Below are 144,179 nucleotides of genomic sequence, written 5' to 3' on the forward strand. Positions count from 1 at the left end.
TACTTCGTTTTATACAGAATGACTAATTTTGTGCTTTCTACACATTTCTGGATATAATTGTTCCACAAGATGTTCCTATTACTCCTCTTTCTTTAATGCAGTGAGTCAAATTTCAAGGGCCAAAATCCCATAATTACTGTGCCCAGTCCTGGCTACCCGACCACTGGACACTCCGTCTGCATTTCTCCTGGCCTCTTTGGTATATGGCAAAGAGTACTACAAAGCCAAAGATACGCTCAGGGTTGCAGACAACATGGTCTGCACAGGACTGAGCAGGTTTACACCTATCCTCCCAGCGTGGTTATTAACAGCATTCCTTTTCACTCTCTAAAGTGTGCTGGTGGTTTCAGCAAGAGATGCTACGGTCATCTTAACACTAGTACATATTTCTTCTTCCCAGCTCGTTGGGAGAGTGCCAGCTGTAGATTTCGGTTGAAACTATAATTGTGTTTCACACAGTTGAGTAACATAAAGCCATTTTTTTTTTTTTTGTGAGGAGGACTAGCCCTGAGCTAACATCTGATGCCAATCCTCCCCTTTTTTCTTGAGGCAGACTGGCCCTGGGCTAACATCCGTGCCCATCCTCCTCCACTTTATATGGGACGCTGCCACAGCATGGCTTACCAAGCGGTGCAGCGGTGCGCGCCCGGGATCCAAACCTGTGAACCCCAGGCGGCCAAAGCAGAGCGCGCGCACTTAACCACTTGCGCCACCGGCCCGGCCCCCATAAAGCCATTTTTTAAAAGGAAAATATTCTTAAGAACTCCTAATGTAAATTAAAATTAATTATGTATTGGTAAATAAGAGCAAATATAAAACTCAATACAGAAGTCTTATTATACTATGTAACAAAGCCAGGTTTGTAAATGACAACAAAATCTTTGTGAAAACCATAAAATCCAAGCTAACAATAATGATTTAAAATGAAAGATGAAGTTGTTTTACAGAGAATAGATCTCCTCTCAGAATATGACTGTAGTACTTATGCAAGTTTTTGAGTTCTCCCAGAAATTTTCTCTTGTTAAGTAACTATGGTATTATTACTCACACAGCACAAGTGGTATCATTTGGCCTTCACTTGGTGTGAAAACGTCACTTCTTTATTGTCTGCCTTGTTCTTTTCTCAGTATTGATAAGTAAAGTTGTGTTAAATGGTTCCTTTTTTTTTTATCATAATGCAAATATTGGTACTAAAATCTCTCAGTGAGACTTTATTATATGGTGATTCTCCAGATGGCCAGAATATATGTGTATAATTTCTTTTTATAATTTTATCCAGATGAAAACACAAAATTTGAAAAATATTGCAGATCTCCAAGAAGAAATTTCTGGAACCACAGGAATCCATAAATTTCTATTTGTAAAATGTTGCTAAAGGATTTAAATCTGAGAATTTACACAATGAGTACAAACGATCAATACATATAAACAACCCTTTTTCCTACTAGAAATAAAAAATGAAAATTACAGCAGATGACAATTATAAGTACTTTGAGGGGTTCAGGGAAAAGGGTCCTCACCCTTACACACTACTCTTGGGATTTTAATTGGGTAAAACATTTCTTGAAAGCAAATTGCCAACGTGTATTAAAAATGTAAAACATACAGGGCCGGCCCGTGGCTTAGCGGTTAAGTGTGCGTGCTCCGCTACTGGCAGCCCAGGTTTGGATCCCGGGCGCGCACGTTGCACTGCTTCTCTGGCCATGCTGAGGCCACGTCCCGCACACAGCAACTAGAAGGATGTGCAACTATGACATGCAACTGTCTACCGGGGCTTTGGGGAGAAAAGAGGCAAAAAAAAAAAGGAGGAGGATTGGCAATAGATGTTAGCTCAGAGCCAGTCTTCCTCAGCAAAAAGAGGAGGATTAGCATGGATGTTAGCGCAGGGCTGATCTTCCTCACACACACACAAAAAAATATGTAAAATGTGCATAGCTTTGACTAAACTGACTCCACTTCTAGAAATGTAGTCTAAGAACATGCTTATGAAAATTCACATGGATACATAAATTAGCAAAGTAATTGGTACTTAGTATATACTTGATAAATATTTTATACACACACACACACCACCTATGTAGTTGTGCCAGTCAATGTGCTAGGTGCTGGGTATTCAATGATGACGGGACCTTGCCCCCAAGAAGTTACAGTCTCATGGTGGAGAGACATTAAAAATTATACAGACGTGTGGCAAGTGTGGCAAGTGCTGTGTAAGAGAGATATGAGCACCTTAACAGAGATATTTAACACAGTCAAAGAGATCAAGGATGGTTTCTCCTAGGAAAGGCCCTTTAAGCTGAAAGCTGAATGATGAATGCATGTTAACTGGAAGAAGGGAGAGAGCAGGTTTCAAGAAAAGAAGTAACATGTGCAAATGTCCTGAGGTAGGAAGAGACATGGTGAACACAAGGAGCTGACAGGAGACCATTGTGGCTGGAATCACAAGAGAAGGGCAAGTGTGGCGTGCAACGAGGCAGGCAGTGGTAAGAAAGCACCAGAGTCTCTCTTTTTTTTCAGAGTTGGGTTCTTTTTCCCAAATAACTAAAGTTTCCTTTCAAAGCTTTAAAGAGTTTAAAATATAGGCAGAATTGTCTTTAGAAAGATAACTTTGTGTGGGGGAAAATAGATTGTTGCATATTTGTTAAATGAATGAAATTAGTTATTATTGTGTTCTTTACAGTATTTTCGATTGTAATGAAATATGGAAAACAGCCTAAATGTACAATAATAGGAGTTTATTTAAATAAACTTTTGTACATTCATACAAAAAATATTTTGCAGTTGTTCAGAATGATAATACTATAGAAGTATATTTATTGGTGTGAAGAATTGTCCTCAAGATATTAAATGAAGAAATCATAAGACAAAATATCTTTTCTTACTTCAGACTGGCATGGTTCTCAAGACAAAATATAACCACTTACATAAAGTATTGGCCAAATGCAGGTCTAGATAGGAGAAAAGAATAAACTGGGCAGTTATAAAGCAAATTTCTGACTTTTTCAAGGCAACATAAAACAAATTAATAGTCTACACAGCTCTGAGGTACTATCTGATCCACTTCGGAAGTTTTATTTTCTTTGCATCATAGAAAAATAAAGTACAGAAAATTAGGGATCATCAAGACAAGAAATCATTTGACTGAATAAATAAATGTGCAATTTTGTTCTGAGATAGTTACTTTTCTCAGTAAAGCTGTCCTATCTTAGCTCCCTCAGAAGAAAGGCAAAAAGGAGAATGCAAGAATCTGACTTTGGAATAAATAAATAATGGAAGAATTTCAAAACAGAATGAGGCTTTGCTTTGAACTATCCAATCTTCTTGAGACTGCAAATTGTGCGGGAACAGGGAATAGTTTCTCTCGTGAGTTTTCTTCCAATCAGGAGGAAAATACAACAGGAGCCTTTCTCAAGGATTTCAACATATCTAATCATACATCTGATAACAATCTAGAAGAGAAGCTATATGAAAAATTAATAAAGAACTTATGTACATAGTATGCTCAGCTCAATTTTCATTTTATACAAAAGTTTGGAAGAAAAAATCAGAATTATTTTGATGTAATAATTCACGTTATAATTCATAATATATAAATGCAACTAACATAAATAAATGTCTAAATTGATCTGAGATGTCATTTTGCTTAAATGTTTTCAATGTAGTAAAGTTTTTCAATACGTTTTTTTCCAATAGAGGGTTGCTCTCCATTATATCTTTTCTCTGTGGCTTCATGTTTTGTAATCTATTTCAGAGAGTCAAAATATGTTATTACTGATATAACAGACTCTCTTTAAGCAAAGATAAACTTTGACACAAACTCAAGCTTTGAGCTTAGGATTTGATTCAGATAATAATATCAAAAGCAAGGCAATAATCTGGAGTATAGATTGATAAAAGCTCATTCTGGAGTAGAACAGACCTGAGTTTGAATCACAACGTCACCAACTTAAAAGCAGTGCCATCTTGGAGAATTTACTTAACTTCTCCAAATGTATTTCAGACCATGTCACTGCCCTTTTAAAACCCTTCAAAGGCTCCTTAGTCCACTGAGAATAAAAATCAAAATCTTTTAAATTGCTCATGGGTTTCACAAGATCTGGTCCCTGACCCTCTCCGTGACCTTGGCCTTCTCATTCTCTACCTAGAGAGGTGTCGCCCAGGGCACCTGCACATGTTCTCCCTCCTGCCCAGTTTTCCAATGACCATCCAACCCATCCATATACAATCATGCATTGGTTCCTAAATATTTTTCCTACTAACATATGAAGACAGTATCAGGTGTATACAGACCCTGAAAATATACTTAAAAAAACTAATTCTAGGTGGGATATTCCCAAGCATATTGTGAACAAGGAGGAGTATGTATTCAACGCTCCTAATCTTTTACTCTTAACAGTCCCATTCCTCAGGCTGTTCAATCTTGAGTTAATGATAAATTCAGTCATTCATATGAAATAATGAAAATGTTAGTGGGGCCTATCTGGTATGCATCAGCTTAAACCAATTAATTAGCAGAAAAGTAGTTGTAGATACAGAGAAAATAACTTCTTGTTAAAACAACTTAATTTTTTTTTGGTTTGTACATTGCTGTGCACTATTATATTGAATAGCTCTTTACTCAGTCAATGGTTGAAATATGTTACTAAAAATAAAAGTAACTATAGTAGTTATCTTATAACAATGAAGGAAAAGCCAACAAGATTTCCAGATACAGCATCCTTGACATTGTTGAACCCCTAAACCAATGCCAGTAACTGCTTATCTTACTTTGTGAGAAAAATAAACCCCTATTTCTCTAAACCTGTGTAAATCTTTTTTGCTGTTATATGCACGTGAAATCATTCCTAGTTGATACAATTGGTAATTCAATTTCATCAAAGCAACAAAATCCATCACAATCAATTCATGCTGACAATTTCAATGTTCATTGATTTTGTAGTTTGGATCATATTTGGTTTGTAAATTAGTTTTTTTTTTTATTGTTGCACAAGAACTTAAAGAGTAAGGAATTTGTAGCTTGTTATTATAAAGAAAGTTGTACATTACTCAAAAATACAGTTCTAGAGTGATATACTTTGAACCAGAATGCACATTTGTAGAGTAAGCAGAACACTGGACCACTAAGTAGACGACCAGATTTTGCATCCTTGCGTTATTGCAATTGGTCCTGAGGTTTGGGGATGTCAGGCCTTGTATCTGTGGACCGTGTGCTTCATAAGGGGAATAAAGGGTACATAAGATGATCTATTGGGTATGATAGGAAACATAACTTCCATATTTTCAAGTCATTATATGTTTATATTTCATATATATTTTATTTTGTGTGTATGTGTTATAAGATGCTTTCCATAGTAGCATATAAATACACTTTGAGGCATATGCTCAAAATGTTTTTACTGATAAGAATGTATGATTGAAAATTCTGAAGACAACTACTCTCAAAATTCTTTGATCTTTAAATTGAAGAAATTAGTGTTTTTTAGACACTACTTCATGGGGTCCTAGAGGTTTTCTGAAAGTGGTTAGGATCGGGAACACTTGGGCGACGGGAGGTTCAAGGAAATCCAGTCCACTAGGCCCTGCCCTCCCCGCTCCTTTCTGCATCTTTTTTATACACTACACATCTGAGCTATATTTCTCCGTAAGAATAGGTTCAGAATACTCAAAGAAAAGGTTTGAAGTAAACCTGACTGGATGATGTCTGAGGTCTCAATAAGATCTAATCTTTGATCATCTAGGTTCTGAGTCGCCCTCTATTCTAGAGGTAAAATAGTAATGACCATTAAACACATACAGAGAAAATTTTAATGTTAGGGCCTTGTGTTATAGACTCCAGTCTCATGATCTAGCGATATGAGACACGTGTGAGAAGATAACCAAAATCTATGTGCACGTAGAGTGGTGAATACAATGTGTAATTGTGGTTAAGCGTAGAAACAAACCTCTATCAGGTGGAATCACAATGAAAGGTATATTTTAAGGGATCCTTAAGATCATCCCACGTGAGGTTCCATCCCCCCATGCCACATTTTAATGAAAGTTTTACCTTTAATACTACCCTAAAATAGTTGCATTCTATAGGTCTTGATGGCAAAGCTGGCTAATGCAGCTGACTCTTGAAGCTTCATTTAAAATAAAAGAGCACATTTAAAATACTTTTAAAGTAGTGAACAGCCCAGACCCTAAATGCCTGGGCATTCTTGATGAGAATCAGCTAAAGGCCCAGTTGCCTCATAAATAAAGACAGCTGTGTCATCATAAGTTTTTTCACTTGTTTACCAGTTTATCCAGTGTGTGAAATCTAAAAGAAAAAGAAAACAGCTTGTAGTTGTATGTCTGGTCATGATTTCCTGCCTAGTTTTGGCATGGATCATAAACAAGTATGAGAGAAAATAAGCTAGTATTATGAGTCATAACTGTTACCAGAGGCAATTCTGCATCATTTCCAAAGTCTGTTAATCTGTTTAAGATTAAAAAATCAGTAGGCACACATGTAAACCTTTTTTCAGGCAAAGCCTTTTCATCAAGATTCTGCTGGAGAATGGAGCAGCAGAGATGGTTCGGATGTGCTTGTAACTGGATATGACTCCCATGGCAATGACCGTGGCTTTGTCCTTTAAGGAAAGGTTGGGGTGTGCAGTGGACGAAAACACATTCTGCCCTTGTCTGTACCCATCTGAGGGAGCATGGTTCCCTGACAGAGGACCTTTTGCAACTAGCTTTGTCTAGCTTCTTATTTTCCTAAGGGGGTCATATCTTCCTTGGCCAAAGTGATATACATTTTTCTCCCTCTTCGGTAAGAAATTTGAATACCAGTGTCCAATGGTTAATGGGCAACTTCATCGATAAAACAAAAACACCTTTCTTTATATATGACTATTTATGTGCTCTCAATCAGCCTAAACACCTGAATAAAGAATTGCTATAAAATTTATTTGCTCTAAAAAAAAGACAGAATGAAAAAAAATACTACTTTATTGTTTCTACCCTAAAGTGTGCTATTATAGGCAGAGCTTGTGTATATGTGCGTGTGTGCGTGTGTGTGTGTGTAGAGAAAGCCCAGGCCCCAGAAGTGCCTCACATTTAGACTTTTGGTATCAGCAAAATATTCCAAGAAATATAAACATATAGAATCCAAGACATACATTCAAAAGTTTGGGGAGAGATGCTCACCCTGCAATTTTTAAATTTAATAGGTCACAGTATTTCGAAGCTTATCTTGGCATTTCTTTGCTTTTTACCCTTCTGGGGGCCTTGGAACATATAAGGGCCCTGGTACTTATCATACTTTGAAAAGCTCTAATTATGGGCATATTTGTTGTATCTTAAATATGTAATACCTGATTTCCTAGACTTTGACTAAGAAATTATATCTTTCCCAGAGTTTACAAACCCCCAGAGAAATGATCACTGTGTTTGTTTTTCAGTTTTCCCCCTTTAATGGGCCTCATGAAAAGAGGTAAGAGACCAAGTGGAGAAGCAGAAAAGGAGCTGGAGGGGGTGGTGAAGAACTGGCATCACTGATGACAAGAGCCCGTCACTCGGCACCTTGGATTTCTATCTTTTCTTAGAGAGGATGCAGCTTCTGCTCGTGCACTCAGTGTATAGTCTCTGAGTGCCCCTTACATTCTTTGAGCAGAGAAAGCAGTGGCCATTTCTTATCTAAGAATCCCTTGACCTCTCCATTTATAGTGAGCGAGCTCTCACGGTAGAGTTAAAGTGGCTGGAGAGCAAAGGGACAGGCAGGAGGTTTTGTCTGTTTGAGTCACTCAAGCAGCCACGGCACCCAGATCAGCACTGGCCCTTATTTAGGGGAACCATACAATTCATCATCCAAATTGGGACACTTTTTCTGAGAAAAATGCTAAACTGGACAGAGCACCAAGTACTCCTTGGCAAACTGGAGATAGTCACATAGTGGGTATTCATTAATCATTTGTTGAATGAGTGAAGAAATGAGCAAGAAGATAGCTCATCACATGCTTATGCTAAGGGCTGCCATGGACGAAGGTCAAGAAGGCATCGTGGGTTATCCCTATGACAATCCAGTGGACAGAAGTACTGAGGTGACGGGTTTCAGTCCTTCATAAGGCCCGACCTCGAGACGAGGAAAAGGTTCTGTAACCATTGAAGCCATCAGCCCGCAGGACAGCCTGTCTTAGTGTGCAGTAATTCAAAGTATTCTCAAAGTACAAACACTAGATTTATGTTCCAATAAACGTTTACCTCATTTTTTTTTAATAAATAGAAGGGAGTAAGACTAAGAAAAAAAAGATGCTGCAGGAAAACAGGGCTTGGAATGGGCAAGTAAAGACCTGAGATCTAGCCCTGCTTCTCCATTCAGCTAACTCCGAAATTTTGGAAAACTACTTCTATTTCTAGAACATCTTATCTGTAAAATTAATAAAATCAGGCACCTGATGATCTCTGACTTTCCCAGCCCATCCTGTCTACTAACAGGGTTATTTTAAAGAAGGAGTGACAAATTCTAGGTCAAAAATCTTCCTTTCCAAACAAAGAGCAGTGATGGATGAAATTTTTTAAAGACAGGGAAAAAAATTTTTAAAAGGAATAGTTGGCACAAAGAAAGGTAGACAATTTTTCAAACCAGAAATGGGTCATAAATGCAATATGATAATCCAGGGGCCAGGGCTCTGGGTGGGCTGCTGGGCTCGGAGTCCAGAAGCAAGAAAAGTGGTCAGGAAAGGGCCCCCAAAGGGCGGGAGAAGCAAGCGCCCGCCGTAAGCAGGGGCTGGCATCCGGCTCAGTGCTCACGGCACGGACTTCGTGCAGCTCTCCTGGTTTTAAAGGAAGCTGAAAACTTCTCCTACCAATTACCACATGCTGTCTGGGGTTTTGGTTTCAGGGGAGCTGCAGGCCTAAGGATGAAGAGGGACCAGGCACAGCCTCCAGTCTGGAGCTGAGGCAAACTGCCTGCTGAATCAGAGGCTGGATCCGCAAACCCTTCATGTCACTGTGCCCCCTAAATTTAAAGGCCTTCGTCCTAGATCCTGGGTCCAGTGGGCTGAGTAGAGGCAAATGCACAGCCCGCAAGGGCAGGGAGGGGCAGGCAAAGAGAGGAACTGGCAGAGAGGGACAAACATAAGGGTCCATCCAAATTAAATCTGCAAATGCAAATTCCAAGACACATGAAAAAAACTAATGCCAAAAATGACAAAAAAATAAACAATTGGAAAGGAAATTCATTCATTTACTGTAGAACAGTCTGACAAAAACTTTAAAATAAATATGCTATGGATTTCCAAAGAAATAAGAGTATATAATGCTCTTATAAAAAGAATAAAAATTTATGAAACAAAACAGTCAAAAGGAATAATAAAAAGAAGATAAGAAAAAAAGTTTAAATTCCTGAAAACGAAAGATATAATTATTAAAATGAAAAAATAATGTAATATATGGGATAAACTTAAAACTGCTTGTGGTCAGAATGGAAATTAGTAAACTAAAATGTGGAACTGTAGAGAGTTAAAGATATAAAGAAATAAAGAGCAGCTAAGAAACATCATGGATTAAATTGAAATGCTCCAATATTGATCTAATAAGAGTTCCAGAACGGATTGGAGGAAATGGCAGAAAATCAGTATTTGGAAAGGTAATTACTGAAAACTTTCCAGAATCAAGCAATACAGGCAGAATAAAAAAAATAATAAATCCATATCTATAATGTATCCAATTATAGATACATTATAATTATACCTCAGATCCTCAACTATAAACAGATCATTTAAAAAATTGCCAGAGGGAAAAAAAAAATTTTTCTCACAAAGGAATGACATTTAAACTAACAGCAACAATTCTTTGCCATAATTATTTGGCATCAATTCATGCCAGGTTAGTGGAATTGTATCTTCTAACATAGAGGGAATGTATCAGTCAACATAGAGAATTTTATTCCTAACCAAATTCTCCTTTAAGAATAAGGAAACAAATGGTATTTGCAAACATATAAAAATAAATAAAGGCTATCACTCAAATAATTAGTAAAGGGTAGACTTCTGGAAAAATAAAAGTAAACACAGATGAAAGATGTTAAATACACAAAAAGATAGTGTGTACTAACATTGACAAAATATATCTGACACATTAAATACTAACTATTGAAAGTAACATTAAACCATTTTTTGTTTGATTAAAAGAAGCAAAACTACAACTCTGAATGACAATAATGTGATAGGGGTAGATGTTGTTAAATGGGAATGTAAGGCATGCTAAAAGACTTATTGTGGTTGGAAGGATAGAAAACGATTGAATATAGATATCCATGCATCTTAAAAATCTAGAAGTAATCCCCAAAAATATATAAATAAAAGTCTATAGCTTCCCAATCAGTATGTAAAAAAGAAATATACACATGCTATAGTATATTATATATGATATATTTATATATATTTAATATTTATATATATTCCCATATATACTAAAAAAAATAAATAAATAAAATAACACAAAATAAAATGACAAGAATCACTCCAAATCTGTCAGTAATTACATTAAAGTTAAATAGGTAAAACTGTTCTATTACAGAGATTATCAATTTGTAAAGAAAAAAGGAAAGTAAAATATACTACGTTGTGCTTATAAGAAACATTCATAAAGCAAAATTACATGGAAAGGTTGAGTATAAAGTGATAGAAAAAGATACACCTTGCAAATTATTAACCACAAAGTAGTATAGCAATATTAATACCTATCAGATAGAAATTAAATGAGAGCATTAAGAGAAATAAAAATTACATATTGATTAAAAGACAAAAACAATCATCATGAACTTATATGCACTTAATAATATAGCTTCAAAATATATAAGGCAATAACTGACAGAAGTACAAAGAGAAATGGACTAGTCTTCACTCATAGTGGATTATTTTAACACACTTAGCAGAAACTGATAGATCAAGCAAATTAGTAAGGATATGGAGATTCAGGGGGTTGACAACATGGGCTATTTTAATAATCCCCTAACTGGTCTTCCTGCTCCACTCTTGACTTCTTTGTGGCAATATTACATTATTTAACTTACTGGCTCTGTATGCTATGTTATGCTATCCAAGAGGTAAAGTGTTCCTCATTGTTCTATTTTTTTCTTTCAAAATATTTTTAGCATTTACATTTTCCCTTTCAACTCTAAAATTTGTCCTTCAAGTTCCAAAAATTAAACATCTTCTTACAAACTTTGAGAAATGCATTGAATTTATAGATTAATTCATGGAGAATTGACATTTTCTACAACATTAAATCTTTCTATCCAGGAGGAGTATACCTCTGCGTTTAGTTGGGTCCACTTTAATATTCTCAGCAAAGCTGTATAATTGTCTTCATATCTTTATTGTTCTGTCTAGAAGAAGAGTATTATATGTAAAAGCTGCTAGTAGTTAAAGTACGACATGGCAATCTACTTCAGTGTGTCACTATGAGTAATAGTGCTCTAAACAGGATTCATCCAGTTTTTTCAGGTAGGTACACTATGAGGTTATCCTTATGACTGTCAGTCTTTTATTCATTATCATTCATTTAATCATTGAAGAAGTATTTATTTGGGACATAATTCACACTCTGGCTGAGCCCTGGAATGTAAATAAAAAATTAACTATTATCTCTACCTTCAAAAGGCTTACAAATCTCAGAGTAAGAAAAAAGAATAAATTAGTAGATCCAAAGTGAGAAAGAAAATATAAGAAAAAGATACCATAGGAAGGATAGAAAGAGGAGAAAGAAAAGGAAACCACAGACTGTATGTTATGGACCCAAAAGCAACTCCTAGATTTCTTTCTCAGTCTACATCCATGCAATTCATTAAGGGCTACACAATAAATTTAAATATGTAGATAAAATAATTTTATTAGCAAGCGCATACTTAAAAGTACTTTGATAAACTGAGGAAGATCAAATTCTGAACCTAATTTTTAAATTAAAGGACACTATCATGTCTTACCTCCAAATACTTTTTTGCAGATATTTGAATTGTTTATTTTTAGTGTAATATAGTTGAATGTGGATTGTTTTGTGGTCAGTTCACTGGCTTAGCCTTTAAAATTTACGTATCTATCAGGCATCTGATTTACTGGGATAATGATAATCTACCCTAAAATGAAAGTATTTGTTGACATTTTAAAATGGCTTATTGCTAAAATGCTACCTAGGACTTTTAAAAATCAAATTCTGCAAAAAGCAGCTTGAAGTAGAGGAACAAAAATAATTTATATTACTCAAAAAGATATTTTTCATTTAATGCCTAGGGTAAACTAACTGAAAATCTTAAATTATACCGCTTTCCTGTAGAGTACGAAAGGGGATTATAACATGAAAAACAATCTCTTAAATCTAAATACTCCATACCTTTCTTACTCACACTTCCACTGTCATCTCTTCATATCAGGTGATATTTAGTCTGTGTTAATGGATTAGGGTCCACTGATCTCAGTTGAAAAATATGAGTCACTCTTGTTGATCACGGTGTACTATTGCCAAAGCCGCCTTCTTTGCTTGCAAAGTATGATTCTATTGAAGTCCATCCCAAATAATCATCTGTCAAAACAAGGCTATGTGGTCTTAAACTTGAAGCACATTTTCTAACCAGCTGAACTAACTATTTTATTTAACTTTTACTTAAGAGCAATGCTACATGCTGTGACATTTTTTAGTGGAAAAAAATTTGTTTTCAAATGGAATATAGTAAAGGTTTATTTGACCAGATGCTGCCCGTTCATCACAAGGATGGCAATTTTTGCCCAAGATTCACCACCACATTCAAAAATCTGTCTTACTGGGATTCTTTTGAGGTGTTTTGGATGAGAGTTTAAATCAGAACTATAATTCACTCATCCATTAAACAAACCTTTACTGAATGTGTTTAGTAAACCAGGCACCTTAATGGATTCTTGGGATTAAAAATGAAAAAAAAAAAAACCTTTGGTTCCCATCTTACATAGAATATTTCAGAGGTAATCTATGCAAAAATAATTACATAGTAGTGAGCTAAGTGCCAGTAGAGTTTAGTACAATGTGAATTTTTGAGAGATTAGAGTTTGGGAGGATATAGAGAGAGAAACAGGAAACTGTTGGTGAAAATTTAAGTTGATTTTCAAAGGAGTGGGTCGAGCCCTGGGTTTATGAAATGGCGGTGTCAGAGTCAGATGCACTGAGTTGACCTCCTGGCTTCTCTACGTTCTAGCCGTGTGACTCTGGCCATGTTATTTAACTCATCAGTAAAACGAAACTAATAATGTCTACCTCATCAGATTGTGTGAGGCTTAAATTAAATAATGAAGGGAAAGTGGTTGGTGTAGTGCCCGGCACAGTAAACGTTTGACAAAGATTAGCTGAAATTATTATTGCTCCCAGGAGAGGGAAATATGATTGTGGCCGCTTAGGCTACACATGAAAAAGTGGTGGGAGGTGGAGGCTGGGCCAGAGTATAAAAAGCCATTTGTGTCATGACACGAAGCTGCTCAATTAATCAGCCTTGGAACTGCCTTACGGCTCGATATCTTACAATGTCAAGTAATGTCTATGTTGTTTAAGATAATTTTAGATTGTTTTATTGTGTATAGTTAAAGTGTTCCAACAGATTTACTTCCGCTTGTGACATGTGACACTTCCTTTCATCAGGAGCAAGAGGGGACCAAAGGTATAAAAAACGACAAGTTCTAAAGTGACCCTGCATGACCAGGGTGGTAGAGGGACTAGAATCCAGTCAGCAGGGATAGATTTTTTTCGTCATTGCTTCTGGGGAAGAAGAATGAAAGCTTCATCCAGGCAGAGTATCTCACAGAGGTTGGTCAATAAAACAGAATTTAGGAGCTTCCACTCCAGCAATAAACAAGTATATGAGATGCTATTTAGTCACAAATGGTGTTCAGTGCCATAAAGGAAGCCAAGAGGGGGTAGACGGTGGAACTACTTTGCATGGGGTATTTGGGAAGGGCCTCCTAGAAACAAGACATTTAATCTGAGCCTTAAAGTCAGCCACGAGAAGAACAGTGGGAAGAACATTCTAGACAGAACAATGGCATACATGAAGACCCTCCTAGAACTGAATGGAGACCAGTACAGCTGGAAGATTGTGGATGAGAAAGAGAGAAGCACAAAATTTCAGGGGAGAGGTAGGCAGGGGCCAGATCTTGTACCACTTGCAATTAATTTTCTGCATTTTACAAGTTGTTTAGAATTTGAAAGGATTCCTATCATAGTCAGAACACACACACATCTACCCAAGCATGTTAATTCCTTAAAACTACTCTCTCATTTTCTATGTGTTCCAGAAAAATAGTCAGGAGCAACTTTCAAAAGTTCAAGCCAACTAACTTTCCCTCTTGGTCTAATTTCCTTTTAATTCCAAAACTTTCCCTAAGACTTTTCTTTATCCACGATGTCTAAATAAGCCTAAAATCTCTTGAATAAGCAATAAATTGGCATGCTATGTCTTTTTTGGTATACTATTGTTGTAATTAGAAAAACTGATCAAAAAATTCAAACTCAGAGAATTGTGTTGTGTTGCTATTTGGGGATTAGACACTCAACTCCTCCCTTATTAGCATGCAGTTTGTGTTTTGGTTTTTTTTTGGGGGGCGGGGTGAGGAAGACTGGCCCTGAGCTAACATCTGTGGCAATCTTCCTCTATTTTGGTGGTTGGCGCCACTGCATGGCTTGATGAGTGGCGTAGGTCTGCACCTAGGATCCGAACCTGAGAGTCCCGGGCTGCCAGAACAGAGCATGCTGAACTTAACTGCCACACCACCAGGCCAGCCCCTGTAGTTCGTGTTTTCAAGTTTCAAGTTTCTATTGCTTACATCTTAACTAAATGTGATTAACTCTGTAAAACAAAATGTGTTTACTTCAAAAACCTGCCATTGGGTTTTTAAAGAGTAGGCACAGTTGCTTTCAGAGGAGAAAGTCATTATTCAAAATTCTCTAATAGCTTTCTCCAAGAAACTTTAATTTTTGAGAAACTCATTTTAAGATCAAGGGACTTAAAAATTCTTTATGAATTTTCTAGTGTACTCTTTTGATTTGGGTTTAGTGGATAATAAAAATGCAAAAATTTATAAATAAGAAGTTGCTATATAAATAATGCAATAATAATAACAAATAACTAATTAATATTTTTTTAATGTTACCTGTACCACATTTATGCAATTGAATGCAAAATATGATTATCTCTTTCTTAAAGATAAGGAAACTGATTTAGACAAGTAGTTTGCACTTGTCTAAATCATTAAATAACTTGCAAGGTTATTTAATGGTGTTTAAGGGAGCTATCTTTTTCAGGTGTCAGCCACCTCAAACCTCCTTCCCCTCAACCTCCAGGGCCATCTTCTACCCCGATGCTGTAATTCAGGCCATGTTGTTGTTTGTGGATGCTGCATTTCTTATTTAAAAACTTGTGTCTGTATGTTTTCTGGAAAAACATAAAAAATTATAAGCAAAGGTCATATCTAAATTTTAACATATAAGTATCTGGCCAGAGACTTTAGTATATTATAAAATTGCAAAGAGTCACAAACTCAGCAAAATAGTGTACCCTTGCAAGTTGTAAAGCATACTAATTTGATTTATTTTATGGTCTATACATTTGCTTAGAAAAGAGCCTAATAAAATAAAAATAAATATAAATCACATACTGACAGGTTTTTAGTATTTATTTGAAGGAGCTATTAAAATATTTCTTTTTTAAGGGCTATAAGCAAATACTTGTCATTAAATTAAAAATATTATACGAAAGCTTTTTTATTTAAAAACATGCTAAATATCTGCCATGAGATTGAGGAGGAATAGATTTTACTGGAGGAGAGGGATGGAGTTCTTAGAACTCATTGTGATTTAAAGATTAACACTTCCAAAGATGTAAAAGCTAAAAATTATTAACTGCTTCAATCATTCACTCAATAACCAACTGCATTTTCACTGATCTTGTTCTAGGCAGTGGATGGGGAAGGATGACAAGGCAAACATTGTCACTGGTTGCATTAGTGAGGGGTCAGTGCAGAAAATGGAAACCTCTGCTATTGGAAGCAGAAGAGGATTTAACAACTGGCTTAGATGCTCACAAAATCATGGGAGAAACTGGGGGAGCAGATTCTAATCTAGATGTTACAGGACACCATAGAATGGTCTCACTAGGGATGACTCCACTCAGAAAGGTGGGGCATGAGACGGTCACCCTGGAAGGACTGAGATCCAATTCATCAGTGTAGCTGTGAACTGGAGGCAGGAAGCCACCGGCGATTCTGCAACTACTACTTAACCTCTATGAGATGATGACTGGAGACCAGACCGCAGCTCTGCTGCACCTGCTTCTGGACATGCACAAAGCTGGAGAATGGACACTTGGACATTGCTGCAGAAAACCCTGTGTATTTACTACTTGCTTGACAGCAGGAAACTGCCAAAAGCAGTAGAAAGATGGATTCCATCTCACGTCCACACTTCACATGAGTGTATTTCACAGGCAGAATATAATTTATATGCAAACGGCTAGATACAAAGAAGCCTGTTAACTGTCTACCCCTGCAATGAAGGAGGCAACTAGAAGGTGCAGGTAGAGATGCCCACAGCCAAGGGCTCCCTTCACGGGAGGTTACATTTTAGCAGATAACTCAAATACACATATAAATATATAATGACAAATAATGGTAAGTGCACAAAGGTGAAGGAGAGAGTGCCTTGAGAGAGAATGTTAGGGCAGATCTAACTTAGATTGGAAGAAGGAGTGGTTTCGAAAATGCTCTGTGAGATTTCGTCATTTATACTGAGACCTGAGGATGCGTAGGGATTTGTGGGGTGGAGTGGGGAGGCAGAACAGCAAGTTCAAAGGCTCTGAGACACATGAACAGATGAGGCATTCAAGAAATTAAGTGAAGGCCAGTGGGTTGGAGAGAAAGTAAAACCCAGGTCTTGCGGCCCCCAGTCCCTGTGAGGGACTCTGCCATTGTGTGCTAAGTTCAAGGGGAAGTCTTCCGAAGGAGTTTACACAGGGGAAGTGACATGATCCAATTCACATTTCTAAAGGATCATTCTGGCTGCCATGTGAAGAACATACTGGAAGGAACAGGAGTAAATGTAGCAAGACTGGTTGGAGGTTATCGCTGAGGATGAGGCAAGAGGTGGTGACTTACAGTACTCGTGAGAATTCTAATTGGAGAGTCTACACAAGCAGGAAGAGTTAAAATTTGGGAGTTTAGTTGAGGTCTGTGTTGGAGATTACATTTAATAGGAATAGACCAAAAGATCGTATTGAAAAACCATGAAAGAGAATGAGATCAGATAGGGAGGAAAAAAAGAAGAGGATCTGGGACTCAGCATTGAGGAATGTCTACATTTAGAAATTGTCGGGGTCATGGTTCTTGACACCCAAGCTCTTTCAAAACTCTGTAGGCTTTTACCTAAAGTTCTATGAACCAATAACCACACGCAGTCTATTTGAGATAATTTTCAGTTCTGTATGTCTTTGCTTATCTCACCTACATAACTTTTCCTTTCTCTTTATTCCAAGGGGGTTTCCTTGAGGCTCTCTGGGCTTCTGTGAAGACCTCACTCCAGACTGGATATTTGTCCAGGCATTTCAACCAAATTGTTTCTTCAATCTTAATTTTTACCAAAGTCAAGAAGCAGTTGTTTTTTCCAAACCTGTAAGGCTTTGGATTTCCAGACTTTCTCTAGAATGTTTCATTTCTATTTGAAATTCAGCTAATTCTTCCATGAGCGCATCTCTTTCTCATAACACTTGACAAGCACAGCCAAAAGCCAACAACACTCACTACTAGCGTTCTCTTCTCTCTTTCCCTAGAGCTACAAGTTCATTTCGTACATGACTCTTCTCTCAAGCAGCCACGTGTGGCACTCTTTCTTCTTCTGACACTTTTTCTTTCCATGACTGAAGAGAGATATCATTCCCACAATCATTTCGTTGGCTTGAGTAAGTCATAGCCCGCCTAACTGCGAGGAGGTCGAGAAATGTCAAGGAGCAAATAGAATGTTTGGTGAGTCGTCCACACCTGTCATCCTTCCATTTATTTTAACATGGAATAAAACACCATGGACATAATTATGTTCCCTTAATATTAATTTTCAGATTCTTATGTTCTAATTATTATTAGTTATGATTGTATTATGCCACACTCATTAGCCTCTTGGAGAACAGGGATAACAAATGACATGTCGACTGGGACCCCAACTCCACTCTCTGAATTGTTTTGTTTACATAGTAGATCCTAGAGTGAAAAAGGATAAGAATTATGGAAGTATAACTTAATTTTAAGGAAAGGAAGGACAGAGAGGTATATATATTCCCTTACTAGACATAATTTCTTTCCCTAAAAGGAAACAGAAAATGAGTTACATATTTCTTCTTTGCCCTGTGTCATTGATTATTGTTCAAAATATGCACTCTTTCCCTCAGTTTTATGGCAGAGTGTTTCCCCATCCTTTGATTCTGGGTTTGATTATGTTTCTTGCTTTGGCCAATGGGGTATCAGTAGACATAACTCAAGTCAAAGCTTGGAAACTGCTTGTAAGATTGGGTTTGAGCTCTTGCGTAAAATACTTATTATTGCATGCACTGAGATCTTGTTATTAGCAGTTATACATTGCTTTTTGAATTAATATTGACCCATACACTCCAAAACTGTATGCATTTGGATAGACCGTGACTTTTTCATGACTGATGGAGAAGGTGCATGAAGTGTGACTTTTGGATGTGAATTAATCTGATCTTTCCTCTAAAGATCAGGTTTCTGATAAGGTGAGGTTTCAAGAGATGGAAGAATCCAGGTAACATGAATCTAGGTTGTGTGATTCTTTCAAAAATGAATTACTTGGGCTGGCCCCGTGGCTTAGTGGTTAAGTGCGTGTGCTCTGCTACTGGTGGCCCGGGTTCGGATCCTGGGCGCGCACGGACGCACCGCTTCTCCGGCCATGCTGAGGCCGCGTCCCATATACAGCAACTAGAAGGATGTGCAACTATGATGTATAACTATCTACTGGGGCTTTGGGGAAAAAAAAAAAGGAGAAAGATTGGCAATAGATGTTAGCTCAGAGCCGGTCTTCCTCAGCAAAAAGAGGAGGATTAGCATGGATGTTAGCTCAGGGCTGATCTTCCTCACCAAAAAAAAAAAAAAAAACCACAACATCAAAAGAAACAAAAATGAATTACTCATATGCAGTGTTTTTTCACTATTCTGTCAGTAAAATAATTCTTTATTACCTAACATGTATAAGCTTAGGTTTTGTTTTTTGTATATCTTAAAGCCTCAGAGCAAGAGTTTAACGTAAAATAAAATGCTAAGTACAAATTGAATTCTCTTCTCACTACTTACCTGCTACAGACTCTAGTTAGCTAATGATTTGCTTCATAACTTGGCTCTTTTTTCGGTCTTGCTAACTCTGGCCTCGCAGGTACTTTTTAACGTTCTTTAAAATAAAGGAGTGAAAAGCTTTCTCAGCTCATCCTAGCTAGTCTGAGCACTCTAAGACCTTCCTTCCCAGGGGACAGACTTCTAAATTCCTCCCAATCTAGGTCAGGCCAGACCATTCTTCTCTGCGTACTGGCATTTATTTTTCTCTACAGAAAAGGGTCAGACGTTCTCTGACTGCTGCACGTCTGCTGCTCCTTTTCGTTGTTAAACTAAATCTGTTGAAACAACCTGGAAGAGCTAATGGAATCCTCTCCCTGTAGAGTGGAATCTAAGACGGCGTCTGTAGCAGTCGCTGGAGGTGCTCGCCCGGCTCCCCCAGACTCGCACCTTTCCTGCACACACCCTCGGCTTCTGCCTATGCACACCTGCGACTCTCTCCCGGGGCTGCCTCTGGTGCTAGGAGCAAGCGGAGCTGCGTAGGGGGCAGGCAGAGCCGCCGGGGGTTACCCCCAGGGAGCAGCCTTCAGCAATGAGGTTTAGGAGATGGTAGATAAATAGCTTTCTCATCCTTCTGGTGGGACAACTCTGGGACGTGTTCTATTCTGTCTCCCAGAGTTCCTCAGGGACTCTCAGCAGCAACCTGCTCATTAATTACCGCACCTTGTATGACCTCCTTCCCTTATCTGTCTTATGCCTCTACAAACTCACGGGAGTTTTCCGGGATCACCTTCCAAAAATTACGTGCACCCAAATCCTTGTTATCAGGTCAGCATCTGGAGGAAGCCAATACAAGATAGTGCCTAAATTTTTAAAAAAGAAAAAAGTAAAAGAAAAGAAGGAAGGAAGGAGGAATAGAAGGAAGGAAGTTAAAAAAGAAATGTCAATTAATTACTTATTTAGGAAAAAAATTCAGCTCAATAAAATGAATGATCTAATTCTTATGCTTACTCATTTTCTAGAAAAAATTATGAAAGTAGACGCTGCTTTCAAAAATAGCACATATGAAGAGAATTATTGTAGTCTTTTGGCCTTTCTATCCCTTAGGAATGGAGCATAATGAAGAAAGTGCACGGGCTTTGGGATCAAGCGCCCCCTGCCTCCTTCAGCAGCCCTGTGGCCTGGAGCCTCCCCATCCGTTAAATGAGACAGTGTGAAGGAAGACGAAGTGCTGGGAGTTGGCTACGGCCATGCTCATGGCGTGCAGTAATCATCGGCTCCCTTCCCTTCAGCTGAATTTGTTATTTTTGTGTTCTGGTCTGGACTCCTTTGTGGAAGTTGATGGATCTAAAACAAAAACTGGATAAATGGCTCAACTGTCAGGCCTTCAGCGATGACAACTGACTCAAGCTATTCTCAAAGAGATTGGGATTGCATCACCATTTCTTAGAATTTTTTTCTTAATACTTGGGAGTCATAGAAATTTGTGAAATTTATCAGAAATTGAAAATATGTTTAACGGCTGTTTTAATTATCTTTATTAATGACTAAAAGAAAATATGAAATATTCTCTGAAGATTCCATATGCTTTTCTTATATCTTCTGTGTATGTGACATTCATTACTGTCAAAATTAATAATTTTTCAAATGCAGCCCCGAAGCTCCATTTGAATGAGTAGGTGATAAAATATATTCTGTTTTCTAGCACCATTTGCTGAAAGGAAAAGGTTTTAGCTACTAGTGTTTGGTTGTTAATGAGAAATCTTACCTCTATTCCAAAGTCTGGATAAGCAACTAACCATAGTAAAATTACATGCTTTTAAAAATTAGTAATTAAATTAACAAATAATGATTGATTATATCTTAGGAGTGAGAGATGTGCACTAAATGCTGTGGAGCACTACGTAAATCTTTTCTAGCGTTGCACTTCGCGGGTCACTCTACAGATTGCCCCGGGGGGAACCTGGGAGGCAGACCCGTCATATTGCTCCCGTTTTACAGATAAGGCAAGTCAAGCTCATAGCAAGTAAGTGACTTCTCCAGGACCTCAAAGCTAAACAGTGGTGGAGCTGGGACTTGAGTCTTCAGTCTAACACATTTGCCTCTTTGGCATGCCACTTTGTTAAGTTTCCACCAACATACTGAAGTACACTTCCAAAAGAATACGTAATCCCTTTCAGAGCCTAACACATTTCTTTATGGACTGCTCTTATTGCAATGAAGTAAGAAATCAAAATGTGGAGCTGGGTTATGGTATCTGATGACAACAGCCAGTTTTCTTTCACGGACATTAAAAATGTGTGCTTTTTTTAATGGGAGGCCTCGGGGGCTTGGTGACGTGTCTTCGCAGGCGGCTCTGGCTCCACTGTTCCTGGATTTACCCTCACAGCATCTGAAGCCAGATTAGCTTTCGCTCAGAGTAAGATTTCTTATCTCACTGGTTTTGTCTGTGAAAACTTTGCAGTGTGAAAATTAACAAAATTTCTCAAATTACCGTCAATGACTCAAATGTTTTCAGATGTCTCCTATGTGGTCTCACAGACTTCTGAGCACGTCTCTAAAAATTGCATCCTAATACTCATCTTTTTTTCCCCTTACATTCTCCTTTTAATAATCTGCGTTTCAGAGTTGAACCTATTGCACGTTCATTCCCAATGCTTCACCGCAAGAGAAAGTGTGCATAACAGCATCACGGTGAAGGAGGACGAGAAATGGAGCCCTGCCAAGGGCACCCATTCGGGCTGCGCCCTGTGCAAGGCGAGGGCACATTCAAGCCTCTTTATCTAGAGATCTGTCTGACACACGTCAGGCGGTGTCACTTGATCACAGTGGGATAAAAATGCACACCCAGGGCAAATCTGTAAACACCAGCTTAATCTGCACGGGAAGAGTCGCTGTCATCTCCTCTGACAGAAAAATCCTCCAGGACACATTCCAACAGTGACAGTCACCTCCATGGCTTAAAATCTTGTCGGATTTATTGCAGAACTGTAAGAAGTGTTACAAAGCTCCATTGGGGGGAAAAGAATGAATATTTTTGTAAAATTTTATTTCCTTAAAGGTAAATTAAGTCCTTATTTTACATTGTGATTGAAATAAAAAGTGTTATTACCCCAAGAGCTGCAGTGTCTTCAACATTATTACATAACTGCATCATTTTTATGTACTATTACATCTTCAAGCCATCTGACTACTACACATTTTAGCACTATCAGTCTAATAGAACAGGTTAAAGATGATCATCCCAATATTTAACTTAGTTTCTTAATTAATGTATGTCAGTACAAAAAACGCAAAATGATTTGGTACTATTTAGACAAAGATAGGAGCAGACTTATAGATACCTGGAAAACAGTTCTCAGATATTGGTAAAAATTAAACTGTATTAACTAATGAAATACAATTAACCCACAAAGTACAATTTTCTCCAAGTCTTAGAAATACAGCATGTGAATCTTCATAATACTAAATTTAATGAAAGACAAATAATCACCTACTCCTCTCCCCCCCTCACAGAAATCTAGAGAATCCTGACTTTTGAAATCCTACTTCTGTATAAAATGAGAATTCTTCCCTTTAGAGGTGGTGGGAGCGGAGTAGTGAAGAACTCCTCTGAAAATCTAACGAATGCTATGAGCTTTCTTTTCAGAAAAAAAAAATCATACACAGAAAATTTGGTATACAGTTTCAAAGAATTCACCAAGCCCCTAAAACCCTACTCTCCTGAGTTAAAAACCCCTAATGTACACATTCACATGAATGATTGGTTCCAAAAATGGCCAAAGTACTGTGGAGGGATAGACAATTCCCCAAGTCATTCTGAGCTGTCATCACAGCTGGAAAATGTGGACTTTAAATTTCCTCTTAATGCCCTACCTGAGTCCACCTGAGAATTGCTTAACTTTCGGCTTTACTTTCATTTAATTCAACATCCTGGCTAATTCTTGAGTAAACATATGTTTGACTATACATATATGGAGAGAAACATATTGAAAACATTAAGTGTAAAAAAACAGTCTACATTAGTTACTTCCATATATGTTCATTTGAATAAGGTGAAGCATCAAGAAAACTAGTTACCAGGAGCCTTATTTATCCAAGATGAATACCTGGAGATATTCCTTAGTATTAGTGTCAGCGTTTGCAAGAAAAAATTATCCCATTAAAATAGCCCTCATGAATAATTCAGAGAGTTCAATTTAATGGAGAAAGGGGGAGACAGAAACAGGTTATCAAATTTGTTGGAAACCCATGTTGCTGCACAGCATTTTTTTTTTACAAGCAGTCATAATGTAGGTTATTCTTTGTTCTGTATCTACATGAAGAAGTAGATCTCAATATTTAAATTTATTTTTGCCTTTAGTTTTCTGCTTTGTAGCATTTATAAACACTTTTTTAAAATAATATTTTCTGAAAGATGTGTTCTGAACTACGGATTCCTGATTATTATTCTTTTTTGTTATTGTTGATGAGAAATGTTTGTCAATGCTGAAATAGTAGCAGACTTAAAGGAAATAGACATGGGATGCCAAACTCTCTGCATGGTAAAGATGATCAGTAGGGTGATTGTAGGGTTTGCTGGTTGTTTACCTCCTGCATTGGTCAAAAAACAGAAGCCACTCTAGGAATGCCTCAAATGAAGGGTTTAGCACAGAGAACTGGGCTTACACAACATTTGGGAGAGTTGGGGAGGCACAGTTTGGGGAAGGGAGGCAGATAGATTAAGAAGAGAGAAAGACAGCAGCAGGACTGAGTAGTTCACCAAGGCTGAGAGTTTCTCTTCCTTTTGAACATTCCAGGGACCACTGTTCCTCATGTAGAGAAGCCTGATTGATACATGTAGGATGTTTCAGATTTGAAACTTAATAACCAAAGCTGTTTAAATTTTAACTATTAATCAACAAATGCCTTTCCTACTGTGTAGATAGCACAATATTATTTACTCTGGAAAAAAAGAAAAAATATATATCATGTAGCCTTCTTTCCTGTCTTTTGAGTGCCTACAATGTACCATATTAACCATCTTACACACGGTTTATAAAGACAAAACTGCAAATGGTAATAATTATGGACTAATAGTCACTAAGTTGCATAGTGCTGATAATTTTAATTACCTCCTCTTTTCCCTTATCCTCATCACTATCATCATCCATCATCGTCATCCTCATGATAGAAACATTAAGACTTCAGGGTGGGAGGAAACTGTGTAAACTGAAGTGGCAGAAAAGCTTTGTGGGAGAGAGAGCACTTCATTCAGCCCTTGGAGGGAGTCTTGCAGGGGTAGACATGGGAACAGTGGAACTGGCAGTGTTTAAGAGGGGCAGAAATGAGACAGGTTACGAGCTGGGTTCCCGAAGAAGCAGAACCTGGGAAGGAGATTAGTGTGCTGAGGGTTTCCCTAGGATGCTTTTGGAATCAGAACCTGGAGCAGAGAAAGGAAGGAAGCAAGTGTGGGTAGTGGGAGAAGTCAGGCTGAGAGGTAACGCAGTCCGACTAGAAGCTTCAGCCCACCCAGTGAGGCGCCATGAAGGTGGAACAGCCCCTCAGAGTTGTCTCACGTTGGGGCTAGGAGGCCAGTTCTTTACAAGCCCACTTCTGTCATTGGTGTGGGTTGCCCTGGGAAGGGGGCATGGCTTTGGGTAAGTTTTCTGTATTTAGTTGTGGCAAATTCTGAAGGGAGCTAAGATCTAAGAATCTGTCTGCCAGGAGCACTCACAGGATCTGGAAGAATAAGTCCTAGATTCCCAAAGGAAATCACAGGAAAGATACAATGGTCAAGTATTAGAACATTTCAGGTAGAAAGAATAGTACATGAGGGCAGACTTAGAAGTAAGAAGGAGCAGCACAATGAAAAGAAAAATCTGTGTGTGCACAAGGTATTTGTAGGTAGAATTAGGGCAAGTAGTTGGGCCAAGTTATGCAAGTGCATTAAAAGTTTGGCCAAATAACATACTAATATACAGAAAGTTCTTCTATCTGGCTTTGAAAGGAAAAGCCATGCATAAAGAGAATAAGTCTGCCAATGTTGTGTTATGGATGGATCAAGAGAAGAAAGTCTTCAGTCAAGTAGGGTGTGGAAGAAACTGGTAGCTGCTTCTTCAATACCTAGTGTCTTCTCTTTCTTTAGTAACTGGTTCCCTTTATAATAGAGGCTTTCCAAGAAGAAAGAGGTGATCAGTGAGATATAAACAAAAGTCAGGTAGGGCTTTGGGGAAAACTCTTTAAAGTGCTATCTTAATCCCTCCTCCCTCTTCCTGCTTGGAGCTCAGACATGATGGCTGGAGCTCCAGAACCACCCTTGGACCATGAGCAAAAGACCAGGAAGAATTGTGCAGACCTCAGCTTGGACACTCTTGAGCCACTGAACTAATGCCAGCTGTCCTCTCCTTCCAGATTTTTAATTAAGTGAAAAGAGATAATAATAAACTCTTGTGTGTTTAAGTCACCATAGTTGGATCTCTGATACCTGCAGCCAAATGCAGTTCCTACTGGTAACAATGGTTTAACAATAGACAGGACTTTCGATTAACGTATACTATTGAGAGAGAGTAAGGAATACATCTTTGTCCTCAAGGGGGCTACTATTGAGTTAAAAGATAAGACTTCTACCTTGAAATAATAATAAATATGATATAATATATAATTAAGCACCTATTTAATTTCATACTACAGATGCATCAAATAGGAGTTCAAAGAAGAGGGAAATAGTAGGGAGCCACTAAAAGTGAATGCAATGCAAGTGACTTTGAAGAGCTTGGGTGCAGCCTGGAATGAATTAGAGAGAAGCCTGGACATGAAGTGATCAGCCAAGAGACTACAACAGTAACCCAGAGGCGAGGTGGTAAGAGCCGGAATCATATTGTGCCAGTGAGAAGGTATGGGAAGGCATGGATTCAAGAGATATATTCGACTTTCAACTAGTGGGTAATTTTTACCTGTATGCCTAAAAAAACAAGACAAGAACCAATTGTGACCAACATCCTAGCACAAATTGTGTTCCTAGTCTGGGTAAGAGGCTGTCACAGCTCTCCACAGAGCCTTGAGGATAGAGTAAGCCTTCACTAAGAGAGTCCTCCTGAGAAGATGCTTAAATTTTCTTTAAAAATTGCTTAAGTTTTCTTTAGGCCCATCAATAAGATTTTATAGGTCTATTGATATAAAATTATAATTTTCTTGTTAAGTGTATCGTTAGTTTTTGTTGTTCTTAGTTTTATCCCATTGTGGTTAGGAATGAGCTCCAGAATTGGACCACTGGGGTTTTTGACTCCTGCCTTTTCTGAGTCCCGGTTCTACGACCTTGGACAAATTGCTAAACTCTACATGCCTCAGTTTCCTCGTATATAAAGTGAGAAGAACACTTTCTTCATTTGAGCATTAAATAAGTTAATACATATAAAGAATTTAGAATGCCCTGGAATACAAGTGTTCAATAAGTGTTATTATTATTCTTATTTTGAAGTTAGCTGGTTTCTATCTGGTTCAGTGGCGAATTAATGTATCATTTAATAGATAATGCTAATATGACATGCTGTCTGTCTGGAAGAAATAATTGTGTATAATAAGAAAAAGAGAAAGAAAGAAACCCTTCCTTCAAGTCTTTAATGCAGCTATCTCCTCCATAAGTTCAATTTTTCCAGATTTCTGGGCATGGGGCCCTCAGAGTCCTCTCTGCATCTTGGCTTCTGTTCACCAGCTACCATCCGTCAGGTAGCTCATTCTCACCAGGACAATGGCTTGGTTTTTCAGCATTGAGACATGGAAACATTGAGAGGTAGACCTCTCACAACAGTCCCCCAATCTATTTTCAAGTCATTTATCTTTTCTCAATCTTAATTTCCACTTCTGTAAAATGTGGGTCCAAATATATGCTGAATCTATCCCAGTTACTATCAAGAAGTTCAGAGGAACAGATATATTTAGGAGTGCTTTATCAAGTTGAACTGCTGTTCAAATGGACTTTATTTTCATCACCAGCATCATATTCTCCATTGTCCATCCTTCACATCCAGCAGAGTTAAATTATAACAATGTCACTTCTCTTTTAGGAGTTTGTCTAATAAAACCAATCTTGGGAGAAAAAATTGGAAATAGGCACGATATGTGCTGGAAACCTTCCCTCTCAGAATTCCCTCTAGTGCACAGTTGTCTGCTCTCCGATGCCCCTGCTCGGGAGCCTGCCTCTATCTTTCCACATGTGCTGCTTCTCTAGCATCAGTGGTCTTCTGGTAGAATCAGACTCCCAAGAAATCTTTCCACTTCATTTTCAAACAAATTAAATCCCTCCCTCAACGAACTGGACAAAAATCTAGCGATTTTGAAATATCTTGGGCCAGTATTCCATTTTGAGGTAGATCAAAAGATTTCAGATGAGAACACAGACTTCTGGCCTCTCCAGGCCTCCGATAATGCCTGATGTCTTCCGACTCTCCAGTAATCTGGAGGCCAGTTAGTTTCGTGGAGTTGCTAATCCCTGTCATGCTTAGCCCTCTAGCTCTCCAGTACACCTTCTGCTGGCATTTTCTCGACACCATGCTACTGTGTGCTCCTGGACCTGATAGCCTCCTTCTTCTGAGCCCTGTGAAACCCCAAACCCACTCTACACAGCTCATCTACTTCCTGAGGAGTTCCCTTCACCTCCCACCCTAAGTCAAATTTGCCTCTCTCCACAGGGCACTACTGCCCCAGCTTCCGTCGTGAGTGGACACCTGAGGTTGGCTTACTTCTGTCTATGGATCGACTTCCATTGCTTTCATCTACAGGGAAAATGTAACACCTTACAGAGATCACAGGTCACTTTTTTTGCACATGGGAATGTGGTGGTGGCTTTCTCTTTGACCCTCCTGCTACAAAAAACAATGTTCAGTTATACTCTACACAAGATGAAAAAATGTAATGATAAGAATATGGAAAAGAGAACTACAATATCAATGTTTTAAGTTTCCCGGCCAATGTCTATGAAAAATCAGTGCCTTATAATGTACTATACTATAGAGGTACTTGATAAAGTCTTTTCTCACATATTATCTCATTTATAAACTTAAAACTGTGAGGAGGAAGGGCAACTCTTAATTATTGTTAGTTTTTTAAAGAAGAAATTGTGACTCCAAGTGGCAGATGACACGCCTGAGTTTACCTGGCAGGTGAGAAATAACCCCTGGTAGGCACTGGTTATCTGATGCCTATTCAGTACCTCTCTCTACAGCGACAGGATTTCCCAGTTTAAAACATTAATTTTCATCATTTATATGCCATATGAATACGGTACTTTTTAAAAAATGCAGGTAATGTTATCATGTTATTAATTCATTATTTGTACTTTAAAAACACAGCCTTGCACCAGCTCTCTCTCTAATCTTACGCTTAAGTAAAATGACCCTCTAAGAATGGTTTTCCACATAGCAGAGCCCTCTGAGCTGTCAAGCCCAGATGCTTGTTCTCCGTTTAATGGAGAGGGCTTGCATGGGTGAAATGGTTTTATCCGAACCTAAACCCTTGCCATCAATAAGCGCCTGTGGCCTGAAGGCACAAAATGACAGAGTAATACTTTCACAATTAATTTCCTTAACTGGTCTTGCTGGTCTTTGGAGACTGGTCTCCTCTATGGGACATTGCTTCACAAGCAAAAAGAACATTTTTCAGTATTACAATCATTGCTAGGTTTCTTTAATCCCATGGGGTGAAGGAAATCCGTGTGAGCTGTGCAGCTCCATATGCCTGATTCAACACAGCCTCAGAGAAGGCTTTTCTTCACCAAATCTAAAGAAAAAATTTTTTGTTAAATAGCAGACCAAATCGCCTATCAGCAGAATGTAAGACGAAGGGAACTCACATTTTTTGAGGGCCTAAATACAATATTCCATCTTAATCTCCACAGTAGCCTTTTGAAGCTGGCTACTATTCTTCTCAATTTTTAGATTAATAAGTTGAGGCTCAAGAATTAAGTAACTTGAACAAGGCCATAGAAATAAAAAGTGACAGAATCTGTTAAATGCTGAATGCCAGGTTTTCCCCACTTTGCTACATAATTTTGTGAAAACTCTACATAGGAGTGTCTTCTCCAGAGCCATCATGTACTCGTTTTCACTGAGTACTCTAAAACCAATACAAATTCCTAATTTTTTTTGTGCGTGAGGAAAATCAGCCCTGAGCTAACGTCCATGCCCATCTTCCTCTTTTTCTTTCTTTTCTTTTCTTTTTTTTTTTTTTTTGCTGAGGAAGACTGGCCCTGGGCTAACATCTGTGCCCATCTTCCTCCTCTTTTTATATGAGATGCCACCACAGCATGGCTAGACAAGCGGTGCGTCGGTGCATGCCCAGGATCCAAACCCAGGCCACCAGCTGTGGAGTGCCCGTACTTAACCGCTATACCACGGAGCCGGCCCAAATTCCTAATTTTTAAACAACTTTACAACTTAAAACATTATTGCAGACCAGTCATTGTTTTTCATGTGCATTAAAAGGCTGATCTGTCCTGTCAACGAGTAGCGTGCACTTTTCTGTCTTGTTTTTTTCACTTAGCTTTTTTTAGAAGGCACACTATAAACAACATTCTAATCCAGAAAAGAAAGTCTACCTTGAATTTCTGCTTGGTACCAATCTATGTTGTAACATTACTGACAGTGTCACTTAATTTGCCTAGTTGCCTATGGTCTAAATGTAGGTAATTTACAAACCTTTAACAATTTTCAGCTTTGCTAAATGGTACAGAGAACTGCAATTACATTTAAAATGCACTGGCGCTCTATATAAGTAAAAAGCACCTACAAAGACATAATTACAATGTAATTGCCCACAAGTTCATGAAGTAAACATACATTATTAGAAGGCACTCATCTGTTCAATTTAAGTAACATTACAGCTAACATATTGCATAAATAGGGAGCCATTTTGTGACTAGTTACTGTAATAACAGGAGTTTAAATTAAAATGTGGTGCCTAAGTATACGTATTCTTAAGATCATTTCAGATATGTTATTCAATATCCAGTGGCTTGATTTTAACCTTTAAAAATTGCACTTTAAATATTATATTCATTTTATGGAAATATTTACAATCAATGTATAATGTCAGATCTGATTGAAAATTGGGTTCATGGAAAAAGCTTTACAAAAAGTTTTAACTCTGGAAAGAAATACAGAGATTCATATTTGCCATACATTTAGAAATATGATGCACATATAATAGGATAACGAATTAAGATCTAACACTGTACAGAACATACAAATCAGTAGCTTGAAGTCATTAAACAATTTTGTACTGTTATATACATATATCTGTCCTGGGTTACATATTTTCATCTTTCACATCAAATATGCATTGCTTATGCCAAAGGATCTGAGTTGCACATTTTGGAGGAAAGGAATGGCATATACAGAGGTCTTAGAAATCAGCTTTGGCTCAAAACCTTTCCATGACTGCCCTAAAATGACTGGCTGTTCTTTGTTTGAACTACTGTGGAGGAAGTGAGTGGTGGAGGTGGGGGACAGAGGGAGGAGGGAACCACAAACCTGCAGCTGATAGCAGCAGGACATATTAGTAATAATTACATTTGTAATACAGGACCTTAGTCCTGAAGCTTCTCAAAGCACTTAGCAAACTCTGTCTCAGTAGCATTTGGATGCACATCTAGCCCTAGGTTCAAGAACAAGAAGAAAGAGGCAAGGAAACATGATGCCTTACCCAGTTGCCCAGGATAGTCAGATTTTAGCTAGAGCAAAAGAAAACAAACAAAATAAACTTTTGGCAAGATGTTCCACAAGTGCTTTCCACATAAGTGGGGTCTATCGTATTGCAAGATAAAAATTTTATTTCTTGCTTAATTTCCTCCATTTTCATTTTCCAAATTGCAGGAGTAATTCCTGCAAAACAACACTAATCATTACAAGAACTCCCCTGATCAGGCTAACTGGAGAAATATACGCAGATACTTCTAGACACAATTATTTTCTTTGCAATTTCTCTACCTACTTGTTTTTATTGATATATTGAGGATTTAGGCACAACAGTTGTGTCATATTGACCTAGGAATTAATATAGGAATTTTAATATAACTTACCAATCACAGTTTGGGCATGTAGATTTGTGCCAATATTGTCAGCCTTGCATAGGCAAAAAGTCCTTCTTGAGGCCAGCCCGGTGGCATAGTGGTTGAGTTCATGCATTCCGCTTTGGCAGCCCAGGGTTCGCACATTCGGATGCCAGGCGTGGACCTACACACTGCTCATCAGGCCATGCTGTGGCGGCATCCCACATACAAAATAGAGGAATATGGGCACAGATGTTAGCTCAGGGCCAATTTTCCTCAGCAAAAAGAGGAAGATTGGCAACAGATATTAGCTCAGGGCCAATCTTCCTCACCAAAAAAAAAAAAGTCCTTCTCATTTTCAACAATATTTGACAAAAGTAAATTTGAACCAGTAGAACTGTAAAAGAGGTTTAAAAAAATAAATTCCTACAAACAATATAGTAAAATAGGCTTTCTTGAATTTGTTGTTAAGAAATTGTTAAACTGTCTCCTGGTTGAAAGTAACGATGGAAATTTTGAGAGCTTTCTCTCTAATAGTAGGAATGTCGACAAAGCTGGCATTAAAAGTACTGCTTTTAACAAGTATTTTTCTAGTTTCTCAGTATTCTTTGGTTTAAATAGAAAATTTGAACATCGAGTAACTTCTATAACCCATCATTTCCTTTCATGTTTCTCTTTCTTCACCAGGAATCAACCCTTTTTAAAGATTTCTTTTCCAGCCGCTGCACCCCATATACACATGTGGAGAAGGACGGTAAGTAGGCCATGACACCCTATCTAGACCAAGTCCTCCATGATTTTTCTGACTTCTGACCAGCCACTTGGGTCCTGGCCAGAGTCATGACCAATACCCATCAGATGGCTCTGAATACGGCTTCTGCCTTGGTCTAGGCTACTTGGGTAGTTCAAATCACGGCAAGTTAGTGAATAAGTGTGGCTTTATTATAATCTCATTAGGCAGAGAGTACTTCTTTTGCTTGCTTATTAGAGTTACGCTTCTCCTTGGAATATCTCCACTCTAGGACCGCCTTTTCTATTAAGAAGGTTGCTGGATGCTGAAGACAGCAATGTTCCTACAGGCCAAGCATGCGCTGGGAAAGAGAAGGAAAGGGAATAGATTTTTCAATCCTGTAAATCAATGAACACTTCTCTTTTTTGTAGTTTGAATAGCTTTAGATAAAAACATTACAGCTAAAGCTTACTATAGCTGCATTTGTGGAATGATTTCCAGGTTTCTGGAAAGGACTTTTGTCTCTCTGAATACGTTACATGTATGCATATATAAAATACTCACTCTCACTTAATAAGACTTGAAATTCTATGGCCAGTGATTACTTTGAATGTAGTAAGGAGTGATTGCTTTTAAGATACAAACGATCATAAGATATGTAAGACTTTAAGCCTAATTAGTATCATAGGGTTCAAAATTGAAGTTTGAACTCCAAAACCAATATGACATATCAGATTCTAAAGTGAGCATGAGAAGAATGCTTATAGGAAGATTTTACAAAGGAACGCTTGCCTTGTAGATGCAAGGGATGCATGAGAATTTTTCTTACTCCAAACGGACTAAGAACAAAGATATAGTATTGTCTTGGGTCTTGTTCAAAAGAGAGGACCTAAGGGTTACAGCATGAAGCTGAAGGCAAATTTGGATTCTAGCACTTGTAGAATGAATTGCATTGGACCACTCAGTATAGAGTAGTGTCCATCTGGGGTCATAGGAATTTTACAAGAGTGGTCCCATTGATAGGAGTCTCCAAAGAACGCTTAAATCCCTACTAAGAGTTGACTTTCACCATCTGTCAGACTCAGAAAGTAGAAAGCCACTCAGCCTATTAAGAAAAGCCCTGTCTCTCACCTTCCCTCCTTCTCCTCTTCTTGAACCTGAAATGGCCTAACACAGAAGCTACCAAGTGAAAAAGAAAGTAAGTAGGAAAAAAGGGAGGAAATTGAATCATAATCCTTTTAGGATGTTGTAGGTAACCACTAACTAGCTTGTGAAAAGGGAAAGAAGGTTTAACCTGGAAAGAAAATTGGATCATTGATTATCTTTTACTGGACACTTTCTAATTATTAAACCAAGACTGTATCCAAGAGAGAGCACAAAATTCTTGAGATCTTCCCAAGTTTCCATCCAAGGAAAGAAACATTTGTCTGAATGAACAGATTTTAAACTGATGGTAAGACATGAAGATAAAGTTGCACTTTGATTATGTCACAAATTGTGTTTGTTCAATATTTGTATTATAACAACTATTTATCCCTTTGTGAGAGCAGGTTTCCCCCAAAACCCCCAAGTTGAGTAGTTGTCAGGTCAGTGTGGAATGGGAAGTGGCAGTGGAAATGAGTTGGGGAAAGTGAGGAAGACAAATTAGAAAGAGAGAGGAGATAGCAAAGAGCATCTGATGGGCAGGAAATAGAGTTTCAGGAAGAGTGGAATCAGCAAAGGCAGAGGAGAGCATTGGAAAAGCTGTGTTTCTCATGTTTATTAAGGAAATAAATGACTGAAAGTGTGAATGGGAAAAATAAGTGAAAGGACTAAGTAAATTGCAGTCCTTCAAGGGGCTAACTTTAAACTTTCTAGGTAGCATATAAAAGCCATAACACTCTAATAAAAATTACCTCTCACTGGAAAGGCTTATAAAGTTGAAAACCAAACTATTCCTTGACTTAAAAACACAATCATCTCATATTTGATTCTGTAGTAAACTCCCCAGCTGGCTAATTCTTATACCTGCTGTGAAATTCCTAGGAGATGAGCCATAGAGAACTTGCCTACTGGAGAAAGGTCAGAATCTGCCTCAGGGCATTATTACATAGACTTCGTGTTTGTATATGTTTATCTTCTTAGAAGGCCAATCACGTTTTCATTAGGAACACCAAATACATAAGAAGATTTGGCAGACTGTGTACATAAGTAAATGAAAAGGAATCTTTGTCAAACTGACAAATGCTTTTATTTGCCCTTAAAAAAATGCAATGGTATTTAAATTTGAATGTCTTTGCTTAAAAACCATTGCAGAGCCACGTAATGCCTCTCTTAAAGATTCAAGATTGAAAGCTCCTTGAGAGTAAAGAGCACCTTTTCCTTTTTCTTTTCTTTTAACAGTGTTATTGAGGTATAATAGACATACAGTAAACTGTGAATCTTTAAAAAGCTTTTCATATATTTTATATATATACCATGTGAAACTAGCACCACAATCAAGATAATGAATTTATCCATCATACCCCTGAATTTCCTCTTGCCCCTTTGTAATTCCTCGTTTCTGCCCTTCTAGGCCCCTGCCACACTCAGGCAACCACAGATCAGCTTCCTGTCACTGTAGATTAGTTTGCAGTTTCTAGAATTTCATTTAAATGGAATTGTATAGTATATTTTCTTTTTAATTATTTCTACATTCATCCTCGTTGCTGTGTGTACCAATAATTCATCTCTTTTTATTGCTAAGAAATGTTCCAATGCATGGATAAACCACAATTTGTTTATCCATTTACCTGTTGATGGACATTTGGGCTGTTTCCAGTTTGGGGCTACTCCAGATAAAATTGATATGCATATTCATATACAAGCTTTTGTACGGACATATGCTTTTATTTTTCTTGAGTAAATATCTAGGAATGGAATTTCTGAGGCATATGGTAGCTATATGTTTAACCTCTAAGAAATTGCCTAGATATTTTCCAAAGTGGTTGTGCCATTTTATATTCGTGCTAGCAGTGAAGGAGAATTCCAGTTTCTCCACATTCACACCACTGCTTGATGTGACTAGGGTTTTTTTTTTTTAATTTTAGCCATTCTGGTGAGTGTACAACGTTATTTCATTGTGATTTTAATATGCATTTCCCTAACGAATAATGATGCATCTTTTTATGTGATTATTTACCAACTGTATACCTTGCTTGGTGCAGTGTCTGTTAAAATATTTTGATCATTGTTATAATTGGGTTGTTTGTTTTCTTCTTAGTGAGTTTTGAGGTTTCTTTACTCTAGATACGTGTCCACTACCAAACATATGATTTACAGACATTTTCTCAGTGTATGGCTTGTCTTCTTCAATTCTCTTGGCAGTGTATTTTGAAGAACAGATGTTCTTAACTTTGATAAATCTGATTTTTTAATATTTTCTTTTATGGATCATAATTTTAGTGTTTTAGCTAAGATTTCTTTTTTATCCTATGTTTTCATCCTATGTTTTCTTCTAGAAATTTTGTAATTTTAGGTTATACATTAAAGTCTGTTATTCATTTTGATATTTATATGGTATGAAATATGAATTCAAGTTCATTTTTTTGTTTATGGAAGTCCTGTTGTTCTAGCTTAATTAGTCAAAAAGACTACCCTGTCTTCACTGAATTACTTTTGTATCAGCATCAAAAACCAGTTATCTGTACATGTGTGGGGCTATCTCCGGACTCTCTTCTGTTCCATCACTCAGTGTGTTTATCATGATGTCAATATAGAACCCTGATTTCTGCAGCTTTAAAACTAACCTTGAAATCAGGTAGTGTTAGTTTGCTCTTCTTTCTTCAAGTTGTTTTGTCTATTCTAAGTTCTTTCCATTTCCATATGAATTTTAGAATCAGTTTGTTAAGTTTTACAAAATAGCTCTGCTGAGATTTTTTTATTGAGATTGCATTCATCAGGTCCTGTAGCAGGTTGAGGAAGTTTCCTTCCAGTCCTAGTTTGCTGAGAGTCATTCTTTTTTAATCAAGAGCAGATGTTGGATTATGTCAAATACTGTCTCTGCACCTATTGAGATGATCATATGGTTTTTCTTATTTTGCCTGTTAATATGGTGAACTATGTTGATTGATTTTTTAATGTTAAACCTTATTCCTTGGGTAAACTCTACTTCGTCATGATGTATGGTAAACCTTTTTATACATTGGTGGATTCCATTTGCTAAAATTGTGTTGAGATTTTTAAAATCTGTATTTATGGAGGATACTGGTATGTAGTTTTCTTTTCACATAATGTCTTTTTCTAATCTTAGTGTGAGTGTAATGTTGGCCTCATAAAATGAATTGGGAAATAGTCTCTGATCTTCAATTTTATGGAAGAGTTTGTGTAAAATTGGTGTTATTTCTTCCTTAAATGTTTGGTAGAATTTTCCAGGGAAGCCATCTGAGCCTGGAGTGTTCTTTGTGGAAAGCTCATTACCTCTAAATTTAATGTCTTTAATAAATATAAGGCTGTCAGGTTACCTACTTTCTGAATGATCTTTGGTAGTTTACCTCTTTCAAGGAATGCATTCATTTAATTTAAATTGTCAAATTTATTGGCAAAAGTTGTTCATAATATCCCGTTATGATCATTTTAATATCTTTAGAATCTTTAAAGGTGTCTCCACTTTCATTTCTGATATTGCTATTTTGTGTCTTTCCTAATTTTTTCTGATCAATATGGCTAGATGTTTATAAATTTTATTGATCTTATCAGAGAAGCAGCTTTTAGTTTTATTTTCTTTATTGATTTTTCTGTTATCTGTTTCATAGATTTCCTCTTTAAACCATATTATTTTCTTTCTTGTGCTTCTTTTGGGTTCCAAAAGGTAGAAACTAAGGTTATTGATTTGAGATCTTTCTTATTTTCCAACATAGGTGTTTAGTACTATAAATTTCCCTTTATTTGGCTTCATCTCATAAATTTTGATATGTTTTGTTTTCATTTTCATTCAGTTCAAAATCTTTCTAATTTCCTTTTCAGACCTATGGTTTATTTTGAAGTATGCAATTTAGTTTCAAAATATTTGGAGATTTTCCAGATATTTTCCTATTACTAATTTGTCATTTAGTTCCATTGTGACCAGAAAACATAATTTGTATGGCTTGAATCCTTTTAAATTTATTGAGATTTGTTTGGCCCTTTATATGATTGATATGGGAAATGTTTTATTTGCATTTGGAAAGCATATTAGTCTGTTGAGTGTTCAACAGTGGTAGCTTTGGGGTTTATAGTAAACATCTGTAAATTATTAGAGTGAACTTTCAAGTGCTGTAATCCCACTTCATGTATAATATGAGAACCTCACAATGGTATTTCTCCATTTCTCCCCTCCCTGACTTTGTGATACTGTTGTCATAAACATTGCTTCTACATATGTTACAAACCCCAACAATATTTTATGTTTTGCTTTAAACGGTTTTTTTTTTTTAAAGATTTAAATAATACTAAAAACATATTCGTATTGTAGTTACCATTTTTGGTGCTCTTTGTATAGACTCAGATTTTCATCTGGTTTGTTTTTCTTCTGCCTGAAGGACTTCCTTTAATATTTCTTGTAGTACAGGTTTTCTGGTGATGGATTCTTTCAACTTTTGTATGTCTTAGAAAGACTGTATCCCACCTTTAGGGTTTTTTTATTTTGTTCTGTGTTATGATACTTATTATTTGCCAGGCAATGTTTTAAATACTTTTAAGGTTTTCTTTTAATTTATTAAGTTTTCAAAACATTTTTTATTATGGTAATGTATACAACACAAAATTTGCTATTCTAATAATTTTAAAGCTAAAATGGAATTAATTACATTAACATGTTGTACAACTATCATCACTATCTATTTCCAAAATTTTTCATCACCTCAAACACAAACTCTGTACCCATTAAGCAATAATTCTCCACTCTCCCTCTTCCCAGCCTCTGGTAACCTCCAGTCTACTTCTGTCACTATGAATTTGCCTATTCTAGAATTTTCATATGAGTGAAACCATATATTATTTGTCATTTGGTGTCTGGCTTATTTTACTTAGTATAATGTTTACAAGATTCATCCATGTCATAGCATGTATTAGAACTTCATTTTTATGACTGAATAATATTCCATTATATAGGTACATATCACATTTTGGTTATCCATTCATCTGTTCATGGACACTTGGGTTGTTTCCACATTTTTGCTACGGTGAATAATAGTGCTGAAAACATTGATGGACAAGTATCCGTTTGCTCGATGTTTTCAATTATTTGGTATATACCTGGCAGTGGAATTTCTAGATCTCTGTGTAACTTTTTGAGGAACCACCAAACTCATCTCTTTTTTTTTTGAAAGATATTTTAACTGGGCAAAGATTCTAGGTTAATAGTTTTGTTTTCTTTATTATTTTTTTCCTTTTAGTATGTTAAAGATGTGGCTTCACTGTCTTCTGGCTTGCATTATTTCCAAGTTGAAATCTGCTGTCATATTTATTTTTATTCCTCTAAATATAACTTGTGTTTTTACTCTCTATGATTTTAAGATTTTCTCCTTATTACTAGTTTTAAGCAATTTGTTATAATGTGCTCTGGTGTAGTTTTTTTTCTTATTACTTGTGCTTAGGTACATTGGGCTTTTGGGATCTGTGCATTTATAATTTTCGTCAAATTTGGAAAATTTTCTGCCATTCTTTTTCAAATATTTCTTCTGTCCTCCTCTCTTTCTTTCCTTCTCTTCAAGAACTCCAGTTACATATATGCTAGGAATCTTGAAGTTGTCTTATTCCTCACTGACACACTGTTTTTGTTTTTTGTCTTTTCCTCTCTGTGCTTCACTTTGAGTAGTTACTATTGCTATGTTTTCAAGTTCAGTAATATTTTCTTCTGCAATGTCTAATCTACCCTCAATCCTACCCAGCATATATTTAATCACATATATCATACTTTTTATCCCTAGAAGATTAATTAGGGTCTTCTTTATATCTTCTATGCCTTCACCTAACATATTAAATCTTTTGTCTAGCTTCTTGAATATAAGAAATTCGGTTATAATAACTGATTTAATGTTCTTATTAACTAATTCTGTCATCTGTGTCATTTCTGGGTCTGTTTCAATTCATTGCTTTTTATCCTCATTATGGGTCATATATATCTGCTTCTTGCGTGCCTGATAATTTTTATAGAATATCAGACATTGTGACTATTACTCTGTTGTTAAAGTTTATTCTGGGAAGTTAATTGGAAACAGTTTAATTCTTACAGGTTTTGCTTTTAAACCTGTAAGATTTAGTTACAGGATAAGAATAGGATTTAGTTTAGTGCTAATTTTGTCCCACTATTGAGACTAAACCCTTCTGAGTACTCTACCTAATGCCCTGTGAATTATGAGTTTTTCACCCATAGTTCTGATAGGGACAGACACTATTCCCAGCCCTTTGGGATCTCTGTGAATTATTTCCTCCAATCCTTTCAGTAGTTCTTTCTCTCATCTCAGGTCATTTCCTCACACACACGTACTGATTCAATACCAAGCCGACTATTCCAGGGGACCCTCTGCAGGTCTCAGGAATTCTTTCCCTGGGCAGCTCTCTTCTCTCCCATACTCTTTTCTCCCTAAGGTGACTGTGGACTTCCTAGACTCCCAGCAAGCTCTTGTGAACTCAAGGGCCTGCCAACTCCTCCTGTGGCCCCCTCTCTACACTGCAACCTGGAAAACTTTCCAGATAGTAAGCTGAGGCAATAATAAAACTCACCTCATTTGTTTCCCGTTTCTCAGGGAGGGATCACCATCCTTTGTTATCTGATGTCAAATGCCTTTAGAACTGTTGTTTCCTATATTTCATCCAGTTTTTTGTTTATTTCAGGTGGGATGGTAAGTCCAGTCTCTGTTATCCCATCTTGGCTAGAAATAGAACAGACTCTTTTCTTCCTTTTTCAAGCTTTACTAAAATTATCTCTTGAATGATTATGTAGGGGAAAAGGCACATGCCATTAGAATGCCTTAATAAATCCCACCACCTAAATGAAGTCTAGCATATTAATACTTGCTAAAAATTGAAAAGAAGTTTAGAGAATAATGTATGTCAAATAATCAGTTAGATTTAAATTATAAAGAGTATCAACTCTATTCTAACTGGACTCTTAAGTCTAAAGTTTACTCTAAAACTTCTTTTCCATGTGGACATCCTCCAGATTTCTGCTTCAACATATCGAGAATAGGTAATTCACTACTTTGGAGGTTAATCCATCTATTACTGGACAAGCTTAAATCATCTGACTATTTCTCAACAACCATTTTGTGTGTCTAGGGTTGACCAGGCACCATCCTAGGCTCTGTCTATAGAAAAATAAATAGAATATACTTTTAGTGTAAATCCTGACAGTTGGTTTTATTTTCTTTTTTGTAATTCAAGTGCCTGACTTAAGCTTTGATACTGAGGATTCCACTTCAAAGAGACATCCACTTCAAAGACGGCTATCTCCAATGAGCACATGGCCAGCCACACGACTAGATCAAGAGCCAGGCGCCTCCCCTCCGAGTTTCCTTTGTTTCAGAGATCTTGGTTGATTTTGATAACTGACCGTTTGGGCCACTTGTTTCTTTCTTTCCACACTTTAAATTCAAGCTCTTAGGTTTTAAATTTGTCAATAAAGACTGAGCCTCGGAAACCCCAGGCTCCCACCCTTGATCCCAATAAAAGCAGAACCCCAGGCCCATGCTCTCTCTCTCTCTCTCTCTCTACCTGTGACCTTGCTGTGTGACCCCAGATGTGCTGTGTAATTTCCAGGTCCTGTATGCAACAAACCTTTATTTTTTTCCAGTTTTCCTGATGGTTATTGTTGAAGGGCATCTTGCCATCATAATAAGAACTATAAGGGCAGATCCAGTCACACCAGTGGTTATTGATAGGCTGAGACTGGCACAAAACAATACTTCACTCCCCTGAGGGGCTCACATTGTAATCCAGTAGCTGGACACGTAAACTGATAATAATAGTACAACTGCTAAGTTCCACAGTCAGAGCATGTTCAAGATCTACATTCTCTTCAAAGGCAGAGGCCTAAAGACCACAGAACATTGAAGGAACTATAAATGGTTTGATTAAGCTTTAATACAAGGGGCATGTTGAAGAAAAGCATAAGATGAGATTCAAAAGGGAGAGAGAAGTCAAATAAAGAAGGATCTTGAATATTATTCTAAAGAATCCAGGCCTTAATTATGGACAAAGCAAAGAACTCTTGAAAGCTGTTAAGTAGAGGTGTGCTGTAATCAAACTTTCACATACATTAATCCCTGTGGAATAAGTATTAGATGAGTTAGCAGGAGTCAGAAAATTATAGTCCACGGACCAAATCCAGCCCCCTACTTGTTTTTTGTGAATAAAGTGTTATTGAAACACATCCACACTTATTTGTTTACTTATTGTGCCACAATGACAGAGTCGAGTAGTTACAACAGAGAACATATGTCCTGTAAAGCTGAGAGTATTTACAGTCGAAGACTTTACAGAAAAGCTTTGCCGACCCGTGGATTAGAGTGAGTCACGAATGATTTCAGAAACTAATTAGAAAAGTTCTAGCAATAATTCTAATGAGGTGCTATAAGAGCCTGACATTTAACAGGGTTTCTCAAATGTTTAGCATCATTGGACCACAATTTTCACCATTTCCATCAGCACTAAATCAAAACCAGGAGGCATTTTGTTAAGCACCAACTGGTCTCTGCGAATAAAGCAGTATGTGGGCAAAGCAGTGTGTGGATTGGCAGTGCTGCTTTATTCATTCAGCACTTTCTCGATGCACACATTGCCTTTGCTCCCTCAGAAATGAGCCTGAAGCACCTTCTCCATTCCACACCATGGCTCATAAAATAAGTATTCTTCTTCTGTAGTTTAGGTGTTCAGAAACTAATAGAATAATAAGTTATTGAGTGTATATCCTTCCCTGCACATATATTAAGAAAGGATTCCCACTCTGTAGCTCTCATCCAACTATAAGTCAAAATCTCTTCCCGCCCACCCAATGTAGCATTTCTCTTCCCGATTGTGTGCTATTGATGTACAAAGCCAAACGGTGTCATTTGATAAAGGAAGTTTGCCAACAGCTTGCCTTGCTTTCTTCTGAGTATAATATTTGTCACTTTGCAGATGGTTTTATATGCTTCTTGGCAATGTGTAACTTGCAAATGGTTTTACTACAAAGGAAAGACTAAATTTTGACTATTTGCTATTTTAGCAGAAATATTCATCAATTTCATGCTAAAAAACATGATTTTGTGATTGTTCTGGAGAAATCTGACTGTTTTACCACTCATTTTGCTTTTGACAATGGTATAAAAGTCTTCATAGCTGTATGTCATCATTGACCATACTTTGTAACAGAAAATGTCCTGAGGGCTAGGATGGGCTCCAGCTGGTTGAATAAAACGCAGTTTTCAGATATTACATGTCAAATTTTGTATTTTCAGTTTTCTTTATCACTTTCTTCAAAAATGTCATGATACATTCTCTTATTCCTACACATACAGATTTACATTTTATCATTTCACTGGAGCATTGTTCAATATTTAAAACTATGGCATTATTCTGATTACTGCTACTGGATTTTCAAGACTCATTCTTCAGTGACCGACTTTTGTGCCATTTATAATTTTAAAAAATTAAGGACTTAATAAACCTATTAGTTAAAATAAAATATACATATTTAACATATGTGAAATATACAATGATATGAAAAAAATTAACCCAGGTGAACTGTCTCCTGATGAACAAATGCAGCTGAGGTAAACTGATAAACACATTCTTTTCAGTACTTTCACAAGCTTTAACCTCTGTAAAGACTATTAAGCAGGTGCTAGGATTTTTATGATAATCCTAGTCAGCTTTCTTTTTCAAATTTCTGAAATGCATATGGGAAAAAAAAAAAACCTGTACAATAGGTTTTTCTTCCCAAACTGCCAAACTCTCTGTGGACCTCTTGATCAACTGACCACTCTCTGAGACTCACAATTATAAATTGTGATAAATATTTCAGCAATATGTAAAAGCTATACGAAAAGCTTATTCAACTCTCTGCTTAAACTGCCCTAGATTTCGAAGTCAAGAGAGAAAATGTATACAAGTAGCACTTAGTGAAATATAGTAGAAAAATTTATACTTTTAATACAATACTTTAATTCAATATCCGAAAATTATCATTTCAACATTTAATCAATATAAAAAATTGAGATATTTCAGATTCTTTTTTTCATTCTAAATCTTTGCAATCTTGTGTGTGTTTTGCACTGACAACATATCTCCGTTCAGACTAGCCGCCTTTCAACTGCTCAACAGCCACACGTGGCTAGTAGCTAACATGCAATTCTTTACATTAAAGAACCTTAAGGGAAAGAGGGAAAATGTTATCTTTGTTCCCCACTCAATCTTTCTACTAATTATATATATATTCTTTTTAATTTGCAAAGTCCGTTCACATTCGTTATTTCATTTGATAGGAACATGCCTCGCCTTGAAGAATGGATTAGATTTTAAGAGGTGGGGAAAATTTCCATCAAGAGGAAACACATGAGCAGAAGCAACAAGAAAGGAAAACAAGAGGTCTATTAGGAAACAGAAGTCAGGGAGATAAACCTAAGAAAATATATAAGGAAAGCCCTCAGTGCCAGACCAGGAAGCTGCGTGTGGCTTTCAGGTGCGGGGGAGAAGTCAAACCTTGTGAGCAGGAAAGAGGCAAGATAGGGTTAAATGGCAGCTAAACATAGCATGGAATGCAGTGGGAGAGGCTAGAAGCAGTTCATTAGGAAATCACAGCATCAAATCTCAGGAAGAAATGATCCAGATAGAGGATTGGAGAGGAAGAGATAGCCTAGCAGTGTCTGATACCCAGGAGATCTCAATATTAGTTCCCTTTCTCCTTTGTGATTGGGGAGTTTTTTAGGGACCTTTTAGAGAGATATTTCTCTCTCTCAACCATCAAATATCTGAGTACCTACTACTCGCCAAGGACTATGGTAGACCTTGAAGAGATAAAAGGAACAAGGAAGGTAGGATTCCTGACATCTTTAAGAGATCTTATATTTTCTTGAGACAGATAAAAATCAATTATCAGACAAATAAAATAATTTCATATTGTGATAAGTATTAGGAAGAAAATAATCACGGAGATGAGTGGCCAGGGAAGGGCACTCAGAAGTGGTGACACTTAAGCTGAGAGATCTGAAGGATGAAAGGAGCTGGATGTGTGAACAGTCAGAGAGGTAGAGTGTTCCAGGTAGAGGGAAAAGCATGTGCAGAGTCCTGGGGGCATGAAATAACTTGGGGTGTTCAAGAAGCTAAAAGAATAATGTTGCTAGGCATAATTTGGCTGGAGATTGTGGCAGGCGGTATAGTGAAAGGAGCAATCAAGCATCCAGGTCATGATGGCCTGAAGATCATGACAAGGAACTGGATTTCATTTTAAGAGCAATAAGAAGTCACTAAATTTTAGTGTCTAAAAGGTTGTAGGCAAGTGAATGAGAAGAGTCCCATTTTCAAATCACTCTTGCTGCAGTGTGAAAAAGTGCTCAAGGCTAGTGACGGTGGAAGCCGGGATTTCAGCTAGGAGGTAGCTAGAGCAGGGCACGTAAGAGATGATGGTGGCATGGGCTAGGTTAAGAAAGGTCCTCAGGAAAATTAACGACATTCTGCTAATAGTTTTGCCTCTATGATCGTGCTGCAAAAACATCAAACAAAGTGAAGGCTGTTGTCTTGTCCTATTATGCACTTTTTAGGGGGAAATGCTATACACATGGTCAACATGAAATTAAATCTTTGTTTATTCTAGATATTAGAACATACGTACAATCTTAGCCCCCATTGTTAACTGTAAAATATAATTGCTTCCAAAATGTAATTTTCAGTTTCATTTTAGTTAAGGTGATTAGGAATCTTTCTGAGGAGATGAGTTGAGAACTGAAAAAAAAAAAAAAAAAAAAAAGGAAGCAGCCATTAGAACTCCACGCAGAAAGAACAGCCAAGTACAAAGGATCCAAGACAGGGATGAGAGTCCACGTTCAAGGAACAGAAAGTAGCCCAGTGGCTGGAGCAGAGTGAATACCCATCAGCACATGGTGTGTGGTCCATATTGAATCAACGACCACGAGATACCTTCTTATCTACCTGTCACCTCACAATGCTGGCATGCAGTAGCCATCAATCAGAAACAGGCAGAGAAAGGTCTTGTGCTATCCCGCGCCGCAGTATTTAATTTATTTTTCCCAGTTGCCTCACAACAGCTGATAAAAATTCCATTATTTCTGGTGAACCAAGAGCAGAAACGTTGGTCCTAAAGAGAATGAGTACATCTAGAGATTGCCTGTCCGTATATTCCCGGAGGTGTGACACTAAAGCTTTTTATGGTTGGGTCACTGCCTCAGCCCAACGGCACTTCCCTGCACACCCTCAAACATCAACACTTCTGGAGAATTCTGAGGAACTTCCTCCTGCCAGCAGTTCTCCAAGCCACTTCACAGTGACAGCCTCCCCAGACTCTGGGCCTACCAAACAACTAGAAAGCAGCTTCTCTTCACCGGGTGGTCCCAGTGAGCCCCCTAAACTCAAATCTGAAAGGAGACAAAGAAGCTAAAATAAAAATTTTAATGTAAAAATTAAATAAATCAATAGTTATTGACCATTTATAGCATTGCTTATATATTTATTTCCTGTTCTATACCACAGAGATTTAAGGAAGCCTACATAAATACTGGTGATACAAATGGGTAATATTAATAGCCAAAGGAATCTGATTGAAGGGAAAATGTGATTTATGTAAAAAGATACATGAGGAGGATTAGCATGCAAAGATGCATACTTAATTGTTCCCACTTAACTTTGGAGTTAAGAGTACTGGGTCTTGAATTTGGCTCAAATTTTTTGGTAGCTAAAAACTAAATCATGGCATTATTCCTCTGGAAGAATTGCTACTTAATTATCCAACATGTCAGAAATCTCTCTCTCTCAGTGAAGTCCCACTGACACAAACTTCCTCTCGTATCCTCCCACTGTAGTTGAGCTATTTTTATGTTCATTCATTGCCTAATATATTACATATAATAAATAGTAATTGTTGAATGAGTCATTCATCTGTTTTCACCCTCTACTGGCTTAATTTGTTAATTTTTAAATTTATTACTCAAGTTTTAAGATAAGGTCCACAAAGAACACATCTAATAAAAGATTCTCTTGCTAAAAATTACACATATGTGGTGGGTTGGTGAGAAAGGTATCTTGAAGTAGCCAGACTTTTTATTTTCATCTTGAATGACATCTCATTACACTAAGAAGTAAGAATAGTTCTTTTCCTATGTATGAGTATGTGATATTTCCATGGAGTGGTAGATATGCTTAAATACTTCTCATTAGGAACAAATTATAGCAAAACAAAATTGTGAAGAAGGTATGATTATTAGGCTCATTTTTGACAACTCGGATTAAAATAGTCTCTCAATCAAAAATTGATTAATTCAAGTAGTAATTTTATATCCAGACCTGAGGAGTTATCTGCTTTTGGGCCATATTTACTTTGTCATCATTTTTAAGTACAACATTAACAAAAACACTCAGAAAATTTAACACGTGGAGCAGTGCTACCAGTAAAAGCAGGTGTGAGAAGTGCACGATGGCATTCAGTAGTGAAGCATTTGGGCTGACCCGAGAACATATAGATATTTAACGAATTAATTATAATAGAATAGAAATAATGGAGAGGAAAGGACTTGATAATCATTTAATCTCTAAATTACAGGTGCCACTGATTAGCGCTACCACAAACTAAAACCAATGGATGCAATAAAATGTCTATTTCCCTCCCCATTTAAAAGACTCATATGTTAGGGGCCGGCCCGGTGGCGCAAGCGGTTAAGTGCGCGCGCTCCGCTGCGGCGGCCCGGGGTTCGCTGGTTCGGATCCCGGGCGCGCACCGACGCACTGCTTGGTAAGCCATGCTGTGGCGGCGTCCCATATAAAGTGGAGGAAGATGGGCACGGATGTTAGCCCAGGGCCGTCTTCCTCAGCAAAAAAAGAGGAGGATTGGCGGATGTTAGCTCAGGGCTGATCTCCTCACAAAAAAAAAAAAAAAAAAAAAAAAAAAAAAAAAATATGAAAAGACTCATATGTTAAAACAGGAATGTTGAAACTTCGGAGCTGAAGGAACACTCCTGAAGATAGGAAAAACTCTCCTTGCAAAGAATTATGATAGACACTCTAGTACAAAATCTTACACTAGTAGTGCTTAAAGCATCTCTTGCCTATATACCTGCCAGCTGTATAAATTGTAACATTGAGAAGATGCATTAGAACAGTAATCATTAAATAAGTATAACACTAAATTCAGAACATACCCTAGTAGACCTTTATAGGTGTGTTGTCTTTTTTTATATGAAGAACAAGAAGCGATATGTTAGTAATTAAGTAAATATTATAGTAAGTATAGCTTATACTTGAAGCTTATCACTCCCCAGGGAAGAGATATTTCACTTGTGGTCATGATAATAACAACCTAATGAACCTCACATCTTTCAGGAGAGCTTAATAAACTTCAAAGAAGACAAAACAAGAATGTATGAGATGTATGAGTAAAAGTACATCCTTAGCCTTTCATTAGGCAAAATGAGCATGAGTCCGGGCCCAGCATGCCTTCCAAAGTTAGCACTCCCAGCTACAAAGCAAATGTATGCAGAGAAATGTACAACAAAAGACACAGCTTTTAAAGCTCCAGTTGAGTTTCCACAAATGTTGCTTACAAAAGCCACCATTCTCTGTGCTAACAAAAAGTTGTGGATCCGTTCTTCACTAAATCCTCTTTTCTTGCATAATCCACCTTGTGCACTTTAGCTTGAGTGTGTTTTATCTGATCTAATCCTGGGCTCATTCACTCTCAGATAGAAGCAACAGGATTATTCCACACTTAAACGAGGTCCAATCTTTATGTGATCCGTAAGAGGACACCTGGCTGATGCAGAATTTAAGCAAAAGATTAACCAGATGCTCAAGGGACATAATGATTTCAAATATCATAACAGTTTATGGTAAAAAGAATTACTGTCAGAACATATCAAAAATGCATTTAAAAATGCACCCATTAAGGTCTTTTCTATACAAGCCTATTATATAAATATTCTATGCATATAGTGTTTACACACCTATACACATAAGACTATTCATTTCAAGAAATGAATCTACAGTCTCTTAGGAATTTTATGACCCAAAGCAAGTGTTCACATTTTCATTCACGTCTTTCTTTCATATTCAGCACATCCACAGATTAAAATGGGTTGAGTAGGGCTAGGCTTTGTGGCTTAGCAAATTAGTCCCTGACTTTTTCTTTTAATGCAGTGGGCAAGAAAGCTCAATAGAAAATAATCTAAACTCCCATGAAGCTAGAAAGCACGGATTAGTATGAAGTAAGTCAAGCTTCCTCTGCTTGGCTCTATTCTAGTACTATTACATTAGAAATATATATAAATTTTTGCATGTGTGTATGTGTGTGTTGTATGTGTATGCAAGCATGTGTATTTTATGCATAGATATTTCACATTTGTTGAGTGTGTACACACATGTTTCTTGTGGGTCTTAGATGCTAGCTTATCACTACTAATGTGTCCAAGGCTCGTATTCGCTTTAAATACAGCTTTCTGATTCCAGAGTCTGTGAATGTCTCAAATGTTAGAAAACAAGTTAAAGCCAGAGCTATAGAAATATTCTTTTGACTATACAATCTGTATAAAAAATCTATACAATTGCTATATCATTTTCCCTTTGAAATTTGTGTGGATATTTTTAAAAGGAAGAAATTGTCGTAGACACTTAAGGAAAATGGAGGGTAATAATGACACTGATATATATCTTGTAGAGTACCTCTTGTTTTTTACATCTGCATCAGAGAAATGGAATGTGAATGACACGCAAGAGAGATTGGAAAGTACAACAATAGCAATGTTTTGTTGGATAGTTTAAAAACAAAATTTGTTAAATAAAATTAATCATCCAAAGAACTGAAAAGCCAATTCCATGTGAAAATAATGCAGATCAAAATGCTATCTTTTTAAGTATTAATCACCAAAAGTCATATCGCACATAATTAAAACTTCCTCATCTCCCTGAAGCTCAGTTTCTTTACCCGCGAAATGGGGGAGTTGGACCAACTCTTATCTCCCTTTTTATTCTAACATTACTCTCAAATAGATCAAGATCTTGACATTTTATTGATGAAAGAATGCATTCCAGACTTTTACACTTCCAGTAATTTAGAGTCATAAATCAATTAATGAATCTCCCAGGAACAAACGGATTTCACAGCCGAGTTAACAGTGCTATCAAAATAACAATCAATTACGAAGATCTGCGTTTCTGTGATGATCCAGCGCGGTGGTTTGGTTTCCAGCAAGCTGTGCGTGAGTGTAGATGTGCAGAACGTGAATAATGACAGCGACGTCATCAAGAAGAGGGTCAAGCACAGCTACTTTCCCAGGTCATCAAAGATGACGTTTTGTGATGTGAAGTGCACGCCCTATGACTTGTACTAAATTTATAAATTTAACTTTCAAAACTAGTATTTAAAAACTTATAAGAAAAAAATGGAAGCTAAAGGCTAAGTTCATGATGCCAACACTTAATCAGCTTAATCATTCCAGTTTTTAAGAGAATCACCAGTCTTTTCCTTTGTCAATATATTGGCAAAATAACAAAATTATTTTACCTTTAAGATAGTTGTGTCATATCGACACCATAAAGAGGACATATAGCAAAAATAGGATAAATGTTTGCAAAATTAATTCTCTTGCTTCAAATTAGTGAGGGGCACATTCTCATTAAACGTGGTCACTGATCATTGACATTAGTTGAGTCACATCTTGTCATTCTTATTAATCAATAAATTATAAAATATATCTCTTAAATAAAAATTAAAATTCAGGTACATAGCTGACTGCAATGTAGTCAACCCTGGGTGTCAATAACTTAGATTTTCATTGATGACATGGAGGATGGAATAAAATTTTAGAATTTTAGACGTGTAAAAAGTAGCATAAAAATATAAGATGAACTTAAAATGAAATCCAAAGAGAATGTGTGTGAAACAGTGAGGCTGGAGAAGAAGAGTTGCCTGTATTGTCTAAACACACATCAATTAAATGTAATTGGTTAGAATATAGTAGGAATAATCAGTGCCCCAGTGGAGAAGGCCCTGTGTGTATATACATAACGATGTCACCGTCTGCTGGTAGATATCATGAGAATAATAGCTAAACATTTGTTTACTGATTATTATTTGCTCAATGCTAGTTGAAACACTTTACACACATTATCTCGTTAATTCCCAGACCACTCCAATGAGGAATTAAAGTATTATTATTCTCCCTGTTTTACAGACGAGGAAACTAAGAGTAAGAGAGGCGAAGCATCTTGCCTCATGATAAGTCTAAATCCTTCTCACTCTTCACTCATCAGCGTATGCACCATTTCAGGAGATACTTTCCTGCCTTTTTCCTGCAGGCTGGGAAGGTCTCTTCCACTCTACACAAAGCCCCTTGAGCCTATAAAAAGTTACTTTTGCCAAAACTACTGCCAATTTACCAGAAGCAGTGGGAGAATTCTACCAACATTTATGTCGTTACCTAAACAGGTCATCAAATACTTCCTCTAATTTTGTTCATTACTTTTTTTTTTAATTTTAAAGTGATTTTATTAACAACATAACCAAACGAAATACCCAACATAACAAAAAGGTTATGTTTTACTACCGTTGCCACGTAAAATATAGGATGCCTGGTTACATTTGAATTTCAGACAAACAAAAAAAATTTTAACTGGATGTCCTGTTTTCATTGCAAAATATAGAGAATTTAGTTTTTACATTTAGTTCTATATTAGTTTCCTATTGCTGCTGTAATAAATCATCAAAAACTTAGGGCCTTAAAACAACACAAATTTATTCTGTCATAGTTCTGAAGGTCAGAAATCTGAAATCAAGGTGTTGGCAGGGCTGCATTCTTTCTGGAGACTTCAGCGGACAATCCATTTGCTTGTCTTTTCTAGCTTCTAGAGGTTGCCTACTTTCCTTGCTCATGTCTCCTACTTTCATCTTCAAAGTCCACCACATAGTATCTTCTCTGCTCTCTGAACTCCTGCCTCCCTCTTATAAGGACACGTGTGATAACACTGAGCCCACTCAGATAATCCAGTGATGGGAGGGTAATCCTCCAACTCAAGATCCTTCATTCAATCTTATCTATGAAGTTTCTTTTGAGCATAAGGTAATATATTCACAGGTTCTGGGGATTAGGATGTGGACATTTTGTGTGGAGACATTATTCCGTCTACAAGTAGTTTCTTAAACTTGCTAAAACACTTCATCCGTTTCTATGCTGTTGTTTTCTTGTATCCCATCCTTGCTCCTGAGTTTATTTTTCCTCTTGCTGAATTGGATGCTTTAATAGTTCTTTCGGCAAGGGCCTTGGGTGGTAGAGTCTCTCAGTCTACATGTATCAGAAAATATGTTATTATTGCTACCCATTCACTCATACTTTGTATTTGACCATACTGTAATTGTACTCTGAGGAACTATGCTCTGCCTCAGCCACTCTTGGGACGGGATGTGAGTCAGATCTGACAAATCAGAGCATTGTATTTTCCTGATTAGGCAGGTGTCCCATCAGTGCCAAAAAAGGTGCAATGATACCTTTGATGGGATTATTGAAAGTGATCCATCCTAGGGGGATTTAAACCAAATATGGCTGCCATCTTGAGGAGAGAAAACATCTGATAATTGAGCCAACACTCCTGAGAGCACAGTAGAGAAATGGAAAGAAATATGTATCTCTGGATCAAGCTACTTGTGAAGCCAAATCTTCTTCCAGACTTTTCAATTAGATGATTCAATGAATTTCCTTCTTTGTTTAAACCAGTTTGCCTAAGTTTGTAATCACTTGAAATCAAAAGAAACCTATAAACATAATTATTTATATGCTGATATATTTTATAATATTTTTAATAATCATGTTACTTTTAAGTGAGGGAAAAATCAATCTCTGTAGTTAATATATCTATTAATATTGATTCAGAGAGTCATAGCATTGATTTCTCTCCTAGCATGGCCACAGTTCTAAAAAGCTTAAAATATGAACAAAAGAAAACCAAAAAATGGAAAGCATAGAGGTCCCCTTAGGTGATAGCTCATAGCTCATCATGATCATATTCGCCAATTTGGCCTCCATTTGCCCCTAAGGATGGTTCTGTAACCTACTCTTTTGAGCTTCTTCAAACTCAGTCAAGAAAACTGTGTAAGAAAGAAAACGATTTCCAATTACTGTATGGCTATGGACTAGCTGCGTGGCCTTGCAAAGTCTATGAATTTTCTAGTTTTTCTTTTGCTCCATTCCTCAAGAGCTCTTTTTGATGTCTGGGAGCAGTCTCAATGAATGTGAAAAGAAAGGCTAGACATCCATTCTCCATTGGCTCATCCATTAACAGAATAGAAAAATACTTCAAGATACATGTATTTCACTGTTAAAAATTATTTCCAGCTTCTTAGAAAATATATCAGGCTTGTATCATAAACAAAACACTTTAGGAGAAGGTTTGGTATTTAGCCGGGATGTGTAAGTGTTGGAAATTTGTTGTGATTGAATAGATGTCTATTCTGATTGGTCATTTGTCATGGTATACTGATTGTTAAACATTTCCAATGTCACATACGGGCGAAGGCAAGTAACCATATAGACCATGGCTACCATAAAGTTATATTCTGTGTCATTAATTAAGTGGTATTCTGTCATGATCATATCGATGGCTATCCCAGTATTCCTAACATATTTAATTAGGTTTCAATAAGGCTTTAGAAACACATGGAAAGAAAACATTGGGAAGTTAAATTATATATATCTATATATACACAAACACACGTACATTCATATAGGTGTATATATTAAAAACTTATATATTCTGTATACAAAGTTATATATACTATGCACATGAATATACATATACATGCACATACATATACATATATTTTTTACCTCATCTTCTAAAGGAAATATTGCTTTCACAGAAGACAAAAATAAGCACGAACATAAATATAAAGAAATTGAAAATAAATTGCCTAAGACACTGCAATGGACATATATTAGCATTAACAACATGTAAACATAGAAAAGGAGAATTCCATATTTTGTCAGCATAGAGAGCCCAGTACACTCAAGAGAGACTTAATTAAGAAGACTCTAAACTGCAAGTTTATTAAATGAGCACACAGAAGAGGCTAAATCCTTTACCTTTAAATATAATTTAGATATATTAAATATAATTTAAATATATTTATAATTCCTAAATATAATTTAGGAATCCCACCCTGCTGCTACTTGTAGTTATGATGGTTTGTTTATCAGGAACCTACAATTTACAGTTCCTACTTATACATTAAATGATATTGCATTTTAAGTGGGCAAATTTTTTTCTTCTGAACCAGAAATATTCCATTGACATTTCTTTATTAAGCATCAACATATAGATTCATAAATATTATTTTTCTTATTATAACTTAGAAAAGTTCTTTGCAGAAAATTTGACAAACACAAAAGTCTTAAAATCTACACATGATCTCACCAACCAGAGAGAACAAATTATAACATTTGCATATCTTCTTGTCTTATATGGATGTGTACACATGCACACACACACACACACACATTCACATATGTATGTATATATACACAAACACTATTTTGAAAGCTGCCAACATTTTTGCCCTGTTAAATTTGGGAGAGGACAGAAGACTTTACCTCTGGGGACACATAAATCTTTGTTTGGCAAAACTCTCAATAAACATTTAGCTGCTCCAAGATAAAGATCTCACTATGGCATGGAAAGTTTGAGATTATGAAGAGCTATAGTTTTTTGTATAATGTCGAAATCTCCCTTCCCTGGGGTCTCTGGATGCATCTCAGGGTACCTAATGGAGAGGTGGGCCAGAGACTTGAGCTGAAGACAAAACAGATTTTGATTTTTTCCTCCCTTTGACGGAAACTTCTTCTTGTCTCTGAACACTCTTCTTCCTCCTCTTCAGAAACAGAACTTCAAATTTATTCAGGGAGGCACATGGCCCTGCAGCTAAAAGGGCCATTTAAATAAGCTGTGGCCAATGAGATGTAACCAGACCCGTTGTGCAGTCTATCAGAGGAATGAGCAAGTCCTTTCTCCCCCTTCCTTCAGAGTGGGATAGGAAAGTGACCACTGGAGTTCGAGTATCCAACTTGGAAACATTGCGGGGCCCACTTTACCGCAGAGAAGTAAAACATGGTCTTGATCCTCCGTTCCAGCCCTGGAAAGCCGCCTCCTGAATTCTTTTGCACTGTTATTTGAGGGGTTACTGTTAGAGCAGAATTCCTTTCATGACTGACGGTTCTCACTGGGATAGAGAAAATTGGAAGAAAGTTATTTAGGGGCATAGGCAGTTTGGTTAGGGAGAGGTAGCCTGACTGCTGACAAATGACATGATGTTAAGGAGACAGACATGATCTTTTGAGGAAGGTTTCAGTCTCAGTCTCTAGAAACTGTGGTGTCCAGGAGCTAATTTGAAGTTTTTGTTTTTCACGTTGTAATTTCCTTTTCTTATCACCAAGACTTCAGTGAAGTGTAGGGAAATTGTCATATTCTGGTATTGGTTACATTTTAGAAAGGTAACTGTTTACACTTAGAACCTAGAGAAGGAGTTCTAAAGAAATAAAAAGTTATCTATAGTAATTACAAGAGTCATCCGAAGTGAGCTGACTGGCTGACTTGACGAGGGAAAACCAGGATGGATTCGGGCACATTCAAGAGTTCTTCAGGTGTTCTCAGAAATAACTATTGAGGGGACCCCAGTGAAAACCTGGACTCCGTAACACAAGATGACTTATTTTCCAGTGGAACGATGATAGAGATGAAAGAGTGGAGATGTGGGGTTATTAATACACACCCATGTACCCATAGGATAGCTTTGAAACTCTATTGTTATTATTATTAAAGTATTAGTTTTAAATATTTACATTTATTTTAAAAAGAGGTGATAATCTCTGCTGAAGGCTTATTTTATAAACATCTAAGTTTCTCACATCCATATATTTCACAGCAAATGTGTTGATTTCTTCAGCCATGCATAATGATATTGAAATAGGAAAATTTCAGAATTTCTAGACTAGTAGGGAACAAACATAGCGTGTGTACAAGCTAAGGACATATCCAGTAATTCTGACAATTCCATGGTGGCTTTCAAATACAGCAGGCTATATGAGTAGGGCTGTAATGCCTGAAAGTGGGAATTGGTTGATATTTAAAAGAATCTGGGAAGATAATTAGAAATTGTGTTAAGCAAAGAATAAAATAAAAATCAAACATATGTTAAGGGGTCACTTGAGAAGCCAGAAAAACCATTTTCATTGTTGAAGAAAGCATTTAGAACAGAACAACAATCCTTTTTTTCAGGATATCAAAACCAGAATTTAATAAAGCTAAAACACATTATTTGAATAGTTTTTGTATAGAAAAAATACTTCCAAAGCAATGTTTTTCATTTTCTATTGTATAAACAATATTTTAATCATCCATAAGCTTTCCTTTTACCAAATAATTTACTTCCAATGCTTGTTTTATGTCTTTAAGTAACTGCATATTATTTTTATTATTTCTAGCACTTTAATTTTGGTCAAAATTTTAGGCTAAAAAAATTAATTGCCAATTTTTCGAAGAGTTTTTTTATTTATTATTTTTTTAAGACAGATATCTTTTCAAAATGTTTGTCTAGAGTAAGGAGAAGAAAAAGGTAATTTGTCTCTTTAGAATCTAAGCTGTTTAAACTTTGTCGAGCTTTCTCCATGGTAGAAAGAAAGAAAAAAGAGAAAGAGAGAGAAGGAGAGGGAGGGAGGGTGGAAGGAAGGAAGGAAGAAAGAAAGGAAGGAAGGGAGGAAGGAAGTCAATGTTCTTATTCCAAGTCGTGTCAACAAGAGCAAATGCTGAGAAAATGTTTCAGTCTTTCAAGACCAGTATCTGGGGCCTAGGTATGCTCATTGCTACTGGGTGAGTCATCAGGATTGCTTTTTCGGGGTAGAGAGAAGGATATTTACATTATGTATGCATCTTTTTAAAAATAATATACCTTGAGAGTTCCTTTGCTAATTTACGACTAGAGAGCTTCTACTTTTTCTCTTCTATATAACATCAATATCTCCTGTCTTCCACACCAGAAGTTCTGGTTCACAAGGACACTGGATATAACAAAATTAGAATATTCTATATGCATTTGCTTTATACCACTTTATACATATAACAGTCTCAGAATAACAATATGGTTTACCACCACAAAATATAATTATTGAACAGTTAAAGTTTGTTTTGTGTACACTCTCCCCATTTTCCCCCATCTTTTAGATTTGAAATATAACTACCTTGTTAGATCTTATTGAATTTACATATTACAACCTCCTTCTTTTAATCCTTTTATAATCCTAGTTCTATAAGGAACCACATATTTAATGCTTGTGTAGTTCTTGTGTAGACGTCTCTCTAGTAATTTCGATGGCCTACAGTTGATCTCTTAGGAAAGATCATGGGAACAACATTCCCTGAGGTCTGCATTTTGATAACTATTTGCCTCTGCCCTCTATACTTGAAGATAATTTTTGCTACAATAAAAAAATTCTTTGGTTTACATTTTCTTTCCTTGAATGTCTTAAAAATATTACTCATTTTCTTTGGGGTTAAAGAGTTGCTGTCAAAAGTTTTGATGATAATTTAATTTTATTTCACTTAGAAGTCACAGAATCATTTTGCTTAAATACTCATGGGATATTTTATTTTTCTTTGAAGTCCAGGAATTTTACAACTTGTTTTGATGTTGGCCTTTCTGGATTGATATTCTCAGGTACAAAGTGCATTCTTTCAATATGTATTTTCCAACCTGTGTGTTTCAAGGAAAATGTGCTGAGTTCTAGTGATTATTATTTTGCTTCTGTTCCTTTGCTTTGGTTTTCTTCTTCAGGGACCCCTGCATTCACATGTTGGATCTACTCTGCCTACCTTCATGATTTGTCTCTTTTACATTTTTTAAGCTCCTTTATTTGCTTTTGATTTAAAAATTTTCCTCCTTTTTACCTTTCTAATTGTCCTAAGACATGATATTATTTCATTTAATCTTGTATTTCTACTAGCTTAGTCTTCATTTCTAAAATTTTTTCCTTATATTTTTTATTTTTCTTTAACTTCTGTCATTGATTTCTGAGTTTCTCTAACTTATGTTTATGCTGTTCTTTCATGTCTTGAATCATTTTCTTAATGTCTTTTAGCTTATTTTGAAATAGTATGTAATAGTTTCAACATGTGTTTTTTTAAAGTGTGCTATTATAGCATGCTTTTGTTTTCTTTAGGAATGTTATGTTACTCCTTTTCATTCTTCTTCTTATAACTTTGTAGGGTATTTTACCTTGATATATCTCTGTGGCATATTTCCATGTGAACTAATTTTATCTGTATTTTTAGAATGAGGCTTGGTGCAGATACCTTGCTAACTTCAAAGAGTTCTCTATTGATGTAAACTAAAAATGCCATTTGAAGTATGCCTTCAAAACCATGATTAGTAATAACTGTATACATGTTTTTGTATGTTGGTATAATAATTTACTTAACATTTGTTATACAAAATTTACATCATGAAAATTAGTGATTGGCTCCAATTTTTGTTATTATATATGAGGCTGTGATTGGCATTCTTGTATGTAGATATTGGCCTAAATAACTAATTAGTTCTTCAGGATACCTTCCTAGAAATTGAATTATAGGTCATAGATCATATATTTTCATATCACTATTCAGAAAGGTTAAAAATCTATAAAACATTAGTAGGGTATGAAAATGTTCATTTCACCACTGTCATCAATAATTTGTCAATTTGATACGTTAAAAATTGTATCTTTATTTTAATATATATTTCTTTGATGAAGACTAAAGTTGAACATAATCATATTTTATTGGTTATTTGAATTTCTTTAATTAGGAATTATCTATTTTGTAAATTATTTTCTACCATCACCACACGCCAAATTTCTCTCCGTCTTCCTGTCTCACTAAGTGACACTTCCACCCACCCAGGTCCTATGCAACAAACCCATGACACCTCCTTGCTTCTCACTCTCCATTGCCATTTACATTCAATCCTTTCCCAAGTTCTCTAGATTATGCCTCAAGAAAGCAAAACTATAAAATCTGCTCACTTTTCTCCAGCTCCACTACTACCATTGTAATCTAAGCTGCCTGGTCTCTGAGCTTCTATTTCCCCTCTATCCATTCTCCACACTGATTTTCAAGTATGGTTCTCTCGAGTCCTTTATGCATAGAAAGGCTTTCCCAAAAACAGGAAGTCTTACTAGCTCTTTTATGACATTCTCATTTTGAGTAGACTGTAAGACATTGTGTTTTTTTCATTATGCTTTTTTAGAAATACAGAAATTTTGTTTGTATTTTTCCTTTGATATAAGAATTAACTTCTTTTAAATTTCCTGGTGGTGGAGCCTTTTTTTGTTATTATTATTACTAATTGGAGATTTATTGCATTGTGGTCTGATAATGTTTATATTTCTATTTTTTTGATTTTTTTAACCTAATAATTATAGCTAATTTTAATAGATGTTCGTGTGTACTTGAAAACAAGGTATATTCTGTGCTATCAGGATAAAGTGTTTATTATATATCTGTAGACTTTATCTTATGGTTTTCAGGTCTTCTATGTCCTTACTAACATTTTGTCCCCTTGATCTATCTAGATCTGAGCAAGGTGTGCTAAAGTTTCCTATTTATAATATATGTCTATTTCTCCTTTCATCTCCTATCGTTTCTGCTCTGTGAAAGCTGTACTGTTATTTGGTGAGTAGATATTAATATCTTCACTGTGAATGGTAGGCTTTAGCATTATAGAGTGTCCTACTTTGTATTGTTTAATTCTCTTGGCCTGAATTCTACCTTGTTTTAGATCAAGGTCATGGCCTCTGCTTTCTTACTTGCCTTTACTTGATATATTTTTGCTCATGCTTTTATCTTTAGCCTTTGCAATTCATTTTATTTTAGGTATCTTTTGCATACAGTGAAAAGTTGAATTTTGCTTTCTTAGTCAATCTGAAAATCTTTTTCTTATATTGTATAAGTTTAGCCCACTAATGTGTATTGATACAACCAATATGTTTGGTGTTAGTTCTACAATAGAGTATTATGCTCTATAAGTGTGTATGCATGTATATATTCCATTATATTAGCTGTTTGCTTTGCTCTCTTTTTTCTTGTTATTTCCTTTGCTATTTGGGAACATTTGGACTCTTTTTCTGATGGTTAACTTCACACTAATTTCTTTCTATAATACTTTTAACCACAACTTTGTTCTGAAACTATTAGTTTCTTTCTATTATCATTATTAACTCCAGCAAGTAACTGCTTCTCTTCCTCTCTTTCTCTTTAGGATAATCTTAGTGTTGATGTGTGTTGGGCAAAATACACTTAAGCTTCACGTTCTTCATTTATCAGTTTTAAATGATATCTTTTCACTCCTAATACCAGTGAGTCAATCAGCAAGTTTATTCTGCTTTTCATTTACTCTACCTCTTCTCTGCCCATTTTTTAATGTGTTGCATTATTCCTCCAACATCAGAGCCTGGAGTATTCACATTGTATTTTGTCATTTTTATCTCCATCTTTTAGTCTTTAAATGCTTACTGCCATGTCCCCAAGGCTGTATGAAGAACCTTTTCCAGATATTTTGTTTTTCTGAAGTTTCTTCTATAGTAGATTCCTCAGGAAAGGTTTATTGAAATAATATTCTGTCAAGTATTACATGTTCAGAACTCTTCATAGCCTATGTATCAAAAGGATGTCTGGCTGGGTATAAAAACCTTGGCTCGCATTTTCTTTTCTTGAGTACTTTAACAATGTTACTTCATTGTTGTGTAGCTTACAGTGTTGCTGCTGAGAAATTTTGAAGCTACTCTCGTTTTCTTTCCCTTATTTGTTACTTGATTTGTGTGTGTGTGTTGGTAGTGGTGGTGGCAGGTGAGAGAGGGTGTCTGGATTTCCAAAGACAATTTTTCTTTATCTTTAAGTCTAATAATTTTGCTAGGCTATAACTTGGTATTGACTGCTCTGGTTGCACGTACACAGAGAGTGTGAACTGTTAGTAGAATCAATTCTTCTTGTTTTCCAAAGCGTCCTGTTGAACTGTGGTTTTAAATAATTTTTTCTGTTCCATTGCTTTAGTGTCCATCTTTAAGAACAACTATTAAATGCATATTTGATCAATTTTGTAGGTTTTCTCCATCAGTTTTTCAAATTCTTTTAATATCTTTCTTTAAGTTCTGGTTTTGTTTTGTTTTTTTTTTTTCATTTTATTAGTTATTCATTTTATTTTATTTTATTCATTTTTTTCATTTTATTAGTTATAATATATTAGTTATGTATTTTCATTTTATTAGTTGTTTTACAGTGTTTTTCCTAGTGTATATTCACTTTTATGTTCCATTTATTTTAGTTTTATTTCTGAATATTTTTCTCTTCCTTTTCCAATTTATTTTTGGTATTTATCAGTTCTCCTTTTATATATTTCTACTATCTAGCCATATAATTTCTGAGATTTTGAATTTCTTAATTTTGCTATTCTTTCAAAACTTATAACATTTTCTTTACTTTGTCTTACTTTGAGAGGCTATGTTAGAGTTCCCATCTACTTAGAGGCCACGTTTTTTTTCTGATGTATTTTCATCATTGGAACACATCACTTTTTTGGCAACAACTTTTATTAGAGTTAGATTGTATTTTTTTCCCACATTTTTAAATGAGATGGATTTTCCTAGGCTATTGGAAAGAGGCTCTTTAGGAGGGGAGAGGGCAATAGTGTAGCTTTCTAAATATTGTGCTGCTATGGTCTAAATGTTTGTGTGTCTCTCCATTTCAAATGTTGAAACCCTAACCCCCAAAGATGATAGTATTGGGAGGCGAGGCCTTTGGGAAGTGCTTAAGTCATGAGGGTGTAGTCCTCATGAATGGGATTACTGCCTTATAAAAGAGGCTACAGAAAGACCCCTGGCCCCTTCTACCATGTGAGGACACAGCGAGAAAGCACAGGCTATGAACCAGGGAGAGGGGCCTCACCCGACCATACTAACTTCTAACCTCCAGAAAATGTGAAAAATAAATTTCAGTGGCTTACAAGCTACCCAATGTATGGTATCTTGTTAATAGCAGCCTAATGGACAAAGACATATGGTTTCAGGCTTTCCTCTTCTGTTGCTACCAAAAGGCCTCAAAATATGGTCTATCTGTACAGCTGTAACTCTATTCAGGAAGATTATCAGTCCCCAGCCCCAAACAGCCCGTAAGCTCTAGAGACCTCACCTACCTGAACAGTGCACTCAGCTTTAGACATTACGTTGTGTTGTTAAAGAACTTTTGGAAACTGCTTCCTCCTTTCTACTCCTCTCGCTGTCTGATACTTCGACCTCTATTTCTCCCGGTTATTTCTCTCCAGCTCAAGTTTGTCATCAGGTGTATTTATTTTTCCCAGTTTTCTTAGAGTGAGTCTCTGTTTTTCTGGAAGTCAGAGGAGGTGGGGCAGGGCTTACTGAAGACTTCACTAATTCTCAAGGGCTGGACTTGCCAGCACTCTGCAATTTTCCCAGGCTCACACCCAGATATTCTTGCACTCTGCTTCACTTTAGAGGCTGTGAGAACTTTGCCCAGTTCCACTGTCATTCTCAGATCTAGCCACTCTGCTTTCAGTCCAGGGTACTGTGCTTCTCCCCTGGAAATATTTGCTACTAATATTCTTTTCCCCCTTGGTTTGTAGAGTGTGCTGTAATACTTTTCACTCTCAGCTTCTCCCACAGCACACCTGTTGATTTGTGCAGGTCTTTCTAGTGGTTTGGCGATACCCACCTGTATTCTGTAGTTTCTTTACATTAATTTGTAAAATAATAAAATGTTATAATTTTAGAGTTGAAAGGGTCTCTAGGTAACCCCTAGAGTAAGTAATTTTTCAGATAGCGAAACTCAGGTTTTCTAATGCTCATAAAGTTTGTAGCTATTACCACATGTTATAATATTTAATTACCTCCATAATAATTAAATCATATCTCAACTCTCCTAATAGATGGTAAGTATCTCAAATTCAAAGGCAGCGTCTCATTCATCTTTGGAATCTTCTATAAGCACGTGGGACGGAGCTAGGGATGTAGAGGGTATTTAGAAGGTACTTACTGAGGTGAAGTGAATAAGTACATTTGTTCATTCCATAAATATTTATTGAGTGCTTCCTGTGTCAGGCACTGTTCTAGGCACTTGGTACTTATCAGGTGAGAAAGTTTTTCTTTTTAATTCCCTGCTGTGCTATAGCTTACATCCTAGCATGGGTAGACAAACACTGGAAAATAAATATAACAAACGTAAATTATATAGAATGTTAAAAGATTAAAGGCATTCTAGGGAAAACAGAGCACAGTAAGAGAGATTGAGAATGGAGGAGAATACAATTTTTAACAGTAGGATCATCATGAAGACGGTGACACTTGGGGCAAAACCTGAAGCAAACGAAAGGGTTAATCAAGGATCTACGTGGGAGTGTTTCAAGCAGAAAGAGCAGCCAATGCAAAAGCGCTAAGATAGTAGCCTGTCTGTGGAGCAGGAGTTGGAGTTAGATCACGCAGGTTTTACATGCCATTGTAAAGATTTTGGCTTGTACTCAGAAAAAGGAAGGAGTTACAGAGTTTGGGGAATAAGGAACGTCATGATCTGGCTTATGTTTTGAAAAGATTACTCTGGCAGCTGTGTTCAGAATGCCTGGTAGGAGAAGGGAGGGCGGAAGTCGGAAGGGCAGTTGGAGGTTGCTGCGGTAATCCACGTGAGAGCCACGGTGGCCTGACCAGTAGGCAGCAACGGAGGTGGCGCGAACCACTCAGTTTATAGGTAGAACTAACAGGATTTTCTAATATATTAGATATGCAATACGAACCATTTTAAATCCATTTAAGATACTACCAGTGGAAAATTTGTCCTAGACAGAAGAACCCGCTCAAGTACCATTAAGATACTCATTATTTCTCATTTTTTTAACATATAGATTTATATTTATAATTTCCAAAATAACTATTGCTTTCTTCCTTTTTTTCTATATTGCCTTTTTAAGATTAATTACAAGTGTTAAAAAATTTATTTATAATGACGGTCCACATTTGTCATACTATGAGGAAATAAGTTCATAAGCTGTGTATGAGATCTCTCTAGCATTGACTACAGTCATCTCAGGCTAAGATCTTTCCCCAGATCAACTTTTTAGGCTAAAAATCAAATAATTGAGATATAGCCCACTACAAGAGAAGGTTTTATAGGAATTCATATTTAAGGCAGTATCTACTTTCCTGAAGGATACTTTTTCGGAAAACAAAAACCTCATTTGTATGCAGGCAGATTAAGCAGCAAACAAAAGAGTTTGAGCCATGAGTCGTCCACCCACCACTTCCTCTCAGGCTGAAGTGTTCTTATGAGCGTGAAACTGCTGAGATCTGGAAGACTCCCACTTGCAGTAGGGGGTTGTAGTCCACGGCCAAGGACAGAGGGAGAGTGATCAGAGGAAACATACAGTCTTGCTGCTGTTCTACTCAAGCTGCCCCACCTCCCACCTCAATTTCCTTCAGCGCACGTGATAGTTAAGAGACTCAACACAAATGTTATTCTGCGTCCAGCCCTCCAGCTAAAGGTCTAAAGGTTAACTAACTGGTTAACTGGGAGAGAGTCCAGGAGGGTCTGCTCACAGGAGTCCTGGCCTAACGCTGGACTCCACCACAGCCAGGATAAGAAGCTGGAAATAAGACGCCCACAGAGCCAACGAAAACTATCACCTGGGGGAGAAAAGCAACACCACAGTGGAAGAAGAGTGAAGAAAATATTTTGGAACCCTTACTCCAAAAAATAAAAGGCATGTTTAAAAAAGTACCTCTGGACCTTAAGGAAATGATCAGGTTCCGTAAATAGCTTAAGGAGGATAAGCTCCAAGACTATTTTTTATGAATGCATAACCAAAATATTAGTCGTAGTTATGTCTGGGTGGAGGAAAAAGTGGATGATCTTCATTTTCTTCTTCATAAAAAATTTGCAGTGAGCATGACTTTTTCTTATAATTAAAAAAGAGGACTGGCTATTTTCATTAAAATAGTTTTCATAAAATAGTTTTCAAATTTCAATCATTTATTTAAATAGTTTAATGACTCCCAAGTGCTATATATGGTTTGAAATCAATTATCTAAAAATGAGTAAAATTATTTTTTTTGGAGAGTTACAGTACGCAAAATGATAGTCACTGGAAATAGGAAAACTTCCATGGCTGTGTATGTAAGTAAGTCAATACATAAAAGAATTAGTTTATTCATTAGTTATTTAGTTAAACAAAACTGTGAATCATAAAATCTGTGAATAATAATACTTGTGCCTTACCCTTTCCAGATTTATAGGTTCTATTATTGAGTTACTCTTGTGAAACAATATTTAAAATAGTAGTGACAGTATACAAATTCATATTGGGATTATCTAGTGTTTTTCTGTTAAGCATAGTGAATATAAATAAATGTACATCAAAAAGTGGATGGGTAAAAATACAACAGGAAAATATGAAAAATAAAAGCAACATGCACAGATTTAATATGACAAAATATTTAATGTTCAAACACTAAATTGGAATATGGAGCATTTTTTTTATTCATATAGGCCATGAGAAATTGAATTTTACGAACAGATATTTATGTATCAAATATCATAGCATCAATATAACCAATATGATTGAAAGAAAAAAGTTCTGACTGTAAAAATCAGTTTAGTTTGAGATGATTGACCTCAGAAAGTAGCCTAATTTCACAAAAGGAGATATTTTCTCCTTCATTCAGCAAAACAGTGAAAGTCCAGCATCTCTTATCACTTACGTAGGAGACCAGTGCAGGACAAAATTTTGAGTGTGCAAACCAAATATGTGTTTATTTATTTAAAAAGTATATGGATGTAATGTCCTACTAATGTACTATGCAGTGGTTTTAAAAAGACATAGATTATTGAAATAGAAGTTTTAACATTTTTTTCTCTCAGTTATCTGAATGTACCACCCCGATTTGGAGACCACCATATTAGATTAAAAAATTGTTCCAGAACCAACAGGAATTTCATAACTATCTCTGGTGCCATACGAATAGGATATGTATGGTGTTCACCATATTAATGGTTCAAAAAAGAAAAAAAGTCATATAATCATCTCAATTGATTACAAAAAAAGACATTGAAATTCATCTGTGTGTGTGTGTCTGTGTACACCTGTAGCAGACTTTATGCCTAATAGCAAAATACAACACATAATCCCATTTAAGTCAAGGACCAAATGGGTTTGTATACACTCACTACTACTTGTAATGTTGTTTCAGAAGACCCATCCTATAACAGAACTGATAAATGTGTAAAGGATAGGGTGAAAGAAGTATAATTTACGAGTTATACAATACAAGGAAAATCCAGGAGAATCGAAGGAAAATCTTCAGAAACATTAAGAGTTCAGTAAAAGAATCAATTCCAAAATAAATATGCAAAATTATTATGTCTTAATATTAGGAAAAGAGATCCATTCACATAGCAACAACGACAATAAAAATAATCACGAAAAACATAAAACACGTAGGAATAAACCTAACAAGAAATAGGCAGTAATCAAGTAAAAAAAACTTTAAAACTCAACTGAAGAGTTAAAAACAGCCTTAAAGTACAAAGTCACATGCCTTATTCTTGGGTGGTAAGACTCTGTATTGTATAGATACAAATTTTCTAAAAATTAACCTATCAACATAATGAATCCTAATTAACAGCCAAATTGAACTGGAGGAAAATCTTATAATTATTTTAAAGTTCACTAAAATTAATAAATCTGTTAGTATTACTAGAAAATTTTAAAAATAAAAATGAGAATTTGCTCTACCAGGTATTAGAAGCCTATTGTAAAAATATAATCAAACTCTTCCTGAGAAAAGAATGGAAAACTCAATGAAATACACTAAAGATTCCCAAAACAGACTTAAGTATATACCTGAGGATTTAATATGTAAAAAAATCGGCATTTTTCTATCAGTGGGGGAAACAATGAATTAAAGAATAAATGACATTGGAACAACTTGATTTTGATGAAAAAATATTGTGTTCTTTCCTCATACCAAAAATCTCAAATGAGGGGCTGGCCCTGTGGCCTAGTGGTTAAGTTCATTGTGCTCCACTTTGGCGGCCCGGGTTTGGTTTCTGGGTGTGGACCTACACCACTTGACCATGGCCGTGCTACGGCAGTGACCCACATACAAAATAGAGGAAAATGGGCACAGATGTCAGCTCAGGGCAAATCTTCCTGAGCAAAAAAATTAAAAAAAAAAATCTCAAATGAATTAATTCCCAAAACCTCAAATGAACTAATAATTTAATTGGAAGAAAATAATAATAAAATATAAAGAATATTTAAGAAGTTATTTTTATAATTTTAAGGTTGGGAACAACTTTCCAAGGAAAAGATTGATATTCTGAATTACATAAAAATTTAAATAAATGATAAAACAATAGAAAATGTAGTAATGAGCTGGATCATGTATACAGAATATATAAATGTCCAAAAAATATTAAAAGTTGTTGAGGCAGATATTTTTCAGCTATGAAATTGGTTAGGACTTAAATATTTTCAGTAACAATATGAGTCTGAATTGTACATACCTTTTCAAACATCAATATGGTTATATAATTTGAGTTTACTAACTTAGTCATCCTAAGAAAGTAATTAGACAGATGAGTGTGGCAAGGTATGTGTACAAGCGTGCTCACTGCAGTTTTGTTTACATTTTTTAAAATAGTAAGAACTTAAAGAAGTCCAATGGTAGGGGGTTAACAACCATTTAAAATGGTTGACAGGGGGCCAGCCCAGTGGCGCAAGCGGTTCAGTGCACGTGCTCCACTGCGGTGGCCCAGGGTTCGCCGGTTCAGAACCCAGGCGCGCACCAATGCACTGCTTGGCGAGCCATGCTGTGGTGGCATCCCGTATAAAGTGGAGGAAGATGGGCACGGATGTTAGCCCAGGGCCAGTCTTCCTCAGCAAAAAAAAAAGAGGAGGATTGGCAGATGTTAGCACAGGGTTGATCTCCTCAAAAAAAAAAAAAAATTAAAAAAATAAAATAAAATAAAATGGTTGACATTAAAAGAGTACACACCACATTATTGAGAGAAAAAGATCAGGTTACGTAAATAGCTTAAGGAAGATAACATCCAAGACTATTTTTAATGAATGCATAGCCAAAATATTAGTCGTAGTTATCTTTGGGTGGAGGAAAAAGTGGATGATCTTTATTTTCTTCTTCATAAAAAATTTGCAGTGAGAATGACTTTTTCTTATAATCAAAAAAGATGACTGGCTATTTTCATTAAAATAGTTTTGTTTAACTAAACAACTAATGAATAAACTAATTCTTTCACGTATTGACTGACTTACATACACGTCCACGGAAGTTTACCAATTTCCAGTGACTTTATCATTTTGCATACTATAACTCTCCAAAAAAAATAATTTTACTGATTTTTAGATAATTTTATTTCAAACCATATATAGCACTTGGGAGTCATTAAACTATTTAAATAAATGATTGAAATTTGAAAATAACGCATGCATTTGCCATAATTGCTTCATTTTTAATTTCCCAACTCTGTCCTTGATGAATATCACACCCTTTTTTCTTTCGGTGACTCAGCACAGCAGTTATCACCCACAAACCAGGGATATGTGAAATTCCTTTCCCACACACAGCTAAGGAAAATACATATGCCTTTGTCTCTCGTTGTATTGTAATTAACTTGCTAAAGTTTCATAGGATACTAATCTACACTTTTAATTTTACAGTTCACTAAGCACATTATGTGTTTGTTCATATTTTACATTCACAGCACTCCTTAAAACAATTTTATTAGTTATTTCTCATATACTGTTGTTAAATTATGAAATATAATCCAACCAAACAAAAACACTCAAAAATAAAGTCTCCAGTTCTAATTCCAGAGAGAATCTGATATAATAGGTGAAGCCATGGGAGGTCCAGCTCCCAATCAGAACTGTTCCCACAAGTTCTACATCAGTTTAGTAAAACCTAGAATGGTCAGAAAATAACTGATTTTACCTTTTAGTCTTGCCGCACTACATCTGAATTTTCAGAACTGTATTCCCAAAGCTAGATCTTGATTCAGTTGATACTGCATGCAACTATTAACCCCAAAATTCACCAACAAGTGAACTAGATTTCTTGTTAGCAGCTACAGGAAGTTCATTTACTGATTGACAGTGGTTCCATTTTTCTACTTGTCAACATGGCATGTTTCTCTGCACTCACGTATTATTATGTAACCTTCATAGAGGACATAGACTGGGCATGCTGTATTCCCTTTAATTACATGTAAAGTAGAAACTCCAGGCGTGCTGTTGCCGCTCAAGCAAAAACAATCAAACAAACAAAGGTGGAAGTCCTCCTAGACCTTTCTTTTTCTCAATAAACCTCCAAGTTCTGTGAATCTTTCTTTTTAAATATATGTGGGACTTTTGTTTTCTCATCGTTGTCCATCCACCACCTGGACTTTTTCAATAATCTCCATATTGGTCTTCTTTTCTTCAGCCTTTCCTGCACACTCCCACCAGAGTGGTCCTTCTAAATTCATCTCTGAGCATGTCACTTGGGCCTTTAAAACCCTCAATGGCTCTCCTCACCTGCCTGGCAAGAGTCAGGCTCCTTAGCTGGCATACTACACTCTTCATAATGGGGCCCTTTCTTTTAATCTGCAGCTTCATCATCCACCATCCAGCTTCACGCCTCTGGAGGTTTGCACAGGTTGTTGCCCCTACCTTGCCTCTTCTCCCACCATCTTCAATCCACCCAGTAAAATTTTGTCTAGTATTTCAAGTTTTCAAACATCCGGGTGTACAAGCATCCTTTGAGATACTTCTTCCAACTGCCCCACGGGCAGTTGGGGACTTAGGGTCTCGGGCCCCTGAGACCCCGAGAACCTAAGTATTTCTGACACAAATAATGGGCACCACACCAGGGATTGTCAACCCAAGCTGTGCAGTAGAATACCCGAGGATCTTGGAGGAGGTGGGGAAGCACTCCCATGATGTTTAGACTCTTGCGTGATTTAAGTACTTCCCAGGAGATTGTTTTCCTAATGTCTGAAAAGAATAATATCTAATATCTGCAAGAACTGAGAACCACCACACTAGACATTGAGAAACACTGCTTTAAAAACCATGATCAGTCAACAACTCTTCTATGAAGAATTCCTTGATCCTTGAGACAGAATAAATCACTCCCTCCCATGGTATGGATTTCCTGCTAGAATAAAAGCCCCCAAAACAGCTATGCCATATTTGGCTTTACATCCTCAAACACCCAGCCATATTCAAGAGTAGGTGCTCTCTCTCTCTCTCTCTCTCTCTCTCTCTCTCTCTTGCTTGTGAAACAGTTGGGAAAACCATCTGGAGTTAAAACTAATATCACATTATTTTGCCAGATGAGCTAAACAGTCAGAAACCATCCTACCAAAAATCAATTAATCAATAAAAACCATTTTGTTCACTGAACACTTATTCTGGTAAATAAGGAAATATATATTGCTAAAACATATACTTACCCTTAGGGAGTATGCATGTTCTTTTCCTAGCTAAAAAACAATCTTAACAGTATTTATTGCATTCTACACTTCCTAAACACTGCTTAAACCCTACTCTCCATCAGCCCTGCCCTTTCTTCAAAAGCGTCTGAGTGTGAGATGCAGGTATTTCATTTGGTTAAGGCCTCTGTCATTTCTTTGCTCTGAAAACTTTCTTAAATATCAACAGTTTTCTCCTTTTTTCCTTCAGTATTATTAGAAGATAGTCTAAAATTTAGGATTAAAATCCTTCTGTCTTAACAACTCTTCAAGTAAAATTTCCTAGCCCATGAAGAAACAAATACGTGTCCATGTTAGCTGTGTAGGGACCATCATCCCAGCATGTCCTGGATCCACCCTTTCTGCCCTGCCACACGAAGCACTGGCCCTACAGTCAGCCCACTGGGTGACAGCCCATTGAGTTCGTAAGGGAGAGCAGCATATACAAGAAAATCTTTGTAAAATTTCTTTAAAAGGAACTTAAGTAGAGGAAGAGCAAGAAAGAGAATGCAGCAGATTCGGCAGAAGTGATAACAAAAAACAAAAGACAAAGAATGGCTACAGCCATGAGCAATAGGAAAAGAGGAGAGGTTGGCATGAAGGTGGGGAAATCAGGTCCAATATAGAGAAGGTTTTGCTTGGGAGAAAGATGAGGTAAGCTCTGAAAATACTTTGAGGGACATAAATTGTGAGAAGGAATATTGTAATAGCCATAAATTCACATGAGTATTTCTCACATAGATCCATTCATGGGTATGGAAAGAGAAAAGATCAGATGAGTGTTTTCTAACGCTACTAATTGTTTCCATTAAGCAATTATGTGCTTGCCTGAACCTCGAGCACATGCTGTTATTTGTATGAAACGTTTGCCACACATATTTGGTCCAAAGAAAAGAAAGCTGGTAAGATTGCGTTAGGTCCTCAAATATTCCGTTATAATGCTTTCATGCTCTGGAAAACACAAATGTGGATGACAGTTTTCATTTGTCAAATGTAAAAACAAATTTTACTTTAGATTCTAACTCTATGTATTCTTATATTATTTACATTCTTTATTTGTATATATTATTGTATATTATTTTATTTATTGTATTTATATTATTATTTACATTTTTCTTATATTACTCTAAAGTCTTCAATATCCATATGAAATAAGCTGCCTAGGTTTGGAAAGAATATCCAGCTAGTCATCACGTGGAGAAAATTAGGACTGTTTATGGGGAGGTCATTCTCATTTAATCATGACGTGCTCTCTGTAGAGAACTGTTCAAAAATAAATTGGTAATTTTAGCAATCCAAAGGCTATGTGAACTGAAACCTTTGGATTTTTATTGGCTTGATCCAGAACTCATGACCTAACCATTCATTAGCAACTGAGAGATACAATTTTGGTTAAAATGGCCCTCAACTGACAAATTAGTCTTCCCATGTTGAAATGGAACTTGATGCCATATCAAGGAAGCCTAAAATATTTGCTAAATTGGATAATTTAGCACAGGGTAACCAGCAAGTCCTGACTTCTTTGTTGCATTATTCCAATGCTGGCCAGCCACTTAACTTCCTGGTTTTTCTTATTCTGGCTCTCAGATCCCAGATTGGAACCACAATAATATTTAAAACCATTATAAAGGTAACACCACACTATTGAGAGGTTTTGCTTAATAAAGAGTTCATAGAGTAGGCATCTGTCATTTGCTGCTCTCTCCAAGCTTCTGAACCTCATTCTCACATGTTGGTAGTCCTCCACATTGTAAACCTTTCCAAGGTGGAATTTTAAAAATCGACATATTCCTTCTTTGTGCTAGGTGCATTTTCCGCTAATCAGATGCACTTGTATGAAATTTAATCGGGAAGCAAGATTGTGAGGAAAGGCCAGGGCACCAGAGGGGGCGTGGCAGAGATGGAGAATAACTGAGATTGTCAGCAGCTGTGACAGTTTTCTTGTCACGAACCAAGCATGGTTCTCCGCTCAGCAAAAGAAAAAGCCTGACTTCAGTAAAAGTACTGTGGTTCTGGCGTGGGCAGTGGCAGTTCTGCAGTGTGGTGATTGGAATTATTACTGTCAATTCAGCCTAGAGTCTATTCCTTCAGCCCTTCCACAAGTTCTGTTACATTTCTAACATTTTTTAGTAATCCCCTGCTACTTAAACTAACCAGAGTAGATTCTGTTATCTGCAACCAAGTTTATATGTTGGAATATAGAATTGTAAAAGTAGTTCATTTAGTCGCTATTATTTTATTTTCCAGGAGAAAAATATATTGAAGACTCCTCCTTTCACTGGATAACATTTCTCCGTGGATAAACAATACTGCTTGACAGCTGCTGTGTATCCAGGACGGCATTAAGTGTTAAAATAGTCAAACAAGTCATTCTTCTCACGCAGCATATACATCTCTGAAATAATTTTAAGTAACGAAATGTTTTAAAGTAAGCTGAGCTGTTGTGTGAATGAAACTGGGACCCCCTCCCTGGTCTAACAGGTGACTCTAGGAAGCAAGCTGCATAGGCTTCAAGTCAGTACAATAAAAATCCATGCTGTCCTGTGAAGCAGCTCTGAGGGCCTCCTAAGCACGTGTCTACATGACCTGGCAGCCCCTCATCTCGTGACTGAGGACACCAGCAGGATGAATCAGCAACAGGAAGGGATGATGGCCACCTCGCTCCCACATTTCCCAGCTGCATTTCTTAGAGATTGAGAGAAAAAGTGATGACTCTGGTCCTTGCCTCCCTCCACACTTAAGTACACACCAACGTTATAAGCCCTGTTTGATGTATAACCAAAAAGCTCTTGTTATCCTTGAAGTAGATGACTATTATATGTGTAAGCCCTTTCCTACACAGACACTGCTTTGTTAAAAGGTATATAAACTGCACTCAGATCTGTAGACCCCAGAGCAGTTCCTCAGAATACTCTGTTGGACTATTTCCCCCGATTCGAATTCCTCCCTTTGATTACTGAATAAACTTCTTCAGTTAACCTTTACCTAGATTCTTTATTTCAGACAACAGTTGCAAATTAGAAAATTGGAAGAAAGTGTTGTCATTTGTTGATACTGGCCCTTGAAAGAGACAGAGCAAATTTTATCACCTAGCTTTTCATATTCTTCCTTTGGAAAACATTCTCTACAATTTTCTTTCCTTACTAAACCTCTGAATACAACCTCTAATGGTTCAATGGATGATTCATAGAGAATCTGAAGAAAGAGCTGTCAAGTAATCAGAAAAATGAAAAAGATGGACTAGGGTACCTATTTCTATTTTTAAAAATCTAAACACACTTGGGAGGACCGCAAGGAGAGATTCCAGCCTTCATGGTTAGATGGAAAATTTGGTGGGCACATGCAATGTTTTTAAAAAACTCATTCGTAGAATCCTAAAATTTATAGAAATAAGAAATCTACATAATCTAGTTCAACACCCAAATTTACAGGTAATTGATTCACCTAAATTGTAAGGAGAGGTTAAATATATATTTATGGATTTACTCATGTCTGTGTGTCTTTGCCACTCCTCAAACATGTGTGAGCAAACGACACTCTCAACCAAACCTTCATGCTTCCCACTTTTCTATATCTAGTGAGCACAACCCCACGTGCATACGTGTATGTGTGTATATATAACTTTGAAAATGCATCTTATATTTTTATTTCTATGACATCTATCAAATTAGATAATTAGTGGTTTCTAAAACCATTAAACTTTGCCCTTGGAACAATAATGTAAATCTGTATATTTATACACACATACAAATATAGTTGTGGTGGGTGTAATGAGATGAAATAAGACTTAAGAGTCTTTTAGTTGGAATTAACCTGTATCCGGTGATGATGTATGGGGAATACAGAGAATAGAACGCCATGTAGATGTTAATTATACAGTACAAGTCAGCAGCAATGTTAAGGTACATATATAGGAATCTAGTCTCTCAGCTCCAAAGCACAAAACTTCATTCTTTCCTCCTCCTCAACACAAAATTATCTTGGGAGAACAGGAAGAGAACTCACAGAAATATAGCAAAAGTACATAAACAATTGAGATACAGCACCAGGGAAGACATAAAAAGTCCTCAGTGAGTCAGACTTAAAGTTTATAGTCTTGTTTTTTCTTTAGTCTGCGTTTCAATGGTCTTTCTATTTTTGTTAAACATAAACAAAGGGAAAGAAGGTTTTATTAGAGGTTTTATTATTTGTTGACTAGCTGCTGACTCGGATATGCCTTAAATGGTACATTGAGATCTTTAGCTGTCAGGTACTGAAGGAATGGGAAGTATTCTTAGATTCGCCGCAGTTATTCTCCAAAACTCCCACAAATACGTATTTTGAACTAAGTATATTTGCTTTCTCTGTCAGCTAACTGCAGATCTTTTCCAAGAAATAATACAGAATTTCAGGGACTGTACATATATTTTCTTTGTAGAACAAGATGGTCAATGAAGCAGTCACTGTGAAAACCTCATGAGAACAATTAAATCTCTGCAATTAAGTTGATGACTAAATTTGGCAGTAGAAAAATGTTAATGACATACTTTCTGTAGCTCTTTCTGGAGTGGCTCACTTTCTTTTTTCCTCCAATTCCTTTAATCAAAATGAATAGGCACAAACGATTAAAAATATCTTACCAGTGCCTAGAACTAGGACTTTGGCAGATACAGCCAGAAGGAGCTGGAAAACATATTCTCAGAAGGTCAAAGGTTCAAGCTCCTTTTGTTCTTTGTAAAAATATTTTAAAACACTCAAAATGTATTTCCATGAAGATTTTTTTTTTTAAATGTGTCTGAAAAAACCACACTATATTCCATGGCTTCTTGCTAATCCATTTTGGTTAGATTTTTACAGTATTTCCTATGGAAAAGAGAAACAATTTATTATTTGTGCTCAATGACCTTGAACTCTAAAAATGAGGGTTGAAAGTGACTAGGAGAGGCAGGAAGCAGCACTGACAAATGAGTCAAGTATAAATGTGGGCTTTTGTGGTTGAATGAACTTCAATACCGTTTCTGATATGATAGATCTGAGTTGCCTACATAAAAGTTAATCCAAAATAGTTGTTTCCCTAGTATTGCATAAGAACAACTAATGATGCAAATGTATTATCATGCATTTGTTTATTTGACAAAAATTTGCGTACCTACAATGTGCCAAGGGCTTTGCTAGTTCCTGGAACCACAGAGCAAATGCTCTACCTTCAAGAAATACAGTATATTAAGGAGTCTGATACATATTTTAAAATATTTATGTGAGTACTATGATAGAAATGTGCGCAGAGGATTCTGAGAACATGAGGGAGGGACACCTCCTAGCATGAGGCTCCTAGGCCAAGCAAGGCTTTCTGGAGGATTTGACTCCTCAACTATCACTTAAAAAATGTACCAGGACCAGCCTGGACAGAAGATAGACAAGGACTCTCAGGGCCGCAGAGGGAACAAAAGCATGAAAGTAAGAAATCCTTTAGCTGATTTGTCGGTTGGTTTAAATATATTTACACAGAGATAGGGTTCTATTGTTAGAATATATTTAATATGTAGGTTTAAATTTACTTTGAGAAACATAGGCGCAAACTTTAAGTAGAAGCTGTGATAATAGTTGTCAATTCAAAACCACTATGTGACTGAGTTTCTTTTCTTAGGAACAAGGTGTGGTCTTCAGAGTATTTGGGTCTATCAAGAAGTTCTGGAGATTTTCTGGACTCTCCTCTAAGCAAATTCTCCTTTGTAATTGACTTTCTACCATTGGTCTACACTTTCCCCTGAAACAGTTGAAGCCTGCAGGCTCTCCACAAAAGCAGGGTTTCTCAACCTCAGCACTATAGACATTTTAGACTGGATAATTCCTTGTTGGGATGGAGAGGTGTCCTGTGCATTATAGGATGTTTGTAAGCTTCCCTGGCCTTACTCACTAGATGCCAGTGGAAGCTCTCCCTCCTCCCACAGTTGTGACAACCAAAATGTCTCCAGACATTGTCAAATACCCTCTGGGGGACAAAATCACCGCTGGTTGAAAACCACTGCTCTGATATAAGCTATTGCAACTCAGTTTTACTGCAGCAGTTTTTATTGGGCTCAAATATTTTACTTTTAGTAATAATATAATATTAAAAGATTATTGTGTGACCTGTACAGGGGGCATCCAGCCACCAAATGCCAAACCACTCATAAGAAAAACCAAAAGTATACCAGATAGCCATGTATCAGGAAAGGTCCTATACTGGTGCCAGTATCATTAGCCCTGCTGGTGACATTGTCACTCCTTCCCTGAGCACATAGCCAGGTCCAGCTCCTCTGTGACCTATAAGAATGCTAGAATGAATAAATCTTCTCACTCTAAATGATGCGACACTCTAACCCATGATTCTCAACTTCAGGTGCCCTTTGGAACCTTCTGAGGAGATTTAAATAATACTGATACTGAACCTTTGATTGCTCTGCAATGTTCTGGTTTAATTTCAATAATACTGATACCTCAGTTATACCCAGAGGGTCTGATTTAATTGGTCTGGGGTGAGGCCTAGGTCTTAGAGGTTTTAAAAGCTCCCATGAGATTCTAATGTGCTGCCAAGGTTGAGAAGCACTGCTCTCTTTCCCTTACCTCGGGCTATGGTCTTTTTTTTAACCTCCATTTTGTTTACGGATGTTGGGAGTCAGTTAAATCTTACTTCAGTTATACATATAGATATGTATATATATAATTAGTCTTTGTAAGGTCATATATTTAGTGTCTGCTTTAGATCTAGGAATTTAGTCTTTGGAACTAGGAATATATCTTTAGAACTAGGAATTTAGTCTTTAACCCACTGTTTCCCAAACTTGTCTGCACATTGGAATGGCCTGATTTTTGTTTTGTAAAGCCCAGGCCAAACCCCAGAGCCATTAACCCACAACTTCTGGCGGTGCCATACCACATCAGGTATTTGTGAAGTTCTCCAGGTGATTCCAACAGACATGTTTGGAAACCACTGCTTTAACTAGATCTGGAAAGGAATCTAATTGTCTGAGCCCAGTAGATATAGATCATTGGTTCTCACCTTTAGCTGCACATACAACAACGTGGGAAATTTGTAAAACTCCTAAAGCCCAGTTGCACCCCAAGTCTATTAAATCAGAATTGCTTGGGGTAGGAGCCAGTCATCAGTTTTTAACGTTCCTTCGTGATTCCAACATGCAGTGAAGCAGTGGTTCTCAGACGTTAGCACACATCAGAATCATCTGCAGGGCTCAATAAAACACAGAGTGCCGGGATCCATCCCCAAAGTTTCTAATTCAGCAGGTCTATGTTGGGGCTCAAGAATTCGCATTTCTAACAAGTTCTCAGTTGATACTTACGTTACTGGTACAAGGACCACACATTGAAACCTAAAACACTGGTTTAGAAAATCAGCTTAATACATGAAAGATGAAAAGTGACACATGAAGAATTAAGTTTAACTTCCAGGAATTTTTTCAGTACTCTTTTATCTGTTGTCAAATTGTTTTGTTTTGTTTTGTGAGGAAGATTAGCCCTGAGCTAACACCTGGTGCCAATCCTCCTCTTTTTTGCTGAGGAAGATTGGCCCTGGGCTAACATCCGTGCCCATCTTCCTCTACTTTATATGTGGGACACCTGCCACAGCATGGCTTGATAAGTGATAAGTCAGCGCCCGGGATCTGAACCCGTGAACCCTGGGCCACCAGAAGCAGAGTGTGCAAACTTAACCACTGCACCACTGGGCCAGCCCCCATTGTTGAATTGTTTTAGTGGATATGATATTATTATTTAAAATTTCCATGAGGATACTAATTATAACTATTTTAATATTTTCTTCAGTTTCCTATCTGTCTTCTATGCAGATTAGTTTTTCCCTTTTTATATCTTGATGCTTCTTTGTTTTCTCTCATATGTGTAGATGAGATGTGGATCAACCAGTATGGAATCTAAATTCATTTCATTAACCCAGAAGAGAGTACCCATGTAGCTGGCAGTAAAGACAATGTCTGATAACAGAACCCTGATTGCAGTTGTGGCTCCACAGAAAATGAGCACCTGTGGCAGAGCAGGCTTTCTGTGAAGGTAGGCGGATTGTATGTTCACCAAGCGCTGAAGTACTGATCCCTCACAGCAGCGCTAAGCAACATAGAATCCTTGTCCCCTTTCTCTGGCCCCAGGATTCACTATAGGAATCTTGGGTGTCTGCCCTCCTGCTTGAGAGAGTTATAGGTACAGGTTTAGCAGGAGCATGAATGCCTGCGTCAACCACTCGGAAAGCTCTGACGAAGGCACTGGCACTGCCATTCGATAGCCAATCATTACCTTGTTTCTCTAACAGTCTGCGCAGCGATATTCCTTTCCCTCCAACACCCCCCCCCCCAAAAAAAGAAAGAATAAAACTCAACAATTTACTCAGAAAAAAATCAGAGAATTAGGGAAGATGATCAAACAAATTGCACAGAAGTAAACTTCACAATTAAAAAACAACAAGAGAGAGAGAGAAGAGGATAGAGGTGGTGGTTTGTCCTCTCTCCTGGACTGTTGTGTGCTTGTCTTCCTCTCAGGGTATTTCATAATTACATTGTCTGATTTAGAATGTGATTATGTTAATGCTAGATCATGCTGGTGAAATTAAACAAGTGGGAAATTCCAGAATTTACTGGCAATATCACTGTCACTGCATTAATGCTCATTTCATTGCACTGGTTCATCTTCTTTCTCAATTTGCCTGTTGCCTCTTGGAATATATATAGCAGTTCATTATGGTGTCAGGCGGTAGCATGGGAGTATTTGCTACAACAGAAATACACAATCCAGGGCAGCTGAAGTCACACAGGAAAGAAGCCATGATCATGCTGGGTTTCTACCTGTTCTCTCTCTTCATGTATCTTTATAGTATCATTTCAGCTTTGATAAATGACTGAAGCTGGAGAAGCTGTGGTTGAAGTCAACCTACACTACAGTGCACAGCTGAGAGCCAGAGACTGCTTGGATCATTCTTGGAACTGTGACCATAGCAGTATATTTCTTCCTCTTTGAACAAAAAACTATTTGTACCCTATAAAGTATTTAAAAAACAAACAAACAACGACAACAAAAAGTTCCCACCCACACTAATGAGGAGAGGATTATATAGGGCATGCACAGGAGAGGGCAGCACTCTTGGAGACCATCTTGGAATTCTGCCTACTATACAATCTCAATGTTTGCATATATAGCACATATATATATCTCTCTCAAGGTGCTGGTTGGAGGTATATCCTATTAGTTCTGTTTCTCTGGAGAACCTTGACTAATATATAACCCTGACTAATATATAGATGAAACATGAGCACATTATGCTAAGCAAAATAAGGCAGTCCCAAAAAACAAATACTGTATGATTTCATTTACATGAGGTATTTAGAGTATTCAAATTTATATAAACATAAAATGGAATGGTGGTTGCCAGGGGCTTGGGGGAGGGAGAAATGGGAAGTTGTTAAACGGGTATAGAGTTTCAGTTTTGCAAGATGAAAAAGTGCTGGAGACTGGTTGTACAACAATATGAATATACTTGATACTACTGAACTGTACACTTACAAACGGTTAAGATGGAAAATTTTATGTGTTTTTTACTACAATTAAAGCAAAATGAAACAAAGCAAAAACAACAAGCTGTCAATATTTGCCTGATTCTATTGTTTCCAAAACAAAATAGAGTTAAAATTGGGAAACGTCTGCTATGCTTCCAATGACAAAGAGAAGAGACATAAGTCAGAATGGACATCCAAATTGAATTTGAATCAACAAACCAGCTGGTATAGTTACAAATAAACAGACAAAAAGCCAAATGAATGGAATATTCTCCTATACACGGTATGCAGAGATGCATGAAGCATAAGGGCGAGGGCTAATGGATCTGTTCTGTTCTCAGTGGCGGGTTCTTTATGGGATCTTGAATCCATTTAAGTCAACACAGGATATGTGAGAAAACTGAAGTGTGTTCAGAAAGGAACACCATAAAACTAAAAATATGTATTACAGGAACGTTATACAAATGTAGAGGTTAAAAGTTTACATATAAAAGTTAAGAGAATCCAGATTTCTTGATGTATAGACTAGAGAGCTAGGGAAACTCTCTAAGTTACTCAGTTATTTCAAGGAGGAGATTTTCCAGCAATTCTCATTTCCTTAGAACACAGAACTGAAGGCATGAACTTCAGTTCCGGAAGAGAATGTCTTGGGAGTGAGAGCAACTAAATCCTGACAAAGAGAACGTAGACTCTTTGTAGACTATCTGGATTGGCTATGTAACAAATAAATTTGTACCCCAAACTTAGTAGTTTAAAACAACACACATTTACTATTTATTATTATTATTTTTTTTTTTGTGAGGAAGATCAGCCCTGAGCTAACATCCATGCCAATCCTCCTCTTCTTGCTGAGGAAGACCAGCCCTGAGCTAACATCTATTGCCAATCCTCCTCCTTTTTTTCCCCTTTCCTCACCAAAGCCCCAGTAGATAGTTGTATGTCATAGTTGCACATCCTTCTAGTTGCTGTACGTGGAACACCGCCTCGGCATGGCTGGACAAGCGGTGCATTTGTGCGCGCCCGGGATCCGAACCCAGGCCGCCAGTAGCGGAGCGCGTGCACTTAACCGCTAAGCCACGGGGCCAGCCCCTACTATTTATTATTTCATTGTGTCTGTAGGTCTGGAGTCTGAGCATGGTTTAGCTGGGTCCTTTGCACAGAGTCTCACAAGACTTACATCAAGGTGCTGGCTGGAGATGCAATCTCATGTTATTTCAGAGTCCTCTTCCCAGCTCACCGGTTGTTGGCAGAATTCAGTTCCTTACAGCTGTGAGGCCTGAGGCCCACTCCCTGCCACATGGCCCTCTCCACACTATGGCAGTTTGCTTCTTCAAGGAAAACAGGAGACAATCTACTGCTGCTTCTTGTCTCTTATCTCTAGACCCTCTTTGAAAAGGCTCACCTGATTAGTTCAGGCCCACCCAGGATATTCCCTCTTTTGATTAATTGAAAATCAAGTGATTAAGGACCCTAATCACACCTGTAAAGTCACTTCACTTTTGCCATATAATGTGACAGAATCATGGGAGTAATATCCCATGTTAGTCACAGAACTCACCCACACATATGTGCCATATGACCACACCTACTTAAAAATGTCTTCCCAGGCTTGTAAAAAAACCTGACATCAGCTTCAATAGAGTCACTCTTTGGGATTTACCTCCAGAAATATGCCCAGTTAATAGTCAACAGGTCAACGAGGTGGCTGGGATGGGTCAGAGGAGAGTGATTCAAATTCAGTGTTGATGATGCTTTTTTATGGGAACACCTAAGTACTTCTGGACTGACATTACGAGTGTCCGTACATGTGTGTCTCCTAAAGTAATATTCATTAAAGAATCACACTTAAAATTCTATGTTGACTTCAAAACCAAAATATCATTAGAATCTTCCCTTTGCCAAATGATCTACTATACCGTTGGGATTATTTTCTTTCATGTTATTCCCATCTTTCCTAATTGCCAATGCAGATCGAAATGGTGGGAATTGCACTGTTCCCTTTAGGAGCCTATTGTTGTGTTTCAAATACATCAGTAGAGTTATGTTACATTTTCTTTTCCCCAAGGGGAAATTCTTTAACTTTGTATAATAAATAAGGTGTCCTTATTCATAAATCTCAGAACTTCATCATTTATTATATTACTTTAACTCAGCTATATTCTTTTCCCCTTCTCTAATAAAGAACATTGTGTGGTATTGACTAAAACATGACATTTATTAATTTTTCATAGTTTTATATTTGTGTGGCAATGGAACATAGCATGATTCAGAACACACATGACATTGTCTGCAGGAAAGAAAAGTCACATGTGTTTATGTAAGCTATTACTTCCAAAATATGTAACAAGTTACAATAAATTGTTGATTCAATGTCCAAGCTGATTGTGCACGTGTTGCACATGCTATTTAAGGAAAGTGACCACATTGTATAGATTTTTCTTAGTGTCTGTTAAAGTAATAACACAGGAAGCATGTTATTATAACATACAGGGATCATAAATACTAACCTTATAACATTTTTATTACCAACTTATATCAAAGGCAATCTGGCACTCTTTTACACATAAGATTCTCCCATTAGTAAGCAGTCTTATATAACAGACATAAAATATTTGTAAGCATTTTAACTTGGCTAGGCTACTGCAGCTCTGTCACATTTGTTTTTCCTTATTTTAATATGAGCTTATTTAGATGAAATTGGAATTGCCTTCCTCTCTTCTAGATGACAGATCTGGTTTAGTGCCAGGCCACTTAGTGAGGTCTGTCAAACAACGCTCTATTATGTACAGTGGCATAATTCGAAAATCACAAGACTGCTAACTCAGAACACATGTTACTATGCCCAGTTAGTTCAAAGTCTAGCCTTTTACAGGTGATTTTTATATTCCATTTTAAAATGTTGTTTATTGCCTCCACTACGAAAAGTTCATCTGATCATCTCTGAACTATTTTAACTTTTTTTCACATTTTTATGAGAATACACAGCTATATATTACAGCTAAACAAACAAACCAAAAAGGAGAGGAAGAAGAAGAAGAAGAAATCAAACTTCTAGCTAACATTTGTGTTGCATCAACTTGTACTTGGGCAATCTATTAACTGAATTAGGGAGTGAGATTTCCCTAAGTGTGACTTCCCCTCATTTCTCTATCTCCTCCTCCCCTACCCCACCCTGGGCTGTTCTGTTATCTTTCAATGATGTGGGGCCTCTTTGAGATCCTGGTAAGCTGGTAGCCCCTGCCATCCAATGTATTTCCGGTGGTATCAGAAGATATCAACATAAAGGAGTCTGCCGTAGGGGTCCTTTCTCAATCTCCTCTCAAAAGCTGAGAGGTGAAACCATCTCAGAAAGCATAATCAAATCCTCAGACTATATACTCCAGGGTTAGTGATCAATATAGGTTTTAAGCAATATTTTCTTGTCATAAGTAATATGGAAGCCTCATCCATCTTCTGGGTATGGACGCCCCTTCAACTCTAAATAATTTAATAAGAATTTCCTTGCACATCCATTTATAGCAGGAGAGATCTTCACTGCCCTGAAGACCTCAGGAAAAAATAAATCCTGCTCTCTAAATTTTTCTGCTTTGCACTTTAATCTCTACTCGACTGTTCTGGATCTTACCTATGGGCTCAGCTCTCAACTCATCTTTATCCTAAATACTATGCAGCTCCAATTTTAAGTGATAAGTTGCATATACTTATATATTTAGTTCTTTTTCAAATTTTATAAATAATCATTAATCTTGGTGCTGGTCTGTATCAGTGGTTTTAGACTGCCAAATTTTTTAGGGCTGGAACTATAACTATAACTGAAAAAATCTATAGCATCAGGGGCCCTGTTAGGTACCATCCAGGTTAGTAAATACTCAAAAAATAATAATCAGTGAATGATGACAATAATGATTTAGTGCATTAGAACAATCCATAGAGGTACTCCAGTGGGAAAAAGCTACTCAGTAATAGAATGATAACAATACATTGCCCCTATAACATCCTGGTAAAGGGGGCAAGCAGAGTGTAACTAAAACAAGACAACTAAAAAGTGAAAAAGGAGATGGCCAACAGCCCCAAAGAGCCATGTTTCCATAGTTGTTACCTGTTACCAATTCTAAAGCAAGCTAAACTGTAGACATGCATGTAAAAGTGCGGGAACATTTCATTTAGTGTTAGGTAACTAGTCAAAACACTGAGTTTGTTATGCAAAGTGTTACATTTATAATCTGAGTTTGGGATTCAGCTGAAAACATTATTGAAAAGGATTATTGAAAGCACAGAATAGTTGCTTTAACTGAATTTAACATTATTAGTCATTTTCTTTTTCTCCCTCCCTTAATTACTTGGTTTGTATATAATTAAAGCAATCTACAGTTCTATTGCTGTAAAATACTCTAAAGAAAGATTTACATGTACCTCCAAAAAGCTTTACTGCTATTACATGATTAAGAAACAAAAACAGCAAAGGAAAAAGTTGCACATTCATATAACAATCAAAAATATGTTCTCAATACCTATGAAGAGAAAAATGGGCCAGATTACTTTTCAGACACATGTTAGGATCCTTAACCAATAAAGGTTTCTTCTTTTTCCCTCTTAAACATAGCTGAAGTGTGAACTTTTAGGAGTAAAGGGATGAAATAATAAGACACTTTTGTTTTCTTCGTTACATAATCAGAATTTCCAGATATCATCTTTCATTAATTCTATTTGTTATTCTTTTAGAGCTCAGTTTTTAAAACTAATAATCAAGACAAACTATTTTTAGAGCAGTATATACTAGGTTTTCAGGGTTTTTTGATGATTTCTAAAAGCCTTTTGAGGTGGATTCCAAAAAAGACATTTTCATTCTTAGAAATGTGTTTTAAAATATTAAAACCCTGAGAATTGCAGAATTGGATATTCCCATCTACAGCTCTGAAAAAATATGGGTGGAGAGATGAAGCCTTCAAGTAAAATTCTAGAAGCTGGCTAACGAGGAGATTTAGTGTCAGAAGCAAATCCACCGGCCAAATAGTAGAGAGGCCCTCTCGGTGCAGGAGAGCTTGAAGCCAGTTGAACTAATGGGGAGACAGGGAGAGAGGCCCACATGACGGGCACACGGATGGCGTGCACATGGCACCTTCCCCCACCGTGGCTGTCCACTCAGCTCCGCCAAGTGTGGGCTCATGATTCAAACTGACAAGAACCTTGCTCCCTCCCTGATCCAGAAAGAAAGAGCCTTGTCAAGTTGAATATCCTGCTTGCTACACAGGAGTAGCGTTGCCAGGAACAATGTGGGGGACTCAAAATGTGCTCTCAATCAGCGAGAGGCCTTGGGCCGTGGCGTGGCTGCTTGCAGGGCAGCGAGAAGTGTAACTGAAGCTTAAATGTCATTGCATTCTCTTTAGAGGAAATGCTGGTTTGTTTTTGTTTGTTTTGCTTTTCTGTTGTTCTTTGTTTCTTTCTGGACTTTGAAAATAAGTTTGTAATGTAAAATACTTATCTTTTTTTTTTTTTTTTAAGGAAAATAGAGTAACTGCTAAACAAACTTGTGCCCAAAGAACAAATTCAATCCAACCAAGAAACGTATATATTAAACTCCACTTACACCATGTACAAGGGCCACTGGGGGTGTGACTATAAAGAGGAATAAAATCTTTGGCCTGGAGACTACACAGCCTATAGAAGTGACACTGTGCATATAGGAGATGTAGGAAGATGATGAAATTTGAAGGCCGAGGGCCCCCTTTTGATGGCTGTTTTTCTCCACTTGCTCTGTGAACTTTGGCCATTCATTTGACTTCTTCTGAACCTTATTTTCTTATCTGTAAAATACAGTTACGAATAACTAAATCACAGGGAAGGTGTGAGAATTAAATTCAATAACGTGAAAAATGCACTTTGAACGTGTGAAGTGCTGTACAAACGTTGGTTACAGTTTGACAGGAGGCAGGGAGGCAGGGCTCCAGGTTTCTAGTTTCCACTGCTGACTTGATCTCGCTCTGTGTTTGCAGAGATGAAGTCCCTTTCAGAGCCTAGATTCTATCTTCCAACAGAATATATTTCAAGAAAAAATAAGTATAATAGATATGAGGAAGTGCCAAAAAATAAATATAGAAAGCCCTGAGGAATAAAGGATCAAATCCAATGGGGGGGACAGCAGAGGCTTCTCAATTAGAGCTAAAATGCACCTAACAGAAATGGCCGACTCCCACAATGGGATGCTTTATAATGGTATAAATGCCTAAAAATGAATGGTCACTGTTTCCTAGGATTGCCATGAACAACCCAAACCCACTGTGCGTGAGCGTTTCAGAGACTAGATTACAGAGTGAGGCAGCGGATACAACACCCTGGTCCCTAGACATGGCTTTGCAGTTCCAACCTTCACATAGAACAATAGAGTGAAGGAGATCTTTGCATAGAAGCTGCACTTTCCACCAAATATACTTATTTCTTCCTGTCTTTTAAGGTGAGAATATCTTCAAAATGAGAATGATCTCTATGCAAATAAATTAAATTTCCTGTAAAGTAGTGAGGAAAGGGCAAAAGAGAAGGTTGTGCCTAGGTGGAATACAATTTCCATGATCCAAACAGGTTAATGTTGAGGTTTGTGAGGATAGGGCTAGGTCTGTGGCCCTACAGCATCAGAAATACTTTGAACTCTTATTAAAAAGAAAACTACTGAAGCAATAGCTCTGATTAGAGAGTAGAGCCTAGAACTCTGCATTTAAAAATAAACCCACGCTAAGAATGAGATCGATGAAATTCCTTCCCCAGACAAATATTTTTTGAGTATTTAAGAACTTGTATCACCATCTGATATACCCATGGTTCAACCTATAGAACTTGCTTCTCAGGAGAGAATCACTGAATATACAAGTACCAGGGACCCCGGTATGTCAGTAAGTCACAAGCAATGGAGAAACCCTTTTATCTCAGCATAGGCTAAATCCTAGAGCATCCTGACTGTGACACTTAGGACACTTCACTACATTGATTTTTCCATGGGTTTTCCTCCCCATCCCTGACTCAAAGATCTTCAAAGGTAAAACCTATTTTTCTTATTTTATATCTAAGCTCCTAACAGATTGTCTGGCAAATTGCAGATGCTCAATAAATGCTCATTGAATAGAACTAAAACTTTGACACTCAAGAAACTTGGCTCAGCCTCGAATCTTACAGGCTAGCCAATCCCAGAGCAGTTGCTGCAGTTGGCTGCCATTGAGCCCTCAACAGGAGATGACAAATGGTAGGGTTGGCAGGGGTGCAGAGTTAAAGCTAGAAACAAAACAAGGCAGTCCCACAAAGAAACATGCAGTCTGAATCTATTGTAAACTCTAGGTCAAAGAAAAACACAGAGGAACAGGATTAAAACAACTTCAAAGAATCAAGCATTCAGCAATATTTATTTAGCATTCATTATGTGCCAGGTACTCTGCTAGATTCTGGGGATTCAGCAAAAAAAACTGAAAAGACATGCGTGTCCTTACGGAGCTAACGGTCACACACATATTAAGGTGCTATGGAGGCAATGTAGAAGGGACAGTGAGCCTGTGTAACGGGAAGGCCTCTATGGTGTGTGGCCAAAAGCTTGTGACTTCAACGGAAATTTAAAGTATTTTAGATAAGTCATTAGAACAGTAATTCTTAATGCTTGTTGGTTTCCAAACAGATAGCCGTAATTTCCTGCAGTTGGCTGTTTGCAAAAGCTGCCTACTCTTAGCTAACAGAAAACCACAAGCTCCAGGATGGCCTTCCATCTCTAGGCTGCTCACTAAGTTGTTCTGTAATGGTGACATCTTTAACCACACTAGCCGCGTCAGGGAAGTCACTTGATTGGCACCTCTAGGTTAGATCTAGCTTGAATCCTCAATCTGAGGATGGAGGAGAGGAAGGATTTGGGGTATTTGCAATTAACCAAAATACTATGTTTTATAAAATAAGTTTTTTGGACATGGGAGAGATTTTTGTAGCCAAATCATATTTTCCCAAAAAGTAATATCTTATACAGAAGGTTGGAAAAATCAGTCTCTTATACTTGCGAGAGGTCAGATTGCACTTCAGCCTCAAGAGTGCTGGCATGATGAAATACCAGCAGCCGGAGCTGTCTTTCTTGGCAACTCATTTTAATCCCCCCTATTTATTTTTGTCACAATTATTAAACCATTCTTGCCCCTTGATAGTATCTGAGACATCTAATTTTCTCTCTGAATGGAAATTCTAGTAGAACTTCATCTTTTCTTGTTGGTACACACTTTATCTCCTTAAGATTATTTTAATCCTATCGTTTTTACAAGATATTGAGTGTCATCAAGAAATTGGGATTCTCCAATAGCTTCACTTTCATTGTATAAAAATAATTTGTGTGCGATATTTGTTCTTTGCTTGACAAAAGACTACTACACTCTTATTTTGATATATTATACATGAAATATGCAATGATTAGCCACTAGCTGTTTCAGCCTAGGGAGAAATTTTATGACCAACCAACAAACCCTAAAATAGTATTTATAATGTAAATACTGATATACCATTATTTATACTTCAGTTCAGTAGCAAAAATTGGTTCTATGATAAATAAACACTCGCATCCAATCATTAGTCTATTGTAGCCACGCTGACAAGTCATGCCACAGGCGATACAATATCACTAATGAAATGAATTAATTTATCTTTTCAAAGGGACATTGGGGAATTGGAAATGTAGGTTTTATAGCAATACTCCAAATAGAAAATACATCTAATAATTCAACTTTTTTAGGCAGATATTTTCAACCCATCAAGTTTATTTTATTCAACAAATAATTACTGAGTGCTTCTGAAGTTCCAGGTACTTTTCTAGGCGATGAGAGTAAATTCTACTGAGGGGAATACAGAGGACACATAAGTAAAGGAAAAAGAAAAAAAAAAAGACAAGGCAACTGGAAATTCTGATAATTGCTATGAAGAGAGAAAAAAAATCAAAACTCAGATTGCTAGAATAAAGAGTCACCAGAAGGGCATATTTCATAAGGTGACCAGAAAGCATTTTACAACATTTCAAGGCCTTTTTCAACTATAAAAGTCATGGTGATAAATTTACATCGGACCCCATGAAATTGCTTACAACCAACATTTTTCACCCATAAAAATGGCAATTTCATATGGTTCAAACCTAATAGCTGTGATAACCCTGAGAACTAATAGCAGTTAGAAGTTTAAGAGCCGGGATTTTCATATTCAAGTTTTATTTCAAATTTATAATTGCTCTGAACATGAATGATCTCAGATCCAGCATTTTCTTTTCGGACGCTGGACCTAGAGACAAGATGAGAAGCTGTCACTCCACAGGTCAGATAGATGCCTCGGCAGCAGTTGCAGAACATAAATAGACTTCTAAGGGCAGGAGGTCTGAAGATGAGGTTTTTCGGGGTTGGAAGGGGCCCGGTGGAGCTTCTGCAAACAGTGTGGTGGCACAACACTGGCTCAGGCTTCTCTGCACTAGCAGGCACATACCGTCCCTGGAGTCAGCGCTCCTTCACACAGCTCTGCCAGCTGCCTGCTCTGCAGCGTCTCATTTTACCTCTTCCAGCCTCAGTGTTTTATCTTTTAAACGAGAATAATCACCCTCCCTTGCAAGACTGTTGCAAGAATTATGGACACAGTAGAGTAACACGATATGCGATATGCGTATTCAATGAGTGGTAAAGCAACTTTACGCACTTGGGCCTCAGGAGTGGGGTGGAAGAAGAAAGAAAGAGAAGCAGTACTTTTAAAAGATGTAGGAGATTCCACCTACTTCAATATTCAAAAAACTTCTGCGCCAGTGTGAGTGAGCATCAGCTGAGAGGTGTGAATCCATGCTTCCTTCTGTTGGCCTCTGGTCGTAAGCTTCTCCTGTGGTGTAAGCATCTTGCCATCTCGAGTTAAGACAGTGTTTTAAGATAAGTATTTTTCTTTAAGCACAAGTTAACTATTTAATCTGCAAATCAAAGCAAGAAAGAACAATCTGTCCCAAAGCTGATGGAAAAAACTGGTTGTGGATTTATTGAGAGATGGAGTTCCAGTCTCCACAGTGATGTCATTGTAAGAGATTTCCAGGGGGAATTTTGACATTAATATCAAATCTGGCTCTATAAGGTAACTTACTAGAACCTAAACCCCCAGAAGATGCAGCTAGCATGCAAGGTATGTAAATTGCCCCCCCCCCCCCCGCTGCTACCCCCCCCCCCCAATGCCTGGCTAACAATAGATGATCAACATGGTTATTTTCTCCTTGGGGGAAAAAAATGCATGACTCATTCAGGTGGTGGATCTCAAGCTAGTGTGACTGGCTGACACAATCTAAATTTCCACGGACAATGTACTTTCTTGGTGCAATTTTGCATTTCTCAAGCTCGTTCTTGTATGTCACTATGTTCTGACCAGCACAATAACTTAAAATGATATCTCATACCCTGGAAGAATTTGAACAAATTCATATATTCAGCAAATATTTCTTGGTTGAGTTAATTTAAAATTGGTATTCTTTAGGGGCCGGCCTGGTGGCGCAAGCGGTTAAGTGTGCACACTCCACTGCCGCGGCCCGGGGTTCGCCGGTTTGGATCCCGGGCGCGCACCCACGCACGGCTTGTCAAGCCATGCTGTGGTGGTGTGCCATATAAAGTGGAGGAAGATGGGCACGGATGTTAGCCCAGGGCCAGTCTTCCTCAGCAAAAAGAGGAGGATTGGCAGATGTTAGCTCAGGGCTGATATTCCTCACGAAAAAAAAAAAAGTTAAAAATAAATAAACAAATAAAATTAGTATTTATTAGAAATCTTTTTAGTTGCATTTCAGGCTTCAATTTATAACTAAGTATTTTGTCCTACAGAGAGTAGATAGAAAAGCAAAACCGTCCATCACCCTCTTTCTTTTCTGTTTCTCCTCTAGGAAAAAAAGCCATGTAAATTACAATAAGGAGCCACTAACAGGGCTACATCAGAGCTGGTATCACAGTTATTCGCAAGGGATAATTCCAATTGGTCAATACCCCTTCTGTTCAATTGGTGCCCGTGCCCTTAAGATTTATTACCTATTTAAATATCATTTATTATAATGAGAACATTAAACTGTTGTTATTATAAATCAGTCCCTATTTGGAAGGTTTATTGTAAAAAGTTAGTAAGTTATTTTTCCTAACTCACTTAAAAAACCTATTCTGTGCATTTTTAGGGACTAAAAAGCTTCTTCGTTGTTATACGTAAGACATCTAATTCTGAGTGCACATAAAAATCAAGTAGAGAGATGATTTTTCACGCTTCCATAATTTTCATTAATTTGTAGATTATAGATTCAAATAGATCTGATAAACTGAAATGTAGAAATAGATATAACGAAACTTGTGTTACATTTTTACATCTATAGATGTGGTTCACAATCCTGGTGGCAGGATTTGGGGAACAGGGGACAAGGTGTATATTTAAAGAAAATCTTGAGAAAGAGATGGGCTTCATGAAAGAAGCAGCTTAGATAGTAAAGCTCTTATTCATATAAGCTCTCCAAGTAATATTTATTTAAACAGTTAGATTGGCAGCCTTGAGAATAGGAAATATATGCTGAGCATATATACCGAGCAATTTGAGAAAACTTTTCGCAAACATTATGTCTGTAGTATTTGGCAGAAATAGCTTCCATTTGGAATATTCATCATTTCTAATTTTTCAGGAATTGTAGTAGCTCATTTTTAAAGCGAGAGCAAATTGTGGTCCAAACTATTGGGGTATTTTTTTCTGTCTGGTTTGTTTTGTTTTGTTTGTTGTTGTTGTTGTGTCATTGTTGCAATTGTATTGACAAAGAAGTATTCTAGGCAGAGCAATGTCTTCATCAATAAATATACTGAAAGAACGAATTAGCTGTGTACAGGCTCCAACGACCTCTTTGACTTCAGGTGGGTACCCTGTACAGCTCCACTAAGAGCTCCCACCCCTGCTAACTATGGGGACTGTGAGCAAAGGATATCCCAGACCAGACACACAGTGCTGAGGACCTCAAGGGGCTGTCAAGTGGACAGTAGTGTCATGGACACATTGTCCAATCCCCAGTGTCCATAGGAAGCACTAAGTGTGGTATGCTACCTCTTGTGGCGGTATCCAGGGGCCAAGGGCCTGGAGAATTTATGGGTGTAGGAAGAGTCTCCAGCAGGCTCTATTAGAAAACAAGAAGTATCCCTCGCCTCACAGGTGTCACAGCTGAGCTGGACATGGAGGCCCTGACCTGTCACTTAGGCATACCTGAGGAGTATCAGACAAGCTGTTGGACTCGGGCAAAACAGCATCTCTAACACAGGCCAGACATGTGAACAACAGGTAAGGGAATTTCCTGCAGCTGGACAGGGAGAACAGAGCCAACGACCATCCCTGTGCTTGCAGAGGGGGAAATGCACTTCTTCACCGCAGGATACATTTCTTTGTTCATTTAGAAAGACATATCAGAGGTATTTTTTAACATAAGTCATTGGTTTATGAACACAAGCTTTACAAGGAGTATTTATTTAAACAAATTGTTTAAACACCCCACCAGCATGCAGTGACAGAAAGGGAAGTTGAACTTAAAAATGCAGGGTGGTCTAATATGAGGAAAGGGATGCATTCCTGAAGACCTCACATAATTCAAGGCACTCATGGTTTAAGATGAATTTTCCCACAGGAATAAACGTAGAGGTTGTGTTTTTGATATGCGCCAATCTCCCAGCCAATGTAGTTTAGGGGCATTTGGTCTTGTTTTTTCATCCTGCAGCCGTGTCACGTCACACATTCTTTTTTCTTCTTCTTTTTTTTTTTAATTATGTTTTCCCACTTATATAAAGTATGTGAATCAAAAAGCGCTGTATTTTTCTCAACGTCTTCTCTAAAATTACTCCGAGTGCTTTCTCCAAAATTAACAGCACAGGGTATTGTGGGGATTCTAGAGCCTCTTCAAAGTGTTTTTATCACATCTAAACATATTTCTAAAGTTTTTTCATATTTTCAGCAACAGTGTTAACACCACAACTTAAGGAAAACTCAAGCAACATTGTTATAGGATTTAAAAAGGAATTTTAATATTGATAATTTAAAAATTAATACTACAATTATTACCAAAATTACTCAGAAGTTTCTGATACATGTACAGCATGACCAATGATGTTGCTTATTTTATATTTCTGTGTGTCAGAAAGTGGTGCTGCCAAGTGACAATAGCACAAATACAATTGCCAATTAACTCCACAAGCCCCTTTAAAATTATACAGTTCTTGATCATTTTCCAAATTTGGTGTACAAAATGAGACTAATATTTTTTTCATGCTTTTTGTAATTCACTTATTTCAAAATACACCTCAAATTATCTAGACAACAAAAACCATTCACTGATAGACTATGTGGCAGGTACCACATTGAGGGACCTTCATCCTTGATTGTTCCAAGTTTAGAGATAACAGAATGAAGGCCCAGTTGGATTAAGTACCTTGGGAAAGTTTTAACCTAAGTCTTCATGAATTCCATCACTTGCCTCTATTCTGCCAATATTTCTGAATGCAGCACCCTTTTGAGAGGGATTTGATGGTGATAAAAGGACTGATATTGGTGCAGCAGCAATTAAAGCTGGGCTGTAGGGGGTTGAGAAGAAAGGAGGTGATGAGGACACGAAGGCATAAGAGTCACCTTCCAGATGGAGCTCTTTGGCATCGGAAGTTAGAAGGGGAACAACCTGGTGATTGCAGGAGGTCTGGGTTCCAGTGGAAGCTCTTTTACTTCAGCATAGATAGGGGTCTGTGTATTTATAGGCATAGTCTTTTACAAAAAGGAGACATCTGGAAGGGATTCTCTCATGTTACAGAGATACTGCAATCTTGAGAGTCTAAATGTCTGAACAGGTTCAATTGCAAAGATTATGAGTTAGGCATAGTGTTTTTTCTTAAAATCTTTTTCTTTTCACTCTTTTATTCTAGGGCTTTCTCTCTAACATAAATAACAGTAATAATTATAATAGCTGTGTATTAAAATAATTCAGTTTAATATATGTAAAACTCTAGGCAATTCTAAGCACTTTACATAAATTAACTCATTTAATTTCACAACACTTAAGATAGCATACTATCATAATCCGCATTTTGTAGAAGAGAAAACCATGGCACAGAGAGATTAAGTAACTTTCCCAAATTATCCACCAGCAAAAACACTTGTCTCCGCTGGATCCTCACTGTTGTCATGGCCCTCTCTCCTCTCTCCTCTTTCTTTTCACATCTCTTTTCACTCTTGTCAAAATGTGTGTTTCCTGTTTCCCCAGAATTTATCTAACCATATAATTAATTGATTAAGTAGATTCATGCCAAATCGTTTAGCTTACTGTGTCTAATTCCCAGATAGTATATTTCTATCAAATAAAAAATGGAGATAAGGGAATACTTGTTTTTTCTCCTATCAAAAATCACTGACTCAGGGGCCAGCCCAGTGGCATAGTGGTTGTGTTCCACTTCTGCGGCCTGGGGTTCCCTGGCCCAGATCCCAGGCACGGACCGCTCATCAAGCCATGCTGTGGCAGCATCCCACACACAAAATAGCGGAAGATGGGCACAGATGTTAGCTTAGGGACAATCTTCCTCACACACAAAAAAAATCACTGACTCACAGACATGAAAATCATTTTACGCACCTCAAAAAAGTTTGTCTGACACAGATGTTGGGTTACAGAATTAGTACACAATTTCTAATTTCTAATTATTTTAGATTTGTTTTTTAATTTAAAAAATAAGGAAATATAAATTTACAATAGGTATTATAACAATGTATTTAAAAATAAAGATATATCCTAAGGTTTAGGTTATATGTCATCTCCATACAATGATGATTGAAAGAAACAAAGAGAAGATAAAAGGTACATATCAATAAAGACAAAAATGTTAGGCACAGAAAGAAAAAGAAGAAAGATCCAGTTTCTTATTTGCTCCAGCAAACCACTCTTCCTCCAGCCTACAGTCTCTCCTTCAAGGCCCCAAATCCCCCATGAGTGGTTCACATCTCGCATGTGTCCCAATTCTCTCTACCACCAATCCTTCTCCAGCCATGTTAGCTGTCCTGCATCCCATGACAAGACTAATAAGAGCCAGCACAGTTTGCCTTGGAAGAACAAGGGAGTCAGAGGGCCAGATTTGAGTTCAAACCTCACCTTTCTTGGCTTGGTGCACTTGGCAAATTGCTTCTCTTCCCTAGGCTGGGAGAATAATGCCCCCTCCCCCAAAGATGGCTGTGTCCTGACCTTTGGAATTTATGAATACATTATGATATGTAGCAAAGGAGAATTAAGGTTGTGGTGGAATTAAGTTTGCTAATCAGATGACCTTAAAATAAGAAGATTATCTTGGATTATCCAGGTGGGTGCAATGGAATGACAGGATCTTTAGAAGCAGACGAAAGAATCAGAAGACAGAATCAGAGAGATGGCAGCACAAGAAGGTCTCCGTGCAATGTTGCTGGTTTTGAAGACAAAGGAAAAGGGCAGTGAGATAAAGAATGTGGGCAGTCTCTAGAAGCTGGAAAAGGTGAGGAAATGGATGCTCAACCATTTGGGATTTCTGAACTACAGAACTGGAAAATTGTGTTGTTTTAAGTCACTATATCTGTGGTAATTTGTTACAGCAGCCACAGAAAACTAATACACTCTCTAAGCCTCCAATTTTTTTTCTGTAAAACGAAAATACAAAAAATAACTTGTAATCTCACAGAATTATTGTGGTGACAAAAAGATACCACGACTGTGAAGAGAGCATTGTAAATGAAAAACACCATGACATTTTTAGATATTGTAATTTATAGAAGTCTTAGTCCCTCTTGCTCCCAAACTTTCTTTACAGAATATGCAATTGAATTGATTGAACTCCTAATTTTGTATTTAGAATTAACTATGTTATCCTGTACTTTATGAAGAAGACATAAACTGGCACTTTTGTTGTTCTTTGATATATAACTTGAGTCTGAGAATAAAACATAAACCACAGCAATATAAGCAAAAACTCATAGCTTTTACTGGTAAATATGCCGAACTATTTCATGATTTGAGCTAAACAACATGGCCCTAGATGTGATATAAAAAATGTATCATCCATAGTTCACCAAGCTAGAAGGCAGAAAACTTCAGAAGTTGGTGAAAAATGTAAGATTTTCAAAATCTAAGTTTTTATTGAGTTATTAATGATAACTCTAAAATTTGTTCTTACGTATATGTAAGAATTTATACTTATGAAAAAAACCCTTTTCTTTCGTTACTACATTGGATCTGTATACCAGCCTTATAAAGAAAGAATGGCAAATATTTTGGGGTATAGAAATACTGAGACATACTTGTTTCTCCCCCAAAGAAGCAAATGTCAGATTGACTAGATCTATATAAATATTAGCTATTAGTATATACTAGTGGTTCTCCAAACGTGATCTGGGGACCATGGGGCCCCTGCCACCCTTTCAAGGAGTCTACTAGGTCAAAACTATTTTCAAAGCAATACTGTTTAATAACAATATTATTTAACTTTTCAATCTTATTCTCTTGCAAGCATACAATTTCACGTCTAATATGATGAGTATTAATAGATAAAACCCACATAAACAAAAGTTCTTTGGGATCCTTAATAATGTTTAAGAGTAAAAAGTGGTTGTGAGATACACTGATAAGTCAATTCTCCTGACAAACTTTAAGATAAACCAGAGGTGGGGGCCGGCCCCGTGGCTTAGCGGTTGGGTGCGTTCGCTCTGCTACTGGCGGCCCAGGTTCAGATCCCAGGCGGGCACCGGCGCACCGTTTGTCTGGCCATGCTGAGGCGGCGTCCCACGCAACTAGCAGGATGTGCAGCTACGACGCGCAGCTGTCTACCGGGGCTTTGGGGAGAAAAAGGGAAAAAAAGAGGAGGAAGATTGGCAATAGATGTTGGCTCAGGGCCGGTCTTGCTCAGCAAAAAGAGGAGGATTGTCATGGATGTTAGTTCAGGGCCGATCTGCCTCACAAAAATAAAGATACACCAGAGGTAAGGAAATTTGATGGCTAAGATGTGTTCTGATACAAAGGAGTTCAGAAAGAGAAATATAGTCGAAAGATTCATTAAGATTTGTCTTTAATGCTACAGCATCATGAAGAAAGCTTGTGTGGGGAAAGGGGTGGGGTGTGGGGAGTGGCAGCTAACTCAATAGTACCCTTATGGCTTCAAAGATATGATACAAACTTGACAAAAGTGCCTAATTTACTCCACGGGAGCAGTTCACACCTCATTATGGGTCCACAATTGCAAATAAATGCACAATAATGAGAGCAACAATAATATTGCAAAAATATGCCAGGATAACAACAAAAAAACAAATTTGTGCACAGAATTATCCCTAACCACAGAGCAACCTCTGCTAATTACTAATATCCCATATTACCTATTTAATCTAGCTACTGGAAGCTTTCTAAAAATTATTTTTGACTCATTCACTGATGATTACAGAATGAATCATCTTTGATGTATTCTCCTTTGATTTCATTGAAATTCTCCATTTCTTGTCAGTGATTGGGCTCCATTGATTTCTTTTATGAACCATCTTGCAGCTGTCAATTCCTCTTCATTTTCAGTCCAGACACTCAGGATCTCCCTGCCAGGCTACTCTGAAATATGCATTTCCAATTTCATATAAATAGGTTAAAAAGTTTCAATAGTTCCTTATTTTCATTCACTCAATTAAACTTAGTATCTACCTCTTACATTCCAGGAATGCCTAGAAAAATAGTTTTTAGGCTCTGGAGACATTGTGAGGGACAAGACAGAATCTCTGCTCTCACAGAGCTTATGTCCTGGTAGGGGGAGACAGACAATCGATAGGAAAACAAATATGTAAAGTATTTTCACATAATAATTAAAAACTGGGAAGAAAATGAGATTGGGTAATGTTATAGAGAATGATGGGGGTGGAATTTTGGATAAGATGGTCAGGAAGGGCCTCCGTGTGGACTTCACTTCTAAGGTGAGTCCTGAATAATGTGGAAGAGAAAGCTATGTGAGGATGAGTGGAAAATATTAAAGCAGAGGCTATACCAAGAGCTAGATTCCTAAAGCCTGTTAACCGCCTTAGTTTCTAGAAAATGAGGAGTATAAAGAAGGTGTGGCTGGAGCATGGTGAGACAGAGGAGCTCTTGTGAAAGACTGGTGGGCAGGGGTAGGTTATGCAGGACTTATAGGCCATGGTAAGGAGTTTGAATTTTATTCTAAGTTCAAAAGGAAGTTACTGGAATGTTTTAAGTCACGTTGTGTGGAGAATGTAATGTAGTGGTCCGAGAGTGGAAACAGGGAGAATGGTTGGAACTCCCATGGCCCAGGCAAGAGAGGATGGTGGACTGGGAGTGCAGTAGCTGCAAAGGTGGACGACTGAGGATATATCGTGGTGGCAGAGCCTTCCTGTCATGCTGATGAATTGGGTGTAAGGGTGAGTGACATAGAAGAATGGAGTATGGCTTCTGTGGTTTCTAGAAAATGGGACCTAAACTCATTTGTCTAGCTTTCAAGGCAAGTGCCCCCCCCCATACACCCTGAGTTCCCCTCTCTCTACTACGAAACCTCAATTGCTGCAAAGCACATTTCCTCCTTATTCTTTTCATACACAATACTCCTTCTCATCTTTGTCTAGAAGGTTTCCAGTCTTCTCTCTTCCACGTTCTCCAGTGCTCATCATTACAGCCGCGTTCATAGCTTGTGTCTCCTTTTTGAAATTCCATCTTTTATTATTTGTTGCTTCATATTAGTGAGTACTGTGTCCTCAGGTATATAATAAGTAACTTTGTAGTTAGCACCATACCTTAAATTCTTTAGAAACCACACACCAACTAGCCACATTTGAGTAATAATCCCTTGTTGATTAATAATGAATATTATTAAATATAAAATTCTATTCTCTCATATGTTATACCCCTTAGCCTTTGACAAATCTCTCTTTGAGCTACTTCTTGTCCTTCGGCCTCAGCTCAAATGTTATTTCTCAGGAACGCCTTCTCTGACCACTCAAGCGTAAGGGCCCACTACCCATGACCACCGGTCACTCTCTATTCTGTTTCTTTGACGTGTTATTCTTCATAGCATTTATCCCTAATCTGATTCTTACTTACCTCTTTAGTTTTTTATTATCTATTTTCCTCATTAGACAGTTCACGTCATAGAGCAGAACTTGTCTACCTTTTTCACTCCTGGATCCCAGCACTGACAGCAGTGCCTACCCTAGAGTAGGAATAAAGAAGTAAACAAAACAACAAAACTCTTTGCCCTCATGGAGTTTATATTCCAGCAGGAGAGACTAACAATAAATAAGATTAATAAGTAAAATATATAGCCTAGGAGATAGTGGTAAGTGTTAAGGAGGGAAAAAAACAAGCAAGGCAGGGTGGAAAAGATCTGTGCATTTGTGGGAAGCAGGGAGGGGCTGCAGTCTTAGGATGGACAAGGAATTCCTCAATGAGAAAGTGACATTTGAGTTAAAACCTGAAGAAAGTAAGAGTGAGTCTTGCAGATAGCTGCAGAAGAGTGTTCCAGGCAGCAGAAACAGCAAATGCAAATTTTCTGTGGCAGGAGAACACCCGGAACTCTGCAGGAATCGTCCAATTGCTAAGGATCTGGAGTGTCATAAGCAAAGGGGAAAAGAGGTGGGAGATGCCATCAGAGAGGAAAGATGGAGGTAGAAGATGGGAACAGATCATTTTGGGTCTTTGAGGCCAGTGGAAAGATTTTGGCTTTTAGTGAAACGGAAAATAACTGGGAGATTTTGCACAGAGAAGAGCCATAGGATGACATACTTTAATAGTATCATTCTGGCTGCTCTTTGATAATAAGAAAACAAGGACAGAAGAAGAGAGACCTATTTGGAGCTGACTGCAATGACCCAGGCGAGAAATGATGGTAGCTCCAAACAGAAGAGTAGCAGGGTGCAGGGAGAATGATTGGCTTCTAGTCCTTGATAAATATTTGTTAAACTAATAAGTAGGAAGAGTTTTCCCACTCAACTGTGATGGTCTACATTTTATTAAACATATAATGTAGCCCGTTCATAAACTGAACTAAAGATATATACAAAGATTTTTGAAATAAGATAGACAGAGTCTTTGAAAAAGTCCATAAGTGTACATTTCCACTTTTGCTAATAAAAATTCATAGAATATTTATTTATAGACAGGTTACATTTACTTTTACAAAATGCTCAAATGGATTATTCATCTGGTTTGTTTACTCTTGAGGCATGCATTTCCCTTTGAAAGTGATTCTGACAAGATGGCGGCATTTGTAGAAAAAAGAAGAATATTTTTGGGGGAAAAACAAAAAAATGTGTGAGATGTGCCATTATTCTGTCTGCTTTGAATATAACATAGATGATAAGTTTATCATTTAAAATTCTAAATGAATGGTTTCATGAAAATGAAAATCATTTTCTTGTCTATAGTAGAGGTTTGTTTTTGTAATATTTTTTTTTAGTGTTTTCATCTGACACTTCCTAATTACCTCTTTTGGATGAGTGTTGATATATTTTCACAGTGCTACCTGGCTGGATGTCATCTTTAGACACAGACAGTTGAGTTTTACTACTCTATGTTTATCAGTGGAACTGGTTTTCAATGTCTGCAAATGAAGTGCGTGTTCTTGAGCCATCCTCAAAAAAAATTCAGAACATGTGAAATTTCTTTCTGTTTTTTATAGAAATTAATTAGCTTCCTGAAATTGCCTTATTGTGCCTCTTTGAGTTGGTTTACATTCAAATCATTGTTTTCAAAACAGAAAATTCTGTGATTAGCTGGAGTTAAATATCTAAACAAGAGATCTCCAAGCTCCAAATCATGTAAATGGTAACATTCGTGACAGTTTACAACTTCTCTGCCCCCAGTGGGAATATCCTGTGTGGTTTATTGCAAGCCATCAAAAGCAGAGCTCTCAAAAACTGCAATATGGTGTCAGTAGCTCTCACAAACCTAGCTCAGGCTGATAGGTTGCAAAAAGCCAAAAACAAGCAAAAGAAAACATACTTAACATTTTGCAAATGTGTTGGTGTGTACAAATCACTCATATTCTGTGGACTCAATGCTTATGTTCTGCTTCAGGCAGCTTTAGAAATGCTTCAGGATGTTGCACACGTTGTAGCACATTTTACAATCACCTAAAATGCACTGGCTTTTGACATTGGTACACCAATCACATTCTCTTTGGTGCACAGAGGCAATCTTGTTTACATTTCTAACAGATCTTTGGTTACATTCCAGCAATAAGGACACTATTATGAATAGAACAGAAGATGATGTCCTGCATTTGTCTCTGAATTTTTGTGGAAGGTATTGGATTGCCACTTCTAGCACAGTTCATAAACAAACTTGGTGAACATCAAAGGCAATAGCATTACCACCTGCTAAGCCCAGATTACACACCTCAAAAGCAAATGTTACCTCAGTGAAAACTCTTCTGAAATTTAAAAACAAATAAAATTCAAAATGTCCAAATGTTTTCTTTAGAACTCAGGCTTTGTGTATGAGAATGTTTTTTACAATGATTTCACAATGACTGGATAATTAACCCTACATTTAGCCAATTACGTGCAAAATTTTGTTTACTCTCAGTTCTTCTTCACATGTACAGTCCTGCCCCATGTGCTCTTGCCCTGGATATAGGAAATACTGGATGTACTCGAAAAACAGAACTACAAGTGTTCCTTTTATTACCTTTAACATGTAGTGACCTATTCATATTAGAATATAGGTAAATTGTTCTCAAATATGACATTCAAAGATTGTAGCACTAGCAAAGGTAGCCACTTACAAGAACATTAGTTGGCTCACGTGAAGACTTATTTCTAATGATTCCCAACATGCTTTATTGATATGCATGCACACATTACATACAGACACACATATATGTACTGCTTAAATGTTGACCGACTTCAAACCAAAGGCAACATCGAAGTGAGAAAGATTCTTCCAAGAAATCCCATTTACTGTGTTTATTGGTGCCCCTTAAAAAAAATTCCAAAGTATGTTTGTTCTGCCCAGTTTTGTGCTTCTACCATGAAAACATATCTGAGAATGAGAATCTCTCTTATTGGGAATCTACAAATCGTATCATATCTTATCCTTAATTATAGATCCAACACAGTTATTTGGGAAAGAGTCCAAAAATCTGAAAGAATTGGAGAGAAAGCATCTCTTTGTCATCAGGTTGCTCGAAGCGACTCCAACTGAAAACCAGTGGTCTATTTTACATAAATCTCCAATGCTAATGTTCACTGCTAATAAACCTTAGTCTCAGGCATTGCAAAACTATAGTCATATTTCATTACCTCCCTAGCCTGCTCCCTCAAGCAGAATTCATTTCTCCCTCACCTGTGACCTAATAGCACTGTTCACCTACCTTCATCATGACAACTACTAGACTATATTACAGTTAGATTATATGTCTGTTGGCCTCAGAGAGCACGGACTTCTTGAGGGCAGAGCTGTATATTACTCATCTTTTATCTCTAGTGTTTAGCATCATGTCTGGCACATAGTCAACTGATATCAGTAAATGTTGAATAAACAAATGACTCTCATCCCAAACCTGGTTTCTTAGTGTCTCAGTGGAAAACTATCATTATCTAAACATGTATAGTTGACCAATGGCATATTTTCAAAATACAATTTCCAAATGAAGATGCTAAAACATGCTTATATCTATATCACAATTTTATGAAAATAATAATTTGTGCAGAACCTCTAAAATTTGTGGTAAGTGTATTTAAAATCAAATTCAACAACGATATACCACTATCCACCTATTAGCATGATTAGAATAAATAAGACTGATAATACCTAGTAGGACTCCTATATATTGCTGGTACAAATGCAAAATGGTACAGCCTTTTTACAAAACAGTTTGGCAATTTGTAACAAATTTTACCATATACTTACTACGTGGTGCAGAAATCTTACTCCTAGATAGCTACACAAGAGAAAGGAAAACCTGCTTCCACACAAAACTTGTATACTAATGGCTAGAGCAGCTTTTCTCTTATCTCCAAAAACTAGGAACAACCCAAGTGTCCTTCAAGTGGTGAATGGATGAACAAATTGTGGTACATTCATTCATTGGAATACTACTCAGTGATCCATATAACAGTATGAACGAATTTCCAATGCATTATGTTGAATGAAAGAAGCCAGTCCCGAAAGGCAACTTATTTTATGAGTTCATTTATGTTACTCTGTTAGTTTTCTATTGCTGCATAACAAATTACCACAAATCAGCAGCTTAAAACAACACTCATTTATTAGCTCACACTTGTGTGTGTCAGAAGTCTGGGGCAGGCTCAGTTGAGTTCTCTGCTTAGGACCGCACGAAGACAAAATCAATGTATCACCTGGGCTGGGCTCTTACCTAGAGGTTCTGGAGAAGAAGCAACTTCCAAGCTCATTCAGGTATTGGCAGAATTCACTTCCTTATGAGTGTAGAACTCAGGTGCTCATTTCCCTGCTGTCTGTCAGCTGGGGATTGCCCTCACTCGTAAAGGCCATGATTAGGTCCTTTCCACATGGCCCCTTTCGTCAGCAAGCCAGCAACGTCACCTTGAATCTCCTTCCTGCTTCAAATCTCCAACTTCCTTTTCTGTTATCAGCTGGCAAAAATTCTCTGCTTTTAAAGGGCTTGTATGGTTATATTAGGCCGACCCATACAACACAGCATAATCACGGTAGTTTTCATGACCAGGGGTGAATGCCATCTTAAAATTGTGCCTCCCACAACAACTTTCTGAAAAAGGCAAAACTATGGGGAAAGAGAACAGATCTGTGGTTGCAAAGGGTTAGAAGTAGGAGGAGGGGCTGAATGCAATGACGGCAAGATAAAATTTTTTGGAATGGATGGAAATGTTCCGTGTCTTGATTTTGGTGGTAACTACATGACTTTACGAATTTCTCAATACTCTTAGAACTGAACAACAAAAATAGTGAATTTTACTGTTTGTTAATTAAGAAATAAGTTGAAAAAAGAAAAATAAATCAAATTCAAAGAGATCTCTTTCTTCTAAAACTTAGCTACCTTAAATATCATCTTAAGGGAAGGTAAACTCACTTCTTTCTATTCTTGATCACCTTGAGTACTGTCTAAAGGACAGAATAATCTGTAATAACATATTTTTATTAGAAAACCTAGACACAAACTGGGAAGAGTTAGAATCCAACATTTGAACATTACGTCCCCATTCTATCTCTCATTTTTATTTGGAATTCTTATTCCACTTTCAAAGCTTCCAACTAAGTCTTTTCTCAGCTACTCCAACCCATGATTGCTCTCTTCCCTGAACATCAAATAACATTTGATTTTATATCATCAGCTATTTCTTGTATTGGAACTTCTTCTTCTTCCCTATTTTGCTTAACTGCACCTTCAGGGTATAAAACTCTGAAGTCTTACTGACCACTCTCTCTTTCTAATCTCCATGTCCAATCTCCATGTCTAATCTCCATGTATTCAGATCTTACCCATTCTATCATGAAAATATCTCCCACATTCATTTCTCTCTCTTCTTTTCCCATCATACTCATCCATTCAGGAATTCATTGCTTCTTGATTAGTTCATTGTCTTAAATTTGTGTTTACTTTCCATTTTCCATTTTCAGGCATTCTATTTATTAGTTTTTAACTTTACTACCAATTTAACCTGTCTAAATAATTGTTCCAATTATTTAATTTTCTTTCTCTGAAATTCCAATACCATCTCGCACACCCTTTTTTTATTGAATAAAGTCCAATATCTCTAAACCTGGTATTTATGACTCTCTTAATTCTGGCTGAAGCCTTTCTTTTTAGTTTATTTTTTCTTTCATATATCATACAGAGCAAAAAGATTTTACCAAAAACATGCCCCAATATTTTCACTGTATCCATGCTGTTTGCTCATCTGGGATAACATCTCTCCTATAGAAATCTCCCACCATATTTTCAAGGCCCAGATGAAGTGGAATCCTTCTCAGAAGTCCTCCTTACTGCCTCATTCCTCTCAACCAAAGGTGAATCTCTTTCCTTCCACTGCTCATAGCATTTTTTCTTGACTATCTTATTCACATTCCAAGATTATATATATTACAGTACATTTTGTACTCGTCTTACTTCTCCTTATTTATCTTGAAGTCCCCAATATTCCTCAGAAATAAAATTAAAGAATTGTCAAATGGATTAAAATATGAATGTATAATAATGAATTATTGTACAACTAATATTCCCTGCTAGAAGCAGAAAGGATAACAAAACAACTTCCAAAGTGCACTAAATCGGCAAGAACTGACCAAAAAGAGAGTGAGGCATTGCTTCTATTTCTCAGTAAGTAGCTTAGTCAGAGATTAAAAATATACCACAGAGTTGTTGCTGAATTTTGTGTACCCAAACTTAGGCCAGGCACAAGGCATCACCTCCGACTGGGCAAAGAATAGACACAGAAACCCAGGACTTGAGATTGGTGTGATCTTTGGCATTGAATTTGTGTAAAATTAGGTGGAGAACAAATAATGGAGTTTAACGTTGTCTTAATTGAGGAGAGTCTTCGTCTGGAAATATGAATAAATAGAGATGTAACGTATTTGGTAACATTTCCTTAGCTAATTGGCCCCCTGCTTTCCCCTAGTTTCCCCCTCAGAGAGGCAGGAACTTCGGTCTTGTGGTAGATGTCTCCAATAAGAAAAGAAGTGTAAGTTAATTACCAGCCATTGTAACAGGATATTAAAGTAAGGTCTTTCTTTCTTAGTTTTAGCCAAGACCCCAAACTTAGAAAACAAATATTATAGGTGCCAAGGAACCCTAAAATGAGGGACTGGACCGCTTATGCAAGACTTGCAAAAGAAGGTAGTTAAAAGCCAGTTTTCTAATTCTTACCTTAACACTTTCCTTGAGGATATTTACAGGTTGGAGTGGCCAAGAAAAATGACTGTTTCTGAAGAAAGAATTTCTTGGGGGGAAATTATTAAATTTTTCCTTACCTATAAGGAAGCCATGGGAATAGAAGAAATGTGAAGGGACCACTTGCAGAGAGCTTACAATGTGTCTTCTAGAATCAGGTGGCTTTTGACCTGAACGTGAGAAATTGAAAGGCTGGAGACTATGACTGGAAGTGTCTGTGTAGCAGGAGAGCAAAGAGAGATAATGACATTGGGAGAAACTTGCATGTGGCAGAAGCACAGGCGGGGGCTTTCCCTGGACTAAATGTGGAGCATATGAGAGGAAGTTGGATTTAAGCCAGTCTGAAAAGGACTTTCCCAAGAGAGATTCCTGGAGTAATGACAGAGCCTCGTTACTGTGTGGATGGACCTCCCACAACCTGAGGACTGAAGTTGTAAGCAGGTAGCCAAATGGAAACCCACCATATGAGATAATTGCAATCGGAGGATCTCAGCATGGTGTTCTCCAAATAATCCATGAAATCACCCTCCGGGAGAATCAGAATTAGGAATCTGGAGTGTCCATCCTAAGAACAGCATCATTGGATTAAATTGATGTTGTCAAATAAGATCTTTACTGTTTCTAAATTCTCCTTTTCCTCACTCCATCTGTAGAAGGATGAGAAACCTCAACTAGCAAGGGAAGTAGATACAGGATGGAGGAATTAAGGAAAAGGGACAAAGATGAAGCCAACCATGCCCTTCCTCTCCTTTGCCCCATGACTAAAGCAGTACCAAGCTGGAAAGGGAGAGAAGCTTTGATTTTATGTGAATTAAAATGTTATTTTTTATTTTTTGAGGAAGATTGGCCCTGAGCTAACATCTATTGCCAATCTTCCTCCTTTTCTTTTTTCCTTTTTTCTCCCCAAAGTCCCAGTAGATAGTTGTATGTCATAGTTATACATCCTTCTAGTTGCTGTATGTGGGACACTGCCTCAGCATGGCTTGATGAGCTGTGCATAGGTCCGTGCCCAGGATCTGAATCAGCGAACTCTGGGCCACTGAAGCAGAGTGCACAAACTTAACCACTATGCCACTGGTCCAGCCCTGATGTTATTTTTTAATATTACTCTGGATGGAACATTTTCATAATACTTATGAGAACTTGTTTCTGCTTTGATTGTAGGAATTACTATCTAAGAATGTCCAGGAAAAGTTATGGTACTTGCTTGAGATTTCATCCAAGGAGCAGAGAAAACCAAATCTGAAGAAAAAGTATGAAGGATTGAGGTGAGGATGGTGGAGAGTGGAGGGAGCAGGGAGAGGGAAGGTAGAGTTGTATTCTGGTTGCACCCTAAGGGTCTCCTTCTTTCAGTATGCTAGTTACCCTGCAGGACACGACGGGGTAATTAAGGAAAGGAAGATACAGTGGAAGGCAATCATTCATATGACTTTAAATGGCAATTGCACCTCTCCTCATTTTTCTACAAAATATGTTTACTGATAATTATGCTTCTTTAATAAAGAATTTAAAGTTGAAAGAGAAGATATTGACTACACTGAGTCATATTTTGGGAAGCAATAATTGCTGTCCAGAGACAACTGTGCTCCTGGTATTTATGCTACTTTAACAGGCAAATGCAATCATGTCAAAACAACCAAAATTCTCCACTGGAGTGTTTGTGATTGTTTGAAATAACTGTACACAACTTTCATGTTGACTTTTTCAAACAGAAACAAGAAGTCTAAAATTTAATGTTCCCTCTCTGTACTCTTGCCTTATTTCAGGGACATTTATTTTACCTCCTTTAGGCATCCAGTGCCTTCCTGTCCACGTCCCAGAGAAACAAGGAAAGAACTAGCAAACTTTTTATCTTAGCTCTTCCTCTTAGTGAAACAAAGCATTTAAGCCCTTTATCTCTATTACTGAAATTGTGAACTCTTTTTAAAAATTTTTTTTTTTTATTTTTCAGAAAACAGTTGAGAAAGGAGAAATCATTTAGGGATGTTTAGTGGAACTTTATGATTGCTCCTAAAACTTAAAAATGCCTAATATTTGCCCTGAAAGAAAAACTATTTTTGACATTTTATAGTGTGTAAAAGGCTAGGTCAGGAAAACAAAAATATAGACCCCACACCTCTCAATTATCAGTCTGTCTAATTGGTTGCCAAAGGTTAATGTCATTTTCTTATAGTCAGGGATCATGATTCATGCCTTTTTACCACAGTTCTTGGAACTTCCTTTGTTCCACAAATATTTATTGAGTGATTGCTATGTTGCAAGCACTTTGCTGGACATTCATATACAAGTTGTGTAGTTAACTGAGTCTGACACTCAAGAGGCTATGGATAATTAAACAGCATTTATTTTTAGAGTTTGTCTCCCAGCCTAGTATAGAACTGGTATTAGTCTCTGATACAAACACTCTCCAGTGGGCTCAGGTTGATTTCAGGTCAACTTTAAACATCAAGTTCCCAGCCATTGCTGGTGACTTCATTAAAAGACAAAGACAGGGTGACTCCAGGAATTTAGGGCTGGATTGCAGTTGACTGTCCGAGAAAGAATCCACTCAAGCTTCCTTGGTTTACAAGATCCTGTTAAATAACAAAGTTTTGTCATATTCTGATCTTGAATAAATTACCAAGTCCAGATCTGGATTGTTACCAGTTTGGCCTCAGAGAGTTATGGGTGAAGAATTAGGGCTGGCATTGCAACAAAAAGAAAACATGCTTTGGTAAATTCTCTTTTTTTTTACCTAAAACTCTTTTGTTATACATATGGTTCCAGTGGGAGTGATTACAATGTGTCCAATGTCATCTTTGAATAAGCTTTTTTCTCCAATGTAAGAACTAGTCTTTATATGTTCCATAAAGCACCTGGTATATTGTGAGCATTTAAGAAGTGTTTAGTGATGAAACAATGGCAGCTAAGGATCTAAACCCTGGTTTCCCGTGGCTATTGTAATCTGAGTGGAACTCTGCTATGACAAAGGAGGAGGAAAAATCACTTTGGTTACTGCAGTATTATAGCCTATTATCCCATCTGTCCTGTTTATTAGAGATTCCCACATGCTATTTTGCTTAGAAAACACTTGGAACACAATCTAGTTTTGAGAATAAAACAAGTTCATCCTATAAAAGCTCTAAGTGTCTATAATCCTCTTGTTAAACCTTATTGAATATTATGAGATTGCAAAGAATGAGGGAATGTCACATCACGAGTTTCAGGACCATTAGAATTTGGCTAGTGCATATATAATGAGACTCTGAAGGGATATAGAAAATTAAACTTTTCTTTCATTACCACAATATTTTTAAGGCAATGATTCTAGAAGCCTGGTTGGCAAAATGGCCACCATCATGCAATACACAGCGAGTATCGAATTCAAAGTAGCACATGATCAATTTTATTTCAGGAAGAAATATTTCCATTTTTAACTTTACACAAATCAGCTTAGACTCATGAACTCTTAAAGGTGGGAGAATATTAGAGATGCTCCAGCCCAAGCCTGGGACCTGGCATTTACAGATTATTTAGTTTAATGACTTTGTCATTATTAGATATTAAATGCTGGTCTTAGATGCACAGGTTCATATTCATATTTTTAAAGGCCAACCCCAGACAAACATCAAACGAAAAAAGACCCCAGAACAGATAAAACAAAGGATGGAGGAAAGAGACCAAGAAAATAACTGAGAAAAAAAAAAAAATTGTCAAAGATATGGCTCCAAAATCAAAGAGAACTCCCATCCATCCCCCTTTTAAGAAGATTTCACTTTATCTAAAGAGTAAAGCAAATGCTTTTAGATCCAATGGTACCTGGTTCAAATCTCAGCAGGGACAGATTTCTCAGAAACTAAAAAGGCACTCTCCCTATTAAAGGAACTGACTTAATACAGTTATATGGACCATTACTGTACCGAATGGGGATTCACAAACTATTTTCTAAATGGGGCCTTTTTGTGCATGTACAGTAATTCTTATAGAAGCCTTTTACAAATAAAAAAAAGAAAAAAATGGGGGGAATCTAAGAACCCATGATTTGAGCCTTTAATAATTACTGGTGTATTAGAGACAGCCATCTGCAGTAATATAGCAGATCAGGTCTTCCTGGCAATGGTCTGAAAAAGCATTCTAGGGATAAAAGCTTAATATTTGTGCAGATCTCAGATGCCTAGAAGAGATGAACAAAATACACCTTGAAATTTGGCCTCAATGTTAAACCTCAAAATGCATGGTCTCCATGGAACTTTATTTAAACAGGAAGTAGCACTCAAAGAGTTCATCATAAAGGCACTGTTTTGCCTGAGGTTTCCACAAGCAGACTTTGTTGAGTAAATTTTTATATGACACCATAATTTGACTGCTGAAAGTCTTTTTTAACAGTAAAACCTGAAAGACATGTGGTAAACATTCTATCTAATCCACTTTATAAAAGAACTCTGAGGAAACTGTTAGAAGCCCACTTCTACCATAAATTTATATTTGGAGAGCTACACTTGATCTAGGTTCAACATATTTGTGGCAATTTATATCACTCTCCCTGGGAATGTCATCGAGGATAGAATAATATTGAATTTTGAACAGACCTTCTTCTTCACCAGTTTCATTATATATAATTCTCTGGGATCTACTATAGTCTAAACGATTGCAAATATGAGCAGAGATTTCAAAATGTGGATGACTCAAACGTATAATGATCCTTTCAAAAGTGAAATTTATTTCTTACAAAAAAAATCCAGTACTGGGTCAATATGTCAGGTAACAGGCTTTGGAGAAGGTAATTTATTTGAGAACTTAAAATCATCCCTACTACACTCCAAATTTTATGAACATCTTGTAAGTATCATATTAGTTTCAAGTGAGAAATAATTAAATAAAACTTAAAACCTCAAAGTGGTTTAAACAAAAGATGTAGATGGAATCATTGTTGGTTTATATGCTTAACAACAAGAACTAGGAGCAAAACTGGATCCAGAAGTTCAAACAATGACATCAGAAGTCAATCTTCTTCTCTCCACCCTTCAGATCTTCTTCTCTTTAGGTTGGCTCCTCTCTCAGACAGGCACCACTCTCAGCCCCACAAGAAGGCTGTCAGATCCTCCAGGATTGCACACATCCTCACAAACACGTCTTGTGGAAGACATAAGCTACTTCCCTTCAACATTCATCTTAAAATCCTCTCTCAAAAACTCAAGAGACTCTCAATTATTGTTTGATTGAACTGGCCTAAAGTTAAATGATTAAATGTACAAGAGTTTCCTTTGATTTTAGCCAATGGAGACAACAGAAAACCACAACGTGGATTTTCTCTGAGTTTGACCAAAAGAATGACCAAAGTATATTCTTTTGGTTTAAAATGTCATCTGCATAATAACTGACTCAATAAATACATCCATGAATATACACACGTCTATACACACACACACACACACAGACATACAGACACACAACAAAACGATACAATTTTGGAAACTAAGACTGAGAAATAACGTAGGGTCAGAATCTGGAAACAATTTTAACTAAATATAAAGCTAATCAGTCCTGCTGAAACTGTAATCTTGATAACACGAAAAAAATAGGAGAAGTACAGTCAATCCGCAATATGTATTGAATGAATGAATGAATGAAGTCATTAGACAAGATGAAAACAAGGTAGGAGGTATGTCATGGAAGCCAACAGAAGAAACTGCTTCAATGCCGACAAAGAATTAAAATCTAGCTAATACTTTGAGTATATTAAAAATGAAAGTGAGTTAAGGTAGCTAAGAAAAGCCTGGATAAAAACTTAAATTCAATATTAAATTAAGGAACATTCTGTGCTGGTTATATTTATAGTTTGAATATTTTGAAATTTTGGATTTCATAAAATCGTTTATACATCAATTTAGCAAATAAAACATTTGTTAAGAATATAATATATGTCAGATACCATGATAAGCACTTGAAATATAAAATGAAACTAGGTACCTGCTTCTCAGGGTAGCTCTGCCAAAAGCAATAAGCAAGGAAAGGTGGGGATCAGTAGAGTAGAAAGGACTCAAGAGAGCGGGGTAGAGCTGAGGGGTTAAATCCAAAGTGCTGGGTGCAGGGTCAGGAATAACCAACTGACTCTAAAAGAGAGCTGACCAGATTCCTTTCACAGTAGGAATTTAATAAGAGTATGTCTATACATACAGCAAGAATGGAATTGAGCATGGCATCTAGGAGACAGATGTGGACAATGAGGGTCCGGGCCAAGGGAGATGGAATAACGTGCATAAATAGGACAATGTTATCAAGAAAGAATTTCAGTGTGACAGGGCAATTTCAAAACAAGTCTTAAATATTGTCCAAGGAAGCCCAAAAGTATTTTTAAGATGGTTTGTCTAGCGTGTCTCCTATTATTTCTATTCTTTGATTTATGAGATTAATTAATAATTTACATCATAAACTTTGTTGTTAATTTTTGCAAGACTCACTAAAAGGAGCCATCAAGTCTGGAGAAGTGGTCTTCCAGGAGCCCATGAGGCAGCCATGGTTTCTAAAAGGATCTTGGCTTTCATCAAAAGAAGATGGAGTTTGAGTCGGGGAGAACAATGCTTTGAGTCAGGCTAAATCAAGGGCTTGTAAACCAATAATATTTAATTTCAGAATTCCAAATCATAGTGCAAAGCATTTTTGTCATAAAACTTCTCTGAGCCTCATATGCCTCCACTGCATAATGGAGGTAACAGGCATTTCACACGGTCATTGGGAAAATTAAATGGATGATGTATGGTAAACTGTTGTACAATAAATTTATTTTATTTATTTATTTTTTTTTTACGTTTTTTTCTTTACCCTTTTTATTTTCCCCAAAGCCCCAGTAGATAGTTGTATGTCATAGTTGTACATCTTTCTAGTTGCTGTATGTAGGATGCGGCCTCAGCATGGCCGGAGAAGCAGTGCGTCAGTGAGCGCCAGGGATCCGAACCCAGGCCGCCAGTAGCGGAGCGCGCCCACTCAAACGCTAAGCCACTGGGCCGGTCCAATAAGTTTATTTTTAAAAAATGCGTTGTGGCTTCATTTCCTAACTATACACTAAAAAATCCCTGTATTTGTCTTAATTTTAATAGTCCATATTTAAATTTCCTTGTAGTGATAGAAAATTTCTGTCAGTGAACATCTCAAGTAGTTAAAGTCACTTGACCTTTAGCCTCTGGCTTTAAAAATCTCTCAAGAGATACGTTAAATAGCCCACAAATATATGGCCTGTCATCTCTTATTGCTTAATTAATGGCCAACTAAGATGGCCTGTATGGACTGCCCTGCAGTAATTGTGAACTGATCTTCTACTCTAAGAAATGAATCGACTCCACAATAGCAGCACTGTCATAGAGTGTTTACTGTATTTAAATTTCTACAGCCCTTAGAAGAGACACAGCATCCAAGGGCTGCTTAACTGAGCATACAAACATCAGCTGAGCAGATAAAAAATGTTCTGTTGCTCACTGTGCCAGACAGGCGATCGGACATTACTGGTTTCTGAAAACAGCTTTGTGAATCAAATAAAAAGCTACCAAGTACGCGTTTTTATTGTAGCCATATTTGTGATAAAACTGGAAGTTACTGAATTCTTTTAATAATAATAATAAAAATTGTGGTTTGAAACTGTTCCATTCGAAGATAAATGGAACTCTAGAGAATAGAAGCAAATGTATTGTGCAAGTTCACTGATTTGAAACGGGTAGTAGAAAGTATATCCCAAAATAAGGAAAAAACTGGTAATGTTTTAAATTCTCAAGCTAGAGAGTCATATGAATTGAACTGCTAATAAAATGCCACCAAACGATTCTGGATCATTGATAATGAATACAAAGTGTTTATGATGAAATGTGAATGTTGATCCTCTCAGTGCTTAAAATAGCTGGATAAGAGCTTGAAGAGCGTCTTTTCTTAGGAGGTAAACCACCCTCTCTCCTGCTTTATTATTCTTCTTTGCATTATTCTTTGGCTTCCCCGCCAACCCTCACCCAATTCATTGTTACGTTTCAGGGAGATGAAAATGCAGAGTCATAAGGGACTGAGAATGAAAATAAGTAAAAGATAAACCATTTACACAGCTGTGGACGTCAGAAAGAAGATACTGTCCTTGCTGTGGGGAGTTACATAATCCATCCTCTTCCTACCCTGCCTCTTAAATAAGCAAACATGAATTTTCTGGTCTTGGGAGAGTGTCCAAAGCTGAATTTAAGGATCGTGAGTGTGGCTTCATTCTATTTCAGGTATCATAAGTGGCAAGGGGAGAGGACAGAGGCAGGTGGCCAGTCAGGAGGCTTTGGTGGATATCAGAGCATTAGATGGCAGGGCCTGGGTGAGTGCTGGCTGGTCCAAGGAACAGGAGAAGGCAGTGCTGGGAGGTCCTATGTGGGAAGGATTAGCAGAGCAGTTGATGGATCACATCTACCGCCTCACCAAGGGCTTTATGGTCCTTCCCTCATCTACCGCTGTGTTCATGCCCTGGTCTTCCCTCCACCTTCTCCTTCAGTGTGTTAAGAATACCGTATCTCTATTACTAGAGCTGAAGAAACAAATGGAGAGAGGGGTGGCCCTTTATAATTTTTACTTTAGTTCAAAGAATAAAAGTCATTGAATTATACAATGCTTTCCGTTCCATATTATAGTAACAGAAAACAGATCAAGTTTGGGCACACTTCCAGGAATAAAAAAGGTAGAGTCTCTAATATTCTCATCTCTAAAGAACTCAGATCACTACTATTTAGAGATTCATCACAATAGTCTCAAAATAACATTTTCAGTATGTCCACAATGTCACAAAATTTTTAGCTTTAAAAAACCTACTTTAGCCACTGGGAGAGGGAAAAAGTGTCCAGATGGATCCCTCAACCTGAAAGCAGCCATCCCCTCACCTGAGCTCTGGGGAAGGAAGAGAGGGAAAAAAGGAGAGAGAAATAAGTGGCAAGTAAAGATGTGAGAAAAAGATCAGTGAAAAGGAGAAAGGTAGAGAGGGGACAGGGTAAGCAAGCGAGGATAATGCCGAGTTCCCCAGAGAGAGGAGAACCCAGGCAAATCTGTCAGGACTGAAAAGCGGTGCCTTAGCCCTGCTTATAAATCAAAATGCTATACTTTTCACATAAGACTTAAGATGATGTTTTCTTAATCATTGAACTAATTTCTAATTCCATTTTTGCAAAATGGCATTTTTCCCATTTCCTCCTATTGATACCCCACTGTGAAAACACGGAGTCTACTCAGAGAGTAAACGGGCGGAGCATGCAACCCGGAGCGTTACAGCCTTGCAGCGGGTCCTCAGAGGCAACTGCAGAAGACATTTATTTAGGACACCTCAGGTCCCTAGGGTGAGTATTTGTTTTATAGTCTTGGCTTCTCAACCTGACCCTTATCCAAGTTGCCAAGAGTAACATCAGCCAATTTGTAACTCAATGTTTCATCGACAACACTCATGTTTTGCAGACTCACAGAAGACAGAACCCCTTGAGACTAAAAGGTGGCTGGATTAACAGGGCTGACATGAAGCCCAGTGCTAAACGGCAAAGGACCAATGAAAACACTCTCTGTGTCCTGTGTTCATTACGTTTTTAGCTAATTTAGCCTTCCTGCCTAACACGTGGGTTTTGTATCATCCTGAAGTTGCTATAACATGGAGACGTGAAATGAGAAGGATTCGAAATAAATGTAGCTAAATGGGACTTTTGAATGGAGAATCTCTGGTTTGTTTGGATCTGTTAAAGTAATAGGGGAAGGCACAAAAGGATCAAGGAAGCAGAGGCCCCATCTTTGTTGGATGAGCGATAAAACAGCAGCGCTGGGGAAATTGGCCTGACCTCCACCCGCACCGGGCTTCCGCGGCCTCGGTGATCCTCGCTCCGCTCTGATTAGGTAAAGATTGCCCTTTTCCCTGCAAGCAAAAGTGAAAGAACAAAAAGGGGAAAAAATCTTGACCTAACTATAAAAGGTTTATTTTTTTAATCACAGTTGGGCTCACCCAAGCCAGTTTCTAATCTTATTTTTTACGCTGTAAAAAAAAAAAAAAAAAACTGTCTTTTAAAAGAAATTCTTTGGATCATTTTCTTTACAACCTCTAGTCTAGAGCTCAACTCACATTTCTTGGATGTATTTTTTTTTTTTTAAAAAAGCCTCTTCCTCACTTGAAATGATAGCTTTTTGATTTCTTTTAGGCTCTCCTTGAAGCTCTGCTGGGAGAGGGTGGCAGGGGGAAAGACACAGGCCCCCTCAGCCTGCTGGAACAGTGAGTGGAATGCATCGGTTGGCAGAGTTCCGCCAATGTTCCTAGGAACCTTGAAGTGATTTCCACCCCTACCCCTCCGTGGACGCCCCTGGAAGGCAGAGCCCCATGGAACCATGATATTAAGTTGCAGACTCTCTGCCTGTTCATAGAGACCAGAGCTGTTCTGTGACATTACTGTCAAACAGCCCCCTGTGTGACTAATATTTTTAACAGCATGCTATTTAAAATTTGACAAGGATATAATAATTCATTCTTCAGATAGTCAACATACTATGAGAGTAAGTCATGTCTTCAAAATATCTTTCAAAGGGGCTATTAAAAGCAGGTTAAATTTTTTCCCCCTATAGCATGCAATTTCATTTTGGCTCGACCACTTCAACCACGTAAAATTAAATTTTGACTTGAGAGTGACCTGCTGAAAATTAGATGGAAAAATAAGGGGAAAGATATAAATTACTGATTCAAAGGAAACTAACATGTCTGTCTGCAATTTAGCCTCAGTTTGCTAAGCCCTCTGAGAATCTTATGTTTCTGGTAGTCAATATTTTCCTCTTAGGATTCAGACTGTGTTTTTAATGGAAATGTTGTAGAACTTAATGGAATGTAATATCTCGTTGTGATACATAGACGTAAGGCAACACAGGAAAGAATTATCCATACATGTTTTCTGCCATTATCCTTCTCGCTACTCCCGACCTTCTTATAACCTATGATCCAGCCACCCAGAGAACCAGACTTTCTCTAAAATAAACTATGCTCATCAAAACTCCTATAAAGTTGTTACCTGCTAGTCTCTCCTCTTTGAAATTCCTTTTTCCACAACAATCAAAATTTAAAAATTCTACATTCTAAGTTATTATAAAGAATATAATGATTTTTGAAGACTCCAATTACAGAAGGGTATAAGGCAATAGGAATTAACGTGATTATTCTAATAAGAGTAGAATGGGAGAGTTCAGAGAAGGCCTAGAGACATTTACTGCAGAACTATATATAGTTTATTCCACTGAGGCCAAAGGGAATCTCAAAAATGTTGTGGGATATTTCACAAACAGATTTTTGGTATCTTTTATGTTGAGTTGTTTTAATTATCAAATTTATTTTTCTTTAAAATTTTGATATATAGATATATATATATCAGTCAGTATAGGCTAGGTTGTGCTGTAGTAATGAGCAACACTAAAATCTCAGTGGTTTAACACAACAAAAATTAAATTTTTGATCAGGCAAGTCCACTGCAGTCTCCTCGGTCACTTTCCACAGCACCAGTACTCCCCGTGTGTGCTTGGTGTTACAGTGGGCCTTGATCTCATGGCACGCGTATTTCCGTGATCGTCTCTGCAGAAGAAGAGCAAGAAGAAAGTTCAGGTAATCAAATGCTTCACCCAGCCCCTCTGCTCATGTTTCATTGGCAAAACACATCACATGGCTAAAACCCACCATCAAGAGGGCAGAGAAGCGCAGTTTTCCCACATGTCTCATGGAAGACAAGCACCAGAGATTGGTGATCAGCAGTAGTACCTACCACAAATAGAGAGAATTTCACAATCAAATGCCTTGCTCTTCTTTTATCACCAAATTATTTATTTTCACTCTGCAGCATATAATTGTTGCTGAGAAGAGAGGGGATTAAAAAGCTCACGCTACCAGTGTTCATCTACAGATACTGATTTATTTTACCATTACTTAAACGAAGAAGAACATCATCCTTCAAGGTCTCGGATGTTTTTGGCATCTAAATATATCTATTCAACAACTTTTCACAGAATGTTGAAAGTATTAGAAAAAGAATGTGTTGCCAGATCACTCACAATAAGAATAATCTAAGCGGGGCTGGCCCTGTGGCTTAGCGGTTAAGTGCGTGCGCTCCTCTACTGGCAGCCCGGGTTTGGATCCTGGGCGGACACCGACGTACCGATTGTCGGGCCATGCTGAGGCCGCGTTCCACATACAGCAACTAGAAGGATGTGCGACTATGACATACAACTATCTACTGGAGCTTTGGGGAGAAAAAAAAGGAGGAGGAGGATTGGCAATAGATGTTAGGTCAGGGCCAGTCTTCCTCAGCAAAAAGAGGAGGATGTTAGCTCGGGGCTGATCTTCCTCACAAAAAAAAAAAAAAAAGAATAATCTAAGTGGAAGATGAGATAAAATGCTTTGAAAACAGGTTAATATTTTTTTTCTATTCTTTTATAGTAGAAATGTGTAACCTATACCTGCCAATTTGAACTGCTTGGCAATTCTTCCAAGGATTTACTCACGCCAAGCATTTAATGACAAATGTATCGGCATCATCTGAGGTGGGAATTGAGATGCTCAAAACTGCAGTCGGTGTCTCCTGTTGCTTTATACTCCATCAAAGATGATGCAAGCTGACTTCAAAGGGAGCTCAGTTCTTGCATCAACTCTGCAGGGGTGTTGAGTAAAATGAGGAATGAAAAAAAAAGGAACACCATTATGTTTTGAATTTCAAGTCCTAAATCATTTCCTAGCTGTGTATGCAGTTACGTAGACAGAAAGTAAAATGACAACTGGTCATGTCATTGGGATGATGATATAGGAGGATCAGGAAGCTTAAGAAGAGGAATTTTTTTTTAAGTTACATTAAAAAAAATCTCTCTCCCCTGGTGTTCAGATATTCCTAGGACATTTTTCAGTGATGGAGTGGCACTCTGGTACCCCGTAATGCCTAGGTGCCTGCTGGGGATGACCTGCTTCAGAACTCTCTTCTCAGGAGCAATAATGTGCTACCCCTGAAGATAATTAAATGTGAGGTATCCAAATAGTCACTTACATCTGCCGTTGGGCCTCTATTTCTAAACGGGGATTTGTATGGTTATTTGTCAGGAATGGAGAACTCACTTGTTATTAATCTTGGAAAACTAAAAGTATTCAATTTCATTTTAAAAAAATGTTTATTTTGCCCTTCAATGTGTGTACAAAATATCGTTTCCCACGTGGTGCTCTATTCATAGTGTGGACTTAATGGCTTGAAAGAAATTCATATGATCCATTCATTTAAACAAAATCTTTTAAAGTGCCTATGTATTTAGTTACAGTCAGTTTCTAAAATAATCTCCATATTGAAATGTGTGTATGTGTGTGTATTTATGTGTGTGCATATTTAGTGACAAAAGGCAAGATAATTTATGGTACTAATTCTGGGTACATATTTATAAACAAGATGGAATTCCTTGAAAAGCAAGAAAGCCTCTGGATTTAGTTAAGTATCTCAGTATGGTAATATGTGATTTGTAATGTTCCTTGAAGTGTTTTTTACATTACTTTTGAAAAATAAATGAGGAAATTCTCGGCCAAGGCTGTACTTAAATTGTGGCGTTATGATACAGCATGAGGCACAAGAAGGCACAAGGGGCAAAATGAAGCTGGCACTCATTGTGTTTCTTGTGGTGTCATTAGAAGAGAAGTAGCCTTTTTTTTGTGGTGGTAAGAACATTTAACATGAGATCTTTCCTCTTAATAAATTTTAAAGTGGGCAATACAATACAGAAAAATACAAAATTTTAAGTGTGCAATATAGGTACAATGCTGTACAGCAGGTCTCTAGAACTTATTCATCTTGATTAACTGAAACTTATGCCCTTTGATTAATAACTCCCTATTCCCCACCACTCCACCCCTCAGCCCTTGACAACTACTATTCCACTCTTAGATTCTATAAATTTGACTACTTTAGATATCCTGTCTAAGTGGAATCATGCAGTAGTTGTCTTTCTGTGAGTTGGTTATTTTACTTAGCATGATGTCTTTAACGTTCACCCATGTTGTCATTTATTGCAGAATTTCCTTCTTTTTAAAGGCTGAATAATATTCTATTGTATGCATATACTGCTTTTCTCTTTTTTCTTTTTTTTGTTGTGGTAACATTGGTTTATAACATTACATAAATTTCAGGTGTACATCATTATATTTCAACTTCTGTATAGACTACATCATGTTCACCACCAAAGGCCTAGTTGCCATCCGAGAATGTCTTTACCGCAAGAATTTGGTCACTGTTTTTGAACTAAACTTTTACATTAGGTGACCTTTAAAAATTCATTACATTGTAGCCTTGTGTTCGTTCTACAATTATGAGAACACACACATGCACGCCATAGAATCAGGTGATCATTTTGAGGAAGCGAGATAAGAAATCTTGCTAGTACTTTCTACACTCGTCTTGTTAATTATTACACCACTGTTATGTCTCTATTTTCCCAGAGCCACTCCTGCCACCATTCCTATCGGAGTGTTTAGTGTTTTCTTCATTGATATTGCTAAAAGCTCCCTTTTCACCACAGTTACTGACATGTATCTTTTGCTCCTCATATACATTTACTGTTATGGATATGATAGTCTTTAGATCAGTGGTTTCCAAAGTAGGGTACTTGCAACTTAGCATCTGTGCAAGTCAATTCTTTTAGGTAAAAATATATATTAATAGAAGTTCTACTTCATCATTTTTTGTTTTGTTTATGCTTTAAAAATATATGGTACATTACATATAAAAGTACATGTATTTTAGTTTTTAAAAAATAGATATGTTGAGACTATACACTTTAACACTTATAATGAAAAGGATGGATCAATAAAATGTTTTAGATCACAAGTCCAAATTTCATTAAGCAAAGCTTAATGATATATTTGGAATGGCCATATATCAGATGTAGTTTCAGATTACCACAGGATGTACTTAGATTGGCAATGGAAAAATTACTGGCATCAAATATCAATACTTTTTGTCAGGGATTCAGCATGGGATCACTTAGGAACTATTCAAACAGACAGGACCCACGCTTTTCACATATACTAGACTTTGTTTGATGCAGTATTTTATTTCCTAATGTAAAGTGCCTGATCTATGAAATTAGATTAAAAATTTGATGTAGGAAATTGGTTTTACATATAAAGTTGTTGACTAATAATTTAAAAGTCAAATACGTCTAAATATGACCAATATCTTTCTGATTGACTGCCTTCTGCTCTTGGTATGTACCTACGCAAGATGGTGAGTGCAGAGTGCTGTGTTAGTGAGAAGGGGCTCCCCAATCAGGAAACACTGGGACTTGCTATATGCCATTTAACATTTCATCTTTGTACCTGCAAGATTTCATATAGCATTACTCCAACTTCGTAAATCAATTTTGATAGAAATAGAAAGCTAAGAAATATTTTTAAATTAACATGCTCTCCACGAGGTTTGTGAGTAAAAGAAGATTTCTTTTGCACCTACAAAGAGACTAGAAGATACAATTATGGAAATGCTTTGCTGTTATAGAAATGGCATTGTTTGTTTCTCCTTAAAAAAAAATCAACTACCTTAATAAAATTCACAAATCTCTTTATTCTAATACTTAAAATGATAAAATTTTAAAAATTCCTATATCATCATAACAGCCTCCTCATTCCAAAAATACCACAGTAGCTTTACCCTATACCTTTTCTCTCCCTCCCTTTCATTCTCCACACCCCCATCTCCCCTGCCCCTCCTTCCTGTCTCCCTCTCCTACTTCTCTCCCCATTACTGGCTTTCTCAGTTAGAACACAGGATATGCGATATAAGACAACCTTTTATTTCCTGACGTTTTCTTCTTGAAACTATAGTTTCTTTTCTCTGAGAATCTCTTTTAAATGATAGTTACATTTGCTTTTTTGTTTAGAGCAATAGTCTTAACGTTTCAAAGCACTAACCTTTTCATTATTCTATCATGTATATTCTCCTGCCCAAAATTAAGAAACAAATTAAAAAAAATATTTTCTACAATGAGTAATATAGTTTTATCAATCATCAAGGTAAGGAATTGTTGGTACGTAAGCGGGTGAAGATGGACATTGTGTCAAGCTACGGAGATAAGGCTAAAAGATAAAAAATAAAGCCAAGAATAAAATGTGTTAAATGCTATGCCCCATACAGAGCATAACTCCTGAAAGGAACTCAAAAAAGACAAAAAAATCATATTCTGGTGAAGAAATTGGAATGGCATCAGTATAAATGTGGGATTGTATCTGGACCTAGAAGGAGGGATAGGTGTCAACCGGGTTAGGGGAAGGTGGGTGTTGAGAGGGGGCGTTGATTTCACATGGCTGGTATGGCCTGGGCGTGTTTAAATTTTAGGTCCTAAGTAACTGCAAACAAGCTTGCTGCCTCTTTTCACCTCCACCTTCCAAGTGTCTTCCCTGGAGACAGAAGTGATCCAGACGTGATATGGGCATTAAGGCAACAGATATTTATTGGGCACCTACTATTTCCTGGCCCTATTCTGTGTGTTAGGGGTATATCAACGAAAAAAGTAGGCAAAAACCCTCTTCCCCATTTGTCTCACAACCATTTGAGACCAGAACAGCTCAACATTAAAGTCTATACCTTAAATGCCAGAAAATATTCTAAAACACTACAGCTCTGTTTCTTACTTGAGATGACCAGTGTCATGAACTACCGTAACATCCATTTGAGATCCTAAAGCTTAACTTAGCTTTCTACACCCTACGTAGTTTGGCATTTAGACTGGGAACTGGCCTGCCTCTCTGCAGTAATGCTACTGCTAAGCTTCCAGCCTGCCTCACCTGTTACGATTTAATAAGAAAAATAAATGATGGCAGATGTTATACACAGTTACATTAGGAGAACTGCACACATGTAGTTCTATTCAAGCCATTTTTCACCCAGCTGAAGATAAGAGAAGTGACTTTTAAAGGCTTCTGAATCAATGGGAAAATATTTGCTGAAACAATGAACACAAAAGAGATAACCTGACTACTCCTGGGGGAAACATTTTCTAAAAGTTCCCACAATTTGATATGCTATTCTGTAAGAACAGTGTGACTTATAAAAGGATATATTCTGGTTGGTATGAAGATGAGTGGAATGTCTTTATATATTATTTCGTTCTCATGCATTTATTTAATAAACATTGTTTGAGCATATAAAAGAAATTGTTGCGAGCGGTAATGCTCCAGGTCCTTGCAGTCAAGGCAACTTAATGTCCAGTTGGAAAGAGAACTTATAGACCCATTGAAAGTCAGATAGTAAAATAAAACCAATCAAGCAAGATTAAAAGACCAAGTCTGATGAAGTTGCCAGTCTTGGATATGTATCTATGTAAACTTGGGAAAGTTAATTAATCTCTCTAAGAGAACAATTGTTGCAATCATGGGTTCCAAAGAAGCAGCTGTGAGTTTTGGGTTGTGAGACTCATTTGCCCTTCCTTAATGGTGTGATCACCCTGAGCGAATACGAGCAGACTCTTTTCAGATCCCTGTGCCTCAAGTTGGCTATTCCAAAATGAAAAATTATTTTTCTCTTTCTCTCCTTCTTTCCTCTCCTCCTTCACTGGCTTCCACAGAGTGTTACTTTGAGCCTGCTGTGTGCAGGGCAAGTGCAGGGAGCACCGCTATTCATCCAGCATGGCGTGCCCTGTGCCAGCCTCCAATTCTCGTGCTACCGCTGACTGACCGGGCACCCAGTGACTGTGCAGGAAATCACCAGGCTTCTTGCCTAGGAATTACTGTTTGTATCAGACGATTCAAACAGCAGATTGAGACCCTCTTACTCTATTTCCAACCTACCACATTTAAGAAAATCCACAAAGGTGGATCTCTAGGAGGGGAGAGATTGAGTAGGTTATGTATCCAACAAGCCGAGGTTAGCACTATAGCAAGACACCGACCTGTGACCCCCCCCCCGCCCCCTTCTTTTCCTCCCCAACCACAGGTTTCCTGTATCAGTGTCAGTATAGAACCTATGGAAACAATCCACTGAGGAAATTCTTACGTTGTTATTCTTATGTTTATAGTCAACTCAGTTCCCTTCAAGTGTTACTTTGACACAGAGTGAATAAGATAAGAAAACCTTTTATAATTCAAGTGTTTCAGCATCTCAGCTTTTTCGGGCTTCAGTTTTCATCTATAACTGGCTGGATTGTAGGTGCCAAAAAAACACTGGCCCATACCAAGTCATTCCCAAACTTACCATCCCCCTTTGCGATATTGAGATAATGTGACAAACACTTTTGTTTGCCCTCCTCTCCCCACCGCACACATTGTGTCCATATGGATGCCTGACTCAACTGTATTTCCCAGCCTTCCTTGTGACAAAGTATGGGCGAAAGATTCATTTCTCGCCAGTGAAATGTGAAAAGAAGTGAGGTGTGCAACTGCTTAAAACTCACTAGCCCTGGAAGTGCTATTCCTTTTTCCTTCCCACTTCGTTGAGAATAAATGGAAATGGCTGCAGTAATCTTGGAAATCATATGTAGAAGATGGATTTCTAGAGCTTCAAATGTGTAGCCCGAGGACTAGCATTCTTGGCTGCACTTGGGAGCTTCTAAAATGAACTAGTGGTTGAGCCTCAACCACAGGATTCTTATTTAATTATTTTGGTTTGGGATCCTGGAACATAATATTGTTATGTTGTTGTCGTTGCTGCTGTTATGGATTCCCTGGTGTTTCTAAAGTGAGAACACTGAAGGAGCCCAGAGCAGTGAATTGTTACTACCTGATTTACTTCCCTGCTCATCCTTTCCCTTGAGATGGATGCCCCCAGCGTCCCTCAAACACGAGATTCATCAAATTTATGCCTACAAAGCGGTAACGATTTTCTGCCTCTGAAGGCTAATTGAGATGGGGAGGTTCTATCAGAGGGAACCAGAATTATCCATTTAAAGCAAACAAAACAAAGAAACTTGCTAGCTCTTCAGTCGCTGAACTTGCCTCTCAGAGGTCTCTCTGCTTGCACTCCTGCCCAAGCCGCCAGAGGAATCCCTTAAAATGATAAATTAGATATGTCAATTAAAGCCCTGCAATGGCTCTCCATCTTAATCAGAATAAAAACCACAGTTTTTACAGTGTCTTCCAAGGCCCCACAAACTCTGAGCTCAATGCCTACTTCTCTTCTCACTCTGCTTTTTGTCTACTGGCCTCCTCGTTGTTCCTGGAACATGGCACATCCTCTCCACCTCAGGGCCATTGCACAGACTCCGTCCTGTCCAGAATACTCTTACCCAAATAGCCAAGTGGCAAATTTCCTCACTCCCTTCAATTATTTTCTCAAATATTATCTTTTCAATGAGGTCTACTCTGACCATCCTACTTAAAATTGCAATTTTCCCACCCTCAGCACTCCCAAATTTCGTTTTGCTGCTCTATTTTTTTCACTTGAAAATTACCTGATTACAGACTATATGATTTACTTATTTCTGATGTTTACTCCTATTGTCATCTTACCCCCACTAGAACATAAGCTCCCTGAGGGTAGAGACTTTTTGTTGTCTGATTTGTTCATTCCTTTATCCCAAACCCTTAGAACAACACAGAGTAAGTACTCAAATATTGAACGAATGAATAAATTGAAATTTCTAACTCATTTTAGAAGAGGCTTATGGATTATCTGCTATGGAGAGACCAAAGAAGTGTAAATGATTTCTGTCCCCAAGCATTTCAAAGAAGGGTGCACAAATTTGATGTTGGAGCTAAAGCAAATGGTGCCAACACTGTGTGATTTTCAGGCCTCCAGGTAGAACTCTCACTCCAAAATACCTTTCTACACACACACACACACACACACACACACACACCTGCGGATGCACACACACACTCATACATTCAAACACACACATTGTCTCATTGCTTTATGTTAACATTGGATTCCAAAGACTTAAGTCTTTATAAGCTGATGCTTAAAAGAAACTATAACTGACAGGAGAGAGTAAAGTGCTAGCAAGTGGTATCAATGAATAATAAATCTGGGAATGCAAGAAACAGAGTATCAGAAAAGGGAAGAGCCAGGTCTATAGATAATTTGCTTGTTTCGCAACATCGCCTAGAAATGACTCTGATTACGCTATTCTGTTTCAGTCAGCTGAGGAAGGTTAGACATCTGCCGGGGCCCAGTGCTCAGCACATAGTAGGAACTCAATAAATACTGTTTAGTGAATGGAAGGATGAAGAGCAAGCAGCGTGGCTTATGATTCTCTTTTCATCATTCATCTTTCCCTATAAAACAAGGTCTCCTGATTGAGATTAATATGCTCACTTTTTTGCTCTTCCTCTCCGCACAAAAACGCTGTGAGGTAAAAGCATAAAACAAATGTTTCAGCATAAAAACTATGTGCGATTTCTTTTGAAATCTGTGCAGTATCTTCCATCTGTACCTGCTGTGCATAATTTCAGAATTCACTGCTTTCATCAAGTAAAGAAAACCCATTTGCTCTTTCATCTGTGCATCATATCACACTAATTTTCATCAAAACCAGCCAAACATTTATGGGCTGCAGTCCCTAGGCTTCCTAGAGGACTCTCCTGTCTGCCTCTGGTATGAGCAGAATCAGGCTCTGAAGTCTAAACTGTGGAAAATTTCAGTAGTTTGTGTAAGCTATGGTAAGCACTGTGTTTATATCTGGAAAATTGATTTATTAATTATTGATGATTATTTTCTTAAACAGACAGTCTCATGAGTTTCACATGCTCATGCGTTTTCTGGTCTTTAATGTTCAAATCTGTCCAAATCTTTATTCCAAATCTGATGTCTTCTGAGTACATCAGGTAGACCCAATCTTAAATACAAAGAAATGGGATCTTTTCAAATTATAACGTGGGCTTCTTGAGGCTCTACCAGTCAGAGGTTACAATGATAGTTCATATTAATGAAAAAATAAATACTGTTGCTCTGACTGTGCATCCTACTTCTTTTTAGGGAGTTCTCACTCACCCTTCAAAACCTCCATTCATTTATTTGTGGAGTTCTCCAGGGGCCGTCTCCTGTGTTTCAGCTGCCACTATAGTCTCAGCTGCCACTATAATCTGTTCTTGCTTAAATTCAAATGCTGATTCATGGTCTGTTGCCAAGGATGCTGAAGATGACAAAGCAGAATTTGGTAATGTTTGCCAAGGCCTAGGTCAAAGCTGCCATTTGTGTGTGTGTGTGTGTGTGTGTGTGTGTGTGTGTGAGGAAGATTGTCTCTGGGCTAACATCTGTGCCCATCTTCTTCTATTTTGTATGCGGGACACAGCCACAGCATGGCTTGATGAGTGGTGTGGGTCTGCACCTGGGATCCAAACTTGTGAACCTGGGCCGCTGAAGCAAAGCACACTGAACTGAACCACTATGCCACTGGGCCGGCCCCAAAGCTGCCAATGTTTATTGCTGAGAGTACTGCCTCTACAAAAGCTAGAATAGCTATGGTTTGGGCACAGAGTACCATCACTGAAAGAGCCTAAGACACTGGGTCCCAAGGCCATGGAAGTTGCTAATAAGCCATTCATATGCCAAGATCACACTATGTATTCTGTAACTTTCCTTGTTCTGAAACAATGACATGTTTCATGTCAAAGTGACATCAATCACTCTTTCCCCACTTTAGAATTTCAGTGCATTGAATGCTTTGAGTTTTATGCTCTCAAAATCTTAAAAAGTTTATCATTACAACCTCCATTTATTATTTATTATGGTTCTGGCACAGATGCCTTAGGGGTGAATGGTGTGTACACTGGGGAAGAAGGAAACAAATGAGCAAACCAATTGGGGTAGTCAGTAAAGAAAGATGATGTAAACTAAACACCTTCATTTTTCACTGCCTCCCATGACAAATCCAGTGTGTGCTTAGTCTCTCTCTTCCCATAAGATGAATTCTTTCTAAAGGGGCTTCACAAATCCCTGAAAAGTTTAAGCCCTTGGTAGTCCTGCCCTCAAGCCTCCTCAGTTACTTCTATACACATTAACGCATGATAAGAGACAATACCATCACACCACTTCCACTCCACTATGTAAAAAATGTTCCAGATACTGCAGGTTTTATTGATAGAGTCTCAATCAAATATGGTATTATTACATGGCAGCTACAGAGACAAAACAAATCCCAGGTATAGTTTAATATTGGTTATACATTGGGAATTGTAATTGAACTATCTTTTCACAAAAAAAAGAACAATCCTCTCAGTGTCACCATCTTCAAGTAAAAGAGTACAGAGTTTAGTGCACTCTTATTGGTAAAATGAAGGAAAAGAACAGACATTGGAACACTGAGAAACAGTATAGATTTGGAGGAGAGGAGAATGGAGGATCAAGCTTAAAATTATAGGTATTCCAGAGTGAAAAAAAAATGGAAACAGACAAAATAATTAACGACATAATAGAAGAAAACTTTCCTGAGCTAAAGAATTACTCCCCCTATAGATCAAAAGGTATCAATAAGTTTAAAATGAATGATTTATATTCAAGTGCACTTTTAAATAAAAGTACACATGCCTGGGCTCAATCACTGAAGATTCTGATTGATTTGAGCTAGGGTGGTACCTTGATAACTGTAATGTAAAAATTCTTCAGAGGTGATTCTGATAAGCATCTGTAGGTTGAGAATGATTTTTCTAAGCATACTTTTTATAGAAAAGAATAAATATGTATCCAGATAGTTTCTTTAAAAAACCAAAAGAAGTAGAAGGAGGAGAAGGCAGAAAGGAAGGAAGGAATAAAAAAAGGAAGAGAGAGAGGGAGGGAGGGAGGAAGAGAGAGAGAGAAAGGAAGTTGATGTTTTAAAAGGTAAGAGTGGTTTAAATGAGATAAATTCTAACCTATTTTAATATAAAATTAACAGATATTGTTCAAAATTAATAAATCAATAAATAGTAATATAATCACATCATTTAGAGAAAAAATTAATCACTGAAAAACAGTTACTATTGTTATAAGCAGCTTATAAGCAGCTTAGTCTGCAGACGAAGACTTTTGGTGTGAAGAAGAATAGGCAAATATAAGACTGTTCACAATATCTGTATTATTTACATGCATTATTTTCAAATACAATGCTAAAAAATAAAAAAGTAATAACATTTGGACTTATAATAATTACTAATATTTATTGAATATTTATTGTTTTCATATGACTATGACACTAAACATTTTAACTGAATTATCTAATTAAATATTCAAAAAACCCTATAAAGTAGGTAAAATTATACCTTTTCTCCATTGGAAAAAACTGAGGCTTAGTGAAGTTAAGTAAATTGCCTGAGGTCACACAACTGCCAAGGGGTGGATATGTCTAACTTCCAAGCCCGTACTCTCAACTACTTTGACAAACTCCACTGAAGACAATAAATGCAGTTATTACAAAAGAGACTCTAAATTCAGTACACATTTATTAATTGATTCAATATACAATAATTCGTATTTTACCATTTAAACTCCCTATAGCTATTATAAAAGTTTCTCTATGAAACTTGGATCAAACATATATAACATTTTTCTTTTCTAAACCAATTAAATCTTCTCCAAGACTCACCTGCACAGATGGAAGGAAATTCAGTAATAATCATGGTTGAAAGGGCTCTCCTTTCTTTCTAGGGTCATGGCAGAATTATAACATGGGGCTCATCTGGGTGCCCTAAAGAACTGGCTCACAGTCTGCAGTGGTGGCCACCATGGCCATTTCTCTTTCTGGATCCAGTTTTGAGGACTGGTGTCTGGGCTGACTCGGAGATAACCTGCGGTGGTTTATCTGAGTGACCACAGACTCCTGGGATCAGGGCCGTTGTGGCCACCTCCAGCAATCCCTGGTCAAAGTGCCAGAACCTCCTGGCAAATTTCCCCACCTGGTCGGCTTCAAGTTCAGTGATTCCTCAGCATCCTTCTTGAGATCTGGAGGGTCCATTTCTGCTCCTTCCAATCCTAGGATCCCCCTTCACCAGGCAATATAGCTCAAATATCTCCCTCAGAGAGAGAGCTTCTGATGCTATTGATAACTTTGTGTCAAGATAACCCCCAATGTTGACATGTTGGCTGTCTTCTTTAGATGAAAGGGTGAGAGAGGAATATCTACAGCAGTGATAGCAAAATACAGATCAGCGTCTCGATAAGCTATTCTGCCTCAATAAGACTGAGAGGAAAGTCAAGCTAAATTTTGTTATTGACTTTTCCAAGAAAAAAAGGATTTGAGGGGATATTTATAAAATTATATGAATACATATAGAGAGAGAATAGCATAATGATCCCCATGGACCCATCACTCAACTTCAACAATTATCAACTTATGGTTTCAACTGTATGCCTACACATGCTCCCACCTAGAATTAGTAAAAAGTACCCAGAAATCCTATTATTTCATCCATATTTTATTATGCATCTCTAAAACATAGTCTATTTTTATTAACTTTACTGCAAAACATTATCATATCTTTAAAAAGAATAATACTGATTTCTTAATATGGTGGAATATCCAGTCACTGAAATTGGACTTTTAAGGACATTAGGCTAAAACAATAAGTTATTGAGAATTTCTTCTAGAGTTAATGTGAGTATCAATGCTTATGATGATTTCACATAATTATTAAGAACCTCTTTCATAGCAACATATTTACCATATTTTAATAATATTTTGAGAAAATAAACTTTTACTTCAATTTTACACGTTTAGAAATAACATGCTGACTACCAGTCTTCATTTTGTTCAGGTTATGTTAATTTCTTAACACAAGTAACACAATGATGAACACTTTAGGGAAGGTATCATTTTTGCGTTTCTTCAGAGTCTCAAAGTTGTAGCATCATTGTTGAGAGACTGTCAAATATTAAAAAACAGCTTTTCTTTGGAAATCAAAAATTCAGGTGACTTTGTCTTCTTCATTTTTCAGTGCAAAAGCGCTTACTTCCTCACCTCTTCTTCCTGGCTTGCCTCCTCCATCGGCCCATCTCTCTGACATTAAGTATGAAGAAAGTATAAACCTGATTCTTCAAGAAGAACAAAATATTACACCAAAATTAACATATAATGACCCAAATTTTAGAGTAAATATCTGTCTAAACATCTCTCTAGGACAACAGTTGACAGACTTCCACCCACTGGCCAGATCCAGCCCAGTGATTGCTTTTGTTTTGTACATCCCACCAGCTATGAATGGTTTTTACATTTCAAATGGTTGAAAAAAATGAAAGAAGAATAATATTTTGTGACATGTGAAAATTGTATGAAATTTAAATTTCAGTGCCCATAAATAAAGTTCCTTTGGATCAGAGTCATATTGCATCATATATGTATAGTCTGTGACCGGCTTTGTGCTACAACAGAATTACAGTTGCAACAGAGACTAGATGGCCCTTGGAGCCTACAATATTTACTACCTGGACCTTTGCAGAAAACAATCGCCATCCTCTGCTCTAGGACAATGGAAACTTTCCAAGTGTCAGTTATTAGCTGTTGTTAAATGGGAAATAAACACTGTCTGGTTATAGAGCTGTTAATGACATCATCACCACTTCCAGGTAAATAACTTACCAAAGGTTGCAATGCAAATAAACACACACATACTCATGCAGGTACATGCGTTTACATAAAACATTAAGAAGACAAATGCAGTAAGCAAATAGTTCATTTTTGTTTTTTAATATTTAGATATGTGCTGGCTACGCCTCAGGTTTGTTAGGGACATTATCTCCCACAGTTTTGCTATTTTCAATAAGGAAACAATCACTCCTATAGGAAGAAAAGCATCTCCTGCTACAGCTGTATCAACAGAATATTCTTTCCTTCTGGAACACAGCTGACATTGCATGTCAAGTTTGACATACTTGGCCAATGATGCAAAATATGACCTCCATGAACATAAGTTTGGATGACTTCCCCTGAGTAAGATTTTTTTTGAGAGGAAGGAGGCTGGAGGGTATAATTATGGTTCTTTAATTTATGATTCTATAAGTTATTTAGCTTAATTTATGATTCTATAAGGTATTTGATTAAACACAAGAGTGTTAAATCTACTAAAACATACTTTTTTATTTTTAGTTGAAGTATAGTTGACATAAAAACATATTTTTCTTACATAGAATTATGTAAACACTATAGATTTATAATTTAAATTAAGTACTAATCACTACCCATGGTCAGTGTGATGGAAAATGCCTGAGAATTATTTTCTGTTGAACTAAGAATATTTCCCTATGCAACCACTTATTCAAATAGACAGTGTAGTCGTTTTTAGCTGTCGCAAATTCTCTTAGTGAACCATAAATAATAATAATAATAATAATAATATTCCCATGTTTAAAATGTGTTCTTAAATAATTCCACCTAAACCTCCCAAACTCCAGGTCTGGAAACATTTACCAGAAAAAAAATAACTTTCAGTTGGTTAGTCTACTGTTCTTGGTCTATACTAGCAAACATCTTAATTGTCATTTCAAGCTGTTACAATAAGAACATACTAAATTTTGGAGGCTTCTTTGTTTTACTCTAAAATATTATAGTTAGCCTATAGTTCTATATCAACAAAGCTGAGAAGCTACATTGTCTGACTTCTAGAAGAATTAAACAAAATTTATATGCATATACAACTGGAGGCTGATATGCACCTGTCTAAATAAATAGCCATAGTTGATTTACATTCACTGTGAAGAGGAACTAAGACTGAGGCATTTAGAGAGTCACATGCTCTATGCAAGCATTAACAAACTGAAGAGCAAATTTAACTCTATCCATAGTTCTTGGAAAGAACAAGGTCATAATTGAGTTATTACTGTAGGTATTAAAATATTTCCCTAGTAGATCTAAATCGTAGGACGGTGGATGAAATGCATTTTACATGGTCTTTCACTTCTTGGACCTACTGAAGTTGTCCTATGTTGCCTGTGCTTATTCTGAAAGTCAAGAGTCTGTTGTAAGATATTAAATAAATCCTTTCCCTATTGAAACAATACAGTTTTACATGATAAATATACTTTAAAGAAAAGAAACGAGTAATGCTACTTCAAGTGACACTGAACTTACCACTAAATCCTCCTAATCACAGAGAGACTCTAAACATGTAATTTCTCCTTAGACTTCTTCCTCCCCTCTACAGGAAACGCCACTGAGATGCACCAGGTCCTACTTGCCATCCATTTCTTCTTTTTTTGCCACACATAGATCGTCAAAAATAGGTTGTTCATTGTAAGGAACATCTCCAAGTTGTTGCCAACTTCCATAGACATTAAAGACTTATTTGTGGTTTTCTCTTAAAAGAAGAAGGTTAAAGAATAAAAAGCCCAGAATCTCTGAAATAGTCTTCACAACATTCAGTTCTTTCCAGTTACTCTGAGTGACATGCTGTTGCAAATGTAAGTTCCAATGATTCATCACCTCAAACTATTGTTCTAAAAGACCAATCCAAAGAATATTAGAAGTGTTTTCAACAACAGCAAAAAAAGCTCCCGTATTTCTCTGTCCTCTGACTTCAAGTGTTCGAGAGAATCACATCGATGGGGCATTGAAAGCGGTTATTCGGATACATGTTGCAAATCTCCCATCTCTGAGTTTATTATGGACGTCAGTGAAGTTTGTGGCTGGATAACCGTAGTCCTACATCAAGGAGATTTATGGGGAGGATCCATCTAGTATTATTCATGAGCCACTTAACAAGCTTCAGCCAACGAAACAATATGGCCTTTGTTTATAGTCCCAGGAGGTCTTTACAGGGCTTTTGAAAATTGAAGAGATTTTTGATAAATGGTAGAGGATCTTGAGGTGGGCTTGGAGAGCTCTAAGTGTGTTTTCCTGTTAACTTGAAGAGTCCTACATTTCATCCTAACTTCCCTGTTTCCTCAATAAAAAATTATCGGATATTCTGCTGGTGTTTTATTTTGCTATTGTTCTGCTACATTAAATAACCAAGAGGGACAAATTTTGTAGAAAAATGTTCATTTCACTCTCTATTACAGGAAGTTGGAGCATCTTAACAGGCTATCCAGACTATTTGAACAGAAATGAAGCAACATATGTTTGAACCTGTCTTTTATATTATATTCTTTATGTTTATGACCCACATTCTTCTCAATGAATCATTATTTATGGCAACTTATGTGTGTAATAGTTTTGACTTAACCAAGAACTCCAGTTCTGCAGCTGACTGAAAGACTTGGGAATCAGACAATTGCATTGGTGCAGATTGGTTGAATTAAATTAGGAAAAAATTCCACCAGTCTTATTAGTGTGAGAGGGAGTAGTGAGCTGGTTGACAAAACTGTTAACTAAGGGAAATAGTTGATATATTTAGACAGAAATTTTTTAATATTTTGGAATATCACTAGTTGTCTAAGCAATTTGCAACCAAAAAAATATCTTCAGAATGTGACCACATTAACAAGCAAGAAATAGAGATATTTTTATTTCAATGAAAGCACAAGACACAACAATGATTTCATCTTACCTAACTCTTAAAAATGCTTCCAGAAGCACGCTTATTCAATCCATTTTATGGCCACTTTGCATGAGGTCTTGAATTGGAGAGCTTGAGTCTACAGATTGCAATCTACAAAACGGATATATTGTGGGAGATGGTAACCTCATCAGAACCGTGTGGTTTCTAGGCTTTATTTTATATCTGATGCTCTTTGTGCAGACTGCTTTACGTCACATGAGATGCTTCACTCCCAAGCCCGTCCTTCCCTCAATTTCCATTACGGATCTCCAGTCAAACCGCAAGAGGTAAGGCCTCAGACTTCCTGTCCAGCACAGCATCTAATACGACTCCAATGTGGAAGCAACTGACAGAATCATCTGGTTCAAGTCCATTATTTACCAGATGTAGACACGAACAAGTTACTTGCAAAACATCACACTGTTTGTGAGGTGACAGAAAACTTCCTTACAAGAATTCATCTATCTCTTATCAACTCCCAGAAATGTTTGAGAATGGTCTAAGCGTCTTCTGACGTGGTCAGCAAAGCTATTAAATCAATGCACCTGGAGAAAATGCATTTCAAGAAGACGTATCATCTCTTAGCAGTTTGCAATTTAAACCATAGCAATATTAAAGTATAGAAACTTAAATATGGTGTGGCTATTGGAAAAAACGTGAAGCCATCATAATTTACTAGCTAGATACTGAAAAATACACCACTTTTAATAATTCAGCACAAAAAAAAAATGCTAAAATAAGTTGAAGGTTAACGTGTAAAAGCTGGGGCAGAAACAGGAGGGAAAAAGAAGGCTTACTCAAAAATTGGATTAATCCTCGCTAAAGTTCTGTTTTGCCTCCCCTAGGCACTAATTCTTCAGAAGAATGCCAAAATGCTAGATGACATTAGCTTGGGTTTCCTGAGTGGGGAGCTCCTTTTTATAGTACAAGGTGGCAATGTTTATGTCATAAGGCTAACGAGAAAACAGGGGCTAATATTTACAAAGAGGAAAGTCCATCTGAGTTCAGGAGAGGTACTTGCTTTGCATCTCAAATAAACCAGGGAGCTGGTTAAATATTTGTTATGGTCTTCCTTAATTGACACCAGTTGCTATTAATACATGAAATTAGTAATGTTGCTAGAGACTGCATTTTAAAAATGGAAAACAATCTCTAGGAACATATTCATTTATTAACTCCTGTGGCTGTGGCCGCCAGCCCGAGCCTATGTAGTGACGCTGGGCGTTTCTTCAGTTTAGTTACTGGCATTCAGCCCCTATCCCCACATTTTTAACATCCTGTTAATTCAAATCTTCAAACTAATTACCCAGACTGTGCAAAGCAAGATTGCTTAAAAGCAAAAGTCTGACAGTTTGCAGATAAAGAGAGCAAATTTCTTTTTAAAATCTCTACAGGTGCTTATCTAATTCTGTCAAGGCAGTGATTGTAACACCCAAGTATGACAGGGGTCCCTGATAAAGGTGATGTGAGTGACTGCCCACAGAGGCACCTACGTAAAGAATATCTGCGTATGATGTCTATATTCAAATTTAAGCATATCCACATAAGCACTTCCCTGAGAAAATTGGAGATTGTCTCTAAAGGTGAAAAGCAGTTGGCCCCACTCTCTGCAAAATTTTAGCTTCTCCACAAGAAACAAGTGGTTTAGTTTCCAAATTTAAAGTTTATATTTAAAGTAAAATTCTTTTTACTTATATAAATATCACAGAGAATCAGTCCCAAGATATTGAAAATATCATAGGTTTTCATATGGGAATCCACATAGAAACATACTAGGACATATACTGCTAATCTGAATTCCCACTGATCATCCCTCTCCTCTCTGTAAGGAAGGACCTATCAACTTCAAAAGTTGTGCTGCAGCTTCGGGTTCAGACTGCAGACAGGTTGCTGAGAGCGTTCCGGATGGAAGCCCTAGAGAGATGGAGGCAAAGAGGGAAGAGCAGAGCAATAGTTCTGTCCAACTGAGATGGAATCAAATGTCATCAAATGTCAACGCTCTGCCAGTAGCAACGTGTTCACTTCTGCTCTTTCCTTATTTCCGCACTCACCTAAGAGCTGTGACTACTGGACACTGAACAAGGCAATTCAGGGAATTTTTTTTAAAAAGAAAAAGAAAACCTGGTCCCTGCCTTCAAGGAGCTTATATTGGAAACACCTGCATGCAAAGGGCTCTAGTAATGATATAGTGCTTACTATAAAATTGTAGTATGTTCCATAGTCTACATAAATTAATAATTTAACCCACTTATCAAGCCTACAATGTAGTTATTATTATGATCTCCATTTTAGGTATGAAAAACGGAGCATAGAGAGGTTAAGTAATTTGTCTGAGCTCACACAGCTGATGAATGAGAGCACCAAGTGTCAGATCCAGACGCAGGAAGTCTGGCTCCAGCATTCAGGTTCTTACCCCTCACACCACCGTGCCACGTACTTAACCTACAATAGAAAGTCAGGAGAGAAAGAGATGCTGGTCGGGGGTAGGGAGGCAGGGAGAATGGGCGGTGGGGGAGTGGTGGCAGAGAAGGCAGAAAGATCATGTAGCTGGATGTGATCAAAGAATCATTTCAGAGGGAGAGGAGGACATGAGCTGAAACTAAATTTGACTAATGATTCCTGGAAATAAGCAAGGAGGCCTTCTAAACAATTTTGAAAGAAACGTTTTCATTTATTTTCCTCCACTTGTATACGTGTGTGTGTATTAACCCTTCCTTTGGTGGCAATTTTTCAGCAGCATGGAAATTTGCAATGTATCTCCCAGAAACAAAGGCTATTCTATACTCATAATTCAGTTTATCTAGAAAGTCTTACTATTCTCCCCAAAGTACATACATCACTTCTCCACAGCAATGGTTATTTTGAAGGTTAAACACTTCGATAAAACAGGAGGAAACTCTCTTGCTCCAGTTATCTGAATTTAAATTTAGTGAAATTTAATGAAAGGAGGTGTTTTACTCTTTCTTTTTTGTTTCTCTTCATTTTGGTCAAAATTGCCTCATGGTCTCATAGTTGCGATTTGCACTTCAGTGGTCGGGAAATCTGAATTCCTTGTGCTTTGGGAAGCTGGTAAGCACAGAAAACGGGAGGAAAAGATGCATTTGGTAAAGTATATGTCTATAAAATTCCATGTAGACAAAGCAAGGGGATGGTATTTGATAGAATACATTATTTAAAATTACGACTTTGGGTTGGAGGAATTTTACACTCATAGTCATAGACAAATATGGCCTCTCCTCCTTCCCTTCCTTCCTCCACAACAAATCTCTGTGTTAACTAGAAACCAACTATTTCCAGAGATGCTATATCGAATTGTAAGATAGTAAGAAAACTCATGTAGCTGATGTACCGTGAGGGGAGCAGCTTAACAGCAGCTTTAACTGATAATTCCTACTTTTCTGTAGGCTCATTAGTGCAAACAGTGCGGAATTGGCGAACACTGTCTTAATCAGTACACTCATAGGGTAGGCATTAGACCTCAGGGTTTCCAGAAATTGGACCCCTGATAGCTCTTAGAACTAGAGCCTATGTCTTATTTCACTGTCCTAAACCACTGGAAAAAATAATAGCCACAGCATGTTTAATTTCACTGGCATGTAAGTATTTGGGGAAAAAATCTTTTAAAATCACTTTTGGATTTTCATTAACATGTTTTTTATAATCTCTTGAGAAGTTTCTAGCAAGGCAACCAATGAGAATGTAATAATTACAAGGTTTGGATTTTAATGAAGTACGTTTTTGCGTGCTTTTTATTCAGATATCTACAGTGTCACAAGGAAAATATTAATAATTTATCTTCAACTTTGTCAAATTTTGATAAAAATTGTCTTATACATCTAAATTTTATTTGCTAGAACATGATTAAAATTTTCCACTATTTGTTGACTAAATGCAATTTCAAGATTTAACCCAACATTCATCTAATCCTACTCTGAAATAAGGAAAATAACATAAAAGTCAACCAAATATTCTGCAAGTTTATGAAGTATGAAAGTTTAAGTATTCTGGTGACAGTCTGTAACAAGAATAGAAAGTGGCATACCATTAATCAAGTTACTTGATATGTCGTAAAAAGGTGCAGTTGGTGGAAAACGCAGATATTTCCACTATACTCTCAAGACAGTAATATCTGCAGGTATTCTTCTGAAGACTTCGTGCTGAGGACTGTTTTGTCCAAAGCATTTTAAGAAGGTCTCCTGTGAGCCCTTTTCATTAATCACTGGCGTAGTCTACACAAGAGTTTCCCAAAAGGCGTGGAGGAGAGTCTTGTGTTGAGAGACCTTCAGAAACAGATGACAAGAGCACCCCCAGCCCGGAGACGGGTCATGGAGAGTGGAAATATGAGCTCCTGACCCTTGACCCATGTGCCTCTTTATTTTGCTTCCTTGAACAATACATGGTTGGCAGGCACACGCAGTGACAAGTCTTTCTCTCTTTTGTTAGTCTTGGGAAAAACTCAGGGCAGCTCTCTGTGACTCCCACCTAAGGGCTCGCCTCGTTTTTAATTAGAAAGAATTACAACTCACACCATATTTTTTTAAATCATGGTTTTTAAAATGGCCCAAGCATTAACACATTTTTCAAATTTCCACACTCAGATGAACTTGTTACAAAGTACCGTTATTTTATGAATGGGATTTTTTGGTGGATCTGCTTGGATATTGAAAACTGTAGTTGTTTTGTCGCCTATAGTTAATGCCTTTTCGAAGTGATTTCACAAATGTTAGCAGTCTCAGATCATGGAAGGATGATAAGAAGTACTGCAGCTCTGGAGGAGCAGGATTAGCGTTATTCATATATGTTTTTACAATCTTGGAGAAATAACAAAAAAATTTACAACCATTTCTTACAGAACTAACTGTCTGTTCAAATATGATCCCATAGTAAAAAATTTTAAATAGAGCTTCTTCCTAAAACCACACATTGTTCTAATTTAATGCTAAAATAATCTGGTCCTTTTACACTTGGTAGATTCTGAGATTCTAAAAGCTTGTGTTTTTGTTGCCCTGATCAAATAAGTTGCCATGGGCTTTTGTCCAAAGAAAATTAAAAATGTAACATACAAAGAAGCTGTGGAGTAGATGTCACATGGCTTTGGTTCCAACAATTCAAAGAAGAAGAAGCAGAGAGTTAACAGTCAACTAACATTCTGGTACAAGATACCAGAAAAAATGATCCAGCTTTCCTATTTTTTCCTAGAGAAATACTTGTCCCTGGACCCCTCTCTCTTTTTTATCTTTCTCTACCACTTCCTCCTGTTTCCACGCAAAGAAAAGTATTGAACTCAGTTGTACTATTTTCTGTTAGAGTTGCTTTACTGGTTAGTATTTACATCCTGTAATCTATCTAGACTTTAAAAAAAAGTTACTTGGGGTAATTCTAGAGCTGGTGCTAGCAAAACTAGTGTCAAGAACAGTCAAAGTAGTTCTCATTTGTTCAGTTTCAGCTCAGGTTCAAACAAAAGCACCAAAGGTGAATATTTTAATTGGGAAGTTGAAATTTTAACTATTACCTTAGCATTTAATGAGACTTTGTAAAACAGACTTTACAATAGTGTTTTTTGTTTTTTAGGCTACTCCATAAAAGTTAAATCACTACTTGTTCAATTAGGCATACAGCCAAAAAATAAATTAAATGTGATCCTTTTCTTCTCTTTGGGATACACGTCCCCTTGCCCAGCCTCCCGGAAGAATGAAAGACTGCATTGTGCAATTACTCGTTCATGGAAAACAAACTACGTCTCTCAAAATATGTTTTAATGTGCCATGTTATTTTTCACCTTAATTAGAAACTAAAAAAAAAGATGTAAAGAAGCAGGTTTGGGGAAGAAGATTATGGAGTTTAAAGTGAAACATCCAAATGTAGAACTTCTGAAGGCAGTTAGAAATGTACGCCTGGAACTAGAGCAGAAATTAGGAGAATGGACATGTTCACACGGGAGACATTTTAGAGACAAAAGAAAAGGTGCCAAGACATGTGATTATAATTAATATCCCTATCTTTTTGAAATATCACAATATTAGAGACAAAATATAAAGACACCTTATTTAGGGTATATTGTTGATTCGTTAACATTAAGTTAACTGCCAACAACTCATGCCTGAAGAAGCTTATCTAGCGCATGAGTTTTCTCCATAAGGCACATTGCAAAGTTCTCACACTTAGGAACATTGGAAAGGAGATTATCTCTGTACTTTGGAGCCATTTTAAACAGCAAAATAACCAATAAAAAGCACAAAAATGCAAAAACCTGACACAAAATATACCTCAAAAAAGACACTTGTTTACAGTATGAGAGCTAAAACAAGAAGGCAGAGCATTGCCTTTTGACCTCAGCTGAGAACACGCACAGTGGACAACTCAGACTTTTCACTCCTTCATGCATATCTGTGAATGACCAAGAAGGTACCACAAGTATTGAATTTGGGGATATAAATGAACTTTATGGAACAGGTGAATTTGCAGATATGGAATATGTGACTAATGAGGATCAATGTAATAAGGAATTGTGGGAAGATACTTAATATTATGTAAATATTATGAACCTCATTTAACCCCCTTCCCACCCCATATTTACCACGCGTTTATTCTTTCTTTAATCAATTTTTACAATGATGGTTGCAAAATGGTGATTCCATCATTCTTTCTATATCTATTAGTCAGCACCTCACTGTAAGGAACAAATTTCCCTTCTCTTCCTATCTATCATCCATCTATCTATCTATCTATCTATCTGTCTATGTATCTGTCTATCATCTATCTGTCTAGCTATGTGTCTATCATCTATTCATCTGTTTTTATCAGTAGAGACTCATGGAATCAAATTTTGTTTAATGAGTTCTAATATATAACTATTTTTTGGATCTATGGGAGTCCCTTCCTGTTGGCGCCTAGATCTTGTGACATTTCCACGTCATTTTTTCAGTACTTATTTCTAGTATCACAGATATTTCAGGCTCATCTGGAATCTTCTCTTATCTCCCTGGTCTTGGGATCAGCCATCTTTCCAAGGGACGCTGGTTTATTTCAGTGGGGAAAGTTCAGTGGGAAATGCGTCCTCTTCTCCTCTTCCCCTTGATGCCCTTTCTCAGTCTCTTTCTAGACTAGTCTTCTCTTGCCAGCCTTTACATACAGGTGTCTTTAAGTTTCTGCTCTACGTCTTTTCTCTTTTCACCTAAATAACTATATCACTTCCACGGCGGCATCTCTCTCTTGAGTGTCAGAGCTTCCCACCCAACTTTAAAGTGACTTTTGCTTCCCTGGTTACACTTGGAATTAGTATTGTTAGTTCCCGAAATATCATAGGTACTTAGTCAGCAAACACTTTTATGACAATGGGATAGGGATTAAGTTATCCTAAATTGTGTTTTATTCTGCACATATTCTACTTTCAACAGATATTCTTTAGCCTTCAGTATTTCTGACCATAGGCAATAATTCTTCATGTCAGAATGGGCTCCTATTTGGTCACTTTCTTATTTTTAGAATTATTTTTACCAGAAATTTTTAACATAGATTCTTCATCAAGATCAACAAATAGGATTGCAAGATAAAATACAAGACATCAAGTTAAATTCAAATTTCAGGTAAGCAATGAATAATTTTTTATGACGCTATGTCCAAAATAATTTTTAAAATTCCATTGTTTACCTGAAATTCAAATTTAACTGGGTGTCCTATATTTTTATTGCTAAATCTGGCAGCCCTACCAATAGATCATAAATATTTAATAGAATATAACCTGTGAAGTGATGTAAAGCACTTTCATATTATCTGGAAATAAAAGTGAAATTGTGTTGAAAATTTATCAAATGTTGTCATAGAAAAGAATGAGAAAAAAAAAACTCGTTTTCCTGACTGGTATACTTTGGACAGTTCATGGGTATGCCTCTGAATTATAATTTAACTTAAATTTAAAAGTTTTTAAAAAATATACACAAGTTTAAACAGTGTTGTAGCAATGTTCATCATTCTCAGTGGTGACTTGAGTGGGTTGCGCCGTATGATACAAAAAAAGCAGATGATTTGTGGAGGATGCGAGGTAACGCGTGCAGGGTGACCACAAGCCAGCACCAATGCCCCAAGTCAGCACTCTCATAGGGGAGAGCTTTGCTTCTCAAGTATATAAAAAGGTCTGGACAGAGCAAAAAACTCTTCTAGGTGAATGGTAAAACCAGCTGAAAGTACAGACAATCGATGTAATTTAATTCCTTTGATACATAACTCTAAACTCTAGTGTTTGAATTTTTGCAGTAAACATAAAAATGGTTGAGGTAGAAGTGTCATCACTGATGTAGATTAATAGTGTGATACCACCATCAGTTCATTTGTTTTACTACCAAAGTGGAGAGAAATATCCGATTAATTCAAATGTGACTAGGATTTTAATGGTCATACCAGAACGGGGAATTTCAGTACAATCTCATCGAACTCTACTTTTTACTGGAATGAGTTTGAGTTGAATTAAAAAAACAGAGTCCAGCTTTAAGGGTGTCGATTTCAGTGCCTAGTTTAAATGGGAAATATTCCAAGTTTTTAGTTCGCTGGGCATGGAATATTTCCATTCTCTCTTGATAGGTTGACTAGATCCTGCAACTTTGTATAGCTTGTACTAGCATAATGGGTAGAAAAGTTAAAAGTCATAATATTATATAATATTCAATTCCAGTTTAAAACAAAGAGTAAAGATATAATAAAGAAAAACAATAGAAAGAATAAAAAATAAAGAAAAAACTCTAGAAACATGATTTTCTCCACATACATATAATTTGAAAGTTGTTACAGATAAAAATTTATTGGAGACAAGGAATCTCTATTATTTCTATTGACTTAATAGAGATTAGTTTGTATCTTGGTAAGAAGTCTAACTTACTGATCATTTAGTTAGCACCTACTGCATGCATGATTAAAAACTGTGGACAAAAGTTTTGTGTCCCCTTGTGTCCACAAAGACTGAGAAGACATGCTGATGCCCCCAAGAAGCCAAGGTCTATTGAAGGGAAGACACAGTCCTGTGTTGGTAAACAAGGTAGAGGTTTCGTAAATACTTCTACTTAATAAACTGTGAAGTTGTACATAAATTTTTGCATTTAAAAAAATGTGCTTAGATTTCCTCTTTCAAGATATTCCTTGGTCCAGGACTAGCCTACAGCAAGTAGAAAGGAAAGTGGTAGGTAGAATTTGCTTCTTGATTTCTTTATTAAAATATAAATGAGGAGCTGAGCTTTTGTATGTAGATAAGACATACCTGAGATTAATGGAAATCACTAATTACTAATTACTAATCAATGGGTATAAAGTTTCAGTTTAGCAAGATGAACCAGCTCTAGAGATCTTCCATATCACATGTACCTATTGTTGGCAGTAATGTATTGTACACTTAAAAATTTGTTGAGGGTAGATCTCACGTTGCGTTCTTACCGCAATAAAATAAAATTTAAAAAAAGAAAATAACAGAATTATAGATTAAATCATCACAACTTTTTGCTCCTCAATGGCATTCAGAACATAAAGACCTAAAAAGACACCCAAATGAATATTCTGGAAAAAAAAAAATCCTGAGGTATCAGGATAGAAGTTAATTATTTTTATGAGTTAAGCCAAATATATAAATGCCTACTTGCCAAGGTATTCACTCCACAAAGGGCCTCCAAGACTATTTTTTCCTTTACCCAATCTCAGTAAACACTCGGGGCATGCTGTAGAACTAGAATGAGCAGTCTGCAGTTATCATAGATACCATTAGATCTTTTCCACAGACAGCCTGATGAGTCTTAGCAGATGTGACTTTCACCTGCACGAAAAACCTTGTCAGAATCCAGTAAATAACAGTACTTGGCACATCTCTTCTAGACATGTTCTAAAACATAGAATCAATACCTATACACAGGTACGAGTAAATTAATTTCAATTTTTAATTAATTAAAAATTTGCCTTCCATTTTCATCTTGATTCTCAATCATGTGGGAATTCAGAAGTTCAAACTCTGGGGGAGAAATAACTGAGACTGTGATTCAGGTAATATTCTCAGGACATAAAGTTCATCATCCTGAGTTTAAGAAGAGTTCTTAAAATATACTTTAGCATTTCCAGCTAAATAGAGCCAAGAAGAGAATGTTTCCCAGTAGGTAAGGAAGTGACAGGTGTGGTGTACAGATCTGGAACTGGAGTTGGCTGCTTTCTTCCCTAATCATGGGAGATGGATTCTTCTCCATTGTGGAAATATATTCCATGAGAATTAGCCAGAACCTTAGACTTAAGGTTCTGCACTTAGTAAGTGCAGGCAGATACTTTTGAAGATATAGTGGTTTGTTGTGAGAATTAAAGGAATAACAATTTAGTTTCTTAACGTGTAAACATACATTTCAGTTGAAGAACTTCCTCAAACTTAGTTTCAGAATGTAAACAGTGACGGGAAACATGCCCACAGTTTTCACTTTTCTGGCATTCTCATTATTAGAGAGGTTTTAATTGTAGCCATGTGGTTCATATTGAATCTGACAAGTCATGTAGTGATTAAAAATTGGAATGCTTTGACAGCAGGTTGA

At 37.1% G+C, this 144,179-nt stretch overlaps 1 pseudogene; it reads left to right on the top strand.

Annotated features, from left to right (window-relative positions):
* The first annotated feature begins 14,026 nt into the window (after positions 1-14,026).
* Positions 14,027-78,696, top strand: LOC131411406 (protein cornichon homolog 4-like; annotated as a pseudogene).
* Positions 78,697-144,179: the final 65,483 nt, after the last annotated feature.

The sequence above is a fragment of the Diceros bicornis genome, chromosome 2 (genome assembly GCF_020826845.1).
Source record: "Diceros bicornis minor isolate mBicDic1 chromosome 2, mDicBic1.mat.cur, whole genome shotgun sequence".
NCBI classification, from domain to species: domain Eukaryota; kingdom Metazoa; phylum Chordata; class Mammalia; order Perissodactyla; family Rhinocerotidae; genus Diceros; species Diceros bicornis.